The 123,630-nt window shown below is 41.3% G+C and overlaps 1 protein-coding gene across 3 annotated transcripts; it reads left to right on the top strand.

Annotated features, from left to right (window-relative positions):
- The first annotated feature begins 13,031 nt into the window (after positions 1-13,031).
- On the top strand, positions 13,032-97,739 carry PRRX1 (paired related homeobox 1). Of its 3 annotated transcripts, XM_036442119.2 has the most exons (5): positions 13,036-14,392; positions 65,170-65,345; positions 68,338-68,519; positions 72,351-72,422; positions 77,811-77,984. In XM_036442119.2, exons 1-4 carry the CDS (start codon positions 14,152-14,154, stop codon positions 72,403-72,405), a joined length of 654 nt encoding a protein of 217 aa, XP_036298012.1. In that variant the 5' UTR covers positions 13,036-14,151; the 3' UTR covers positions 72,406-72,422; positions 77,811-77,984. The 3 variants fall into 3 exon arrangements, with proteins under 3 accessions (XP_045439189.1, XP_036298012.1, XP_036298011.1); XM_045583233.1 differs by lacking the exons at positions 72,351-72,422; positions 77,811-77,984 and adding an exon at positions 97,586-97,739 and having other exon boundaries at positions 13,032-14,392; XM_036442118.2 differs by lacking the exon at positions 72,351-72,422 and having other exon boundaries at positions 77,811-81,124.
- Positions 97,740-123,630: the final 25,891 nt, after the last annotated feature.

Genomic DNA, 123,630 nt, shown 5'->3' with positions numbered 1-123,630 from the left:
TTTACAATAGCAAGATATGGAAGCAACCTAAGTGTCTGTCAACAGATAAATGGATAAGAAGTGGTGCATATATACAGTGGAATATGATTTGGCCATAAAGTAGAATGAAATCTTGTCATCTGTAACAACATGAATGGACTCAGAGGGTATTGTGCCGAGTAAAATTAAGTCAGATAGAGGAAGACAAATGCCATATGATGTCACTTATACATGGAATCTAAAAAAAAACCCACAAAAAAAACAAAATAAATGAACAAGCAGAACAGAAGCAGACTCATAGACACAGAGGCCATTTTGATAATTGTCAGATGGGAGGGTTTGAGGGATGGGTGAAAAAGATGAAGAGATTAAAAAGTACAGATTGGTAGTTACAGAACAGTCATAGAGATGTAAAGAACAGTATAAGGAATATAATCAATATTAATAACTATATATAATGTCAGATGGGTATTAGTTTTATCAGGAGATCTCTTAATACATTATATAATGTTTAATCACTGGGTTGTATACCTGAAACTAATATAATATTCTATGTCAACTGTAATTAACATATTTTTAAAAAATAATTTATAGTTTAAAAAGATAAAGCAATCTAAAAGATATTAAATAAGTATGTTAAAGTATTTTAAAAATAAAAGATTATAGGGATCATTAGGAAAGAATGGGAGACAGTTAAAAAGAATCAATTCCTATAGACAATCATTGAAAATAAAGTAATTCTATAAATAGGTTGAACAATACATCAGATCCTGCTAAAGAGAGAATAAATTGAAATATAAATCTGAGGAAACCATTTAAAACAGAACATAGAGAAATTGAGAGAAAATATATGACAGAGAAATTAGAAAACATGAAGGATGCAATCACAAATTCCTATACACATTTCAAATAAATTTCAGAAAGAGGGCCCAGAGAAAGTGCGGGAAGACAACTATGGTAGAGATAGCAACTAAGAACTTTCTGGAATTGAAAAGAAACATATAAAATCCTTAGTAGATACATAAAACAAGCCCACCTCTACTGAAATTAAGAAAACTTAAGGCAGGAAGAATATTTTTTTTAATTACTGGAAGTTATTTTTTAAATATATTTTTATTGATTTCTAAGAGGAAGGAAGAGGGAAAGAGAGATAGAAACATCAATGATGAGAGAGAATCATTGACTGGCTGCCTCTCGCACGCCCCTCACTGGGGATCTAGCAGAAACTTGGGCATGAACCCTGACCAGGTATCGAACAGTAATCTCCTGATTCATAGGTGGACACTCAACCACACTGGGCGGGCGATGAGACTTCTTCAGGGTCTCCTATCTGATTCTAGGGATTCCTTTTCCTTGGTTTTGGGTTTGCCTACTCAACCTTCCTTGTTTCTCCGAAATCTACAATTTTCTAAATATTTTGTAATTCTAGTTTTAATTATACTTAAGTTCATATATTTTTATAAATTTAAAATGTTTTGCATTAGCTTTACTTTATTTTAATACTTATTTAAAGGTAATTTCTAACTTTATTGTCTGAAAAGACCTGTTTTAGTTCTGTGGCTTTCTTTTTGGCTTACAATATATAATAGTAATAAATGGTATGATAACCACAACCAGTTGGACTCCTCTATATTCAACAAATCACAGAAACCAAAAAACTATTCTTTGACTGCCTAAGACTTATTGGTCTTCTGTTAAATAATGTTACACATTCATTAACAAGTTAATTCATCCAAAACCGGTTTGGCTCAGTGGATAAAGCATTGGACTGCCGACTGAAGGGTCCCGGGTTCGATTCCGGTCAAGGGCACGTACCTTGGTTGTGGGCACTTCCCCAATGGGAGATGTGCAAGAGGCAACTGGTTGATGTTTCTCTCTCATCGACGTTTCTAACTCTCTATCCCTCTCAATTCCTCTCTGTGTAAAATCAATGAAATATATTTAAAAACAAACAAACAAACAAACAAACAAAAAACACAAGTTAATTCACTTCTGCCTGAGATATGGAAGCAACTAAACTCAAAAGATATAAGATCGTGGATCTTATTTGTGGATTTAGATTCTCTCTGCCCAAGCCTACTCTGAGACTTTAAACCCTTCCCTGATATACCACATGCTATCCTAGAGGAAAGCCAGTAGGGTGGAAACAAATAGAAATATTGAGCATCAACTTCCTCAAAAACATGAGTTATCTTTGAAAGACTGTTCAATCCCCAGGAATCTGAGATACCATTAATTATTGAATTTAAGCTTTTGTTTTGGCCCTGATGGATGAAGGGCTAGAGGAATATATCCATTGTAGAAATCAAAGAAAATACTTTTTTAATTTGAAAAATATAGTGTTTAATAGTAAGCTCTGCACACAAATCATTTTCTAAATATCACTGTTTATCTGCCCTCTTAGACAGTGAATATACTGTGCTCAGACCTTTTATTTTTAATCCTCAGGGTTAGTGGGCACTCAACACATGTTGAGTGAGTACATAAGTGAGTGAATGAGTATCTAATGCAGAAAGATCTGAGGGACTGTTTTAAAAGTAGACCTTTTGCTGGTTAGTATTTGAGATAACAGACTTGAAAAGTATAATGAAGACAGACATCTTGTTGAGAAGTGAAGATCTGAGTGAAGAGGTGAATAGTTACAATCTGCACATACAGAAAAGTCAAGCCTAACAAGGACCGTTGTGTTGAATTCTACTTGATATTTAATCTCAAACACTAATATAAATAATAGAAGCAAAAAAAAATATGCTGGAATCTTCCCTTCAGGTGCTGACTAACTAGTTATGTGTACTTTTTATTTGCTCTTAAATAAAGCTCCCTTTGTTCTCACGCGTAATAGGTTCAAGGTTTTTGTGTTCTTGCTGCAGCAGGGTTGCTAAAATTCTTCAACCTGTGTAAGTACAAATTCATTTTTCAACTAAAGCTGTTATCTCCAGAAGGAATACATTTTCACCAACACAACCCGAAGGCAGAGTTCTGATAACAAGTCTTCCTTAGCTTTAAGAACAGGAGTCTGGCTCTTGGTAGATGAGGAGGATGTTGATGACAATATGCATATCATTGTGACTTGGCAAAGGATCTTTCATAGCAAACAAAAAGCTGGCACCTTTCCCAAGAAAAGGGGAGGGTGGAAAGATAAAGAGAAAAAATAATCTAAGTTTAAGCACCCTCTGGTTTATAGGGTATCTAAACATACAGGTGATGATTCTTTCTTTTCCATAGTTCTACCAAGGAAAATAGTGTATTAATAAGTCTTCATCCCCAGGAGAAGGAAGCAAAGACAGGGTCCCAAACATTTAATGACAAACCCTGTTTTTGGATATGGACCCTTGGTGAGGTAAGCAAGGGGATTGATGTTCTTTTCTTCCTCGTGATATTTCTAGTTTTTAAAGTGCCCCTCTCACGTAGGGTGACTTAAGAAGATCGAGAGAAGGTAAAGTAGAGGCTAAAGGAAGGGAAACACATTCTTGGGGCTAAATTTACACGAATGCTTACATTTAATAGTAGAGTTTCAGGCCATTGAATTGATGTTTCTTTAAATCACTGATGCATACCACCATATTTAGCAAGATAGTGAAGAGCACGTGTGTTATGGTCAGAAGGAACCAGATTCTAATCAAGGCTGGGTGACCTACCTTAGGAAATTGCTTAACCTTGTTTTCCTGATCTGGAGTTCTGTGAAGATTAAATGAGATAATGGATATAAAACACTTAGCATGGTGTTTGGCATGTAATCAGACCCTGGCCAGGTAGCTCAGTGGATTAGATTTTCATCACAAAATGCCAAGGTTGTGGATTTGACCCCCGGTTGGGCACATACAAGAAATAACAAAAGAATGCATAAATAACTGGATCAACGAATTTCTGTTTCTCTCTAAAATAAGTTTTTAAAAAATTGAAAAATGCTAATCAAATGATAATACTATTATTACTATTTTTACAGCTCCAACGTTATGTAACTTTATGAGATCTTTATTTCTTCTTACAGCTTCAAGTTATTGTCTAATTTCCTTTCATTTCACCCTGCAGGATTCCTTTAAACATTGCTTGCAAGTCATTTCTAGTGATAAAAAGCTCCCTCAGCTTTTATTTTCCTGGAAATATCTTAATTACTTCCTCACTCTTGAAGGAAAGTTATTCCTTCAAAGTTATTGATGGCAGTTTATTTGTCTTTGAGCCATTGGAATATATCAGCCCATTGCCTTCTGTCCTATAAAGTTTCTGATGAAAAAAAAAAAATCTGCTGACAGTCTCCTTGGATGTGATGAGTCTCTTCTCTCTTGTTACTTTCAAGATTCTCTATATCTTGGGCTTTTGAAAGTTTGATTATAATGTTGTAGGTCTCTTTGAGCTCACCTTGGAATTCAATGACTGCCGTGGACATTTATATTTGTGCCTTTTATCAAATTTGGGGAGGTTTCTTTTCTTTTTTTTTTTTTTTTTTTTTTTTTTTTTTTGCTATTATTTCTTCAAATAGTCTCTTTTCCCCTTACTCTTTTTTTTGGGGGGGGGGGGGGAGGGGGGGCAAGGGAGGACTCTCCAGTGCAAAAACTGGTCTGCTTGATAGTATTTTGTAGATCACTTAGTATGTTTATTCTTCTTCAGTCTTTTTCCTTTCTGTTCCTTGCACTTGATCATTTCTGTTGTCATATATTCAAATTTGCTGGTTCTTTCTTCTGCCTGCTCAAATCTGTCTTTAAATCCCTCTAGTGCATTTTTCTTTTTAATTGTTGTACTTTTCAGCTCCAGATTTTCTTTTTATCTTTTCTATCTCTTTATTGATATTTCCATTTTGTTCACAATTTATTTTCTTAACTTTCTCCACATCTTAAGTTCTTTGAGCATTTTCAAGGAAGTTCTTTAAACATCTTTGTCTATTTTTTTTTTTTTCCATTCTGAGTGGGCCATACTTTCCTTTTTCTTTGTATGCCTTGTATATACATATTTTAAAACTGGACATTTGTATATAAAAATGTGGTAACTCTGAAAATCAGATTCTCTCCCTTTCCCAGTGTTTGTTAGTTTTCATTGTTATGGACTACCTCTAGTCTAAGAATCGGCCTGAGGTATAAACTTAGGATCTTCTCAGGTCTTTTCTGAGCCCACACCTTTCCCTGGGCATGCATGGGCACTTTCTAATTTTCACCATATATGCAGTTGCTTTTGAGTGTTCTACTTTTTAATGGCTTTCCAAAAAAGGGAAAAAAGATTAAAATGAAGGGTTTGGTAGGGTGCTGGCCATTTAAATCCACTTCAACTTAAGGGGAGGGGCTTGTAGCAATAGGGGGAAGTGTAACAACCATTCCTACCTTCCTCTTGAGCTGCACATCTGTGATCAGAAACAACCATCAGCAGTTAGAGCACAGATCCCTGATGGTTGGAGGTTATGGTCCTTTCCCCCTGCCCCCCCACTCTGGCTCCCAGGAGCTGTTTGTATTTGCTCCAGAAACATGTGCACAGCTGCTTGCCATAGGGCTGAAGGTGGAGGATGGGTAGCCACTACTGTGCTAAGAGTGAAATTGACCAAAATTAACCTCAATTTACTGTCCAAGCCTTTCCCTGGAAGTTTCAAGCCTTCAATAGACTCCAGAGTTTTAAATTAATTACATTAGACAGATTCTGCCAGTGCAATTGTTGTCTAGGTAAGGAGACAGTTTCCTGGTGCTTCCTACTTCTTCGTCTCCCTAGAATCCTCTTTACTTCCATTTTTTTCCCTCCATGCTTCAGGCTGGATGCTTTCTTCTGATCTACTTTCAAGCTCACTAATCCTCTCCTGAGCTGTGCTAAATATCCAATTAAAGCCATCTACTATTTTCTTAAGTTCTGTTGTTATATTTTTCAGTTCTAGAAATTCCATTTGATTCTTAGAGTTTCAACAGAGAAATTCTCATCTTAAATTACTTTGATTATATTAACTATTGTTATTTTTAAAAATATATATTTTATTGATTTTATACAGAGAGGAAAGGCGAGAGATAGAGAGTTAGAAACATCGATGAGAGAGAGTCACCGATCAGCTGCCTCTTGCACACCCCCTACTGGGGATGTGCCCGCAACCAAGGTACATGCCCTTGACTGGAATCGAACCCAGGACCCTTCAGTCCCCAAGCTGACGCTCTATCCATTGAGCCAAACCGGTCCCCAACTATTGTTATTTTTAATTCCATGTCTGCTACCTCCCATATCTGGGCCTCCCATATCTGATGTATTACTTCTCTTGGTCTTGTTTCTTAATATGTATGGTTTCTTAAAACACAAATGCTGAACATTTTGTATGAAAATTATGGTGACCTGAATGCTATAGTCTTGCAGAGAGGATTCAGCTTTGTGAAGACAACAGTGAGGCAAATCAATTCAATTCCATCTAGGACTGAACTCTATCTTAGTGAGGTTCAGTTTACATCTAATTTTGCTTGCTTTCTGAGGCTGTAGCTTTCTAGATTTCCTAACAGGGAGCCTGCAGTGTTTCTTGTGGATTCTCCTCCTTGACATGTCATGAACTTCAATTTTGGTCTTCCAGGTTGTCAAAGCCTCTGACTGCTTTTTATTCACATTATGCTATTCTTATTAAACTTTTATTTTGTGTGGCTCAGTAGTTGAGTGTCCATCCGTGAACCAAGAGGTCATTGGTTCAATTACATGTCAGGGCACATGCCCAGGTTTCAGGCTCAATCCCCAGCAGAGGGCATTCAGGAGACAGCTGATCAATGTTTCTATCATTCTATCTCTTTCCCTTTCTCTCTAAAATCAATAAAAACATTTTTTTAAAAAATTTTAAGGAAATAATTCAGACTTCTCGTTTAAAGAAGAAGATGCTCAAAAGAAAAACAAACACAGAAAGTAGAAAGGCTAAAGCAGTGAGTGGGAAAAGGAGGTGTTTTGTTTTTAAGCGTGTATGTTGGGGAAAGGTGGCTCTGGTGCTTTATATACAGAGCTGGACACCAGATTCATGACAAGCCTAAAAGAGGTGAACAGTGACTTAACAGAGTGTTGAAGTAATAGGTGCATGATCTGCAACGTGTTGAAATAGTACATTGTTTCAGACCTTTAAAAAAAAAAATCAGGTTTCTAAATGCCATTACGTAAATTCATCCTTCCTATCTGTAGTGATGAAAAGTGAGAGAAGAATGGCAGGAAAATGTAACACTAGAGGTAATGATAACTGTAACTGCTCTCCTAGATAGTCTTGCCTATATTCTACATGGCCCATCCACTGAGTTTGCCACAAATGAGTATTAAAGCTGAAGCACCTTATGGGCTTCAAATTGGCCAACTTACCCAGGCCCAAAGCATTTTGTGCCTAATCTTAAAATCCCACCCCACTTTTGGTTAGTCCAGAAACAGAGCTCTAGGGTCCAAAAGTTGGGAACCTCATAGAGGCAGGGAACCAGCCCATGACCTTGGCTCAGCTACCTTATGTAGGGCCCAGAATCCAGTGAGAAAGCAGGTTCTCTAATTCTCAGAGTGTGATACAAAAATCCCCCAGGTTTGAGCTCTCCCAGCACAGGATGGAAGGATCAACAGTGGTTACCCTGGCAACTTTGGGTTGCTATTCCCAGTTTTAAGCTTCTTAGTCCCATGCATATGTTCATCCCGAAAGGATTTTTCTAAAATAGGTAGATATCGAGAATTTAGCCTCCTATTTTTCTATGGGGCCCAGAGGAACCTGTAACCTGAGTGTAAGGGAATAGCAGAGGAAGGGAATTAACATTTGATGAATATTGACTGTGGTAAGGCATTTTACTTTTGTTTTCTTTCCTATCCTCCCAACCACCATTTGTGATCCTTCTGAGCCTGCCTGCTGAGACAGGCTTGAATTCTTTGGGACAGAGAGGTATGGCACCTGCACAGACAAACGTCCTGTGGGCAGCCTGACTACTAAATGATATGAACATACTCTAACACCACAGCTACACACTCACATGGAGTTTTGTGTATTCATTTGCTCCAGTGTTACTGAATCCTCAGTTCCAACTTGGCAAGCACATGTTGACTATTTAATTATAGGTTATGCTGACTAGATAAAATAGGCAAACCTTAGTGATTACTTGGATGAGCTGGAGATAGTGTCAAAGAGAAAAAGATGGAATAATGCCTAGGTTTCTTACTGTGGGAAAGGGAAGAGCATGGGAGACGAGGTGAGTTCACAAATGCATATGGTGGGGGCCATGATTAGCCTTATTGGAAAGATGAGTAAACTGAGACTTAAAGAAGTAAGTTGTCCAGTTTGCTCAAGATGATTTAGGTTTTAGACTCATTGACACAGATGGCAATTAACCATGAAAATGTATGAGATTGTCTAACAACAATTTAATGGAAAAGAGAATGAGGATGAAGGACAGAACACAGGAGAATATCAATATTTAAGAAGTGAGCTGAGGGAAAGGCTCAGAGAGTGAAGACCAGGGAGAAGTGTTAAGAGAAAGAGAGGAATAGATGAAATTTCAAAAAGAGAGTGTTCAATGGGGTTGATTACAGCAGAGGCGTTTGGAAAATAAGGTGGGAGGACATTCATTGCACTTGCCAATGTACAGATTACCAACGTCTTTAGCTAACGCTGGCTTCGTGGTGGATACAAAGTTAGTGCCCAGTGACTGGAAGAGCAGAAAGTCCCAGCGAACATCACTAGGTCCCAGCCTGATGGGCCCCTCAACATGTTAAATCATGTACGCATTCCCAGCTCACTACTTGGAAATATGGTTTCAGTCCTATTTCATTTGATTGTTGCAAAATATCAAAATAATTCAATAAGACCATTAGATGAGATGGGGTGGGTGAGGGACATTCGCCCATGCATAGGAGGAACGTCCCTAAAATGCTGCTTATGATTACAAGAGCCACAAGTAGAAGGGCTAAGGAGAGTTTACTTTCAAGTCTGGCATAAAGTGTCCTCAAAAACGTTAAAATAGGGGGACCCTGCGGAATCCCGTTTTATTATGAACGAAATAGATTTCATTGTTAATGAAATACATGTACTAGATTGTCAACCATGAGTGGAAAAGCGTTTCTACCCCACAGCATGGTATGTGCACGAGGGTGGTAGTGTCTTATTATGTGTCACGGAATCTATGACCTGTCACATGCGATAATCATGACAACTTATTAACATGTAAGAGTGTAACTCCTGGCTTCCATCTCAGAGGGGAAACTGCTTAGGGTGGGGGGCATTCTGCTAGCCAGATGGGTCAGAATTCTACCAGCTTCCAGTGCCAGGGAAACCCTGGACAGAAATCAAAACGGAACCTGTCTATGGAGAGGACTTCCCAAGGGCTTGTTGCTGGGAACCAGACCTCCTCCTACCTTGGTCTGATCTCCTATTGAATAGCTTTGTTCCCACTTACTTGAGGAGAAATAAGAAAACAAAACAGGACTTATTTTAAAGAGGGCAAGAGTTGGACAGCCACTGGCAGATGCGGGAAGGACCATAAGGAAATGGATTCTAGCCAGTGACATCACCCAGAACTTCACATTTTTAATAAGTACTGATTGACAGATGGAAGGAAGTCAAAGCAAATGCCAAGGGAAGATCTACACGGGCACAGAGATTTTGAGTTAGAAATGCTCTCCTTCCATCTCTTCCAAAAAGCAAGGCACCTGGGGAAGTCACAGAGTTGTGATTAAGGTTTCTCTGGGGCCTTCTGAGTTCCCAGGCCAGGCCTGCAGGGAGATAAGCTTGGCCCCAGGCACAGCCTCTTCTCTCCTGACATCTTTCTGCCAGATGGTCCCTCTCAAATTCTAGAGGTGCTTGGCCCTCCTGGTTCATGCAACCGGAGCCAGAGAACTTTGGTCCACCAAGTTCCCTCCTCCTCCACCCCTCCAGCGAGCAGGAGCAGGGCCTGGGTGCTGACGGGAAGGGGAGGCCAGGCAGGGAAATGCTTGGTGCCCAAGAAGGCACTCTGGACCTAAAGCCCTGGCTCCAGGGTTTGGAGAGAGCTTTCCCACTCGGCCAGCTGGCAGCAGGAACCCACACCTCTGGCCTTTTGCTATTTACTGGGTGAATCCCCCTATTACAATCCAGAATCCCCCAAAATTACAAATGTTGTATGAAAACATAATCAGGTTGTGGATTCAATCCGCTAGTAATTGTTAATTGAAAACGAAAGGAGAGGGGGAAACACACAAATCAGTCCTGCAGGGCCTATGCCTGGGGTGTTGTGCTTTCTTGGGGACCCTCACAGCACATATCCCCCCCAAAACCCAGTCTCAGGACTCCCTTTGGTGATCTCCTGGGAGGAGCTGGAGGAAGTTGGGGCTCCTCTGCAGTTGAGGCCTATGGGACACCCTGGGAAGGAGACACCTTCTGGAGGGGTTAGGATCCCTGCAAGCCTTCTGCGCTCCGGTTGCCCCAACTCTCCCTCCCCCGCCCCCCACACCCCCGGAAAAAATAAATAAAAAGCGCTCAGACTGCTGCGAGAGGAGTCCTGCTGTCTGCCTGGAGATCCTGTCCCAACCGGAGCTCTCCCCTTTCCCTGGGCACCCTGGGCGTGTGCCCCCAGATCCCAGCTTCTGGACTCGGAGAACACGCTGCCCCCTCCCTCCCGCAGTCCTCAGAGGCCACCCCAGTCCTTCAAAGGGGCCCCCAGCCTGGACCAGCTCCGCACAGTCGGGCGCCGGTATTTGAGCTTTCGTTCTGATAGAAGTTTGGGGAAAACACAGGGCACAGACATTTGAATCGCGTATAGACATGCACATATCCCGGCCACAATTGTTGGGCAGCTGGGTGCGGTGTTCCTGTGGAAACCGCTAGCACCCTAGGTGGGTTGGTGGGACCTGCTGGTAAGCGGATGGTGCTCAGGGAGCGCCTGGTTCCGCTGGAGAGCCCGGTGCAAGCTGAGGGGCGACGTCCCTTCTGTTTGCAGCCCCGCGCCTGCGGCCTGAATTCCCGGCGCTCCCGCTCCGTCACCCACCCGGAGGACGGCGCACCCGGGACGAGGCAGCTAAGGTCCTCTCCAGGGCCCCCTCCCCCTCCCCGGAAAGGGCGTGGGGTCTGCAAAGGCAGCAGCACACCCCGGGGCCAGAGGCCCCAGGCCCTGACCCAGACCTTTGTCACAAAAGGCAGCTCAGCCTTTACAATACGGCCGTGCGGATGGAGAGGGGCCTGCTCGGGTTCCGGGGACCAAACCGTAGCCGGTGCCTGGCGCGCACGGAGGGGAGGGAGCGCGGCCCCTCGGCCTCCGCCCGGGCGCACCCCGCAGGCCGCCCGGCGAGAATCTCCCCGCGGGACCCAGTCGCCTCCCTCGGAGCCGGTGCCGCTGACACGTGTGGCGCTGGATGTAGGCTCCGGGGTGGGAATCCTCGTGGAAGCACCCCCTCCCCAACGCTCCCGCTCGGCGCGGGCCCACCCGGGGCGCGTCCGCCTCCCGCCGGCGCCCCGCGCGGGGCCGCGGACAGATGTTCCTGCGGGGCCGGCCGCGGGGAGCCGGGCCGCGGGGAGCCGGGCCGCGGGGAGCCGGGGCGGCGGGCGGCGCTGGCGGGGCTCCGAGCTCCCGGTCGGGGGTGCAGGCAGGCGTGGGGAGGGCGAGGGGATGGAAAGAGGAGGGGGGAGGAGTGGGTGGACTAATGATGAAAAAGTCTCCTCCATCCCGGCTCCTTAATTAAATGCATGGAAAGAACCGAGGCGTGCACATCTGGTTTCAATCTGCAGCCCTTTGATGGCATCAAATGTTCTTTTCCCAGATCAGGGCCGGGAGTTCTGGGCTAACGACGGCCGTTTGGAGCCCAGAAACCATTTACACACACTAGGACCCTTTCTCTTCAGTCCAGTCTCTGGGCTATAGAGAAAAAGGAAGAAAGAAGAAAAAAAGAAATCTAGTAATCAAGGGAGATGGCGTGCGTGTGTGTGTGTGTGTGTGTGTGTGTGTGTGTGTGTGTGTTTAAGGAACATAAAACGCCACAAATAAGCACTTAATATTTTACTTACTCATATAGTAACTCATTTCTAATGAGACCATAAAAGCTGTTACCAAATTCCAACAGGTCATGAAAAAAAAAAATCCCTCGGCACCTCCCTGTCCTCTGTCAGGTTAGGGCTCAGCAGACAGACGACAGAGCATTGTCTGTCCACTTCGGTGGGACCCTCCCTCCCCTCTGCAAGCCGCGAGGTACCGGGCGCGGGATCCTGCGCCGCCGCAGCCTCCGCCGGGAAGCGCGCAGCCGGCTCCGCATCCGGGCAGCGCGCCCCTCCGGGTTCAGCGTCCCTGCCCAGGAGCGACCTTGGCCGCACTAGAAAGGTTACGAAATTGGGCAGGGGGGGGGCGGGGGGGGTGAGGAGACGGGGAGCATTTGTGATAGACTTCCAGAGTCCTTTCCTCCAGCTAAATAAATATGTAGATTTCCTACCGCCCCGGCGGGGGTAGGGGTGGGGGGGTGGGGGGGTGGGGGTAGGGGTGGGGGTGGAGGGATGGGGGTGGGGGGAAATCCCAGCGGCGCGGAGAGCCTCGGATCGATTCGGTGCCTTCCGATCGCCCCCAATCTGCCCCGTCCGCGGAAGAGGCGTGGGAGACTCCCATTAGGATCGCTCCCGTTACTTTATGGCATTATTTAATAGGTTGTCTCTGGAGGGCCAAACGCAGCCCTCCTGTGCTTTGCTCTCTCCCGAGTTCTCTCTGAGACGCTCCTCCACCGCTCCCCCCACGGCAAAAAAAAACAAACTCTTAGAACAGCAGGAAACATTAAAAAAAATGTTTTTTAAAGGCAGAGAGGGGAGAAAATTTGATGGAGATAGTTGTGGATGGTCTCCAACCAGTTTTCCTACAGCTGCTATCAAAACATGCAAATGAGACTTTTTCCCCCCAACAGGATCTTAAACGAATCCGGAGGAGTTAACGCGCCGAAGGAAAATAATCTTCGCGTTTGAAGTGACTGTGGGTTTCAGTTTGTCTGTTCTCCCCGTGATACTATTGCGGGGGAATGATAATTAGACCTTTACTTGAAAAATCCAAAGGGGCTCTCTCTCTGCTTTCCCTTCCCTCCCTCTTCCCTGCCCCCTCCCTCCCCTCCCTCTCCCTCTCTCGCTCCCTCCCTCCCTCTCTCTGGCTCAGATGTTGGCAAAGGGGGTTTTCTTAATCAGACTGTTTTTCGGTCCGAGGGAAAAGGAGGAAGAAGGAGATTGTGATGGAGAAAGGGGGTCTGTAAATCGTCAGGCACCGCACAAAGGCTTTGCCACGTAATTACAGGCTCCTATTAAGTCGAGATCTGCCCTCCCAGGGGTCTCCAATTTTCTTGTATTCCCTACAAAGCGTCCTCTGCATGCCAGTTTGTGCCTTTTGAAGTGCCAGAGAGCTTCTTGATCCAACTGAGAAGGAAAAGGAGCTGAGCAAGAAGAGGGGGAGAGAGAAGAGAAAGGGGGAACCCACCACCACCACCCTCCTTCGGACTCCGAAGCCCTTTTCCCCCCTCCTTCCTCACGAAAAGTAAAGTGAGAATCCTGCTCTCCAGTACATCTGCAAGACATCACCCTCTCCTCCTGAAACTTTAGTCACTCCTGAGAATCCGCAGGAGTGCGGAGAGGGGGAACACGCTTTCTTGAAGATGTTTTAAAGCTGGGACAAGCCTTCTTCTGTTGGTGCTTGAACTCTTGCCTGGGAATAACTTTTTTAGCCTTAAAAAAAAACACACCCACTTTGATTCTTCTCTCCCACCCCTTCTCCTCTCTTCTTGTGTTTGCCTAACTCCCCCGCCCTGCTGGCTTCCCCTCTCTCCTCTCTCCCCCTTACTATTATTTTTAGTGTGTGCGTGTGGACGCTTTTGGAGAGAGAGGTGGAAGGAATTCTTTTCTCCTGACTTGAACGGAGGGTGACTGTCGGACTTTATTTTTTTGGTGTGGGTTATCTCCTTGGATCGCACCGGACTTGGCCTCGGGAAGGCAGCCGGGGCTGTCAGAGGCGGCGGCAGGAGAGCGCTCTGCTCTGCACCAGGGGTCCCCCGCCCTCTTTCCACTTTTTTTCTTCCCCCCTGATCTTCCCCTCCTCTTCTCTCTCTCTCTCTCTCTCTCTCTCTCTCTCTCTCTCTCTCTCTCTCTCTCTCTCTCTCTCTCTCTCTCTCTCTCTCTCTCTCCTCTCCACTCCCCCTCTCTCTTCCCCACTCGGCTCCTCTCCCCCCTCGCGCCCACAGCGTTTGGTGTTGATTCGAGCGGGAAGAGGGGGGTGGGTGGGATCCGAGGGGGAGACCATGACCTCCAGCTACGGGCACGTCCTGGAGCGGCAGCCGGCGCTGGGCGGCCGCTTGGACAGCCCGGGCAACCTCGACACCCTGCAGGCGAAGAAGAACTTCTCCGTCAGTCACCTGCTCGACCTGGAGGAGGCCGGCGACATGGTGGCGGCACAGGCGGACGAGAGCGTGGGCGAGGCGGGCCGCAGCCTGCTGGAGTCGCCAGGGCTCACCAGCGGCAGCGACACCCCGCAGCAGGACAGTGAGTGGGGGCCCGGCGGGTCTGGCACCGAGGGCGGGGGCCAGGGGGGAAGCAGTGGCGGAGGAAGGGCCGGAGGAGAGAAGGGGGCTCCTCTGAAGGCGTCGCCAGGGCAGTCGGTCGGGGTCAGGAGCACCGAGGCCGCTGCACCGTCCCTGTCCCCAGCGAGCAAGGCGGCGGGGCTGGGAAGGGTGCACACGGGAGGAGCCCGCCCTGTTTGCGGTGAAGACGCCGTGCAGGGGACGGGAGGGCTTCTGCCAGCGCTGGGTGCGGGTGAGGGGGCCGCAGGGACAGAGGCGGACAGGGGGACAGAGCACGGGGCTCCCGGGCTCGGGGGCCTGGCGTGCGGGACGGGCTGCGCTGGAGCGCCCGGACAGCCTCCTGAGCTGCCCTCCGCCCCCTCCACCTGCACATGGGGGCAGCAGTGGAGAGCCTGGCACAGTCAAACGCTTGAATGAATGACTCCTCTGGTGTGAAACCCAGCCCCTGACCCGCAAGATGCCGTGCGAGATGCGCAGGGCAAGCTGGGCTCCCATGCGGAGCCCGGGTCACTTTGGAGTTCCCCCATTGGCATCAAAACCTCCGGAAAATTGCAGCGCGGTCTCCCTTCCCCATCTCCCGGGACTGGCAGTTAGCGCCCCCAGGAATATCGCCTCCTGTGATTAACCAAGCTTTAAAGCGTGACTCTAAGGGACCTGACACCCAGCTCATCCCAGGTGACCTGGGGCGGGAGAGTTCCTCCGTGGGGTCTGCAGGAGCCTAGACGTGGCTGGGAGTTTTAAAAGGCGGCGGATCTCTGTCCCTGTCACTATTTGCCAACTGCTATTTTGTCTTCCAATTTGGAACTTGTGGAACGAGGCATTCTGTGACTTTCAAAGACATGGCCAATGTCAGAGTTTCAGAAAATAGACAAACTAGACCGAGAAACAGCTGGAGGCAAGGCCCGGGCAAAGCAGTGGGAGCCCCCAAGGGGGAGGCGCTGGCCACGGAAGGCTGCCCCCCACTCTTCAATCGGTCCCGGCGTGGGCTCCCCGCAGCGGGTTTTAGCCGGAATAGAATTGGGACCTATGTACTCACAGAGGCAGAGGGCCTCGGGGCGTCTGGCCTGGCCTGTCCCTAGGGAACGATGGCCAATTCTGAGGGTGAAGACTGGTGTCCCCAACTGTAGGTAAGGGCCAGGCACACAGGCAGGGGTTCCTCCGGCAGCCGACAGTGGAGAGTAGGTAGTGGTGCTGGGTACTGCTCTTGTTGCACACACAGGTAGCATTAATTGTCTGAGTAGACACCTTTAGCTCCAAGAAAATGCACTGTATAATGATATTCTTTTTAAAGGTTTACTAGGGAACATTTAAACGCATAAAGAATAGGGAGAATAGTATTCCATACGTCCATGCACCTATTGCTCAGCTTCAGCATTTCTGCACATTCTGGCCTTGTTTCCCATGGCTAATGACCAATTCCAAAAGCTATCGCCATTCAGAGCCCAGGAGGTTGGACGCACCACAGAAAACAGAGTGGTGAAGAGTGCTGCTTAGCGGAGGGTGGGGCGCGCCTGTCCAGCCCGAAGTGTGAGCAGAGGGCTTGCAAAGCAGGCCCAAGGCCCCGGGCCACAGCAGGCTCAAGGCCTAGGCGGGCAGCTGTGGGCACAGGGTGCCACAGAGCGAGGCTGGGCCAAGGAGGCTGCCTGGGAAGTGCCCTCAAGCCCAGGCGAAGGCTGTGCCTGAGGTGGAGGAAGGCGACCGGGCAGCTCCTGAGACCCAGGCCTCTCGCCACCCAGGCCTGTTGCTGCCCACGTGGCATCTGCTGGGGGCATGAGGACCAGCAAAAAGCAGTGGGCTCAGTTGGGGACTGTGTGGGAGGCAAAGGGATGAGAGCTGCAGGAACCTGCCTGCTTGGTAACTGTGCACACCTCAGAGAATGCAGTACCAGGGCCCCGTGGGGAGCAGTGGACCCGGAAAGGAAACGGAGGTTTCCAGGCCAGCCAGGGAGAGGACGGTGAGGAAGGATGGTCCATAGAGTTACGAAAGGAGGTAGCAGAAAGCAGAGCTGAGGTGATGGGGGGAAAAATCACCTTCACCTGGGGCTGCACACACACACACACACACACACACACACACACACGACAGGCTTAGTTTTCCTAGATTTCTAGAGATGTCAAGAGGCCTATTCTAACAAATAGTTGTTGCTCTTAGAAATAATGTACCCTTGTCCTCCTCCATCATCTCTGGAGTGAAGGGGAGGACCTTTGCCCTCGGTTCTCGGGCCTCCCTCAGGAGTTGCCCAGAAGGTGGTTGTGGGCTACCTGGAAGCGGCACTGGATGGGCCTCCAGTCTGGGGGAGACAGTGGTCAGAGACCAGAGGAGTCTCCAGGCAGAGACTAGAGCTGGGCTCTGAGCCCGCCAAGGGCAGAGGCCTCACCGAGAGTCAGGCCCTTCGTGCAGCCTGCTGGGTGGCCCCTCCAGACTGAGACCTGAAGAGAATCTCCTTCGGAGAGATGGGGAACCTTCTGAGACACCTTTTATTCTCCCAGCCATATGGAAACAGGTCCTTCCTAAAGTTTCTTTAGGCTGAAATTGGTAAAACAGACTCCATTTACACTTGCACCTTTAGATCATTAATGTTACAAATTTTTGAATTACAACCTGGGTAAGGAACTGCTAAGTGTCCTGTCCAAAGTGAGGGCTCCTGCTGATCTGCACACCCAGCCCCTGGAATTCTGTTTCCGTGTTGGTTGAGATTCGCTCCCCTTTCTTTCCTGCACTACGGATTCTCACAGCCCTGTAAGTTTCTAAAACGTTTAGGTTCCAATACCTTAAGGGTTTAAGGAAATGGTTCTTTAACACTGTTGAGAATGCAGTGGCTAGTGGGGGAGTGTGGAGTGTGAAGGGGGGTGGTGGTGTTAGATCGGGGGCAGTCAGGGAAAGAAAAGAGGAACAGGTCATAAAACAGGCAGACTATTCCTAGGAGGACTGTGCATCCCGCTGTCATTTCTTAATCTGAACTTCTGCAAACTCTTTAAAAAAAAACACACAAAACCTGCCTTCCATGTTCCCAGCCTCTAAATTAGTGAAACCAGATTGTCCTAATAAGACCTTTTGTTGGAAACACATGTAGTCATAAAAAGGTAGACGGAAAGTCAATTAGACACGCGCGCGCACACGCACACACTCACAGGCCGGCGCTAAGTGTGCGCCACCACCGGACGCAGCTGGGGCCCGGCCAGGGCGGATGCGAAAGCAGCACAGAGGCCGGGGAAATGGATTTGTCACAAAGGGAGAGGTGTAAATGCGGCCCGGGGACTCAGCGCCCAATCCCTCCGCCACACCACACACCGGGCCCACCTCTGCCAGCCAGTCCCCGTGCGATCAACTCCTAGGGGAGCTTGGACATCCCCTAGGCGCGATGCCTTTGGAATTGCATCAGAATATCCATTTCCCCGGAGTCTCAGCGTTTACAGACTTCTGCGGTGCAAGGAGTTCTGGGGCGCCATCCTGGGACCCAGAGCGCGGGTGGCACTCTGAATTTGACCCTCCATGATCTCCCCTCGATGGGGAGTCAAGAAAACGCATCGTTTGAAGGGTAGCCAGGGAAGAAAATCTCTTTAGAGGAGGTACTAAAATCTAGGATCACGGGGAGGGAGTGTCACTGAGTCCCCAAAGTCAAGGTCAGAGCAGAGGTGGTGAATCCTGTTTTATCTTACACGAAGGGGCAGGGGCTGGATTGCCTCCGTCCCTTAAATTAATTTTGGGAAAACGGACAGGCTGGTGACTTCCATCGCCTTGGAGCCAAGCACCGCTCAGAGTTTGCAGTGTCGGGAAGGAAGGTGGGACTCTCAGCCCGAGGCTGCCAATGCTCCCTGCTCCAGATCCCCTAACCCTAAGAAACAGTCGCTGCCTCCACGTCCATTTCTCAGCTCGGGCCCTTTCCCGGACCCGGAGCGCCTCTCCCGCAATTCAGGCGGCATCCCGTCCCGGAAGCTCGCCCTGCGGCTGGGCGGCCTCAGCCTTCCTCGCTCAGGTCAGAGCGGAGAGGCGTCAGGCGGGCAGCAGCAGGTCACAAGGGTCCCTGTAGTTTCTTCAGCTTCCCAGGGCCTCGTTTTAGATTTTACAATCCGAGTGAATAAATCATCTCCAAACCAACAAGGTACCACCCACCCACGCCACCCCACTCCACGCAAACCCCCCAATCCCAACCCCCCAGCAACTTCAGAAACGCATCTTCCTACCCCGCTGGGTCGGAGTTCTGAACGTTGCCCCGACAGCAGCCACCTCCTGGATGCTTTTTCACGTTTAAAAGGCATCAGTAGGTTTTCAGCCAGGAGGGTCTCTAAACTAATTGGATTCCTACTTAAAAAGACATTGTTTCTTTCACAATTCCTCCCCTCCTGTAGCAAAGAACCCCACCAAAAGCTGACACCCCAGCTCCTAGAAAATCTCCATCACAGAGGCCAACGGCCGCGGGTACCGGGCGGGATGCTGCAAGTCTGTGCGGTGCGCCACAGGGTCCCTGCTTGCCGCCTGCTCTTGGTAGCACGGTTCGCAAAAATACGTATTTCTTTTTTTTACCCTTTCCGAGAGAAGGAGTCAGCAAAAACTTTAGGCAGTACAATTTTTAGAAATGAAGGAGACAAGGCTTGCGTCTTGCTTTTTTTGAAAATAGAAGAGTGTTTGGGTAAAGAATCTCTGGGAAGAAAAAGTGAAATGGGGAGGGGGGTTTAGCATCCTCCAAGCGATTCCTAAATTCAAATAACGGGGATCCTCAGAGTATTCTTCTGCGCCGGAGATTAGGCATTTACAGGAACCATTCGATAAGGGGACAACTCCTTGCAGCCTCCTGGTATCCAAACACCTACCTGAGCGCACACGCTGTCCCTGCAATCCCTGGGCACTCTCTGTGGAGTATCCTGCCGCTTAATTTGATGCAGGGGCCCCCATCCCACTGCGCAGATGTCCCTTATCTCCCTTTTCAATAATACTAAGAGGATGCATTCGACAGCGCTATTAGAATTTGGATTCTTGTAAAATCAAATCACTCAGTGAGCAAGCTAACAACACTCAATTAAAAACCAACCGTCTCAAACAGCAATAGTAATATCCACCAAGTGCCACGGCTTCCTCTTCTCTATGTAGGCTGTTTCTTATTAAACCAATCAATATGGAGACGCACTGAGGAGACATCTGAGGAGGGACAGTCATCGTGCTGGGGGATCAGCGTTTGTTTTCCATGTGGACACGTTTTTGAGTAAGAAGCCTCTCCAATGGTCTTAATCTCAGTTGATCCTTGGTGTTATTTGTCTAATCTAGTAAGGCGGCCTGGAGGAAGTGGTCTTAGAGAGAATTTCGGGCCATCTATGGATTTTAGGTTTAAGACTTAAAAAATCACTACGATTCACTTGTCCTGGAACCACTTTTCTTGATGAAAAAAAAATATCTGGGAAGCTGATTACAGGGACGATGGCCACTCCATGGGGACGGGAGGGGAACAACGCACAAAGGGGGGTCGGCGAAGGAAACTTTATGAAAGAAAATAAAGAAAACATGTCAGAACAAATCCATCACACACACGTGACTTCTCAGAAGAGTCTGAGGACACTCGGATGCTGAAGGATTCTGTTGTTCCTGAAGTTCTCACGTATAGGATTCCTTAAAGGTCTTAGTTATGCCCAAAATGCAGCCCTGGGTACGGGATGTCCAGCTCCTTTTCTACACCAAGTAATGAGGGAGCTGTGATTCCCAAGAACTATGTATGGGGCTTATTTTTATCAATAGTGATTCCCCCAGACTCAGCTCCAAATGAGAAATAAATTTGTAAAAATGTGTATTTATTCGATTTCCCAAGATCTGAGTTCTGAGAAAGGACAAGGACATGTTCTCTGGTTCCTATTTGGTCTACTTTCCTGGAGTTGTTTGCGAGTGATTCGGAATTTTCTTAACAGCAGGCATCGTGGGGAGACTGCATGACAATTCCTAGGTGGGAATAGATATTTCTGGGGCCTGAACAGCAGGCATCTTTGAATCTCACCTCTTGGGGAGTGGGACTGGGAAGGAAGTAAAATAGGATGAGGGGAAATTAATTCAGTAATTTAGTGAATTTAACTTTTAAAACAGCCCATAATATCTTAGATTTTAATGATCTCCATGTTGGGCAGGAAAAGATGCAAGCACCCCTAGCCCACCCCTGCCCTTGGCCTCCCAGTTTGGGTGGATGGGATGTACCAGGAATCTGGGCAGGCATGCCTCTAGGGGGCGAATTTCTCCCAGGCCAGGCTGGGACCTACCCTACTTTCAAAAACCCTTGGACTCCTGCAGGAAAGAGAGGCGTGCTGGAAGACCCCCCTACACAAGTAGCAAAAGATGGGAAATACCAAAATCATGAAGACACTCCAGCATAAATAGAGACATGGAGATAGCTGGTAAGGCGGTCTGCCTTTCTCTTTGAAATGAGGGTGTCAGGATTCCAGGATGAGCTGGAAGGAGCAGGAGGGGAGTGCAGTAAACCACATGAATTTGGTGGGTGCTAGGCCTGGTGCAAAGATTCCCTGGGGAAGGAGAGGGTTTGACCCTGAGGAGGTAAGTAGACATTTGTGCTTACAAACTTCTAGTATTTAAAGAAAGTGGGACAGATTTGAGAGCTGCAGTATCAGGGAGGTGCTGCCAAACTTCCACAGAAACCCTCACAGTACCAGGAGTCTCAGATAAAGCAGGACATCAGCCCTCCTAGAGGTGAACCCTGGGGTTAGGGTAACCCTTTTTCCCTCAAAGGAAGAACAATAGGCTGCCTCAAGTCTTGGGTGAGAGAGGTGGGATATACCAAAGCATTTGCAAATCCCAAATCTTTCTCTTGGCCTCCACTGCTCCTCCCTTTTGGGGTTTTTCAAAAGTCCCAACGGACATAAGAGAGTAAATTCTTAATCTTGCTCTGTAAAACTTGAAATGTTCTACTTCTTACTGCTCCTTGACACTAGAGGCCAACAAAACAAAGCATTGCTGGGAGCTGCAGAGCGGCAGAATGAAGATGTTGTCTTCTTAGTGTAGGTGGTGGTTACTACATACCTCCCAAGATAATCTGAACTCTGGTGCTCACGAGAAACAGAAGCACAAGGCCAGGACGGTAAAGGAAATTGCCTTCCCACAAACATTCGTCTGGGAGTAAAAACACTCACCCCAGTCACTTAATTTCTCATCATTAGTCATGTCATTATATTTTAGAGGACTCACAGTGCTGGAAGGTGGTGCAGTTATAAATAAATATAAAAACAGACGGGCACTCTCCCAGTACTGTAAATACATATGAGGAGGCCAACTGTTTTCAAAGGGGATTCAGATATACAACTTCAAGGCTAAGGGGCCCAAGTCTATCAAAACTGGAGCCAGGATATGCTAAGTTTAATCAGCTTGACTATGGGCAAAGTGAAAGGCCTAGCCAGCATTTCAGATATACAGAGAGAACCACGTATTCTCAAGTTTCCATTATTACCCACACAAATTCATGCTAGTCTACAAAGAGTTTGGTAGCATTGGGTAGGGCTTGGCAGGTGGTAGGGGACTTGGTACCCGAGCCTCCTGACCTTGTCTACTGTCCTCTTCTTTGCATTTTCTGTGCCCCAGTTGGCTATCCAAGACCTCTTTGTTGCAGAGAAATTGCAACAAAGGAGGCCACAGAAGCCCCCTAAATATTGGTGTTTTTTTTTAGAGTCCTCTGAAAAGGAGACAGCTGTTGAGCTCAATGACAGGACATGTACCAGATCTTTTCATGTATGTTTCTGCTCTGACCATTTATTTAAATAGCCTGGTTAGCAACTTCTTGGGAATTGATGTTTGGGGACCTGGTTACCGTTCAATTTGTTTTCCAGGTAACACCCAAATATATTAAGTGGAAAGAACCAAAGGAAATAGGTGTTGAATCAAAACCTTGATATCTGGGCATTGACCTATATATCATCATTAATCCAGATTGGGGGGTTGCATTAAATAAGTATGTATATTGTGGCTTTCCTTTCCATTTTTACCGGTGCTCTTTCCCTAAATCCTGGTCTGAATTACAGCAGTCATATGTCATATAGACAGCAGTCAACTTGTGCTCCATACATGCTCACCTAGTGACAGAATGAGCTCCTATCTTCAGTGGACTCCCTTTCCAATCTGGCCTAAGTTTTAGGCCCTCTTTCCTCCCCTTCCTGCTTCATGCCCTTTGCCTTGGAGATCTCCTTGAGGCCGGTCATTTCAATAACCATCCCTATATTGTTGACTCCCAGCTTATAGCTTCACGGTCCCCTTAAAATTACAGACTCATATATGCATCTACCTACCTATGGGACATTTCCATTTGAATACAAAAGTGCTTAGACCTCAAGAACAAGAAAACATGCCACCAAATGAGCTTTCTTTCCTCAATTTGATCCTCTTAGAGCTTTTCCCATCTTCCTGTACCACATCATATGGGCGCAAAACTTAGAAATTTCATTCTTGGCTCCTTTCTTTACACCTCTGTCCAAGCCATTCCCTGATCCCAAGTTTACTTGCTGAAATCACTTGAATCCATCTTCTTTCCAAGCCTCCATGATATCTCCCCTGCATTGCTATACCAGCCTCCTAACGCCCTGCATCCATGCTAGCCCTCCTCTCTGTGCAGGTGGCAAACTGAGCAGATATAATAGGTCCTCAAAGAATACTTGCTGAGTGAGTGGATGATAAATGATCGTGTGTTCTTTTACATACTCTTAAAAATCCCCGGGTGCCCCCTTCTTTAGAACTCACAATTGCATTCATTCTTTTCTACAGCAAGACCAAATTATTTGTCCTGTTCTTTTTTTTTTTTATTATTACCCTTTATGTTTCCATCCCTGTCCCAGTAACCTATCTGTCACACATGTGCAGATCTGACTCTTTCCCCATTTGCCCTAATATGCTCTTGAGCTCTAGTCTTCTTTCTGCTTCTCTGACTTCTGATATGAAATGGCCCATATCAATCCTTGATCCTTTTTCAAAGTTACCCATGTGACCTGTTCCCAACACACTTTTGTGTGACACCCTCCTTGACTACTTCATCTTAGACCAAGCAAACTCTTTTCTCAGTGCTTTTTGTAGAAATATTCAACACCTCAGCAAATACTGCTTAGTTATTTTCTAAATACTTATGATTATTAATTTATCTTGAGAAATTCTTAAGGTTAAATACTTTTATGGGGGGGGCTTATATAGCAAAGCTGCAGTAAGTAAATAAATAGAGATTTTTTTGGTATAGTCTGGTTGTGCTGTTTTTGCAATCTCTATCTGCAAGTAATTTTTTTTAATATAAAAGTAATATCCAAGTGCAACACTACTTATTTTAGGAATTGTATTATTTTACATTTAAAGGTCTAAATAGGAAAATAATGTCATCTATATATCAACTGTGGTAGACTCAGTTAAAATATAGATGTGCTAAAGTATTATCTTTTGACTTTTATCAATTTTTCTTATTAGCATTCTTGATTCCTGATTTTTCTTTAATTGATGGGGGGAATTTTTAATCCCATTTTCAAAGGTTGTGTTTTCCCCAAATAAAGAAAATACCCAAACATGTAATGGCATGTTTTTTTCTCTGTTCCTGGTAGAATGATGATCAGGTAGGACAGGAACAGATTCCAGGATGCAGAAGTATGCTTTCCAGAGGAAGGAGCATTTATAAAAATTAAAGACAATGCATTTATCTAGCTACAAAAGTCTATAGTACCCCAGCCTTTAGGTAACATGATAATTATAGAGAAAATATAATTTGTTATTAGTTGAGGTTACAACATCTGCCTGATGAATGCAAATATTTTCTTTAGGGAAAAGTATTAACAAGTGGTATGAAATCGTGTAGAAAGAAATTTTAAATGATGAATTAGATGTTGTAATAATTCAGCTTTCTCCTCATGAGAAAGGGGGAACAGAGCGTAATCATCATTTTTGAGGATTAAAAAACCACACTTGCCCAATCAAAATTCCTGCTGGTCCCCTCACTGCCTGTTTTTAAGGGAAGAAAAAAGAACCACCCAGTGAGCTCTTTGCTTATACCCAGATGTGCCCTTCAGCACTCTAATCCTCAAGTTCGAGGAAAGACCATGGGGTGAATCCTCAACTCATTTTAGAAATGAAACGTAATTTAGTTCATTAATCACAAAAGCTGAAATCTGCAGTTTTGCTAGACACATTTTAAAGGCTGACTCCCTTCTGGCAAGAAAAAGAATTATCTCCCTTCGAGTTTGCTCCACGTCTGTTCTCAGCGTCTCTCGGGGAAGGAGATTTTCCCGGGTTTGGTTATTTTAACTCACAATATATGGAGTGCTATTTACATTTATGTCTTCTCTTCCTTTTTCTTCCCTCCAACATTCTTCTTTCCCAAGGTGGTGAGAATATCTGTTGTCGGTGCTGTTTGAGGGGGGAGGGGTGTTTTGGTTTTGGTTTTGGTTTGGAGATTCAGGGCTACCTTGAATAGCCAGGATATTCCAGTGGGATTTGGGTAGGCCTTAAGTACAATCATTTTAGCTGAATTCACATGCTCACTGCCAGTTTCTTTAATTCTTTCCCCTGATTTGTTTTAGTAAATCGATGCATTACTTTGTCTGAAAGGATTAATAATAATAATATGAAAGACAAAGTGAGATTAAATATGAAATTGCTTCACAAACTCTAAGAATATCTACAGATACTATTACATTTTAAAAGGACAATTCTAAGAAGCCAGCAGAGATGGCACAATTCTTGACAGATAAGAAGTCTGTGGCCGATAGGTGACTTGCATTTTTCTCTCCTGACTCCACTGTAACCTTTTTTATTATATCAAACCATCTTTGACATCAGCTCACTTCTATGAGATGCCTTATAGTCCAGAGGAGCAATACAGAGTTAAGAAGAGGGAGACCAGCTGGCACTTCACAACACATGGCCGTGTTACACAATCTCTCTTTATGTCTCTGCTCATATTGTTGGCTGTAAAGTGGACATGTCACTGCTCTGTCTAGCTTCCTCATGGGAATGGAGGAGGCCAAAAAGATAGTGCATCTGCGAAAATATTTGAGAAATAAAGAACTAAATGTGTATATGTTATTCTACCATAGGAATCAAATGAAGACTTTTTAAAAATAAGTTATCATATAAAGATCAAAACCCAAGAATACATTTTAGTAAATATATACTCAGACCTCAAAAAAAACAAGAACCTTTAGAGTTAAGGACATTAGGAGTTTCAAAGCAGTTCACTTTTTATTCAGAGAATCTTGTGTGAATTTACAGTTGCACAATACACAGTAGACCCCCTTATCTACTGTTTTACTTTTTAGTTTCAGTTCACCATGGTCAGCAGTGGTAAAAAAATGTTAAATGGAAAATTCCAGAAATAAATGATTCCCATAAATTTTAAATTGCATGCCATTCTGAGTAGTGGGATGAAATCTCACTGGTCCTGCTCCGTGCCCCTGGAGTGTGAATCATCCCTTTATCCAGCATCCACACTGTTGATGTTACTGTTAGTCACCTAGCAGCAGTCCAAGTGATCAGACCCACTGCTTTGGTATTGCAGCAGTGGTGTTCAAGTCTCCTTTATTTTCCTTACTAATGGCCCACAAGCACAAGAGTGGTGATGCTGGCTATTTGGATATGCCAACCAGAAACTGGGAAGTGCTTCCTTTAAGTGAAAAGGAATGCATATGTAGGGAAAAATATAGTTTATATAGGGTTCGGTACTATCCGTGATTTCAGCCATTCACTGGGGATCTTGGGACATATCCCCTGTGGATAAGGGGGGAATACTGTAATTGCTGGTTGACTTTAGACAAATCCCTTGTTTGGAATAATGAGATAATGTAAACAAAGGCTTCAATACTCTACTTTTATTCCCAATGAAGGCATCAGCTAGGTGCTTTCCCTTTTCCTGCCCCCACTGCCACAACATCTCTGACAAGAATCAGTTATTCCAGTGGTTTCCAACCAACATTTAATGCCACTTAATGTCACTAAAATTGGAAATATTCCCTACTCCAAAAGTCACACTCATAGCATGTCACCCACTGAGTGACCCAGTAGACATCCATTTTTTATCTACAGTTAGAAGCTGATGGCTTGTGATTTTTTAGTGACACTCAAAGGCCACACAGAAGTGCCCGGCAGAGCCAGGAGTCTGGCCCAGAAGTTCCTGGCTATGGTCTTCTCTTTCAGGTCCCCCTTCCCCTCTTTAGCATAAAAGTGATGCACATCGTTTTAAACTTTGAGATGGCACCGACCTTTCATATTCCCATTTGCTTCACCCATCACCATGAACTTGGTAGTGGCTGAAGAGAAATGCCCAAACCCAATTTAGTCACTGAATTTAGTGGAGGATATATGGCCTGTGCTTAGGACACCAGGTGTCAAGACTTCTTCTCCCACACCACCACAGCCAGCCAGTTTCCTGGAGACCAACCATGTTCAATTTCCTCCATAAACAAAATTTCTCTAACACAGCACTGTCTCGCCACTCCTCTGAGATTTTGTATGGTTTACTTAAATTTTTGTACATGAATAATACTCACCATGTTAACTGTGATTATACATAAAGTTGCCATTGTTTTGCCAACTTAGATTTCCTAACCAGTTGAGTAAGATAAACATTCTGTCCTCAGTCTGACATGTGACCTGCTTCCCTATGTATGGCTTTGAAATCTGATAAACCTGGGAGACATGCAGACTGCATTTCTGTATCATGAAGCATCTAGGACTCTATTATTATTTTGTCAAGCAATTAACAATTAAATCTCCCTGGTGTTCTTCGGTAATATGTCAGCATGCCTAGCACTTGTGGTACATGTGAAGGAAATGGATCACCAGGGGTGGAGCAGTTAGACAACAGTTTATTGCACAACTAGTGTGCTTGTGTCTAGAGAAGTGGTTTACCATGTGTTTTATGTGCTTTATGCAAGAGAAAGTCAAGTTTTCTCTTAAACATGACCAGTGGATATTAGAGTCTAGGAGCACAGCTCTGTTGGGAAGATGAATTCTGGCATATGGGAAAGTGTATGCTTGCTAAAAATGCTGTTTGTGCTTTAGGGGATTCTGTAGAGCACATGTGTCAAACACAAGGCCCTCGGGCCAAATCCGTCCCGCCAGGCCTTGCAATGTGGCCCGCACCGCGCTGTCATCACTGCACTCCACTGCGTTTCCATCACAATGACAGTTTATGACTGTTCAGTAAACCACTCGGCCCGCGATTTAGGCTGGATTTTAGATTTTGGCCCCTTCTCTGATTGAGTTCGACACCCCTACTGTAGAGTTTCTAAATTGGGGGTAGAGATTCTTCGTTGAAGAGCATGGAGTCCTTCCCCATCTAGGAAAACTTCCCCTTGGCCTTTATTGCCTCCCTTTCTTTCTGTGTCTCCCCCACATGTGGTTCATTTCTAACTATTGGGAAACAAGGGATAAAAGAAATGACAGATAAGCTGACTCTCTCTCTGCTGTGCTTACGAATTTGATCATATATATCTTCAAGTGTGATGCCTAGTTCCCCTACAGATTCCAGGGCCCGGCCCATAGCCAGTGTATCAGAATCTCCTAAACCAGATATTTTTACATACTGAAAAGTTTGAAAACACTCTCTTAGGCCATATTCTCACATAAGGATGTAGTTCCTCATGCCCTCCACTGTACCTCCTGTGGTCCATTGTCAAACCCCTCTCTCCTCCCTCGAAGCCTTAGTCTTTTCTCTTCCACCAGATACATAAGGTTGTGAAGACAAGGGCAAAGAGGCAGACATTTGATACTTCAGAGCACCGATCCTGGTGCTTTTTATATTGTGGGCAGCTCAATAAGCAGTTATTGGGTAAAAGAATGAGGGAACAAACACGTGGGAGATAAATCCAGAGCCTGCACAAAGCCTTTACTAGGTGCCCCGCCCTGTTTTAAGTTTTTCACATAAAACAAAGAAAAGAGGATGGAGGCAATTACTGGGGACTGTAAAAACCTTATGACTAATTTTAGGTAATCATTATCTCAGCCCTTATTCTAGAAGAAAAAGCTCGGGTCAACGAAGGGGCAATCATCACGCAGGTACGAATATTTGCAATTGACCTTTAGCTTTTAGTAAGCTTTCAGATGAAAGTGTGCCATATTTAGGAAGTTAAAGTTCAGTATTTGGTGTTCTTTTTTTTTTTTTTTTTTTTTTTTTTTTTTTAAACAGAGTCTTTCCTTCCTTTCTGATGGTTGATAAAGCATTTTTTCTTATATGTCCGCAATTTGGTTGATTTCTCTTCTATGTGGTCTCAGAAAGCCAAGTTTTCATTTCTCCCCTGTTCAGACACTGACTAGGGGAAGGTTATATTTGAAATCCCAACCTAACTGTTCCAAGTTGGCCATGTTCAAAGGCACATTTATTCCACGAGTGGGGTAGTAGACTTGGCTCACACTAACGTTCCACCGAAAATATCTTCTTCTAAGGTATGTCCCAGGGCTTTTGTCCTAAATGAATTTTCTATTAAATATCAGGCTTTGGTGTTTTTTTTTTTTTTGTTTGTTTTTTAATTAAGTACATGCAATTCCTAGATTGCTGTCCAAAGAGTGCGTGGGCCTCTTAAGTGACAGACTGTGTAACTAATTAGAAATGAACTTCATTTAAGTAAGCAGGGTTACTGATTTTGGAAAGCCCAGAGGAGGAGAACAAGAAAGGAGGGCCCTTGCAGAGATGAGAGGCACAAAACCCATGCGGAAAAGCTTTCCTGGGGCCCCCTCTGTGGCAGAGACCACTGCGGAGTTACAGGATTCCAGGTCTTTCTGGGATCCTCTGTGACGTGATCTTTGCTGGGGTGGTTTATGACATCACGGGAACCCCCTTGGTGGAATTACATCTGCATAATGCCCAGCTAGCTGTTGTTTTGTGTTTCATCATTTGTGGAGCACACTGGCAGCGTACCCCAGGGAGCTTTGTGGTTATGCTCCCCCAAATCCCGTTGTTGCAAAATTGAGTACATCAGAAGTAATTCACCAAGTGTCACAACATCCCTGCAGATGCTGGCCTTGGTGGTGATGGTCCGAAACTTATCCCAGCTGACTAGCCTTTTCAATGAGTTTTCCTTTTGGGGCAACAGTTATCAAAGACAGCAGGGCTTCCTTGTTTTAATACAGTGTTCTGAGTACTCATAATGCTTCCAGAGAAAGATCATTCCCCATGTGGTACTGACTTCAGCAATGTGACTGTGAAAGTGTGGTTCTATTCCTGTTAACCCAGAAGAATGCCTAAACTACATCAGATAACAAAGAAGGTTTCTGGGTTAGCAAAGGGAACTGGGATTGGTTTCTATGTGTTTTGTCCTGAAGCTCAGAGATGACCCTACTTACCCAGTGCCCTTGGGTCTTTCAATGGGGAAAGGAGCAAAAGAAAGAAAATCCAATGTATGGAGCACCTATCCTGACCAGGTACTGTGCTGGGTGATTTATACTACCTGCATTCTTTAAACGTTCACAGTAATGCTCAGTGCTGGGTACTATTTCCCCCACCCCGCCCCCATTTACAAACTGGGCTTTGAGATTCAGAGGAGGCTTAGCAACTTGCCTAAAGCTTCAGTTATTCCTGACAAAACTAGAAGTTGTCTTCACCACTCTGTTACCCCATATTCCATTATCCTCTCATTTAACCTCCAGTGGCTAGAAAATTGGAAGGAGGTGATTGAGTTAAATGGCTTTTCTGTGATGTTTATTCCATGGAACACGGAACTCCTGGAACTGTAGCATTGGGATTGCAAATGAAAAGAATGCAAATAATCCTTCAGAAAATTATACCTCTGCCAAGAAAAGCCCTGATGGCACAGAGTACTTCAGTAACGGCTAAGCAGCAAATTGAGGTTAATTATGGGGCTCAGTGAACTTGAATGAAAGAGCGAGCTGGGAGATAGTCCTAGAGCAGAACCTAGGTAAGCCAGAAAGCTTTCCTGAAGATCAGCAGTTAATGCTGATTATGGCTCTGGCCTTGAACATGTCACCCGCCCCCTCCTCGAAAGTCCTGTGAAATTGGAAAAACAGCAATGTATTTTTGACAAGTTGGTTGATGATTCAACCACAGTCTGATTTGGTTGTTTGGAAATTAATTTTTCCAAATGCAACATTGTAAGTAGCAATTAGGTTCCCAGGAAGCTTCCGAAAGGCAAGGAAGCATATGATACAGAACTCTGTGACAATGATTGTTCAGCCAGAGTGTTGAATCCTAGGAGCGGCTCAATAGTGAGGGTTGTCTTTTCCTCTTTATTGTATGAGACCCGTGCTGGGAGAAATTGAGAACTAGATGAACTTAATCTCTGGGCAACCTTCTTCAACACCCATCCATGGCCACCAATGTCTGAAGCCAGCCCTCCTCCCACATGCTCCCACGTCTCCCTTTGTGTCGTGATCATGTTGCATGTTTTCTTAAAGATGCCACTAAGGTTTTGGTGCTTTGAGCAGCCCACCCAGCCCTCTTCCTAGGCATCCCAGTGAGGAAGATAAACACTTAGAACAATAACTGAATGGAATACAACGCACTGAATTGTCATCATTGGAACACACATTCAATAAATCCTGGGTACCCTAAGGCCCCATTTTCTGGGATTTGCTGATAAGACACAGTTAGAAACTTAGTTTTAGGTCTGTTATAGTCACAGGACAGACTCATATTCCATTCCCTTTCTCTTACCCATTCGGCTCATACATTTGACAAACACAGACTGAGCCCTGAGCTTCTGTGAAAAACACAAACTGCTTTTTCCTCATAAACCACACATTCTCCTGGGAGAGAGAAGCCATAAACAAGAAAACATACAAGCAACTAAATAAATAATTCCATTATCAATAATGACAAGTTCCATAAAAGAAATGACAAAGGCTTATTGGAGCAGGGATACGAATGAAAAGAAGATCAAGGTGCAGAGCCTCTTGGCAGCAGCATGAACAGCAAGTGCAAAGGCCCTGAGGCAGGAGCAAACTTGATCTGTCCGAGAAAGGTCAGAGTGACTGGAAGATAGCGAGTGATGGTAGTTTGGGAAGTGAGTTCAGAGAGAGATGGAGAGGCCAGGTGACCTTTTAGATCACAGTGAGGAGCTGGGCTTATATTCTCAGTGTGACAGCAGTAGACAGGAGCCCACTGCATTGGTAGATGCCTGGAGGGCTGACCCAGGACACATACTTTTCTTAGCCTCATCTTTTCTTTCTTTCTATACCCAACTTTTCTCTCAAACTTGCAGCCGTTCCCTGCCTAGGTCGCTAGAAGCAGCTGCCAAAGGAATCCGGTGGATGTAGCAGGATGTGAAATGGAAGCAATTCTGTCTTGAGTTTGTTATTTGAAAAGATAGAGCCTGTAATTCAGGTACTGCCTATAATTTGCCCAGAAAGGAAGGATTCTGTTTTTAAGTTCTGCAAAAAGTGGCCTCTTTGTAATTTAGCAAAACATCGGAAGGCAGCTTTGCTAATGACTACAATTCAGCTCTGTGAGGACTTGGGAAACGGAAAGGCCTCGAGAGGTGATTTGGGTATTTCCTAGGTCACAGTGCCTCCCCACATGTGTGTCTGCAGGACACCGCTAAAGGATCTTCTCTCCAAACAATGAAACAGTCATCATAGCTGAGATCAGAACATTTCACCTACACCGGCGGCCATTGGATTAACAGATATTGTGATAAGCATGTGCCAAACATTCTGAAGGTTGGGCTCTTGCTAAAAGAGCCAATCACCAAATTGGGGAGATGAATACCAGCCCTCGCATAGCTCACCACCAGTGTAATTTTAACATGTCCAATCCTGACATCATCCACCCTCCAAACCAGTCATTCAACGATACCTCAAGCTACCGGGTGGAACCAGCTCAAAATTGTAACATCGACCCCCAACCCCTGCCATCTTTCATTCTGATGTCTGCTTCTAGGGCATGTTGTCTTACAGGGGCTTGGTCCTTCCCTGTGCCTCCTTACAGATGGAACTTTCTATGACCTGCAGGTGATTCCAGGCTTTTGTAGGAATTCCTAACCTGTTAGGAACCACTAGTTGGAAAACTATCAGAAGGAACTCTGAGTAGATACCTCTTGCTTTTAAAGAAGATTTCGAACCCCGAATTCCTGATGCTTGCAGCACCATGAGAGTTAAGAAATTCCCTCCTAGCGCATCCTTCTCAGCATTTTTAATACTCCAACATTTTCCATGATATTTCAAGTAATTTGGCAAATGATAGGTTAGAATCAGCACAAGCGTATCATTATGCAATTGATTATGCAGACCATGCAGAAAATTTCAGTATTCGACAGGAAAAACTGGACTTCGTATAAAATGAATCTTGGAACAAGATGACGGTCCCCTGACTTCCAGACTCCAACTTGGAGACAATCAGTATATTACTTTCTTAGCACAGGGAATTTAATCAGTATTTTTTCCTGAAATATTGGCTTTACCACAGAACTTTACTTGAGGCTTTATTAGGCTTACCTCGTCTTCGGGCGTCTTCTAAAATTTTTGTTAAGAATCTGAAAAAAAAAAAAACAGAACAGAGGAAATTGGGTCAGGATAAACCAGTTTATACTGACTGTGGCTGGAACCACCAGCCCAGCACATGTCCTGGTGCCAGGGACTGAGGGGTGGTGGGTAAAGCCGGTCATGGTTGGCTTGGGCTTGGGCAGTCCTGTGAAAGGGGATTCACATCTGGACCAGCAGTGGGCTAGGGCGTGGCACAGCTCAGCAGCCCTCAGCAGGCGGACTCCCAGCCAGGGGGCCTGGGAAGGTGGCCTGTGAGACATGAAGAGGGAAGGGGATTGGGGACTACAGTGCTTTGATCTAGATGAGGAAGTTTATTTGCTTTCATAGATGGAGAATAAAATAATTTGGAATCAGAAAATCATTGGCTTGCTTTCTGCCTGCATTTCTGCCTATGTGTACCACCCTGGGCCTCTGTTACCTGTCTGTAAAGTGGAATGGTGGTCTCTTTTTAACCACGGAGGCTGGAGGGGGCACAATATGGAAGATGGATGTGTATGATTTGAGGCCTGATCATCAGAACTGTAAAGCTCTACAAGAGGGTAATGAAATAGTAGGGATTCAGAGGGTGAAGTTTTCATACTGAGCAGGAATACATGGCTAAAAGCTTCGGGGAAGAGGCCACATTTGAACAAGACCTGAACTTTTTTTTTTTTTACAAATCAGAAGAGTGTAAGTTAATAACAATATAAACAGTAAGCAAGCAAGTGTCAAATGGACGTGTACCTGCTCAATCCCACAAGAGCAGGAGGGGAGGCCTGTGCGTTTCCTTGGCCGGAGTTGCTTCACTCCATTACAGTTTAAAACACGGACCTCCGCCTCCAGGCTGTCAATCTGGCACCTTTCACCAGCGTTAAACCCACTTAAAAATGATTTGAAACAACATGATGTATTAAAAAAAAGAGAGAAAAAATTTCCCAGGTCGATTTTTAGTCAAGGGTACAGAAAAACAAGTTGCTGTTTGTGTTCCAGGCATTTTTTTAAAATATGGTCTGGTGAGTGGAGAATGGCAGCTTGGAAAAAACGCTGGCTTAGAGGGCCGGGAGGGCGAAAGCGGGCAGCTCTGGGTGTTTTATAACCAGCTTTTCTTTAAAAAGGGCCATGGTGGGGGACTGGCAGGGGAATGGAGCAGGGGAGGGGGGAGGGGGGAGGGAGCAGAAGGGGAAGAAAGAGAAGTGGGGAAGAGAATTTCTCATTCAAACAATCCCATGGTTTTCAGCAAGGTCAAATGTCTGGGAGTTTTGTGGTGCCTTGGGGAGGGGACTAAGGAAAATATAACTTTCCAAGGTCAGCGTTTTCTGACACTCATTCGGATTCTAGCCTTAGGGGGGAAGCTGTGTGATGAGAAAAGAGGAAGAGGTGACATGGGTAGATGACATTTAACATCGGTAGGGGACTGCGGCGGCGGCGGCAGCTAGCTCAGTCCACTCCAGGGAGACATGGCCAGGACAAACAGTCACCTCTTAATTGCCTGCACATGGAGTTCCCACATGGTGGATTCTTTTAAAACCTGTATCCCTAACTTGCACACTCGAGTCCCTTCGCTTCATTATCAGAGGGACTCCACTGGGAAGTAAGGCCAGCTAAAGCACGTTGGAAATGTCTGTCTCCTAGGTACATGGAAACAAGGAAACTGGAGAATACTTCCCAAGCACAGATACAGAAGGCTTTGAACTACCCTGTGTTTTGGGGAATGGAACTAACCCTGCTTGAGTACCGTGTAAACAGTTATGGCTTGCTTCTCTCCATTAGCCAGAAAAATCAGGAACTGGTTGGACCCTTCCCCATCCCCACCCCCAGTGCAAGCCATGTAAGTTTTCTTATTTACAGTAGCTTCTTCACAGAGTAACACAGAGTTAAAAAAACAAACAAACAACAACAACAACAAAAAAAACCACACCATTTCTATGATATGGAGGGTTTTTCCTTTTTTTAAAGGTCGCCTCGATCATTTAGAATAGCGAAAGGAGCAGTACAAGCACTAAAGAGGCAAGTTTGAAATGCCAAATGTGAAAGCTGGTTTTAAGTAACGGGGAAAGTTTGGCATTGCACATTTCGGTGAGAGAGTCCTTTGGAGTTACTGGGTGAGACTACAGACTTCCCTCCCTCGTCTCTCAAAGGAAATTCTTTGAATGACCAGGGTTCCCCCATGACGTTGGTGAGTTCTTGCCTTCCTTGGCTGTCCTAAGCCAACAGGAGAAGAGCTTTGCTCCGAGGCAGCAGCAGAAACCAGGGACTAAGAATTCGGACTTGGCATGGCCGCCCCTTCTCTCACTTGCTGGTCCTGTGGAAAGCCTGACCCTCCTTCTCTCAAACATAAAGGTCACACCACCACCCACCCAGGGCTGTCGTGAGTGTTCCATGAGATAATGTATCCAACATGGTTGGCACTGGGCCTGGCATGTAGCGAATACCAAATGGAAGTTATTTTTTAATAAGCACTTGATCCTTCTTTTACAATAGACCAGACACCGTGGAGTCCTTTATCACTCAGCCATAAAAGCTGTGTGGCTATGTCCTTGAAATATTTGTAAGCATCTGGAAACCATTTAGTGTGAGGACACTTTAGGTAACTAGAGGGACTCATTCTTAAAATGAATATATAGTCTCAGGAGACTGTGGGGGTCAAAGGGCAAGTGACCAAATACTTCTACTCAATCCAGAAAGCTTTGTGGTGAGAGAATGGGGAAAAAACAAAGAGGGGAAAAGAGAAGGGGCTAGACAGAAATAGATTTTGCTTAAAGCTAAAGTATATATTGTTTGAAAAGCAACATGTTGCTTACTCTTTGCTTTGGTAGTCAAAGCATCTAGGCTGTACATACACTGATTTGTAGAATGGCCTCTAGATCCATTGTGATACCTCTCTAAAAATTAATTATATTATAATGATTGTTATTAAATTTATTAGAGATTTTGGGAGATAAAACCTACAAGCCCCTATTGGAACCAGAGAGCAGTGTGAATTACGAATTAAGGGAAACAATAAAATCAAAGTAAAATGTGGGCCAGAAAAATGTAATGTTACCGGATGCTGGTAGATATTTGGAATCGGGCTATACTTGTGGCAAATTTAAGGTATCTGGTTTTTTTTTCTCTCTATTTTTCTTAAAAATTTGCTTTTATTTTCATCAATCCATATGAAAGAGCAATTGGATTTTTAGATTTGATCTTCAAGATAATATAAAGTCAGGTATGTTTTAAAGGTCTCCAACTTTAGCTCTTCAAAATGAATTTCAGAGTCTTTTGCTCAGGGCTATCCAGACTTTAAAAATGTATTTGCTAGTAAAATTTTATTTTAAAAAAATTAGGTACCCTTATTTACTTAGCCAAGTTAGTTCATTTGAAGAAACATCCTACCACTTTCTGACTATATCGTTTCATAAAGGAAGGACAGAAGAATACCAAGATAATAAAATGACTGTAATCACTAATTAAGCAAATGAGTGCATTTAACTTATGAAAACCTCATTGTGTTGTCCTTATCACTACCCCATTTTATTTTGGAACCCTGAAAACTCTCTTTGTTTTGAGAACTATCAACTGGGAATCTCTGATTGAGGTGTTATTGTTTTGTTTTGCCTCCTATAGCTTCACTGTATAATTGCTGATTTTATTATTCAAACTATTCTGATGATTTTGTGGTGACTCAAGTTCAAGCAAAATCCATATTATTCTTTAGCTTGGCATCTTTTGATTCTTAGTTGTGTGACAATAAAATTATCATTAGTGCACATTTAAAATCAGATGAATTATAACCTGAGCTAAAAGTAGTCATTTGAGAGCTTTTTTTCCTTCTCTCTCCAGGAATATTTTATTTGAAGTTGTACTGAATCCATCAGGAGACTTTCCCCCTAGTCCATTGGTAACCAAATCTCAGATTCCTCAGCTTCTTAGAGGCAGTAAAGGGAACCTTTACTATTTTCTGTTATCTTAAAAGCCTAATGAAAATATACATTTACTATATATATATATATATATATATATATATATATATATATATATAATTTTTAAAGATATTTTGATTGGATTGATATTAATTTAGGGTATGTCTAAAGCTCTTAGAACACAGGAGAAACTCATTAAAGAGCAGAATGAATGAATGATGCTATTCCTGACATCAGTATATGGTTCCAGGGTTCTGATATTTATTATTTTAAACATTAAGGTGAGAGGATTAATAAGTATGAATTGGCGATTATTAAATAGTCACGGGGATGTATAGTACAGCATAGGGAATATAGTCAATATTGTAATATATATGGTGCAAGGTAGGTAATAGATTTATAGGAATGATCGCTTCATAAAGTATAGAAATGTCTAATCACTGTTGTACACCTGAAATGAATAAAATATTGTATTTCAACTGTAATTGAAGTTTTTAAAAAGTAAAGAAAAAATAATTTTCATTTATTAAGTATTTTTCTTGCATTTAGACACCAGGTGGCGATATGGAGAGAGGTGTGGGGAGCTTGGGGCACTGAGGTTGGATCCTGTCCTAGCAAAAGAAGAAGCATGAGCTGGAGAGCAAAGTGACCAGATTTAATATGGTGTATAAGTGTGTGTGTGTGTGTGTGTGTGTGTGTGTGTGTGTGTGTGTGTGTGAGAGAGAGAGAGAGAGAGAGAGAGAGAGAGAGAGAGAGAGAGAGAGAGTGTGTGTGTGTGTGTGTGTGTGTGTGTGGAGTGGAAGCTTTGGTTACATTTGACTGAGAAAGACCATATTGGCATCTATCACCAGAGTGAAACACCTTTCTCACAGATTCTGGAGAATACTTCACTTAGAAAATCCAGGAGCTATCAGGAGATCTCTAGCTCCTACTAGCCATTTTTGGTTAGCATTTCATTCTCCCTCCTCTCATCCCTTTCATTCATTCAACATTTGCAGAGAACCTAGTGTTCTAGGAACTGTAATAATTAACAGAAATACTGCCATACTAGTAGCTAGAAGATCAGAAGAAGCAGACATGTGAACCCTAAATCAGCAAGGTATTATGGGTTCCAGAATAGAGTCATGATCAGGGCAAGATAAAGAAGAGTCATAAAGGATGGAGTTGCCACACCAATGGAAGCCATGAAATTTGAGCTGAATAGTGAATAGACTGGGGAAGGGGAATTATTCTTAGTCAGTTTTTCCACCTAGAACAGTGCAAGTGTGTGTGGTGTGGATGAGAAAGGTGGGTTGGGTCTTAGCTTCTTAGCTTTGATTTATAGTCAAACATCCAAAATACAATCAGGAGTTACCATTAGTAATCTAGTGTTTAAATGTGAAAATGTGAGAGATGTACATTTGGCAAAACTTTACTTCCTCACCACTACTTATATATAAGAATTTATGTGATAAGAGTAATTATAATATATATATATATATTAGACTTTAAATATTCACATATTTTTATTGGGTCAAGATTAGATATGGGCCACCTGATCATGTTCCAAAGAGGTCCTGGAAGTGTGATTCTGGGAAGAGTATGAATGGAATAAAATTATAGAAACTATTCAGCAAGATGGAAATTTCAGGAAATGAAAGAGCCTAGGGAGCAAATAGAAAGTTGGCAAGATGCAGGCACTGTCATTGGCATCAGATCAAAGAATGCATGAGTGGATCAGAAGTTGTCCATTAGACAAGGTTAGGTTTCAGGGAGAATGTACTGATGGTTTTGTTTAGGAAACAGAAGATAATGTGATGAAAAGGTGCTTGCTTGCTCTGGCCAGTGTGGCTCAGTTGGTTGGGTGTTGACCCATGCACCAAAGGGTTACTGGTTCAATTCCTGGTCAGAGCATATGCTTGGGTTAAGTAGCTGATCAATATTATGCTCTCACATTGATGTTTCTCTCCCTCTCTCTCTCTCTCTCTCTCTCTCTCTCTCTCTCTCTCTCTCTCAAAATCAATAAAAATATTTTTTATAAAAGAAAGAATAGGGACTTGCTTGACAAAATTTGGGGATGGATGATAGCATTAATTGGGTGTTCAGGTGACTGTAGAGAGAGTAAGGTAAGATGTGTTTTGTTGAGCACTGTCTTTCTAGTGTTAATCACAAATCTGGAAAGTCATTGCTCAAACAGTATTTGTTGAATGAATAAATGAAATAAAGTAGATGGGTTGCATGCCAGCCAGCAAGCAAAACTTGGGTAAACAATCTTTATTACCCAAACTAGGAATGGAATATAATGTGCTGTTTTTTAGAGACTGCTGATGGATTTAATCATGCCAAACTTAACTAAGTCCTAAGAACCAACTAGTTTTTACAGAGTTACTCAAGTGGATTCTGGCATCATTGAGAAGAAATTTTCTTCCTTCCTTCCTTCCTTCCTTCCTTCCTTCCTTCCTTCCTTCCTTCCTTCCTCCCTCCCTCCCTCCCTCCCTCCCTCCCTCCCTCCCTCCCTCCCTCCCTTCTTTCTTTCTTTTCTTCCTTCTTTCCTTCCTTCCTTTTTTCCCTTCCTTTTTTCCCTTCCTTCCTTCCTTCCTTCCTTTCTTCCTTCCTTCCTTCCTTCCTTCCTTTTTTTCCTTCCTTCCTTCCTTCCTTCCTTCCTTCCTTCCTTCCTTCCTTCCTTCCTTCCTTCCTTCCTTCTTTCCTTTCTTTCATCCTTCCTCCCTTCTTCCCTCCCTCCATCTCTTTCCTCCTTTCTTCCTTTCCTTTTGCTTCTTTTGTATGCATTTGTTTTTATTTCAGGAACATTGAATTGTGATGTTTTCCTTTGTTTCATTCTTTCCCTCTTCTTTCTCCCCTGTCTCTTCTTCCCCCTCTATTTCTTCCTTCTCTCTTCCCCTCTTTTTCCTCCCCTACTTTTGTTTGAGTGACAAACATAATCCCACCGGGTTAATGTAAAGTGGAAAAACTATAACCCTTGTTCTCTGGGTGGCAAACAGAATTCCAACAGCAAGTTTTGGAGATTCTGGCACCTTCTGTGGGGATGAGGAGCATATAAGGATGCTTTATTGCAACATTTACTCAATATGTGTGCATAGTTCTATGTTAAGTACTCTGAACGGTACAAAGTTCCCTGTCCTTTAAGAAACTTGACTTGATCAATGGGTCTAGAATCTAGACTCTAAATTATATATATACACTAATAAATACAATATCAAGTGGAAAGTGATGCCGTGACAAAGGAACAAAGTATATGATGCAGGAGTTATTTTTATCTTGGCAGTCCAAATGGGAGAAAGATCTACTCAGGTTCACATTTCCAGGAAAGAATATGCATTTATATAAACGATTGTTCAGGATCAGGAAGTCCTTCCTAATAACTAATATTAATCCTTATGGATTAATAACCTATTTCCTATTTTCCCCATAGTTTGACAATTTGATTAAATTCTTAATTTGAAAGGTTTCACTCAAAAGAAGAGCCTTAAAAATTTCTATAAATGGAGTTAGTAAACCTGTCAGTATAGTCCTTCCTTGCTTCATTATTGAATTACATGTCAGGGTGTAGCTGTCTTTCTAGAATGCAGTTAAAGGATATCCTTACACTGTTATTAAGCATAACCTTACATTTTCATAAACATCATAACCTTACATTATGATTAAGTTGCTATATTACAATTATTTGATGAAAAATTGAAGCTTTTTTTTAAAATCAGGCTACCAGTGTTATTAAAGAGCCAGACTTGTCTTAGTTTTAGAATCATTTTTTTTCTCAAGAAAACAAATTATAATTTACAATTATTAAGAATTGAAATGGGTGTAATAGAAAACCTTCATAGAATAACTTCTCCCCTCACCACTCCCCCCATACACACACACACACACACACACACACACACACACACACACACATCCCTACCAATCTTGCATTTTTTTGCATCTGGAGCTATTGGCATTTTTATATCATCAAAAAGGCTTACCTTCTGCCGAAAGCCCTTGACCCCAAGGCACCTTGGAGAATTTTAGGAGCGGGCCTAATCCAATATATATTCAGGGAAAATTCTGACAGCCTTACTGCTTTTCATCATTAAGCAACCCTGGAACTTTTCCAAAGTAGCCAGGGGTAATAACACCGGTATCTTGATTCAGGTCCAACCCAACCTTCAATTTACCCCACTTGGGCGAGTCGTTGCCTTCTTCCCTACTCCTTCTGTGACCTAAACCGTGCTGGGACACCACTGTGTGCTGTTAATATTTGTAGCATTCTCAGGAGACAGAAGCTATGGAAAAGCCAAATACCAGGGTTGTGTTATTATTACTAATCACAGGGCTCTGCCTCAAAGGAATAAAAAGGTGAGAAGAGATGAATTAGCATTGATAAATGACTTGCAAAATAGAATATGCTGTAGAAAGGTTCTAAATATTACTAAAAAGAGTGGAGACAGCATGCAAATGTGATTAAGGAGATGGGGTTAGAGGGCAAATGCTGGAATATGGGTGCACCTAGGGTCAGTGTGAGTGAATTCTGCAATGATGTAATTTCCTGAGCATACTGATCTCAGAGGCTGGCTTTCAGGAAACAGGATATTCAATACAGCAGAACTGCCTTCCCTGGGAAGGAGACGAGGAAAGAACAACAGGGGACTTTCTTGTTGGGCTACCATCACCTCTTCCCCGATAGGTGTCCTACCCCCACTAAACTCCCCCATCATAAACAATTTTGAAATTTCGTGTTGCTAGGTAACACCTGCTCAGCCAGGCTCTTAAAAGGAAAACTTTTAGAAAAAAAGTCTGATCCTAACCATAGTATGATATAGGATGAGCAATGGGGTTGACAAGGCAGTTTATTCCTTGCTGTTTCTTGGAGATGAAATAAAAATGACGAGGAACTTAAGTCTTGAATTGAACTAAATGTTGAGATGATGAGACAAGGGATCAAGGAAAATCGATTCAGAAATCAGATCTTCCTGGAGGAAGTCTGGAATCAGTAACTAAGTGATGAGTATACAGAGTATGAAACTCAGGTGGGTTTTTGTCCCCAATGCCAAATGGTTGGGCGCAATAATTCCATCTTTATAAATACTTGATTGGTAACTTTCATGAGTTCTGCCTGTGAAACGTGGGAATAGGATTGCTCACCACACAGAGATTCCATGAGGCAAACAGAGTTTTATTTTTCCAAAGCATGTGCAGTCTTCTCGGAGAACGGTCGCTGCCATGAAGGATTTTATTGCCAGAGACTTTGGTTTCCAGGTGCAAGCGTGTCCGACATCCCAGGTGCAAATGTATCCAAATGTCAGCACCGCAAAGCTTCTAACTTGTCATGCGGTTTCTCTCTTGTGTTTGTTAAAGTACCTGCCAACACATGAAACACAGTAGAAATGTCAAGTCAATTTTTTAAATGAATTTAGGGAGGAAAAAATAGTAACGCACACCATCGGATTCAGAGTTGAGAGCTTCTAAGTGATGGCACCAAACCTCTTCTGGGATCTGGAATCCCTCCTCCGGTATTCCTGGCAGACAGGATCCAGGCTTGCTTAAAGATTTTCTCGGATAGGAAGTGCACTGTCTCACAGAACAGCTGCTTCTTTTGCAGGTGGAAATTATCTTTAATGTATACGAATGTATGCATATGCTTATGTGCATGCATAGTACACATGCCCATTTAGGAGAGGCCTAGTCCCTGTGAAACTGCATTTTGTTATTCACAATCCAGTCACGTGGGCTAAGAAGAGTGAGCATAGTTATGAGGAAAATAAGAAAACTGGAATAGTACTTACAATCTGGGAAATGTGCCCACCATCTTTACCACTGTATTAAGAAAGCATGTTTTTTTTTTTCTTTTTTTTTTCTTTTAGTACCAAGCACATCTTTTTATTGATTCAGAGACTTCTACTATAAAAGCCGACTGTAAATAAAATTTTACTCATTTTCCCCCCTTTTCCTGTAGTACTGGAGTCTAATGAGTAACAGCTGTACTTGAAGTGTTTCTATAGATATAAATTAAAGTATGATAGCATCTAAGAATTTTTTGCTGTTAGAATAACAATGACCATAGGAACTAAGAGGTAGTAGCTAAAGGCTTCAGTTCTTCTAATTTATCATTCGGTCTCTTCATGCAATAAATTGGGAAACTGGCAGAACCCAACAACGCCATCAGTGGGGGAGCTACTGAGACATTCTGACCTTGCATGGAGTTGTAAGAAGTTGCAATGGAAGGGTCCAGGTGTCTCCAGAAGTCTGACTCTAAGCTCTGGTATTAGAATGGCTTCGTGTGATAACTGCGCCCATTGGACAAGTAGAGCTGGAAGGGGCTAGAGAGGGGGTCCTTCGGAACCTCTTCTTCCCAAATGAGTGAACTAAGGTGGTTTGCATAAGATCGGCTCACTCGTTGCACCACTGTGTACAGAACACGAGATCCTGTTTTATGCTGTCACTTCCCACCAATGGCTTTCCCACATCTGCATTATGGTTGATGCCACTCAAAGGAAGATGCCATGTAAGTTCTACAAACCTAAACATGCAGTCAGTTGTTCTCCTCCCCCCCCCCTTTTTTTTAAAGCAAAACCTTTATGGAATGTATATTTGATGCTCGTGTCCTCTTGTCTGTTCACATGTCCCTGGGGAGAGAGGTCATTCTCTCATGCTGAGACTATGTACACACATGAGATCCTCAGACACAGGTAGAGGCGAGTATTTTCTTCCTCTGAGTCAGGACCAAAAGCCTCCCTCCTCTGCCAGCTGCGCTTGAGTTCTTTTCACTTGGACCAACCAGCTCCCAGCCACTTACATTTCCAGCCAGCAAGAAACCTATAAAAGGTATGAGCTTCATCCCCCAAACTATCCTGACCCCATCTTCTCTTTTCACTCTTTTTTTCCTGAGATACTTTTCCTAGGCTTTGTTCTCTGGGACCTCTGTGGGAACCTCAATTGAAGAGGAAACACAGCTTACAGCCACTTAGGAGGATTTTTCTGGGACCTTCTAGGTGCTCGTTGTGTATATAAGTGATAAAACATACAATATATACACGCTGGCTGCTAGACTTGGGGTTCCCTGTCTCTGTAGTGGCGTCCAAAATCCAGCCTGAAAGAGAGAGAGAGAACCGACACCTCACACCTGCACTGGTCCCTTATCACGGTTCAAGGTGGGCAGGAGCAAAGGAGGGAGAGACATGAAATCCCAGGTCTAGGGAAGTAAGACATGCTCACTGCATCGATGGCCTTTGGAAAATTCAGTGGGGGTTCCTCCCACACGGCAGGAATGATGGCAAATGTATCGTTAGCCATGACCAGCGGTGACATGTTAGAGACAAAGGGGCCACTTTGAATCTCAAGTTCCTGTGTCTTGCGTTGCCTGTTTCCTGTGTGCAGCTCTCAGGGAGGAATGGAAAAGATAACATAAGGTGTAGCTCCTGGTCCAGAAGGGATATGGTTAAGATTTGTCAAGCTATTAGAAGTACTTTATAGGGAAAATTACCTCACCCAATGACTCCTATGAATCCAAATTTTCCAGTTAAAAAGAGGGCGAAGAACACATTTTGCCATTTGCACTAGAGATCAGTATCTCTTTAGTTAAATGCAAATTACTTTAAAAGCTAGGAAAAACCTATAAAAATTTTAAATGTTCCACACCGGGGGCTTAAACTAAGAGTCTTTGTCAAATAAAATGACTTCTGGAAGATCTGCTCTGAGCAACTTTCTTTGCATCTAAGCACAGGCTCTCTCAGAGGAAGGAAACAGTAAAGTTCTCACAGAGGGGAAAAGCGTTCGCCACTCAGTAAAAATCCCGCGCCTGGCGGCACGAAAGCTTTCATTTAGCTCAGCTCACTCCTCCATGAGTGCCTTTGGAGCACCAATAAAAGCAGATTATTTTTGGACTGAGAATCTGCCTGGCACATTCTTTGAACTTAATAGAGCTAAATAAAGCTATGCAAACTCCTGTAGTTTCTGGAGGTCATCCAGGAGCGATAGCCCTGCGCTAGTTTTTAGGAACCTCGCAGACCCAATGTGAAGGAACGCCCTTTGGTTTGGGGAGATCAGGAGCCTCATATATGAATAGAGCCACTTCTTAAACACACATTAACCAGAAAGGAGAGTAGATATGAATAGAACCACTTCTTAAGCATGCATTAATCTCTCTCTATTTCTCTCTCTCTCTCTCTCTCTCTCTCTCTCACACACACACACACACACACACAACAGTCCGGGAAGTGGCAAGCACAAAGGAAAAGCACAGAGGCCTAGAAGTAAAGTAAGCCGCGTCTTGTTTTGTGTCCTGTACCTAACTCATTTCCATTCCAATCACTTAATTTCTCTGAACCTCGGTTACTTTATTGGAAATGGAAAATGTTTGTCTCCCTTGACGGGTTACCATATTGGATGTGAAGAGTTTATTTACACGTATAATATTATAGTCTTGATTTTCCTCGCTTGTACCTTTTCTATTTTTTTCTCAGAATAGTGTAAGACAAGCTCATCATAAAAAATTAAAGTCTCAACAAAACAATAAGGTGAAATAATCCATCATTTCATCATTCAGAGATGGACACTTAACATTTCAATTCATTTCATTCAAGTCTTTTTTTTGCTCAGTATTCTTTTTTATAGTTTATAATATGCCATATGTATAACTTGCATTCATATATATGAGAATATATATTCATAAGTGTCCTTTCATATCATTAAAAAGCCTTTATAAAACATAACTTTAAGTAACACACATTCCCCTATCATCTTTATCAACATTATAGTCAATGTTATCATCGTCAATAATTGAACACTACGAACCATGTATACTAGGGTAAGTGGTGTACATAGATTTATGTTATTTTATTTCATTCTCATGAAAGATGTTTGTATAATGAGATAAAAACAGCCAATAAAACCAAAATATTGAATGAAGAGACTGATAATATTAATCAGTAAGCCTCCGAGAGAAACTCCAGGACCATTTAAACTAATTTAATTGACAACAAGGTGACAGTAACATGGTTAATGACCTCATACTTCTCAGAAAAGTTAAAACAAAATAAGAGTGTGTGTGTGTGTGTGTGTGTGTGTGTGTGTTTTATTACTTATATACACACTTGAAAATACTTTTAAAATTTTATTTTAACGTCTGGGAAACAAAGTATTGGTTTTTGTATTCCTAAGGAATGCAATCATTTAAAGATGGATTAATGCCTCAGTGAAATGAGAAAAGGCTTCTGCCAGTACACAGAGGCACCATTCAGGGCTTGGGTGGGTGCTTTACAATCACAGTAGAGACCTTTGGCTTATTAAAAATCACAATTTTTCTGACCATTTAGCCTCTAAATGAAGCAGCGGGGAGAAATAACACTGTATTATGTCTTTAGCTTCCAGAAATCAATCTTGTCGTTTCCATTTTTATCAACAGAACACATTCAGAGCAGAATTGGGGCAACATTGCTGCCGATTTGATTTGACCAATGATTCTTAAGCAACAGCTTTCACAACACTGACCACTTTCTGTTGAAAGCGTGCTGGTCTACCAGCCTTTGCTAGCCGAGGTAACAGAGGGAGAGTACTAGAGATGGAAGAGTCAGCCTGTAGCGGGGGGAAAAGGGTGGGCGAAAAAGGATGGAGGGGGTCTCTGGAGAAGGGGCTCCAGGCTGTTAACTTTCTAATCCTCCCTTCAGAGGGGCCCGCTGGCCGCCAAGACTGTTGTTATCCTGTGTGCGGTGCTGACGGTCTATAATCCTTTGTCAGAGTAATTGACGGTGAAGTCTGCACTTTTGCAGCTAATGATAAATAGGCCTTTTAAAGGTTGTAATTTTTTGTTTAACCGATGCCAGTTGCAAATAGTTTGTGCTGAGGAATAATTCCTCCGTGCCAAATAAAATACAGTGGAAGTCTGTGGCGTGTTTTTCAGCTTATTGTTAGTCACAGCCTGCCTGACAGAGCACTTTCTGTGCGGGAGATAAATGCTCAGGCCCTCAGGCTGCCAAACTTAGTACAGAAAGAACTTTTCTGGTGGAAAAAGCTTTTCTGTGTCTCCAGCAAACATTAATACTTTCTTTTTTTGAATGCTGTGCTTTTAACTTTTATTCTTTTACAAAATTCTTTCAGAGAGATAAGTGTTTAATTCCTGGACATGCGAAGGATCCTTTGAGTTTTTAAATGTCTCAGTTCTTTCTCTTCCATCCTGGAGCTCTGGTCTGCACACAGCTCCTCCAGGGACATGGCCAGAAGGGGACCCTCGTCAGTGTGACGAAAACTATATGATGAGCCATAAGATTAGGAAAGAGGGTCAGGAGGGTCCTGCCCACTTCAAGAGTGAAGGGAAGTTTTAGTGAAAGGGCCTGGAGCATGGCCCACAGGAGAGAAAGTGACACAGAAATACGATGGGAAATACCATTTTGCCTCAAAATACAAATGAACGCATTTCTGGGAGTTTTGCGTATATGTAATTATATGTTAAATATACCAGTGGAGTTAGCAATTTAAAAATATCCTAAGTTCAGTTTTTTGGGTCCTATCTGGTAGTATGTTTTTGGAAACTTTCCTTTTTTTACGCATCAGGTTGTTTAAAGTGAGGCTCCTTAGGAGCCGGGAAGTTCAGAGGGAGCCTTTGGTGGGCTGAGTTACTGCAGGTTCCCAGCAGAAGGGTGCCTGGACTTCTCGGGTGTATATCTGGCCCATTTGGAAAGTCCTTCAGAGGTCCCCAAACACTAAAAAAAAAAAAAAAAAAAAAAAAAAAAAAAAAATCATACTTTTTCATGTTCTGAATTTGCACTTTGTATCTTTAGTAACTTGGATGCACACAGACTTCATAGATTGAAGGAAAGATGTACAGGAGAGGTAAAAACAGAAACAGACAGGGGAGAAAGTGGGAGATGATGGACAAAGATATTAGGGTGGAAGTTTAAGAGCAGCCCCAGCATCTGACCATGGAAAGTAGCAGGCAGGGCCATATTATTAGCACCGACCTTCTAAATCTATAAAGCATCATTTGTCTCATGCCCAGCCAAAACCAACCTCCATATAATTACCAGGATGCTACCTGAAAGGCAAAACTGCTCCAGTCACCCACTCCCCTGCTGAAAATGCCTTTCCTGACTCCCCTGCACAAAAGGTTGGAATCCAAGTGCGTGCTGTTGGAGGCCCCTCACCACCTGGCCCTGCCTTCCCCATGGCTTCGTCTTTCTTTTCTCAACGCTCCCAAATACTTGGCTGTGACAGCACAGGAGGGTCAAGATTGTGTCACTTACCTGCCTTGTGTTTTTGAGACATTTACCTTTAAAATGAGCACATGCTCCTTTGTGGGGCTGCAGTGAAGAATAAATGAGGTGAAAATCCCCTCTGAGCAATGAGTACTCCTGCTTTCTATCTCTCTACTCCATCCATTACAAGCAATCTTTTTCCCCTGGTCAAAATGTATATTTTTCCTTCCAAATCCAGTGCAATTAGGCCTTCCTTTTCTGTGACTTTTTTCTCACATATTAAAATACAATTGATCCTTCCTTTGTGCTACCCTTTAGAGAGTATGCCCTCCATTATTTTACTTAGCTCATGTGTTTTGTTTTGTTTTTTCTAAAATGACTTGTTTATATACCTGCTTTTCTTACTAAATGCTGAACTCCTTGGGAAGGTGGAGGCCATTGACCCTCTATGTACACCAGCCAGTAGGTGTTCAATAAACATATGTTATAGGAATAGAAAGGACACACAAGACAGGAGATCTGAATTGATTCATCATTGCGACTTAATTTGAATCCCATGGTTTAAAGCAGGGGTAGGGAATCTTTTTTCTGCCAAGGACTATTTGAATATTTATAACATCATTCGCAGGTCATACAAAATTAACAATTTAAAAATTAGCCTGCTATATTTGATCAAACATTTAATTAACTCACACCTCCTGCCTTGGCAGGGCCAGACTAAAAGATTTCATGGGCCTTATATGGCCCAAGGCCAGATGTTCTTCACCCCTGGTTTAAAGAATCATACAAGCTTTGAGCATGAAGTCAGTTTAATTTGTGGGCATTGGATTCTTCCATCTCTACTCGGGCCAAATGCTTTGCTTGTTTCGTTCAAGAATTTTACATATGTCAGACTCCACCCTTGGAGCTGGTTTGTGTGTGTGTGTAAAGCAGACTCAGATTTCTGCTAACAAATGTAATTTCCACCACAAAAGGATTAAAAAGAGAACGACTCAACTTAATTTCTGAATTAAGTTCTTTACAATGAGGTGCTTGTCCATATTCATGTCAGAAGATTCCAACTTTTGACTTGTTTTCTCATGTTTTCCACTGTTTTGTCACATGAGCATCCTCTGAAGGATAACACTCAAATTTAAATTTTATTTATTTTTATAGCACTTAAACAAAGACGGTATGATGTGGCTTTTCCATAAATGGCAATAGTAAAATATTTTAAATAGCTTGGGGATTCCAGAAAGCTGAGGCTGTGGCAGCTCAGTGACTGATGATGCTGAGTGTATCAGAGGGGTCCTAGACCTACACAGTTATCTCGTTCCCACTGGCTTCATGCATAAGCAGATTTATGCTCCCACCATTCTGGGAGGGTTTTAAAACAAGTTGATCAGGAGAAGAATAAAAATAGCTTGCAGGCTATGAGTTCAAGTCTCAATTTTTTGCAAAATCGAATGCTCAGAAGCATTTCTCCAAACTAAACACCCCTCATGAAAATCACATAATTGCAACCTAATCATATCAAGAAGTTGATCTATTTATCTATTTTAATTTCTGCATTAAAATTATACCAAACACACTCTCACAAACCCCCATCCACTTCTTAAAAGTTCTCTCATTTTTTAAATAGTTTTAGGAAGGAAATTTCATGACCTCTGCATTTTCTCAGGATCTCTGGTTCTATGAAAGGCAGGTAGAGTAAAGCTTTTCAGAACGCGTTTTAGTTGTGTGCCTTTGGTCAGGCTGCTCGACGTCTCTCAGCCTCAGTTTCTTCATCTGCATTATGGATATGATAATAACATGACCTCTTAAGTTAGTGAAATATTAAATAAACACCTACAGTGATTTTTGGCAAATAGTATGTACTCTGAAACTGTTTTATAAAGGTAGGGGAGGGTGGGGGTAAAGGGGAGAGATCAACCAAAGGACTTGTATGCAGACAACAGGGGAGTGAGGGCATGAGTGGGAGGAATTGGGAAAGTAATGGGGGGATGAGGAGAAATATGTAATACTGCAATCAATAAATAAATTAAAATGAAAAATAAAATAAAATATCCTCCTCCTAAAAAAAAAAAAGAAATATCTACATTAATAAAAGAGAAATATGCAAATTGACTGTCACTTTGCAATGCCCACCAGCCAATCAGGAGTATGCAAATTAACCCAACATTGATGGAAGCAGCCCTGCCCCCAGCGGCACTGAGCCACTGGGCAGCATGCATATCAGCATGGAGCAGCTGGGTGGGGCGGGACACCTGCTATGAGGGAGAGGGCAGGGAGCAGAGCAACAGCACTCCAGCAGGAGCAAAGGCTGAAGGCTTCAGCCAGAGCAAAGACCTGGGTCCTGGGTGCCAGAGGAAAACTGGTGTTGGCAGCCAGGAGAAGGAAGGCCTATTGCATGAATCTTCATGCAATGGGCCTCTAGTTTATTAAGTACTTACTTGGGAAATCATGTTGACCTAACATCATGTTAGATGGAAAGTATGCAAGAAAGGTACAAAATATTATCTCTGCCTTCACAGAGTAATGGCATTATATGATAATTATTAGTATACAATCATATTAATTAAAGTATATAATAGAATCTACACTAATAAAAAAGATGCAAATTGACCATACCTTTATAACACCCACCAGCCAATCAGGAGTGAGCATGCAAATTAACCCAACAAAGATGGCAGGTTAATTTGCATATACAGGTACCAAGTGGCTGGGGGTGGGCCTCTGGGCAGTGTGGGAAGGCAGAAAGACTGCTCTGAGCCCGAACAAAAAGGCGGCTCCAGCCAGAGCAAAGGTGGTGCCAGCAGCCAAGGGAAGGAAGGCCTATTATTGCACAAATCTTTGTGCATTGGGCCTCTAGTTCTATAATAATTATCTAATAATGTCTTATTTCTATGCATAATGCTTGTAGAAAATCATCTTATTTGTGCCTCATAACAATCGTATAAGACATTTAGGAGTTTGTTTATTCATTTGTTAGTAAAGAAACTGAAGCTTAGGAAGCATATGTGAGTTTGCCAATAGTGAGTGACAGAAATGGGACTGTCTCAGGGCTCTGTCTACTACCTAGTGTCATTCCCGATACATGCAGAATCTCCCTCTGGGTAGCTATTAAGACTGAAATATATTAAAAAAAAAAAAAAAAAAAAAAGACAACAATATGGCCTTGTATAACAATGTGCTAAATTACATAAATCAAGCACCTGGGACAATTACAGTTATTAATTAGAATAATTAATGAGATCTACAGAAGTTGGGAAAAGTAAAATAAAATTTTAATTAAAAATAAAATGTTATTAAACATTGGTTCCCTGTACATTGAATTAGATAAATGTTGTTTTCCTTAGTTTTGCTAATCTGTATGAAATCATTAATACCTTTTTTGGTTAAAACTGCAGTGAGTGCTTTTTCCTTATACCATAGACATTTGGAATATAAATGAAATAGCATATGTGAAGTGTTTTATGATCTTGGAAAAAAGGCACCATAGAAATGCAACCTCACAACCCTCAGAAGTTATGAACTCAATTACATTGTCTCTGGCTAATGGAATTCAGTTCCCTCCAACTGCCCTGAGAATAAAGTGGAGAACATAGGTTTCTAGTTCTTTCCCTGAGGTTAAAAAAATCTGTAGGCTGTGGTTAACTTTTGGCTTGAAACCACAAAAAACACAGTCCACATATTCATCATGTCCAAAGGTTAAGAAGGGTACACAAGATGTAACTGATTTATTGGCCATTGGTCACTGCAGTCATTGTATAGGACTGGATGCTAACTTGCCTTCTCCACTGTGCTATATCCTTAAAGGAACCTCAAGGAGCAAGAGAGGCTTTGGAAAGCCGGTGGCATATATCTTCCTGTCTCTTGTCCTGAGCTCCCATAAGGAATGATCTTGGAGAAACTCACTTTTGTGATGTCTTTGTTGAAACAAATGTTAGACAGATTTGCCCTAACAGTTCTTCAGCCTGTGTCTGATAGACTATACACCAAACTTTTCCTAATCCTTAATGTTAGACGTTCTCTCTTGCTCTGGGAAATAAATTGTTTTCCTGGATGCTCTTCTTTTGGAGGAGGCAGCAACTTGGAATCTAACAAACAGGCCTAGATTCTGTTGTTACTGGATCCTGGGGAACATTATTTTTCCAGCTCTGACAAGAAGCTGCTTTTATAGAGGGAGTCATAAAACTTACCTACTGGCTCTGCCCTGGACTTTGAAACATATACTGCAATGGGTCCAGAGTCTCACATCTTACCTGGTTCCTAGTGGGATGTAGGAACTCTCAGAGTTTAAAGGAAGATCATCCTTAATGATTCATCTTTAATGTCCTGCTTCTTCTTTTTTTCTTTGCCACTTTTCCTCCTCCATGTCTGCAATATGCTGCAATTTAAGACCTCACTGATACAGTACTTGTTTGTACCAACCAACACCACTTGGGAATTGACTTCATTTGGAACATTACACTTTCTGCCTTAGTTTAAATTTTAAACATCTGAAATATCTTTTTAAAATATTTCTCTTTTTTGTTGTTGTTTACAGCTGAGGCCAACTGGCACTAATATCACATGGGTTTTTGACTGGGCGTTCCTACCTAGAAACTGATATGTCAAAGTGAGTTAGCAGATAGAGCTGGCATGAGACTAGGTAACGATGATCTGTCTTAGCACTTTTAGTGGGCTACACAGAAAGCCAAACAAGTGAAATGTTTCCCAATGCCACAGGATGGTCTTTTCCACTGTGGGCAATCGGATCTGCTCCTGGTTCTCATGTTTATAGCACTGTTACAGTTCAACCCAGGATTGTCTGAGCTGAGTTACACGTACAGCCACAGAGACACATATTCGCACCCACCCACACACACAAGTACACAGACATTTCAGGAAAAATATGCCCCATCTATAAATGTTAGATTATTTTAAAATTCCAGAATATTATAAAACAGTTTTTCATCTTTGTTCTCTTCTCCATTGTTTGAACACCTGCTAAATCTGAATATTTTCTTTAAAAATATCTCAAAGGATATAAGCATCCATGCAATGTTGACATAACCCTGATATCCACAAAGATAATCAGTAATGTTATTTAAAACATCTAGAAAATTGCAGATTTGACTATAGAAATATGCATCCATGAAATTATATAATGTATAGTTAATCCATTGTTAAATTCATATATTCCAAAATCAGATATAATTAGTAAATAGATATATTATTTTTCACTATATCCCTCTTTGAGTGCACAGATTTGTTAACTGGTAAGTATTTGAAGAGGAATTTATAACTGAAAATCAGAAAGAAACACTAAAAACAGTGTAATACGATGCCCAATTTGACAGCCATAGAAATAGAAACCCAGATTGGCAACGTTATGTTCTTAAAATCACATGACTGGGAAAGGAAAAAAATCACATGACTTTTTAGGGCCAGATAGAGTGAGAACCCAGGCTGTCTGACTTCTAATCCACTGATTTATAAGCACTACATTGCTGAAAACATAGGAAAGGGCATAAAATCACTATTATGTGAATCTGATCTGTGACCTATGATTCATTAGAAATAATATTTGATATAAAAAATGGATTTTCCCAAGTCAAGACATAAACCATACTGACATCACATCACATCACATCACATCACATCAGCTCTGTGGCCACCAAAGATAGTGCCCTGTTGGCTTTGAGAAGAGCTGGAAATGGTGCTAAAATTGTAAGTCTCCAGGAACTAAAATCATAATAATCCTCTAGCCAAGAAGATTTATACAAAACTAATAGGTCTGTAATAAAGAAAAATGTTTAATAATGCTATAAAGGCTGGTTTGACCACTACCCCTAGAAAACCTTAGTATGGAAATAACCACGGAGAACAAAGTGAAGGACCCCAATAGGGGTCTTTGAAATACATCTGAATAGCTACAAGGGGGCAGCTTTCCTTCTAGGTAACTCCCTCTTTGGTGAAATAAAAAATTTTAAACTTCAGCTTACTATGCCCCCACTTTTGCCTAAATCAGTTACCACTACGCACACTTACTTTAACTGATTTATGGCAACATTGTGATTATAAAATGTGATTTCTAAAATATTTTCTTCCATCTATATACCTAATCCTTAGATGATTTTTATGAGTTTCTGAGTTTGCAAAATCTTCTAGAGTATTCCTAAGATACTTTGTTTTAAAGGAGCTGACTTCCAGTAGGTTAATCATGTCATCAAATGTTGTGTCATTTTAACTGGAGTTGCAGAGGAACAGAGAAGACATGAGAGGGCTGGCAAATGAAAGTCCTATTGATGGTTGGGGAATGATTGGATAGTAGAATTACACCCTAGCTTGTCCCAGTTTGTTCTTCCTCCTGGTTTAAAAGGAGGAAGTCCTTTTTTGAAAGTAATTTTAAAAATTGGAAAAAATTTAAAGTAGTGGACATCTGAGCAAAGATGCAAGAATGTGAAGAAAGAACACCTCTACTGAGATTGGAGGTATGCCAAGTAAAAGAATGATTTAGGTGGTAACTAAAAAGTCATTGTTCTTAGCTTTGGTTAACTTTTCTAGTTAAATCTTCTTCTTAATGGAGATTTAACTAGAAAAGTTAACCAAACTCTTCCTCCATCCTGACTTCTTCCTGTTATGAGTTGAGCAGTATAAATTCTTCGTGCCAGCTTGCAGATGATGGGGAGTTGGAAGTGGTGGTCATGACATGAGTCACAGTGACACATAGATTACTCATAGCTTTCCACTCCAAGAAGACAGAATCGCCTAACAAGGAGGTCTCTAGGGCTATTCAGCAACAGGGGACATGATTCAGTGGAATAAGATTATTCCACATGGATTTTGGGGTATTTTGTCCAAAAATATTTTTTTTCTTCTATGATTTTAGTGCATCATCTTCCTTACTAGTTTAAACAGTCATATATCCCTGGAGAGGAAATCACCATATAATTAGATTTAGGTGTGGTTGACAGGCAGTAATGTTCCTGTGAAAGAATTAGCCAGGCTTTTTTTTTTTACCCATGCTCCTTTGCTGGTGAAAGGGGATAGAAGACACAGTAACTTGAAATGACTAATTAGAAGAGAATACAACTTAAAGATAAACATATATTTTTGGGAACAGAAATAACTGTACTAAGTCATCTCTAAATGATCAGTAATTCCAAATGTGTCATCATTAACAAAGTCAAGGATGTACTGAGTGCTACTAAGATGAATGGGGTTCTGTTCCATATACTTTGCTCACCTGCCCTCAGGCTTACCTTCTCATTGGGGAGATAATTACTGATGCAAAGTCATACACAAGAAAGGTGCATGAAAGACCTGAACACCACATGCTTCTGGAACTTCATGGTCTTTATAACAAGGGCACTTGTGTGCCAAGAATTTACAGGAATGCATCCCTGAAAGGATTTCTGGGTTTGGTTGAGCGTGAATTGACCAGGGTGTGGGCAACAGGCGTTTTCACTAAGCACAGTTAACATGTCCATGTTGCCATTTACAGAAAGGCACCTGAAGGCAGCCAGGCACTAATGTTAGATGCTGGACACCCATTAACAAGTCAGAAAAGGCTCCTGCCCTCATGAAATGCATATTGTAGTGTGAGACAATACCAATAATTACCAACTCACACGTGTTATAAAGCAGATGGTTTCGCTGCTGGAAGGACAATAATAAGGGAAAGGATACTTTTGGTTGTTGATCAGAGAAGGTGCCTATGAAGAGCTGACCAGTAAACTGATACTTGGAGCAGGAGAAGGAGCCATCAATATAATGAGTCAGTGGATAGGGTGAGGACTACAATGTGTTGTTTGGCAAAAAAAGACAAAGTCAAAGAAGATCAAGGCCGGTAGAAGAAAGCAAAGAAAGAGCAGTTACTCCTATTTCTATTTAGTCAATTTAAAGTTTAGAATAACCTTTCTCTTAGAAATCTGTCTCTTAGAAACCTCTCTGGTTTCCTCCTATTCTTAATTGTGCTTTTAGGTAAACTAACTTAAAATAAAGATTCATATTAATTTCAACTTGGAGACTTATTTGTGCAGAGTGCTCTGGGCATGGAGGAATAGATCAGTCACTTGAGCTTTCTCCAGGCATGTATAATTGGAGTATAGTTCTCATCTGATATATTTTCTAGCCAAAGGTTTTCTAGAACAAAGACAAAAACAAAACAAAGCAAAACCAAAAACATAGCAACAGAAGGGCATGATTCAGTCATTTTGTTAAACAAATAATTATTGAAAGTTTTCTGCTGGAAACATAAAAACAATCCTAAAAGCCCAGGATGCTGGATTTGAAAGAAATCTCAGTGCCCTAGCCCAACCTATAATTTTTGCATGAAGGCCATTGTGGCCTAACATTCAGATTTGGTCTGTGATCCTTCTGAATGAGAACCTGGGCCTCCTGATTGCCAATCCAAACTTCTTTCCACATTTGTTTCACAACAGAATTTAAAGCAAAACTTAAGAAAATGCTTATACCCAGTCATTACATTTTAAAACCATCTGTCTTTTTTTCTCTAAAAGCAAACATTTGACAGTCTAGAAAGTTGAAACTCAGAGATGTTACAGGGTGGTATATTCCTCAAAAAAATGTCCGGCTTTCAACCACAGTTGACACTTTGGCTTTTCTTATTATTGAAAGAGAATTTAAACATTATTTACAAATTACCAAGCTGCTCATGTTGGCCATTTTAGCATTTTTCTGTCTTCATTAGTTTGCTGTAGAAGGTTGAAGGGGCTTTAATTTCCTTTCCAGCCTTCCTCATCTACTCTGTACAGAATTTCCCTTGGCTCCACCTCTTCCTGTGATGAAAAGCTAACTTTCCTTTCCCTGTGGCTTTCTCTGCTAGAGGCATCTCGTCCTTTTGAGTTGAGATGAAGACATATAAGAAAGCACAAGTCATGCTTCTGTTCCCAAGTGTTCAAATGCCTCATACTTGTCTTTATAGGCAAGTAAGAGAGACCTGTTCTGTCACCACTGGCCTTCCAAAAGCTGAGCTTACTCATCCATTACAGACATCTCCTTTGTTGCTATCTGCTTTCAGTTTTTGTTTGTTTGTTTCTTTGTTTAAAAATCTGGTGTTTTTTTTTTTTTTTTTATCAGATTTGTCTTTAGAACATTAACATTTATTACTTAAAAATGAATCATTAAAACAAAATGGCTTAGGGTGGTCACCTCCCATGAAGACACCAATCTCTACCGCTGATGTCAAGACTGACATTATGTCTCGTACAAAACGACAACAGCCTCACTACCAAGGGAAAACACTACCAGAAGAAGGCAGCAGAGCATGGCTCATCTAGAGCTCTCTTTGTAATCTTAGTCAAATCCCAGGCACTTGCAAGGGGACCACACACCTGGAATATGGCAAGTTTAGAGAGGTTTTAAAACCTCGGTCAGAATGCACTTTCCCCCCCAGAACTTTGCCTTCCTGGGTTTCTCTGCATCCCGTTAGAATTTATCAAAGCACTCCGACATTTAAAAAAAAAAACCCTTGCTGAGCAAATATTGAGTAATATGACCCAACTTTTGTGTTTTCAAAATGTGGCAACCAAATTAGTTAACCCAAAGCAAATAGGCAGGGAAACCATTGAATTTTCATGACCTGATTTTAGCCTTTGGCCTTTTTTCTCCTTCCTGACTTAAAAATATATATATATATATATATATATATATTTCTCATGAGGTTACTTGTTAAAGGCACCAATTGCTTACCTGTTTTTGAGTGCTAGAATCTGCATGCCTTTTGAATGTTTCTTTTCAAAACCTAAATTGAGAAAGAAAAATTGGCTTGTCAGAAAGCCAGGAATTGACTAGCAGCAGAATTGTCCCAAATGGGGCTTTTTAGACAAACTTCTAGGCATAATTTCCATGTGCCAGTTTCCATGTTTCAGTTCTTGATTTTTAAACCTTTCTTTTTCATTATATTCAAACTCCCTAGATATCAATTATGCTCTCTATCCAAGCTGTCATCTCAACATATTTGAATGGTTGTCATACTTTACTCCCCAGTTATGCTGTGATAGAAAGCTTACTGAATAGTTAAATACCAGCAAAGTGAACAGAAAGACAAGGAGTGATGGACGTTGACGAGTCCCTGTCCAAGGGCAAATTTCAGCACATCTGACCGAATGTCTATGACAAGTCAGACTATCTGCCTGCTATGTGTTCATCAAAGTTGCAAATGACCCTAGTTCCATTTATTGTTTCAAAAACTGAGGATCAGAGAAGTGAAGTAACATACCCAACACCACACAGCTAATAAGTAGCAGGATCTATAGGAAAACACAGGTTTTCTGATTTCCAAACCAATTAACTTTCCACTCTATTCCTCTGCGTCCCCTCTCCCCAATTACAGTTTAGTTGGGTCCAATTAGAACATTATTATTATTATTATTATTATTATTATTATTATTTTTGACCTCCAGAGATGAATTGAAAAGTGAGTCAATAAGTGATTCATCCATTGAGAAATTGGGAGAAGGTTACATGTCTAAAGCCAGAATTTGATTATTATCAAAAAGGGAAGGTATTCTGTTCAGTAACTGAACTCCTATAATAATAATCTCAATAAAATGAATAATTTATATCTGATTATTCATTTTTATTTACTGAGCATTGCTAAGAGCTTTGATTAAATACAAACATCAACTTTGTACTCTCAATCTAAAATAGACTCAGAGTCATAGGGAACAAACAAGCCAGCAGGGGGGAAAGGATCATTGTAGCCCCAGAAGGAAGTTAGGGCTCCAATAGAGGATTGCAGCAAAGTCTTGTTTTATGTTGTTGATGTCCTGGAGGTTTCTGAATCCTTTCAGAAAAATGTCTTAAGAGAGTTAAAGTAGAAAATGTGATACGAACTGTGTTAACATTTTGGCTCTGTGGAACTTATTGGTCCTTGAGAGGTGGAAGGAAATGAGACGTGAAGGAGTCAAACACAGTACCAACTGCATTATGCTATCTCACATTCTCCAGTGTCTTCTTTTCAGAGGAAGGCCGGCTATACATGAGAATGCTCAACGTTGAGCTGTATCTACATAAAGTTGCACTGGCTTTAGTCAGAGCCACTCACTTATCTTTTTAGTTAAAACCATTTAAAACACTGTTATTTTACACTTTGAGAGCATGTTATTCTCCAAAGAAAAGTATGTTCCCCAAATAGCACTTAAGGTGTTTTAATACTATTTTATAAGGTTTAAGACCAATACTTGACTAGAAATAAACCATGTCTAGGCCACGTTGATAGTAAGAAGAAAAAAAATGCATATCAAAGACTAACTTGTAACATTCAGGGTCTGGCAGCTGTAAGGTGATAATGCGCCCCGGAATGACAATAGCCAGCCGCACAGCTAGGCATTTGTATGGGCAGAGGCCTGCCCCCCTTTGACAGATGCTAGGACTCACTGGTAGATGATGCTGTTGAGAAGGTATGGATGTGCTGCTGATGTTGGCTCTGGTCGTTGTGATGCACTAACCTCAGTCTACAATGCAGCACTCAGCCCAGTCTGGCAACTCATGTGCCACTTACCAGGGCCCATGTTAAAAGGATGCTGTCCTAATTGCAACTGGAACTCAGTGTAACCAAAGAAACGCAAGTGGATGCCGCAGCTCTATCTCGCTGCTTTTCATAGGGCTTGCAATAAAAGCTAAAACAGTTTTTAGTGGCTTTTGCAATTATGCCTCCCTTCAATTTTCTTAAGGTTACAGGGCCTGAACCACATAAATCCCATTAAAGTAAGTAGCTGTTGTGCAATGTAGGTCCTTTGAAAACATTCCTCCATGCCCATAAAATGATCAGCGGGCTGCTCTTTAGATCCGCTCGCCTGTCATGTTTTCAACCAAGAGGCAGGAGACAGGCTTTGATGTGGCCTCTGGTTTCTGCTACTGAAGCTGGAGTTTTACCTTCTTGCATCAGCATGCTTCCCAAATTGATGGGACTTGGGCACACACATTTCTCTTCGGATTTTAATCTTAAAATATGTTCTTGCTGTACCTTGAAATTACACTTGGCATCCCAATTTGGACTCTCCAAGGCTCCTCCCACACAACAGAGAGCAGAAGAGGGTCAGGGTCTCCGGGAGTTAACCCAAGCCTGGTGGTGAGCGCAGGGCCTTTCTGAGTAGGGCATCCTGGCTTGCTGCCTGGTCCTCAGTCCTGAGGATGGCCCTTCCCGCTGTCTTCTCCACCAACTCTGACAGCCCCATGGGGAGTCCAGAGTGAATTTCATGCTAGAACCAAGGTCAGAGCTAGTGCTCTCTTGAACTTGTAATCAAATGCACCAGGGGCATCCTACTTGGGACTTAGGGCTTCTTTCCTGGAGAAGTGCTTGGCACTTATGCTAACACTCTGACCAACCGAAAAATAACTCTTTCTATGTGTGTGTCTATTTGCTTCAACCCATCCTTGACTGAGGACTGCTTTTCTATTGAGGAATAAAAATGAAGGGCCAATTCCTGCATTTCCAAAGGGATCCGAACCACCACAGTTTCACCCATCTCTAGATCTGATGACTAACCTGTTTGAAAAAGAAAAATGGTAAAAGGTATCCCCCACCCCCAAGGTAAAACTATCTACAGAGAAAGATAATGTTAGTCCAGTTATTTGCTATGCATTTTTTTAAAAAAAGAATACCTAGAATTAAAAAAATTATTCAAATGAATCACCAAGATTCTGATTTTCTGGGACAGCTTCTATACCACAATACTATCATAACTCCTTCACGTTTTATTGTCATTTAACTTAGCTAGACACCCTATTTCTTTTCTATAGAAATACCTGAGGTGATACAAAGAAGTGAACCATAATTTTAACCAAGTACTTGATTCTATACTAAAATATATATAGGAATTTAGAGAATGGACTTATCAGTGAAGTTTTATAGAGGAGGTAAGATTTCAGATGTGTCATAGCAAACAGATTTTGAACTGGGTCCTAAAATGAAAAAAAGTGCAATTGTGGGTGTGTGGAGAAGATAGGGTGTACTACTGTGATGAAATAACCTTGCACATATTTAATTTATGTAGCAAGGACTTGTGGAGGCCACTGAAAAGGAAAATTCAAGAACATCTGGATCAAAGTAGCTATTCTAGATGAGAATGGTTGCATTTTTTAGCTTTTATTTTTATTTTTTAGTTGGGTCAGGGCTTTTATTTTTTTTAAATGCATCTTTATTGTTGAAAGTATTACAGATGTGTCCTATGTTTTCAGTGGGGGAAGAAAGAAAATGGTTGAATTTTTTAATGGCTATTCTGATAGAAATGACAACATGTGATACACATGGACCCTCTTTTTTAGACCCTCTTTATATAACTACTAGAGACCCGATGCATGAAATTCGTGCCAGGGGCTCAGCCCTCACAGCTCCGGCTTCATTCGGAAGGTTGTCTGGAAGGTCGTCTAGAAGGTTGTAGGGCTGTCCAGTCTAATTAGCATATTACACTTTTATTATTATAGATGATGGAAAACCTGTCTTTCTCATAAAGTTTTTCCAAGGTTGTGGTTTTTGTTTGTTTGTTTGTTTGTTTATATCTCTAACATTCCCTTGCTTCTCTCATGCACAGCACACACTTGTCATCTGCTCTTGAGAATGGAGTAGCATTAGGAGTCCTGGCTCAGCCACAACTGGATTGTTATTTGGGGCAAGTCATATTATTCTTCTAGGTGTTATTCACCTCATTTACCAAATAATAGGACTGAATTAGACAACTTCTCCGGTTTCATTTGGTGCTAATATTTTATGAGGGTCATTTTGGCTTATTTTTATCTGAAAACTTGTTGATAACTTCATGCTTGCAATTAGTTGTCATCCATAACATACATAATCATCCATAAAACCTGTAAACGCACTGGATTTGAAGCATGATTTTGGTAAATATGCATCCATGTCCCCTTTGGTTATTCTGCAGCTCAGTGAATCTTACCCATTTCCAAATTCTAAGGAATGAGATGCATCCTGATTAGATGCCAATATCCTTGAATACATATTTCAAAATCAACCTTCACTGTAGCTGTTTTCATAAGCAAGATGATCTTCCAGTAATGATAAAAACATTATCTCCCTTATGTTCAGTTTAGAATCTGATAGACTTATCACAGGTCCTTCCAATGTCCCCATTCTTTCTTTTCTTTTGTTAATATGTTTTTAGTGATTTTTAGAGAGAGGGGAAGGGAGAGGAATAGAAAGACAGAAATATTGATGAGAGAGGACCTCATCGATTGGCTGCCTCCTGCACACCTCCTACTGGGGATCGAGCTGGCAACCCAGGCATGCGCCCTGATAACCAGGAATAGAACCAGTGACCTGATAGCTGGGTCAACGCTCAACCACTGAGCCAATACCAGTCGAGCCAATGCCCTCGTTCTTAAACCTCTACAGTGTTTATATTTCCTCTCACACTGCTGCAGAGACTGTGCTGGATCCTGTGCTTGCGTGTGCATGGGGGAAAATGGGGACTCGTACTTTGTGAATCTTGAGCAAAGACAGACGAGCCAAGGGCTGCCACTCAAGCTGTCCCTGTTGCCCCCTCACTGTCTCTTTCTATTATCCACACACTTTGAAGGACATTTGCCAGACCCAGACTCCCTGGACCCCTGTCATTCGTGTGTCTTTTCTCACCTTCGACATGATCTGGACTGGTGTTTTCATTTGTTAAAAACAACAAGAATGTTCGCTGGGAAATTTTTGCTGGAATGGTCTCAGGTTATCATAGCTATTTACTCTCTGTCAGAAACTCTAATTCTCCATTTCCCTGGCTCCCACGCCAGGGGACCTGGTGGTTGATGGTGGACAGTCAGTGGGATTTGAGTGAACAGTGGAAGATGACAAAGAACTACCAAGGATTCTGTAGCAGGTTGTAGAACTAATAACAAAACATAAAATACTCTTGTTATCGATCACAGTTTGGCAGTCAAGAAAAAAACAAGCTTGCACAACAGCACAAAGGTTGAGACTTTGTGGTTATATTGGAGAAGCATTTTTTTTTTCCTGGAGGAAAGAAAACAGATAATGTCTTTGGCATTATTAAGGATTCCCTCTATATGATTAAAAACAATAGCCTCTGGTCTGGTCTCAGTCTGGGGTAGGTATGGAGGCTAAGGATTTTTTGCAGACTTCTGTTTTATGAGAACATGAAATGCAGGTTGTGGTGTTGTCATAAAGGCCTGGATGACGTAGAAAGACCTAAAGTATAGGACATATAGAACTGTATACAAAGAAATTTGGGAAAGAGAATGGGGAAAATAGGAATGACTCCAAATATGCAAGTAGGAAGAATACAAATGCAATGCAACTAACTGCTCACAGGTGTTTGATCCTTGCATTCTAGTGTTGACATTGTTGTAAATGAATTTTGCTTATAACTAAACAGTGGTATAACTGGGATACTGGTTAGAATATTCCAGAACTTGAGGGATCCCAGAAATTATGATCACTAAATTGCTTCCATTCTCAAGATGCCACCAATCTGTTTGTTATTAAGTGTCACAGTGGTGACTTGGAAGCAGAGCTCCAAGAGGTTTAATAGTACCGGATGCCCAGCCGGTGTTACTCAGGGGTTGAACATCAATCTATGAACCAAGAGGTCATGGGTTTGATTCCCACTTAGGGCACATGCCCAAGTTGCAGGCTTACTCCCCAGTAGGGGTTGTGCAGGAGGCAGCCAATCAATGACTCTCATCATTGGTGTTTCTATCACTCTCTCTCCCTCCCACTTCTGCTCTAAAATAAATAAAAAATATTTTTTAAAAAACAAATACTACAGAGGTGGTGGGCCAGACCAACTATGAAGTTGAGAGAATGACTATCAGGGCTTCCTACCCGGAGGAAAGTGGTTGAGATCATACAGGTGGTTGTTTTTTCTACAGAACAGTGTGTAAAGACAAGAAAAGTCTCCAATTTTCCCTGAAAACAAATTCAACAAGCTACATTTAGATACTTTAAGAAATGTGCCTTCTCTCTTCTAAGTTCGAAGGGTATTGCTGATAAGGCAGCCTGCATGAGGAAGAAGTCTCTGATGAGAAGGACTTGGAAGCCTCAGTTGTTAGGCACTGAGAAACCTGAGAGAGCAGCTGCTGGATTTGAGCTACACTTTGAATGTGCACCCACATCTAGAACATTCCCTAGATTTGTAATAAGGATAATATTAGAGCTCAGGTAGGTGTCCTTAGGACATGATCATTGGAACTGGTAGTCTTATTGAGTGTATCGTATGCTATCAGAGAAGATCAGGAGACTTTACATGTTGGAAAAATAGTTAAGAGCTCCTTCCTGTAGAAAGTGAAGCAAGTAGCCAAGCTCTCCTGTCTCTCTATCCTCTCTCGCCCTCATATTTCTCTTTGAGTCAATCTCTTTGGAGGTAGAGAGCTTTTGGATATGGATGTTCAATTCATCAGGCCCAGCAAGGGACTTCAGCTTCAGCAGCTCACGCTGTAGGTCTCTGCTTCACAGACGTGGCAGTGGCGTGGGTCTCGGGTGACGTCTTGATGGGGTGCTAGCACAGCTGGTTTTCTGCTCAGTACACACATCCATCGTTCCTGGGCTGAGGAGTGGTGGCAAGACAGGAGCACATGACTCTCTGCCTACTGTAGACGGCTGGGTGATCAGCTTGCCAGTATACTTTTGGGGGAACTCAGAGAAAACCAAGGAGGGAATTGGGCAGTGTTAACTTAGGTGGATGGTCCTGTGAGCAATAGTTCTGCTCTAGGCTGAGGCCTCAGCAACGACACAGAGCCTTGAGCAAAGCAATCAGGAATCACTAGCTGTTTCCAGGAGAACATACGGTAAAAATAAACCCCTCTTATCAGTTTACTTTATAATATTGCATTTGTGATTAGGTGGGTATGTTGAGGAGAAAGACCAAGGGGATAGTTGGTCTCCTTGGTTGTGAAACTATATGAATGAAAACAATGTTGTCTGATATAAATAAGGTCTAAAGCCATCTACTCTTCCTCCTCCAGCTCTACAGAAGTCTAGAGAACATGGACGCCAGTAAAAATTTCCTTTAGCCTCTTTGACAAAACAGGCTTCCCAGAGCATGCAACAAGTATCCCTGTGACAGCTCAGATTTGGTCTCAGATTTCAAAGCAACAACCAAGCATCAGAACTGCTGGGGTTCTGGGCACAGGATATTAATGAGCACCTATGGGTGGCATTTGGCTCTAGCACCTTGGTAAAGCAGTGAGCAAAGGAAACAATAGCTCACTGTAGATAAACAGAGAAAAAATATAAAGGGGGAACCCCATCCCTCCTCAACATGACTTTCGCTTCTTATCATTAATGTCTTCACTTCCAGATGATCAGCTGAACTCAGAGGAAAAGAAAAAGAGAAAGCAGCGGAGGAACCGGACCACCTTCAACAGCAGCCAGCTGCAGGCTCTGGAGCGCGTCTTTGAGCGGACCCACTACCCTGATGCTTTTGTGCGAGAAGACCTCGCCCGCAGGGTGAACCTCACTGAAGCCAGAGTGCAGGTAAGCCCAGTCCTCCTGTCTCAGAGCACGTCCATGTAGAGTGCTTAACCCACAGTATCAGAACGTGCCACTTTTACTGTGCTGATCTCAATTTTATATAAAGAAACCTGGTCAGAGCAATGCTGGAAATGGGGGTGGGGGTGGGGGAGACAATTTTTGAGTTGGGAGCTATTTTGCCCCATCAAAACCATAATTAAATGTCTTTCTTCTATGTAGAAACTGCCTTATCTTCTTCCTCTCTCACCTGACTATATTCTAATGGCTTTTGGAACTGTGAACATTCCTTGTGCCAGCAGGCCAGAATTCTCTCTCCACGACTTTATTCTTCCTCCAGGAAGTCTTACCCTTTCCCTCTAAACCACGCCCTTCTGACTCTGGTCTTCTTTATAAGTACAGCATGTATCACAACATGACATGTATTATATTGAATTGTATGTGAGCCAACTTCCCCTACTAGACTGTGAAGTTTTCTTGGATGGAAGCCATATCTTATCATCTTTGCACAAGTCATCTTTTTTCTTCTACTTTTTCCTCCCTTTAAACATTTATCAAACACCTATTATGCTCTTGGAACTGTTTATGGGTTTCTGGGAATGACTAAGACAATGGCCTCCCTTCAGGATATTACAGACTAGGGGTAGACAAAACAGATGTGTACACCATACTGTTACAATGTAGTAAGATAATGCTCACACTAAAGAAATATTCAAGAATTAGGGATTAAGCCCTAGCTGTGTGGCTCAGTTGGTTAAGCATCATCCTATGCATTGAAAAATTGCTGGTTTGATTCCTGGTCAGGGCACATGCCCAGGTTGCAGGCTGGATTCCCAGTAGGGGGCACGCAGGAGGTAGCTGATCAATGTTTTGCTCTCACATCAATGTTTATCTCTCTCCTCCCTTCCTCTCTTTCTCTAAAAAAATCAATAAATATATATTTTAAAAATTATTATTAAAAAAGCAATAAAACCAAAGACTTAATGACAGAACAGAGGAAGGAATGATCAAATCTGCCAGGGACAAAAGGAGCAAGAATTCACATATATTCAGCACTGAAACTGTGCCAACTGTCACAATGACCCTGTGAGTAGGTATCATTATGCTCATTTGATTTGAGTGACAAAGGATCAGAGAAATTAAATAAATATCCAAGGACAAGTCTTTAACACCTCATAGCCAATATTTTATCCAACTCTGTAAGATGTTAAAGTCATGTTCTTTTCATGACATCTCACAAAGGAGGTGATGTTAAAGTCGAATCTTGAAAGTATGTCTTTTGACACCTGGACAAAGGGGAGGAATGTCACAGGCAGAGGGAATATTGGGTGTGAACAGACTTAGGTAGGAAATAACTGAATATATCAATAGATTTGAATCTGAGCTAGGAGTTGGAAAAATAGGGGCCAGTGCATATGATCCAAGCTGTGTAGGGTGCAGCCAGATTGGTGGACAAAGAGGTCATTCCTGAACAGTCTTTATTTTTATTTGATTCTGCAAGTGATAGGGAATCAGTGGATGGTATCAGCAGGGCATTAGTACAATTGTATGTGCATTTTAAAATGATAGCTCTATTAGCAATGTTGAAGGGCACAGTGAAGCAAAAGAGCTAGGAGTCTGTAGAGCCAGTCTGTGTGCAGATTCTGCCTTGACTTCAACCCAGGCCTTCCACTGGGCACCCATCCCACAGTAGTTTATGTGAAGGTTGCTCCCTAGAATTTTACAAATGTTCCAATTTACACCATAGAATTTCTTTCTCCCATTTCTTGTCATGCATTTCTATAATTGCACCTAAAACTTATTTTGTAGTATTTCAAATTTCCATGTCTGCCTTCTTTTAATAGACTGTGGGCTGCTTAAGTCTCATCTCTGTCCCAATATTAAGCACAGAGTCTGCAACACAACAGGCACTCCATAAAGATCTCTTGAATGAGTAAATGAATGAATAAAATCCCATGGCCATCCAGAGAGTTGAAGGATCATGAGTCAGATGTCATTGAGTTAACAGCCATTTGGCTTCATCTCATTGAACCTATTTCTTCAACTCTGAAATAGAAATAATAAAGCCTAATATATGGAATTGTCGTGATAACCAGAAACTATGTATGCAATGTGCTTCTATAAATTCCTAGCCCTGGTAGCACTTAATAAATGATAGGTTGATTATGATGCTGCCAGCACCAGCCATCTCCATCTAACCCTACAATTGAATGTATTCCATTCAACTTCCACCCTTCAGTACCTTTATTTCTGTTTACAAGTTTCTCTCTAGAAGTTCAGGAAGCTTCCCTGCCTGTGTTCAGCATGTCAGAGGCGCTGGAACATTAATAACCAAAATGATGGTTTACAAATCTTCAGCCCCCTTACCCCTCAGTGGGAGTCTGTGTCCCTCAGAGGGAGTCTGTGTCCTAGGTTAGTCTCTTCTGTCCCATGAGGTTGAACACACCCTTCCATGGCTGTTCTCTGCTGTATCTTCACTCTTCACTGCTGTTCCCTGCATTTCCCATAAACCATCTCCTTCTTAAAGCTTATTGTTGGGCCCACTTCAAGGGAAGATGAATTTTCTTTTATAAAGCCAATAAGCATTATGAAAGCAGACGGATTTTTACATTTTGAAGGCACTTAAAAAATGTCATTGTCTCTGTGGCAGACGTCTAATGAGATTTTCTTTTTTCTCTCTAGATTGTAAGTACAACAGGGATTATAACCAAATTTTGCTATCTCATGGGTTAGTCACGGTCTTACTTCTGGAATCCTGATTAGTGAAGTATCTCAGGGTCTCCTTATAAGTCTTTACTCTTAAGAGCCCTCTGACATGGCTCATCTCAGGAAGATTACAGCATGTTTCTACTGTTCTCAGGAGAAGTCCATATCTCCCCTGCATCTTCCTTTGGAAGGCATTGTCTGGTAGAATCAACCAGGACTTCTTTGGTATAACCTCCTTTTCTTTTTTCCCATCCCCCTCCTGTGCCCTTCTCTCTTCCCAACCATCTTCCAGGTGTGGTTTCAGAACCGAAGAGCCAAATTCCGCAGGAACGAGAGAGCCATGCTGGCCAATAAAAACGCTTCCCTCCTCAAATCCTACTCAGGAGACGTGACTGCCGTGGAGCAGCCCATTGTACCTCGTCCTGCTCCAAGACCCACCGATTATTTCTCCTGGGGGACGGCCTCTCCGTACAGGTGAATGATTGGCCCACTCCCCCTTGCTCTACTTCCACATGTTTCTCAGCGCTCCGTCACATTCAAAGTTGCTTGTGCAGCTGGCTGACATTTCTTCCTGGGCTAACCTCTTCAGAGACACTCAACTTGCTGACATCCCCAGATTTTCATAGGAGATTACTAGTTGCCCCAGAAGCAGGGTTTGGGGCAGAAGAGAGAGGGGCAGGCCATCAGCAATCTCCTCTGAACTCAGGAACTCTTGCAAAGGTTTCAAAGATGGGAAAGAATCTAAAAGAAAAGATCACTAAGCCATGCTCAGAGTCCCCCTTGCAACCATTCTGAAACAAAACTTTACCCCATTTCCAAATTTAAGGTATCAATAGATCCATTTTTCTATGCTCAAGTAGGAACTGAATTTGTAAAGCTGTAATTCACAGTAAAACTAATTTTTAATTGGAAGGAGGGATGGAAGGAAGGAAGGAAGGAAGGAAGGAAGGAAGGGAGGGAGGGAGGGAGGGAGGGAGGGAGGGAGGGAGGGAGGGAGGGAGGGAGGGAGGGAAAGAGGGAAGGAGGGAAGAAGGGAAAAGAGAGTCACAGAGAGAGAAGGAAAAAATATCCAAAATCATTTTGATCAGTTTCAAGGTCACAGTTCTTTGTTAGTAGAGGATGTCTTATGGTTCAAATTGCCTTCCTATTCTATTGCTAAATCTTATCTACTTATCTGAAATGCTTTGGGGGTCAGTTTGTTTGCGTGGGTTTTTTAAAGTATAAAAGCAATGTATAATTTACACTAAACTTTTATATTAAAAAGGTGAATATTTTTTAAAGAAGCAAATAACAGAATACTATTTCAATGTCTTGGAGAGGCTTTTAACCTCCATTTGTCATGCTGTTCAGAATTATAGGTTAATGCCAGAGGGAAGCTGAGATACAAGTGCCTAGCACATTGTCACCATATCAGTGCCTTTCTTTGAATCTAAACCCGGGTACTCAGAAATGAGATCAAGATTATCTCTGGCTGACTGCAGTGGAGAAATTCATTTATTGTGCTTTGGTTACCTTTTTATTGTTAAAGTACACTAATGGGTTAAAGAGATGTTTAAATTAATTATAGGTTATTCCCCCACCCCCTCAAAGTGGAAGCTGAACTCCTGATGTAAAATACTACATTGTGAAATGCAAATATGTTTCAAACGTTGATTACTCTAATCAAAGCAAAAGGCCTCACCTGAATGTTCTTTTTCTTCCAAATCAGTTTCTTGAAAGAAACATCGAAATGCATTTGCAAATCTCTTTTGAACACCCCCATTGTGAAATTAGCCTGAATTACTTTGGTCTTAGTACAGAGAGACCCCTGCTGCATAGGAAACTGGAAACTCTTGCTCTCAGACATGGTACGCCTTGCTGATTTCAAAAGATTAGTCATATCTTTGGGTCCCATTTAAAATTCAGACTCCTCTAAATTTATTCAAGACCCATTTTGAAGACCATTGTGAAATCACCTACTCTTTAATATTTTTAAATACCCAGAAGTCTGCTGTGTTTCTCTGATAAATATTGATAGCTCATAGACTCATTAAATGTCTTAGGAAATGGATGCGGTTCCAAGCTTGATGTTTCAAGGTCTCTGCTTTGAAATTGGTCATAGCCAGGAAGTCCTGCGCCCTTTTCTGCCTGGGTTCTACATAGGAACTTTTCATACCAGATGGCTGTATATACAGCAACCCAGATGGCTGTATATGGTCTTACCAGTGAGAGGCTGAAGGCAGTCCCCTACAGCAGTGGGGATGAAATCCTTCCTGAATTTATACTGGGTTAGGTTACCAGACCTCAGCAGAAGTTCAAACCCCGGGGCCAGCAGCATATATATTCTGCATATGGGCATCTAACTGAAATTATTAACAAACAGTTTATGTGTGCCGGTTTGGGAAATGTTCTATCTTAATTTGAAAGATTATGTAGAAATATTAGATACATTAAAAAATACTCATAATTCCACCATCTTGACATAACTAGTTTTGCTTACTTTTGCAATTAGAGTTCAGTATTTTATATAGTGTAGACTTAGTGTACATATTATTTTGTATTCTTCTCTTTTCACTTAAAATTATATAACCTAGTACTTTTTACTTATTTCATGGTATACTTTTATATCACTTCTTTCTTAGCTACAGAGTTTGTAAAATATAATTCATTAAAAATTTATAGATTTTGATTGTTCATATTCTGTATGAAGAATAAGTTAATCTCCAGCTATAAGTAGAAAAAAAACTCAATGTCTTAAAGCAGTAATTTAATCAATAATAATGTTGTTTGACCCAATATTGACTGAAGTGTTTCTATTTTGATTAATTTCTAAAAGTGGCAAAAAGCTATTCGGTTTCTTGGAGATTTTTCTGCTATGTTTAGACACAAAATACTTAATGATTTTGCATTTTGAAGCTTGGTTCGGAAATAGAAGTTTTGTTAAAGAATGATTTAAAAAAAAGTGATGAAAAGCAAAGCAAACGATAGACCTTTTGTGTTATGGAAATTTAACTCGCTATTTCTGTTGGTACTATTATGTCAAGTTAGTTATCTCCCATGTGATGTTGATTAAAAGGTATTTCTCTTGGTTAACCCTTGGAATGCTCTGGTGTAGTAGTTCTGTCCTTGCTCTTGTTCCAAAGAAGAAACTAAACATTCACCCAAGCTTTAGCTTTCACAGGCAGAATTAGACCCAGTGCGCATGATCCCTGTTTCTGTCCAAAATTTTAGGACACATGGCCATATTTTCATTTAAATTAGACATTATATTGAAAATAGTAACAGTGTAAGAATGGGAAACGATGTAAACATGCTCTTTGATTTAGGGTCTGTCTATAACAGAAGACACTGAGGTGTGTGGACATCCCCTTGGGGTGACTGACGGGGCTTGACCATGCAACCCAGGGACAGTGAGAGGGCAGTTGTGTCAGACAGGTCAGGACAGTTTGCTGACTTCCACAGAGAAGGCAGGAAAAATAATAAGACTCAAAGCAACTGTGTGTATATGTTCAGGATTATGGGATAGGAAGTAGCCAAAGGTTTCTCCGCCCCCCCCCCCCCCCCGGGTGTCTTTCATATCTAGAGTAGTGACTGTATAATTTATCGTCGAAACTGGGACACTTCTGAGAGTGAAAGGGGCGTGCTATTAATAATAACACTAGAACAACAAGCATTCAACTGGGATTGTCCCTGGCAAACTGGGACATATGGTTCACACTATATTTTTAGCACGTCATGACCTCATTCATTCCCATGAGCATGCTAGAGGTGGTGATGTCAGGCAGGCAACTGAGTTACCAGAAGGAGCAAAGCATTCCCTCACACAGACACTACTAGCCTAGTAATTGTCTTCTTTATCTACCTGCTGCCCGAGGAAGAGAGCTTGTTTTTGGCACACACACCCCTGGTTTAGCTCAGAACTGTTTTCCCTTCGGTGAAAATCATACACTGCACCAGAGCTATTAAGCCTCCCTATCTTGAAGTCCTTTGCCTCTTGGGTAGCACTAATTAACCAAATCCTAGACTTTGGGCTACTATTTTAGATAGAATATTAGAGAAGCCTTTCTCTAGAGATGCCCTTTTCTATAATAGCTAGAGAGTGGCCTGGCTCTGCAGTATTGCTCTGGAGGGCCATTTCCAGAGGGAGGGCTGGGCTTCCAAGAGAACCTATGACAAATAAAAGGGAGGCCAGCTATCCTTGTCCACAGTTTCTCTCCTCTAACCTTCTCCTCCTCCTCCTCCCCTCCTTTGGTCGTGGTCACGGTGCTGCCTGACATCTGCTGAACGCATTTGGCTCATGTCTCCCTTTCACACTTTCAAAAATAGATCCTCGTCCCTCCCAAGATGTTGTTTACACGAGGGACTTCATAACGGATTCTAACGGAAGACACTGAAAAGGTAACTTGTCAGAGGGGGAAGAGGGTGGCTGCTGGGGGTAGGGTTTAAGTGGGAAATAAGAGTTTAAGAAAGTGGGACTTGCAGTCCTAGAAATGAAAGCAGGGAGGTCCTTAAGTGGGGAATACCATTGGAAACTAACAGGAGCTGCAAGAAAATGGGCCTGTAAAGTCTGTAGCCTAGAGCAGGGCTCCTCAAAAATTCCTGGGTGTATGGATTGCCAGGGACAGTGTTACAATGCAGACTCAGCTTCTGTGGAGCTAACAGGCATTCATGTCATTCCACACTGTTGAGACTTGGGACATAATTGGAATAGTGAGGCTTTAAATGACTGTAGGGTGTGGAGCAGAGGTCGGAGGAATTATGTTCTTGAACTGGCTCCTGTTGCTTCTCAGGCCAGTTCGATCATCTCTCTCTCATATAACCTTGCATCGAAGATTGAGCTGGTTACAGTTTTCCTATTACCTACTTCTCCGGGGCATTTGGAATCTGTAGATAAGCAATGTGCATTTCAAAAAGGAAGTACACAAATTGTTGAAACAGAAGAGAGATGCAAGGCTTCCAACATAACACATCTGTAGAAAGAAGTTAAAAATGGCAGAAGGATCCCTGGACATGTAGTGCAAACAGAAGCTTATCAATGAAATAGGGTCCAGTGTATTCACTTAAAAAGCTAAATTTCTAAAATTAACTTCTGGATTTTAAAATCAGAAATTAGAAATGATCACTTAGAAAAGATCACTTCCAAAAGGAAACTTCAGTTTCCCTCTCTAAAGAGTAAACTTCCTTAGGAAAACTCATATTAAGTTTTCTTAGATGAAGCAAGTATACCTTCGTGTTCTTGCACTGACAAATGAACAAACCTAAGAGACTATCTCCAACCTCTACCCATTACAGACAGAGTCGGGCAAACCTCCAGCTCCATAGCCTTTGAAAACTCCTGAGCTGGAAAACTCTAGGATCTCAGAAAGCACATAGATGTCTTGGGCTAACCAATCTGTCTTTGGGATGGAATTCTCAACAGCTTGTCATCATTTGTCCAAAAGGGACAAATACAAAAACAAAGAGTTGAAAACTAAGTCAGTTATTATTGTATTCCCCCCCCCCCCTCCTCTATCCTCATTGTTTTGTGACTTATGGGACTTACACTCTGGCTGCTGAGGAAGTAGAGAGGCAGATGCCTGCCAGTTTCCTGGCTTTAAAGTCATATCATGTATGGTGTCTTCTGGACTTCTTGGTGTTTGGCAGCCACTGTGACACATTTTTCCTCACAACAACCTCTCAGAGTAGGCTGAAGTCATCAAAAATTATTTGTCTCCGGTGAAAACAAAACTCTGCCCTTGTGGTGGTTAGCACACTGCATTGTATGGCTGAGCGCCATCTGTTAGGCATCTCCAAATAAGGAGATGGAAAATGTTCAAGCTCACATCCATGTGTCCACTTTGCGTGAGTCTCAGGGTAGACTTGCTGAGTTGACAGAAGGGATATAGGAATTTCCTTTTCATCTCTAATTCTTCAGTGCCCTTTATTCATCAACCTAGTTTCTTGGTCGTGAACACAGAGAACTTGACATTCGTTAAAATGAAATAGAAATGTTGCTCGAGCCAACCTCCATGAACCCCCAGTACCAGGGTCATGTCAGCATTATCATGTTAGAAAAAGTACATGTTTCTTACTCATAAAGCAAGACCAAAAGGCAGGGTCTCTGGGTGTTGGTCAGCAGGCTCTTGGTGTGATTTGTGTGCTTAATCTATATAAATCACTTTGTTTTCATCTCATCTTTTTGCCCCAGGAAGCTTATTCCTATATAGGAAAGGGTGAGCACTTTCAATGATTCCAATGGTCCTGTAAGTTTAGTTGAAAACAACTCATTGCCTTTGGTATCTGTCTTGTGAGAAAACATTCCGGGGTTCTCTTTCTTTGCCCAACACAGAGCATTGTAAGTTTTGATGACATGGAAAACAGGTGGTCATGAACATTCTGATTGGCAGCCACTCGAGGCTCCTTGCACCTGTTGTCATTTTTGCAAGCGGGTCCTCTCCATCTTCTAATGCTGTTTTAATAGCATGACTGAACTGCTCTTGGAGTACCCACTCACTAATTCTGTCTTTTCTGACTTGTGACAAGTCTTGAGGCCTCACTGGCAAGTCAAAGGACTGCTCCCTACTTGCAGTCCTTTGGCACTTTTAATTCAAGTTGAGAATCTAAACCCATGTCCAGGTATTCAGGGAACACAGATTCACAATCCTTTTGCATGTGCACAAAACCCTCACTGTAGTCTCTATTTATACCGTTAGATCGTCTACACATTTGTTAAGAGGCTCTGAATTAAGACTCACTCTTAGTTTATCTCTTATGGCTATGCAATGCTGGCATGTTTTAGGTCAATTTTTGAAAGTTTCTAACTTTCCTGAACATTTATCAAGTGCAAATGCTATTATTAATACTTGCCAAGTTCCTTGGAATGTGCAAAACTTACTCATGAACATCAACCACTAGCTTGAGGCCTCACGGATACAGCGATATCCTTGTAACAGCCCACAGTACAGCCGGACAGGAAGTTATTCTCAGCTCTGATAACAGGTTGCCTTTTAGGGGGAAATATTTCAGTGAAAATCCCATCTCCTGTGCAAGACAGAACCCTAATTTACACTAACTTGGTTTTGAGATGGAAAGTGGATCAATATTCACCTCCTTTGGGATATTAATATTTGGCCTGCATTAGTGAGAGAATCTCAGTATTTCCAAGACATGTGTTATCATAGTCAGTCTTCAGATTAGACTATCAGATGACACTATTAAACTCTGCAGAAAATACAGAAATCATGGTTCTATAATAGATAACATTGAAATCACAACTTTAGGAATTTCAGTTTTATAAGTGCTCTCTCAAGAAGTTTCAGTCTTCTATTTTAGGAAGCCATCCAAATTCATCCTCAGTACTTAACGGATATCACAGATAACTCACAATTTCAGCTTCTCTCCTTTGCATTTAAAATGATTCTATGTACCATCTCCAGGGCTTCATTCTCTTACAAAAATCTGGTTGAGAAAGCCTGTTTGGTTGATTTGGTGGTCTATGTCTCAGGTACATGTCCCCAATCCAAGTATCTCTTTTCTTACCAACTTAGATATTTGATTTATTTGAAATCTTAGATTTCAGTGTATCCTTGAACTCTCTTGAATAGAGGATTTATGGATTCACTTATATTTCTGGCAGAATCTTGAATGGAAGCAGGAAATTCCTATAGAAATTAAATGATCATATGTATGTGGGTTTGGAAAATGAATGAAATTTCTTGGTACACTGGAAAGAAAAAAAAAAAAACTTGTTCAATTTTAATGGGTTGTTCTGATCAGTTATCTCACTCCTAATTGAAAACTTTAACTGGGACTCTTTTTCTGCCTCTGCCTTTGATAGACAGTGATAGAAGTGATAGTTTATTCTATTAGTCTAACCTGTATTAATATTTATTCATGTTCATGTTAAAAGATATTGTTATGGATATGCAATCACCAATTCCAGTTTTGTCATGTCTTTTCTAATTTTGTACATTCTATTAAGATAGTCAAATTATCAGGGATGAATAAGTTCCTAAGAATAAAAGCATATTGGTGAAATATTTTTAGAATCATTACACACAGCAGGATGACAGAGAAAAGTGACATTGAGCTGGAATCAGTTAGTCTTACTTATCTATTCATTAAATATGTTCTTGAATGCCAAATGTGTGGTAGATAGGATATTAACTCTACCTAAGGAGACAGAGGTGAACAAGGCAGATATGATGTCTCATCTGTGGAACTTACAGTTGAGGAATTACAATAAGTGCTAAGAGGAAAAGTCCAGGGAGGGAGAGGACAACCTAATTTTGCATAGATGGTTAAAATCATCAATCCAGAAATTAGAAAGAGCAAAGTAGGCAAAAATGAAATGCAAGAACATAAGCATCTTTTATAACCTTTCTAAATCTTCTTCCTTCTGCTATAATACACACACACACACACACACACACACACACACACACACACCAGTGCTATACGGATTTTACATTAAGAATATGTATTTTTGGAAAGACCTAGTAACCTGGGACTAATTATATTTCTTCAACCTAGTCTTCCTGGGTTAATTGCTAGTATCTGAGCTGAAATAGGCTATTGTGGATCTTGACTATAAGGCTTGACTATGCGATGTCCCAAATAAGAATTAATGATACAGTTGCTCTATTTGTGCAGTAGCTTTAGGTTTCTCTCTTTCTGGTCTGTCACTTGGTTCCCAGAAGCACAAATTCCTGTGTGGCTGACAAAATTGCCTTGGAATACAGGCAATGGAAGAGCACACATCATTCCATTTGTACGTCTACTACCTCAGTAGGAAGTGATTTTGCTAATCTTAGAAACACCTAGAAATATCTTCATTTAATTAAAACAAGTACCCTTTTAACTGTTCATATAAAGTAATGGATAATTTGCATCCAAGTCAAAGAAACCATTACTCTTTCCTTTAGAAGAAATTCATGGGTACAAGTAACAGAAAACCACCAATTACAAATTTCTTCCCAGTGGTATTCCTAGGTCTAAATTACAACCTCTAACAACAACAAAAACTTCAGCTTTTTCTCAACAATATGGACAGTGAGAAAAAGGTCGGGAATCCTAAAACTGAAGCCTTTGCTAGCTTATCTAGGAGATTTAAACATCTCCAAAATGACTGACCCAAAAGCAGTATCCATAGCTACTCAAGTCCTTTTGAAAAGTTATCAAATCAAGGCCAAATGGGATGGGTTCCTCTTGATTGGGCAATGCTTGGTACTATCAACCAGGGAATGGAGAACAGCACAAAAGTTATCTTGGGTTGTTTAATGGATTCTCCAAGAATGGTATTTAGTATGGCATCTATTGATCATCTAATAAAACATGTTAGAGTGGAAGTCAGCATCCTAGAGTGAGAAAGGTAAAACTTTTTCTTTTCAAATGCCTCCTTTTCTTTCTTGCTGTTCCCATATGCCAGAGATGTAGGCAGGAAGAGGGCTTTGAACAGTTTCAACTGGATAGTTGATCACACACCTGTTATTCAGCACAAGCAGCTTTCTTCTCTCACCCCAGAAATAAATCATGACTCATTGAGTCCAACACAGAGAATGCCTCTCTCCCCCATCCCTTGGTCCACTCTCCACTGCTCTCCCCTGCCCTTTCAAACACTGCCACCCTTTCCAAGTGCCTTAAACTAATGGAAACCTGGGGCTGTAAGGGACCTCAGAGGTCATCTTGTCCAGCCCTCCTGCCCCTGCCGGCCCCTGTTCTGAGAGTCACACACATCTGGGGCACAGACTTACAGCTTTGTGAAACTAATGCCTGTTATTCTCCCTGCTCTCTCCTTTGTCCCTACAGTGCCATGGCTACTTATTCTGCCACATGTGCCAACAATAGCCCTGCACAGGGCATCAACATGGCCAACAGCATTGCCAACCTGAGACTGAAGGCCAAGGAATATAGTTTACAGAGGAACCAGGTGCCAACAGTCAACTGAGGAAAAAAATAATTAAACAGGCCTAAGAAGAAATCCAAAAAAAACCATAAGACACCTATCCTGTTCTGTCATTTCTTCATCTGCTGGAAAAAATAATAAAAATAAACAAACCAAAAAACACACAAAAACAAACAGAACTAAACTATTGGGACCATGGCAGAGAAGCACAGGAGAGGAGCCAAATGAAAATTAGTTACCAAACACTCCTCCTCCCTCTGGGACACCAGCAACACTTGTTTCTGGGTGTGTTCGTTTTGTTTTCCCTTCTTTCCATGCTTTGCTTCATATACTCCGAGCTTCTTCAATTGGGTTCAGCCCCCGCCCCTCCCTATGATTGTATGGGTTTTAAGAAAGTCTACGACGGCCAAAGAAGCCATATATATATATATATATCAGAATAATTGCCTATAGTCTCCTCATTGATGAGTTGAAGCCTCAGTGCCTTGCCCCATCCTTCTTCCCAGTTCTCTGCACAGAAGCTGCAGGAACTTCTGAAAAGCCAATCTTTCTAAAGAATCTGTGCCAGACATGATTTTCTTTCTCTCTGTCTCCATCTCTGCTGGTCATGGAAAGGTTTTTCCATCAGCTACTGGGGGGTAGAGGGGGAGAGAAACAATCATGTGTCACTCGCCTGTCTGTTCCAGTTTGATTGGCTGTGTCTGGCTCATTCTAAGCAATAAGCTCTAGACCTAAGCTCTAGATTTAAGCTCTAAGCTATAGATGATATCACCATCATCCCTATCTTAATAATCACCCACCTTAAGTTAAAGATGCTTGTTGTTTTTGAAGGATTTTCTGTCATGGACTATTTGGTAGACGAACTATTTTTCATTTGAATGAGGGAGAGAAATTTATCTCGGAAAACAAAGACCGAGTTGTGAAAGGCATAGCTTATATCTCATTGGTGCCTTAAGGGTCATCAGATGCACACTTATATATTTACTGTATATATTTATATATTTTATATATATATAAAATATTCTTGCAAGCTCAAGTTTGCAGTTTCTCAAACACAAGGAAAAGCAAATTTCACACCATCACCACTGTCCTTCTCCCTACAGTGATGAGACTTTTTATTGGGGATTTTGTTTCCTTTCTTGCTCTCCACAAAATTCTCATTAAGGTCCACAGGGCAGCTGTTGGAGAACAGGTCTTGTTTTCATAGTAGGGCTTTAAACAAATGAGAAACTATGTGAAGCTTTAAGGATGTCTTTGAGTTTAGGGGCTGAGCTCTGGTGGAATGCTGGTCTGTCCTGCTCTGTCAGGGGAATTACACTGAGAGAGGGGAGGAAAAGCCATCTGGCCATCTGCCCTTTTTCTACTCAACAGGAATCTGAAAGACACATGTTTATTGGAATATTTGAAGATTTGTCTAAATCTCAAAAAAGGCAATTATTTTATTTTCCAATATTTTGAAATAAAGGTTAGTGGCTAGGCTGGGAGCCAGGACTGACCTTTCTTTGTTTCTTTCTCTTTGTTTCCAGCTGTGCTTTTGTGACTTGTCAGGTGGACTTGACCAAATCCCATTACGATGTGGGTACCTCAGTTTACCTTTTTGAAAAATGGGTTTAACAATACTTACCTACCTCACAGGGGTGTTGTGAGGCCCTATACATTTGCTTCTTCATTCTTTCCCATATTCTCTGTATTTCCAGCACTTTGTAGCCATGAAAGGAAGGGGACTATAAAAGTTTTCAAGGCTAATGGAAGGACACAGTATCTTGTTTTCTAGCAAGGAAATGATACCTTGCTTCTAATGCTTATAATTTTGCATTTGGAATAGGTTTATATTTATAGACCTCTCAGAATTCACATCATTTGACCAAAGTAATCTAAGATACACATAACAAACACATTTTCAATTTACATTTTCATCCTGGCCAGCTTGATTGTAATAACTTTAGTTATCAGTGACTTAAAAGCTTCAGACTGATTATGGCCAAATATGTCAACTTTCAGTGACAGGCAAGGAATTGGGGTTTAAGATGCATTTAAGAATATATTTGTTTTGGCCTACCAGATTGAGCTCATGGTGTTATTTTTTCAGTCAAACATCCCCCAGTCTAAAAGTGTATTTTGAATGTTAATTCTGTACTTTTCTCTGTAACAAGAAGGAAGCCCATCTGATGCATTTTGCTCTCATCAACCAATTTCCTGTGTGTGTTTCTTTTCACCTACTACTCAAACATTTCTTACCAAATGGTTCACATAAGCTGGCTAACAACACATATTACTTGCTTCCCAAAGAGTCCCTGGACTGATTCTTTTGTCCCATTAGCTGCTGTGGATTATTGAGTTTCAAAGGAACAGTGCATCCTAACAGATTAAAATATTCTTTGTGAAATCAGTGCAATCCAAGAAACTGGTAAACTTTTGAAGTTGGAGGTTTAAGAAGAATGGCTGAAAGAGGATTTGGATTCTAGGGCAGGGAACAGAAACCATACATTGAAAAATAAAATTGCTAAGAGGGGCGGAATCTTAGAAGAGGCAGCCAAGAGATAGAGGGTCATGTAAAGTCATTTGAAGCTTCTATCTTGACATCCATTTTCAGTGGTGAACAGAAAGGTCTGAACCCATAACCCTAATGCTAGGTGAAACTGGGCAGTTTTACCCAATATTGCAATATTCCCTGAGCAAGAGATATCTGGGAATATCATGGAAGAATCAGTATTGGTCAGCCATAGGAACTGGCATTGTTGGTGAATGCATACCACAAGCATCTATTATCTAAGCACTTGATCAAGAAGTATACCCATGGTATAAGCACTCGGTGTTGTTCATTTATTATTGACTTGACATAAGTAGGAGTTCATATGTGATTTGGAGGAGTAACCTTCTGGCTCCTGAGCCAGGCATCAAGAGAGGGCCTCAGAGCCCCAGAGTTCAAAGGCATACCCCTGCTCCTCACCATCATTATACTCAGATACAGATGAATACTTACAAATTCTCTGTCTGTGTCCCCAATCCCTTGGAAACAAGATGCTGATTTATGGGGTATGTGGCACATTAAATGGAACCAGAAGAGGTGACCGAATAAAAAAGGGAATGACATTTAGGGTATAAAGATCTCATAAGAAATGTAATATGTAAATTATATCTTGCTTTATGATGTAAAATATACATTGTTTGCGCTAGAATAGAAATGATTCCTTTCCAATAAAAAGAAACAAGGATACCACACATTGCCTTTTGTTATGTGCCATTGAGTCTGCTGATTTCTTTTCTCTTTGAACTTCAAAAACAGACCTGCCTAAAATTACATTTGGAGAAGAGTGAATGGAAGAGAGATTTATAAACAAGAGAACTTTTTATCAGAGCATGATATTATTTCCTAAAAAGGAAAACAGCCTATTGTTCCTCAAAAGGAAAATGGTGGGAAGAACAGGGCACATTTATTAGTATAGCAGGGAAGTATAGAGAGAAACTTAGGAGGGTTTAGCTATTTTTCCACCACATCTTTGCCATCCATAATACTGATATCACATGATGAAACAGACTTTAGACAAAGTATAGCCTTTTATTTTAGAGTAAAGAAATTACAAAGTAAAAATTTTTAAGCACCTATCATGCACAGTACTGGGTGTGCGGTAATGGAGGAATAGAAAACCCAAATTAGGAGACATGGGTTCTGTTTTCATACAAATTAAAGTCTGAATAAAGGAAAACTCTGGCAAGAACAAAATGTATGTCACAGTTCAGGACAATAAGTGTGTTAAACACATAGCACAGGCAGGAGGGAAGAAGAGGGAGAAAGAAAGCACTGGGCTGGCACAGCACAGGGACCTGAGTTTCATCAGCCAGGATTCGGGCAGCTGAAAAGGAGGGGTGGCTTTTCCAGTGGGAAAGTGGAGAAGTGGGAGGAAGGCAGAGATACAGGAATGGGGAATTTGTGTTTGGGGACCATGGCTAATGGGATGAAGAGCTAATTTTGAAGCAGAGTGAAAAAAAACACTGGAAATTAAGGTAGAGCCTTCATCTTACAAGGAGTTTGGATGTTTCCCCAGGCTATAGAGATCTATTGAAGATTATTAAGCAGGAAAGAGGCAAAACAAAAATTTTAGCAGAATTATTGTGGTAAAAAAAATGAAGATAAATTAGATCAGAATAGGGATTAGAAGCAGAAGAACATAGAGAACACACACACACACACACACACACACACACACACACACAAAATAAACACCAAAAAGATGAATTGGAAACATCTTGCAAAGAAAGAATTAATAAAACTTCATGGCAAGAAAAAGAGAATAGAGTCCAAGGCAACACTGGTTTTGAAACCTGGGGAATAGGAGAATGAATCCTGGAGATGATAATTTCAGTTTTAGATGTATCACTGAATTTGAAAACCGAAATATAAATATCAAATAAGTGAAGATATGAAAGATGGGCCTGGAACTAAGGACATAGATAGAAGGCCTATGATAAATCCATGCAGCTTTGGAAGAAAGATCTGAGAAACAAGCTCCTGTTATAGAAATGCTGGGAGAGAACTCTAGAATCCTGGCTTAGTTGGTGCACACCCCTTACCCAAGCACTGTGCCCTGGGGATGGATGTGTATTGAGCATCCAGAGCTGGGCTACCTGCCTGTACCAGGCACCACAGTGCATCAGTGCAGCTCCTCTTGCCGCCACCTCTAGCTCCAGTCACTACTGTAGCACTTAGTCCCCAGGCTATTTCCATCAGCTTTGCAAACAAAACCTCAATGAACCAATGAATAAATGCTCCCCACATCCATCTACAGGCACACAACTACAGTCCCCATGGCAGTGGTGTCTACTGTGATAACACCTCCTTGTGTTGAATTTCCTTTTTTTACCTTATTATTCCCCTGGCTGCTCATTCCTGTTCCATGGGATCATTATCCAAATAAACCACCTGCATGTCAGCCATTACCACCAAATATAATTCCTAGGGGGCCCAGGCTAAGATAAAGTTCTATTCTCTTTTGCCAAAGGCATTCTCACCAAAACTATGTGGACTAAGTAGTGGGACTTTTTATTTCCAGAAGAGGAAGGAAATGAAATGTAGGCCAACAAAAATAGCACAGAGCAAGGAGGAAGAGAGAAAGCACTTTAACTGTAAATTGGTTTCCATCTTAATTAGTATTAACTATTCCTTCTTACAAATGTTGGCTGCAATATTTTCAATTAAAACCATACCAACTTCTTTTCTCTTTCCTGTAGAAGAAAGAATTAGAATTCAGACAGTTTACTCTTCTTTCTGAGCACACAGCTACACTTCATGGCCCAGCATCCCTTATGGTTAGATGTGGGCTTGTGACTCACTTCTGGCCAATGGAAGGCAAGCCAAAGTGGTATTTGATGATTCCACCTGGGCTCCTGGCTCCCATTTGAACCCTTCTTTGTTTCTTCCATCTGCCTGACTGATCTGACAACCTCTGATCAACTTTGGGGGCCACATTTTAAAGACAAAAAAGCAGCAGCCAACCCAGGACCCTGAAAAGTGATGACAGAAAGCAAAGCTACAACCCTCACTGATCTGGAACCATCTCTGACAGAGAAATAAAGCTCTATTCTGATGAACCATTGCATGACAATATCTATTTGTTACTGCAACTCAGCCCAACCTAATACACCTCCTTTTCTTCTCTCTCCTCTCTTTTTTGTTCCTTTTTTTCCTCCCTCCCTCCCTCCTTCCTTCCCTTCCTTCCTTCCTTCATTTTATCCTTCCTTCTATACCAGTGGTTGGCAAACTCATTAGTCAACAGAGCCAAATATCAACAGTACAACAATTGAAATTTCTTTTGAGAGTCATATTTTTTAAACTTAAATGTCTTCTAATGCCACTTCTTCAAAATAGACTCGCCCAGGCCGTAGTATTTTGTGAAAGAGTCACACTCAAGGGGCCAAAGAGCTACATGTGGCTTGCGAGCTGCAGTTTGCTGACGACAGTTCTATACCACCTGCATTTCAAGATCCTTGCAATTCATAGACTTACAACTCTCAATAACAACACATTCTTATTTTTCCACATTGAATATTCAAATATTGTAATATTTAGTTAATTGGCATCTTGTGCCCTTTGGATATTAAAATTAAATGTTATCCTAAATAAATACACAAGATAACACTTTCAATAAATTAATGCTAGACACTCTAGAGTTCCTGCAAAATAGCTCAAAATGTTGTTCTCAATATAAAAAAGAGAATCCTTTTTGTACAGGTCATCTACAAATTGAAGGCATCTGAAAACTATTTTGTGGAGTCTCACATTTATCTGCTTAGTGTCACTCAGTTCAGCAGAGGTAAAATAAGGCTAGCAAAACTGGACAACTAGAGAAACTCACACATGTGCACAGGAACATGAAATGTTCATTGCAGAATGGTTTGCAATAGCAAAATATTGGAGACAAACAAAATGTCCATCAGCTGGAGAATAAACTGGGATATATTCATACAATGGAATACGACTCAGAAATTTAAAAAATGAATAAATGAACCATGGCTACACACATGCGTTTTGATATCTCTCAGAAACATAACTTTGAAGGGGAAAAATAAAAAACTAATTGCAGAAAGATATGTGATACTATTTGTATAAAATGTGAAGATGCACACTGTTATCATATATTGTTTATAAACATGTATCTAATACAAATATAAAAAAGATGCAATATAAATTAAAACAATTTCAGGAAAAAAATTTCTGAGTGAGGAGGTAGGAGAAAGGATTGGGAGGGGCACATTGGGTGCTTCAAATACATCTGAAATGTTTTATTTCTTTTAAAATAATAATATATATTTTATTGATTTTTTACAGAGAGGAAGGGAGGGGAATAGAGAGCTAGAAACATCGATGAGAGAGAAACATCGACCAGCTGCCTCCTGCACACCCCCTATTGGGGATGTGCCCGCAACCAATGTACATGCCCTTGACCGGAATCGAACCTGGGACCTTTCAGTATGCAGATCGACACTCTATCCACTGAGCCAAACTGGTTTTGGCTGAAATGTTTTATTTCTTTAAAAAAAATGAGAAGCAAAAATATGTTAAGTGAAATAAGCCAGTCAGAAAAAAGACAAATATCACATAATCTCACTTATATGTAGAATCTAATCAACAAAATAGACTGATGTAGATCCAGAGACATGAATACATGGAACAGACTGACAGATCTCAGAGGGAAGGGGGTTGAATGGGGGAGGAAGAGATTAACCAAAGAACTTATATACATATCTGTATAGCCCATAACATGATTTTTAAAAGGCTTCTTTTATGGAAGCCTTTTAAAAAGCAGTTCCCTGTAGACAATAGTTCCCTGTAGGCCTGGGGTGGGGCAGGGGCTGGGTGAAGGGGGACAAAGACGAGGGGAGGGAGGGAATGGGGGACATCTGAAATATTATCAACAAAAAAATAAATTTTTAAAAAAGGTAAATAAAAGAAATATGAGAAGCAAAGGTGACAAATACTAAAATTTGACACAGCTGGTGGTAAGCACAGCATGTTCCTAATAGTCAGCCCTGTACTTTTCTGTGCTTATGATGTTTCAAAATTTGTTAAATGTGAAAAGAAAAGAAAAAAATAATGGGTAATGTATACCTTGCAACCTCAGCAGAGGGAGATGTGAGGCCAGGACGGGGGGTGTGTTTGTAACCCTAATCTTTGCTTTATAGTCAGGCAGGGAGGAAGTATGTTAAATACATTTTTAAGAAGACTGAAAAAAGAAAAGAATCCTGCTTATAACCTAGCTCACCCAAACAAACTGAAAAATGTCCACCACAAATATCTCCCGCATTTAACTACTGAACCTGAATTTCTGCCTTCACGGTCTGGGTTTCCAGGAGTCTCCTGCTACCTGGGCTGCAGTAGGGCAGTAGCAATCCATACCTAGAAGTTATTATTGGCCACTATCATTCCCGTGTGGTCCCGAAGGAGCAGGAAGAACATAGTTGTGAAGTGTGAGCTGGGGCAAACGTGTGAGTCCCATTGCAGAGCAGACATTGCAGGCACTGTACAGGAGGAGGTTTCTGGGCATCAGGTGATGTAATAAGAAAGCATGGCCCTTTTTCCAGTCCCTCCTTAGGTGTCACTGGGGGGTAATTCTGGGAAGTTGCTTATTCCCTACAAGTCTTTTTTCTTCTCTTGTAAAATGATACACCACAGATTAGGAGTGAGACAACATACCCAAAGCATGAATGAACTACTTGAATCACATTGCGGATTTCCATTTTCTTCTGTACTCTCAAGGGACCACTCAGTTACAGTGGAGAGAGACCTGCGATATAGGTTAGGAGGCCCAGGCTTCTTTCTGCAGCGTCAGAGCAGAAGGAACTCAAAGACAAGGGAAGTGTGGCAGCGAGAGGAGGAAAATGCAGAAAGGAAAAGAAGGAATGTATAGAATGTATGCATGGCCCTGCTTCCCACAAGTAGCACACACATGTTTTTCCTGTTGCCTAGCTACTCTTAAACTGAAGGGTTGGTTTTTCCCCCTTTATGCTTGGATACAAAAATGTCCTCCAAAGTTTAGAAGCCCCCTTCCCCAATAGAAATTCTACAGAACAGTGGCGGAAGACCCTTGTCCTTACCCCACTGTACAGTGAATATGTATGTTTGGAACATATCTGGACCAAACGCACACTGACCCTTGGCCGTTCAGGGAGATGGCCTGAATATACTATACTGAACCGTCCCCAATAATAATAATAATACAGTATATTGTATAATATATTGTATATCAATAAGTTTGATCATCTCAGGCAAATATTCAGACCAGCCTATGCTCAGCCCTGCTCTGGTCTATATAAACCTGAACTGAGCAGCTGGGCTTCCTAAGAGCTATTATCCTCATACACTCAGACACTGTAACCCATGACTGTGCAGGATCTTTGGGTGTGGACATTTGTCCTTCCATCTGTCCCATTGTGCATCCTGATAGCACTAACTTCCTTAAGGATCCTTTAGAAGAGTGAACCCAGCTTGAAGCAACATCTGTGGTCTTTCAATTAGTCCAAAGCTCTGCTGAAATTAAGTCCTGTATAACTTTGCTTCCCAGAAAACAGCTGAATGGGTGCTTTTTGAGTGGGGGAGGAGGAGAAGAGAAGAGAGAGAATATGGTCCTAAGAGGATAGGATGTATTCATTATGCCCCTTCAAATGGTCAGGATTAGCTAACTGGTAGATTAGAATATTCTAAAGTACATATTCATCTTCTTTTATGGAAGCCTTTTAAAAATCAGAAAACTCACTATGGCAGGACATCTGCATCCTACTCCATAGTTTTAGCCTCAGGTGGGAGCTAGAAAATTGAAAATGTCCAAGAGGATTTTTGAGTAAGTTTCTCATTTCTCAACAGAAAAAAAATAAAAGAAGAATCTGAGATAGATAATAATATAGTATCATTAGCTATAATTTTTGACTGGCTAAATAACCATAGCCAAAGATTGTCTTTCTTCATTAGCATACTTCAAGACTTTGTGGTAGGTCCACTTTGCTCAATATTTTAATCAATTACTTGTGCAAAGGTTAAAAAAAAACCCCACAATGTTATGCTTGCCAAAATTTCAAATGTTCCATGTTTTGAGAGAATAGCTAATGTACCTGATAACAGGCTTACATTTCACATGCATGCAAATCATGGTATCAAGTAAAGTGTCACCTGATATCACAGAATGACAATGTAAAACACATGTGTCAAATACAAGGCCCGCGGGCCAAAACCGTCCCGCCAGGCCTTGCAATGTGGCCCGCACCGCACTGTCATCACTGCACTCCGCTGCGTTTCCATCACAATGACAGTTTATGACTGTTCAGTAAACCATTCGGCCCGCGATTTAGGCTGGATTTTAGATTTTGGCCCCTTCTCTGATTGAGTTCGACACCCCTAATGTAAAAGGATAGATTTCAAGCTATGAAATGTGAAAGCTAGAAAATAATTTAGATAAAACTACAGACAAACGGTTCTGCTTAAATGTTCTCTGCTAAGAGACACAGGCTCATTTGTAGGGCCTTGCCTAAAATGGGAAGACTTGTATCCTGTACTCTTTCCACTCTTTCCAGTTGGAGGCTCACCAATGTGAGTGACAGAGAGAGGACGTCTACATTGCATTCTAAATTTGAATTATATATCTATCTGAGGTCAATTTTTAAATACACTTTCCCCACCATCCTGATATATTTCCAGGGCTTGAATGGCATGGCACCAATATGAAGAGGGTGCCAGCAAGATGCCAGCATCTGGTTAGCTAGTTGTTCTTTGGGTATACTGTAGAAGAGTGTATCAGCTCTCAAGTTTCTTTACAGTAAAAGCAAATTAAAAAAGCACTCACACACACACACACACACACACACACACACACACACACACACCACCAATATATTTTGCTCACTGGGCATTGTCATCACACAGATTTCAGAATAAAACCATTAGCATTGATGGTTTTTCATCATTGTGCTTCAGACCCTGGCATAGTTTTGAGAGTGGCTTCACGTTGTTGCTGCCCAGCATGAGCTCTACAAATTGTCCAACTGCTAAACCTAACACACCCCAGGGTGCCAAGGAAAATAATCTATTTTCCTATTTCCTGTGCCCCATCAGGCTACCAAACAGAAAATAAGCCAAACTTCCTCCACAGTGGGCTTGCAGTCTTAAGGAGACCATTCTTTTCTATGCAGAAAGTCAAATATTTTTTCCAGAACCAATTTTCTTGCTGACCACATTGAGCATTGAGACATCAGTGAGAGCCTTCTTGGGAAAAACTGAATTGGAGGAGGAATTTGGCCTTGGAAAACAGGAAGTGGGTTTCTGTTGCTGTAGACGGCCAAGAGAGAACCGGAGTTCTAGACCATATTGTCCAAGGTGAGTGAGTAATCTCTAGAGAGAGAGTGACTACTCCTTCTGATGCTTTTCTAAACCAGAGCAAGGTTTATCCATTACTCCTCATTTAAGGACAAAGCTAGGAAAATGCCAATGGACTTTTCTGCATTTTTCTGCCTTTTTCAAAGAAGAGGAGATCAAGTCAGGAAAGACCCATTGAACACTTTTAAGAAACCTTTAGTCCAAACATATTTCATCCATTAGGGTAATGTTTTCCTCAGGCTTGTCCAGGAATAAATCCCAACCTTCTCCCCGTAAGATCCCAAAGACACAGCTGATTTGTTTTCAGTTGGGGTAATGAAATGTCTAAATGGGAAACACATGTCTGTTTGGTCGGGAGAGGACATGCTAGGAAGTGTCTTGTTTATGAGTGGGGACTCAGCAGTAATCTGACAGCCACAGAAAAGACTAAACAAGCAACTAGCAATTAACTTCTAAACAATAGTTCTTCCTGGGACCACAGTGCATTTTAAATCCTTGTAGAACACTCATTGCCTAATACAAGTTTTAAAAGGCTCTTTCTTTTTAAACGGAGGAAGTGCTGTTAAAAACCTTATGCAGTTGTTCCTCCTCTCTTTGTTGGAACACAAATAATTTGACCTGACTGCTCCACCCAAATGCTCATGGCCCCGTATCATTGCCTGTGCCAGGTTGTGTTTACACAAGGAAATTTCTTCCCAGCCTTTCTTTTACACCTTTATGGTTTCTTCTAAATCCTGAATCCCAAGCAAAATAGGCTGAGGAACGAGGAAAATGGGAAGAAAGGTATTACCTCCTGAGAGAATTAAAATTAATAAACAACACAGAGAAGTTGCTGAGTCAAAAGAATCGCAGGAAATGGTGACATGTGGCGTGGGAGTTTAAGACAGGCGTTTTTGGATAGGACAGGAGTGCATAGGCGAGATCACAGCCTCCTCAGTCTTGCTTGTAGCTATTTCCAAGCCAAGTGTTTGCTCGTGACCCTGTGTGCTGCTAATAGTGAGTCATTCTTGGAAATAAAATAAATAATAGCAAGTTTAATCGCATGGAATTATACAAATTCTGTGAGTAGAATTTCTAAAAATAGAAGATTTTGGAAGCAAACTATGTCTTTAAATTAATAATATTGATGTGATTTTCGTGCACTGCTGTTAATCTTGTTTAAAAAAATCTACATGTTATATTATTTAAATACTACCCAATTATGTTTTCTGGTATTTTCCAGTGTTTGAATATTTGCCATAAGGCTACAGTTCTTTTTAGTAGTACCAGATTTAATATCTATTATTTTAACAATAAATTAATAATTGATAAACATATTTGGATATTAAATATTTTAAAACATCCATAGTAATGAGTAAAGAACATAAAGAATATTGAGAATATTTTAAGAATAATGTGACTTTGGGAATTCCCAAGATTTCCCAGGAATTTTGGTTTCTTGTTTCTAAATCCCTAAGATTAGTACCTTTTGGGAATTTGGAGCACTAGTCCTAGGTGAACTTAGTAAGAAACATCATTCTAGAATAGAATAATGGGACCTTGGTATTCAGTGGTCTACCAAAGAATGGTGAAAATGGTTTGAACTTGGGAGTTAGAAGAGCAAGGTATAAGCTTCCCCTCAGAGACTTGCCCTCTAGGTGACCTTGGGCAAGCCACTAGACAATAAGAATATACTGATACTTTATTGGATTGTCGATAAGGTCAAATACAATTAGGAATTTCACTTTGCACCCTTTTATGCACTTCAGATTTTTTTTTAAAGAGGTATCAATTCAGGCAATTATCTCAAGTAATCTCTGCTAAATTTTGTGTGTACATGTATAAAATTGGAAAGAGCAAAAACTGTGGTGGCGGGCTTACTGGAAAATCGGTAGGAAAAGCTTTGTGGCTGGTTTCAAGTATTCTGCTCCTAGTCTTTTCCATCTACAAAATACGATTAGGAAACGGTGTGGTGAATGGCTGATGGACTCTGAGGTCCTGGAAATGTCTGGTGACTGCCTTCCCCAGGCCCTAGGTTTAGGGGCCTTTCTTTTTCAAAACTAAAACATCTTACCAGCCAAATGGGCAAACCCAAAAAATGGATCAGCCAGAACAGAAAATCAAAGTTCAGTTGTGGCCCAAGAATGCCACCTTGCAATTACTTTAGGTCATTAGGCCAGCTTAACCACCCAGTTTTTCCACTGTTTCCAAACATCAGTGAGTCAAGCATCATATCATATCCTCCATAACATCTGCATAGCATTTGTTCTCTTACTTAATTAAAAAGAAAACCATATATATATATATATATATATATATAAATATAAATATATATATATAATATAATTTTATTGATTTTTCACAGAGAGGAAGAGAGAGGGATAGAGAATTAGAAACATTAATAAGAGAGAATCATTGATCAGCTGCCTCCTGCACATCCCCTACTGGGGATGTGCCCACAACCAAGGTACATGCCCTTGACCAGAATCGAACCTCGGACCTTTCAGTCTGGAAGCTGATGCTCTATCCACTGAGCCAAACCGGTTTCAGCAAATTACTTAATATTTTTCTTTAATTCAGTCCATTTTTTAATGTATCCCTGTCCCAAACAATTATAAACATGGAATTATTGCTTAGTGTACAAATTATATTTCCCCATAGCATTTTGCATAACTATTATATACTTGAGACCCAGTGCATGAAATGTCGGGGGGGAGGGGTCCCTCAGCCCGCCCTGCGCCCTCTCACAGTCTGGGAGCCCTCAGGGGTGGGAGGCAACCCAGCGATCAGGGGAAGGTGATGCCCCCATCACACCTCTGCTGCTGTCACTGCCGGCCACGCAAGCCTCAGCCAGCCTTTGTTACCTGAGCCTCAGGCTGCCCTGGGCGGCTGGGCAGCCAACATCTGAGGCTTGCCAGTGCCTCGGGCCGACCCTAGACAGCTGGGGGGCTGAGAGGACTGGGGGGCTCTGGAGGCAGGCATGAGAAGTGACCAGACCTGCTTCAGGGCAGGCCTGGCCATGATGCCCTGGCGGGGCTGAAGGGACTGGGTGCTGCCATCTTCTGGCTGTGGACGCCGCCATCTTTGGACAAGGCATTGTGGATACTGGAAAATCAGACTATGGGTGTGGTAGTCAATTTCCTCCTTATTGGCTGTGGGTGCCACCATCTTTGTAAGGGTGTGATGGTCAATTTGCATATTCCCTCTTTATTATATAGGATATCATAGCACATTATACATAAATATGACACTAAACAAATGCCCATCTGTGTACCATGGAAAATTGTCTCACCTTCTATTGGACCACCCTTTGGGAAAGACTTACAAAGATCATTTCCACCAAGTTTACTAACAAAGCATAAAGGAAAAGCAGCTTTTCTTAAATGCATAAAGGGAAACAGACCAGGGAAATCAGTCACAGGGGACCCCACTCTTAGAACTGCCCAGACTTGGTTTAATGTTCTACTATCACCTTGATAATTCTTAATGATTTTTTGGACAAGAAGCCCATGTTTTCATTTTGCACCAGGTGCTGCAAATTATATATCCAGTCCAGAAGGGATAAAGAAATATAATAGGGTTGATACTGTAACATGACTCCACTGTGACCCTGAAATTTGTTTTTCATCAACAACTTTTTGCACTGAATTGTTAAACAGTTATTAGCAAAACCACCGCCCTAAAACTATGTAAGATATTCATGGAAGATTTTTAAAATGTTAGATATTTCTTATCCTATATCAGATTGGGAAATTAAGATGATATTCATTAATCCAATGGATAATCCATAATTAGGAAGCAAATTGTATGCTGTGGATGATAATTATAACAGTAGTTTAGAACAGAGAGGTATCTCTGAGGGCAGGAGCAGTTGGAGGGAACGTGAAAAGGAAAGATTAGAGCCATGTAACATATCATATATCTGGTTTTAGAATGTCTATGCTAAGCCTGTTCCATAAAACCCTTCACAGGCTAGTCCCAAAATATCTCCCCAGCCTCTTCATTAGTGAGTTCCCCAAATACAAACTGTTCCTAAAACTGACAAAACCCAGATCAAGGGTATTGATGAAGGCTCATGTACCATGTATTTAGCTACTTAAAAGTTATGAAGCAAGGTAACAAAGTGTTATATAATACATGTTGTATAATACTGATGTTGATTATCCTACCTTTATAGCAATCTGCAAGGCTGGGTCCTAATTTAGCTTTCCTGACTCCTGGGAATTCCACTCTTGCTCATGGTGGAGTGGGGATCACTGGTTCCCAGGTCAGGACCCAGCCTGCTCCCCTTCCTTCACTATATCCAGCTCCAGCCCATGTCTGAGGGACCTCATACACACCATATGGACTCAGCTCACACTTCCAAGCTCGTACATCACTCTCAATTCTGTGTAGTATGATCTACCTTTGGGAGATGGATTTTGGGACAAGAACTGTGAGGGTCCTCAAGCATATTTGGGGGGCTATTTGGGCAAGGCATTGTGGAAACTGGAAAATCAGACTGTGGCCTGCAATGGGCAGGAGTAAGGAGAGGGGAGAGGAGAGAATGAGCATGTCCTCTTGTGCATGGACCTCCTGGCCCTGTAACAAACAGGACCCCAAGCAGATGTACCCTAATTTCTCCTTTTCCTTAGAAAGTGTTTTTCAAGTATCTCTGTCTCCATGTACATTACTCTGCCTTTCTTCTTCACCTCGGACACTCACACCTCCTCTGTTTAGTATCATATGACCTTGTTCAAATGCCACGCCATCTTCCAAGCTTTGTAGACTCTCTTAGGCACAAATAGTTTGTTGCTGTTCGGCATTCCTTTGGCATTTTGTTTATGCCTCTATGACAGCTTTTATGACCTTGAATTGGCATCACCGTGTTCCTCCACTAGGCTGGAGTGCTTTGTGCACATTTGGTCTCTTGTATCGACAGAGCGACTGGCGACACATGGCACTTCCCCCTACTAATATGTTTATTGTGGGAATGAATGAATGAAGCATACACTTGTGGCCCCAAACATGCCATGCTATGTAAATGTTTATTTATCTTGGAGCAATACTATGGTCTCTGAGAGTGGATGTCAGCACGGACATGGCACTATCCCGGTGAGAACTGGAAACACTCACTCATCCAGATGTTCAGCGTCATGTGGCTAAAACCTCAGATGACTGACGGGATTTTTCAGTTTCCATCGGAATGATTGGCACAGTGCTTATATGGCCTTGTGTTATCAGCCCTCGGACCCCCACCGCAGTGGGTTCAAAAAAGTGACTCTTGCAGACCCCAACGCTCAGCAAGCTGTTAATGGGATGCAGCGTTCTTCCTCATGTGCTACTCACAGGGAAGCTGACAAGTTTGGTGCCAAAGGTGATTTCAGTTCATCAGTCTTCATTGTCATTAGCAACGAGCATTTATTAGGCTCTCACATGTGCAAAGCACATTTTCAAATGGAAGACATCATGACAAACACTAGCGGATGAGAGGGTTTTTTTTAAACCATGGAATCAACTTGCCTCTGCCTCCCACGCTATTTTTTTTTTTAAATAAGAATTCTGCTTAAAGGAAGTTCAAAGCATGTACTACATTTTGATTATTAAAATCCCACTCATTTCATGGAAGTCTGTTTCCCTAATTTCCCACCCCTTGTTATGTCTTTGTCTTTGATCCCAAACTCTATTTATTGAATGTGCATTTGTTCATTATTTGAAATATTAGGAGTTTTGTTTGTAATATTCTGCTTCTTAGCTTGGTGAAGCTGAGGAGCACTGACAATCAGAAGCCCGAGATCCACCTTCCTTCTGTCACTTGGTGATTTGAGAAGTCATTCAGCCTCTTAGAAGCTCGGTGTCCTGGTTTGCAGTTAGCAATACCTTCCTTACAGAGTTGCTGTGAGGATGCATGAGAAACACCGGAAGAATCCTAAGTAAAACCAGAGTACCAGGGGTCATTATTATTAGCCTTAGTGCATGCAGGTGTCAGCTCTCTTCACAAACAAGCTGAGATGGCATCTGAACAATTGTCCTCTAGGTGTCAGAGGGAACAGCAAGATACTATGTTGACAAAAGCTTAATAAACAGAATTGTGGTGATGGTTATCAAGATGCTATGTTGATAAAAGCTTAATAAACAGAATTTTGGTGATTACAATGGTAATCTTTTGAGCATAGATGGGAAATCTGAGGCCTGAAATATTCCAGAGGTTTCCAAAGAGATCCCAGGACTTTTGATGTAAATTCCAAAACTCAGGGTGCTCCTTTTACTGCACTGCCCACCTCCAGTGGCAGTCCTGCCTTATGGAGTTACCAAGTGAGATCTCATTTTTCATGTGCTGTTCCCTGGCTATCACAAGGGAAGAACTGGAGAGCATGAAGGAAGCAGCTTGGCCATGTATCCACATGGCGCTAAGCTGGCCCGACCATGGAGGCACTCCTGACTGGACCGCAGGCCAAGCACTGCTATCCCAAGGTTGCTGTGATGAAGATGCCCAGCCAACAAATACAGAGCCGTCCCCCTTCCTTACGGCCATGACATGGGCAAATGCGCCCTGATGGCTTTGTCTGAACACACACATTGGGTCAGCCATTACCTTCAGCTTCCAGAGAAACTTGACAACGGGGAGATTTTAAAAGGCCCACTTCAGGGGGAGACTATAGGCGTCTATACAAAAGTCTATACAACTCAGAAAAGATACTCCTTAGATTAGAACCTGGGAAAACCACTTGGCTAAAACAAGCAGATGTTTGAATTGAACAACAATACCACACGGTGGCTCCAGAGAGAACTGCATGGGGAGGACAAGGTGTCTAACCCAGCTGCCCCATACAGTGCCTTTCTCCAAGGCTTGGAGAATATCACAAAAGCAAGTGCAGCTAAAAATCAAAACATGCTGAATAGCAGAAATATCTTCTTAAATATTTCAAAGAGATATGTCGAACAATTATACGTCATGGGGCTCTCTGTGATGTCCCCAGGTGGCTGGCAGCTCCCAGCACTGGTGAGTATAGTAGTGCCCACTTGTCTTTCTCACCCAGGAGGTGGTGAATCCATTGAGGACAGGACTGTGTCCTTCATCTGTGAAAGGCAGGCTGGTGTGGGGGAAAGAGCTCCTGGGAGACACCAGCCTGTTTCAGAGCTAACTGTGTGACCTTAGGAAAATTAGGTACAGTAGATCCCCTCTTACTCATGGGGATACATTCCAAGACCCTCAGTAAATGCCTGACACCTCAGATAGCAAATCCTATAAATACTGTTTTTTCTTAATCATTCCTAACTTTATATTTATATATTAGGCACACTAAGAGATTAACAACAATAATAACAATGATAATAATATACTCTAATAAAAGTTATCTGAATGTGGTTTCTCTCTCAAAATATGTGGTATTTTCCATTTAATATTTCTGGACCATGGTTGACTGCACGTAACTGAAACTTCAGAAAGCAAAACCCTGGATAGTGCCCTTATTAGACTCAGTTTCTTAATTGGAAAAATGGGGAGCAAAATAAATACCTCAGAACCATTGCCAGAAAGATAAGTTCTCTCCTATTGCCCCTTCAGGAACAGTGCTGAGTATACTTAATATCTGTTGAATGTTTGCATCTGCAAACATCTGCTTGTATTTTTTTTAAAACCTATGATTGCAGTTTTTCAAAAAAATAAAAAGTATTTTAAAATTCTCCCTTTCTATACCCTGTTTTCCTTTTATGTTTTATTTTTTTGCTAATCCTCACCTGAAGATATTTTCCATTAATTTTTAGAGAGTGGAAGGGAGGGAGAGTAGGAGAGGAAGAAAGAAAGAGAAAAAACATAAATATAAGAGAGACATCTTGATAGGTTGCTTCCCGCACTCGCCCCAGAGCACCAGGGATTAAACCTGCAACCCAGGTATACACCCTTGATCGGGAATCAAACCCGAGACCCTTAAGTGTGTGGGATGACACTCTAACTATTGAGCAACACCAGCCAGGGCTTGTCCTTTATTCTGACCTTCTATCCTATCACCCCATTCAGGAAGATGCTCCTTGTACTTTGTTTATGTCACTGTCCTAACCTACCTTTCTTCAATCTTTCATTTACTGCATATGTCAACATGCTGCTAAATTTATGACTTGAAAATATTTCCTTAACTTGCAACTCTATAAACCTAATCTTTTTTCTTCCTTCATTTTACTTTAAAAATTCTCAAGTCAATTTCTCCTTCCATTTCTTCACTGTGAAGATATATTCTAAACGTACCAAACTGCTTTATTACACACTATACGACAGAAACTAATCATACTTTTGAACATCTCCAATGACACTGTAATCACTACATTTCCTAGACTTTTAAAATCTTATTATCATTTTATTTTTAACAAACTCATTTTTTAAGAATGAAAGTTCTATGTTCTAGATCTAGAGCCAGAGTTTACTTAGTTTTGTCAAAACAAGTGAGTCTCCCCAAAGGTCTTTATCCCATGAGCAAGTAGGTGCAAAATACAGAAAATTATATCACTATATAATTATGGTACAACTATATCATTATATAATTCCAAGTGATTTTAAGGCTATTCATATTATATAAAATAAAAATGGCTACCTGCCCTATTCCAGGGAAGCAGATATCCTAGCTGACTGGCTTTTGAGGTCAAGAAACATTCGTTATAGTGGCAATATAAGTAACACTTTATGGTGCATTAGCCTATTTAATTTGAGAAGAGAGCATTTTTGTTCTGATTTATTCTATAGAAAATTAATTGAGGAGAGACTAATATTTCTTAGTGTTGTACTATAGTTTCATTCAAGAGACTTGACCCCAGGAGAAGGTCCTCAGGGATTCATGCTTACCTTCTTGTATTTCCATTTTGTAGCAATCATGGCTGTGTGTCACCCAGCCAGAGGGGAATCCCTAATGCCGGATATTTGCCAGCCACTGAGAGGAGAGGAGAACCTGGAGCTCTGGAAAGCAGCTTCACACTAAGGACCCACCCAGTCTGCCCGAAGCTCTGATGGCCAAAAATGGGTGGGGCAGTCTCAAAATCTGGGAAATGAGTTCACATCCCTGGCATGCTCAGAGACAAGAGATAAACACATACTAGTATAGTGCACACATAATTCAGGTACATACACACATCAGTGCCTACCTGTTAGACTAGGAGACAGATCAGAAGCCATGGAAATGGTTTGAAATTTAAGAAAGAAAGCAGCTTCTAGTTACTCAAGAAAGAATTGTTAGATAGAAACTATTTATGTGTTAATGTAATGTATTTATATGTCAACAATAGCATACTAATTAAAATAGACCCTGAAGCACCAGTGTTTAACCCCTTTTAAACTTACTTTTTGTTACCACCTGAGTTTAAAAAATCTGTTAAAAGAACAGTTTAGTATTCTGAGCAGTCATGTCCTTCTCTCTTGAGTTACAAGAAATTATTCAAGATTTGATTATGTCTCCTTGCAGTGGCCGGTTTTATTTCGAAGAGTGGCTCTGTTCTCTACAGAAAGGTGAGGAAGGGACTGCAAAGGGTGCTGGATTAGAGTAGAGTGTCCAGCGATCTTTCTGACTGTGCCGCATCAGAACTATTTTTGAACTTAATGGAACCATCCGTTTGCTGTTCAGCCTCTCCTCCTCCAAGATTCCAGAATGTCATGTGACCTTCATGCCCTGTGCCTTTGGCCATGCATTTTCCCGTCTTTAGGGCTGTCCCTCACATCTCATTGAATTGGAACATTACTTGACTCCACATGCCACTTACTCAGTAAAGCCCTTTGCCAAGTTCATCTTCCTTCCTGTGATGCTTTTATTATGTCTTTATTATCGGATATATGTTCATATAATTATTATTAATTGTTTATTCTCTGCCCCACTGGACTGTAAGTAACCTTCTTTAGGGCAGGGATCATGTCTTATTCATCTTCCCAGAAATGCATGACAAATTCCATCCTCATAAGCACCTGTTATGGGTGTTTGTAGTGTTCAAAAAATATGCATTGACTGAATACATAAATAGAAGAATTATTGAAGTCTCCTTAAGTACAAGGCACCATACTGAATGCTATGTTAATATTAAAAAAATAAGTATATGCTCAATAACATTTGATTCATTTATGTGTTATTATTTCAAAGGGTTTCTCTGCTAAACTGGAAATTATTGGCAGAGTAAAAGCAAATGGAGTTTGACATCTCAACTAAGTCCAATGAGGCAGCTTTGAGAGTAATGGAAAGAGAACTCAATTGGGCTCAGAAGCTCTGGTTTCCAGGACCAGCTCAGGTGCTGGCTTTATGACTTCAGCCACCTTGAAACATCTCTGAACATCAATGTCTTCATCTGCAAAATGAGGTATTTTGGTCATGTGATCATCAAGATCTTTTCCAATGGTAACACTTCATGATTCTAAAACACTATGAAGTCATCAGAGTTGCCGTCAGACTCACAATCCAGCGTTGCCAAGGAGAACCACGTGTGAATTTCTGGATAGCTAATAACCTTAACTGGACAATATAACTGTTCGCAAGAGAAAACAACAAATCACAATTCTTTTTTTCCATTGTTGAAGGCCAGATGATTGGTTCTGCAAATTATGTACTGTCCTCGTTTTATGCCCAGATGTGGTTTAGAGGGCAGGAATAAACACACATTTTCTTACACTTTAATGGAAAAATGTGTGCCCAGCACTGTTTTAGGGGGCACAAGTAAATGCCCATCCTCTTCAATCTAGAGGAAAAATGTGACATACTTCAGGTTAACCTCCCATCAATGTGCAGAGAATTCATTTCTGGAACCATGAGAAACAGAAAAGAAGAAATAATAACCCTGCACAGCTTCAAGCAAATTGGAATTGATATTTGCTGCAGAGCCTGGAGGCTTGCCTCTTGGCAGAAGTAGATTTTTCCCAGTTGGTTTCAAAAGTCTAATGATACAACACAACAGCTGGCCTTGTAATTCCTAATAGTTTGCATTTGCCCCTGATATTTACGAGTGACCGTGACAGCACCCCAGCAGGGATCAAACCAAACCTCAGAAGAGAGCCTTGCTCTTTTAAAAAAATCATACATTGTCTTGTGCACTTGTACCCATGATTGAAAATTATGGCAACAACAGGGAAGATACACAGAGCAAATAAGTGCAAGCTCTTATTGGCTTAGGGCAAAACCTGTCTCAGAATCCAACTCCTTAGTCCATAACAGATGGTGCTTTTTTCCATCGCCACAAAAGTAGTTGGTATAATGGAAAAACCATTGTCTTTGAAGGTAGGTGGCTCTGGGCTTCACTGGTAGCTCCTCAGATTTACTAGCTAAGTGATCTTACAGAAATTACTTAATCTTTGCCTGTTTTTTAATCTGTAAAATAAGGACACATTTCTGTCACATGAGTTGCGAAGGAAGCACTTTGGTGGGTAAACCATGTAGATACTCTAGTGCTAGATTACCTAAGTTCTGTGTTGTGAACATGGCGTGGTTCTAAAGTGGAGGATAGAATTTTCAGTCTCATGCACAGAAACGCTAAGCAGCATTGCTAAGTGACTGTCACCTGCAGACTGGGGATTGTTGTCCATGCATCTTAGGAAGGAGACTTCACAGGCTGGCTTCACGGGCGTGCTTCCTGTGCAGCTGTGGAGGGCCTATGCTCAGAAGGGTCTCACTCCTGGTTTTAGTGCTCTGCTGTCGACACCTTGAAATTCTTCATAATCTGTTTAACAGGGGGCCCTGCATTTTCATTTTGCAGTGGTCCCTGCAAATTCTTTAGTCAGTCCTGAGACTTAGAAAGGAAATTCAGCACTATATGCATGTTTGCTCAAACACCGGGAAAAGAATGTGGAGGCATTACTCTTCCTTATAATGAATACGAATTGGCATCTGTACTTTTGGTTTCAAAGGATAAAGTTCTGAGTTGGCTTTATAGAGACTAAATGGAAGAGGATCCACATATATAAATATAGCAAGGATTAGAAAACAAATCAAAGGACAGCAAGAGCATGTGTATATATAAGCCTAAGCAACTGAACAGACCCATCGACTGGTTGCTATGATGCACACTGACCACAAGGGGGCAGACGCTCAATGCAGGACGCTCGCCAGACACTGGGCTCACAGCTGGCAAGAGCAGCTGCAGGGGCACAAGCCCCTCCTGGCTCTATGGCAGCACTACCAAGCAGCAGCAGCAGGTGCAGCAGGGCCAGAATGCGCAGGAGTGGCCTGAGCTCAGGCTCTTCCTCAGCTGCCTGCTGCTTTGTGCACTACTACCTCCCTTGGGGGATGTTGGACTCCTGCGGGACCAGACCAAAACCAGTAGTACGACATCCTCCAAGGGGTCCCAGGTTGCAAGAGGACACAGGCCAGGCTGACAGACACCACCAGTGCACAAATCTGTGCACCAGATTCACTCTAGTTCACATATAAAAGCTCTCGAGCAAAAAGCATTTTACAGTAGACTTCCTAGGTTCCAATCCTAGCTCTTCTTATTAGCTGTGTAATGTTGAGGAAGTTGCTAAATCCAACTCTGCCACAAAATATATCATGTATAAAGTGGTATAGCAGCAATGTCTTTGGGCCATTGTGAGAATGCAATAACTTATTACATATTAAGTGCTAAGAACATTGATTGAAACAGTGCTCAGTAAGTATTACTTACTATGATTTACAAAGTAGAACTTAGCAAAGTTCCACTTTCAGTTGAAAATGTTCCTGTGATTTCAAAGGATTTAGGAAACTTTCAGTTTAAAATAAAGATAATTTTGAATTTTTTTGACATTTTGAGCTTTATAAATCATATCAACCTGAAATAATGCTAATACTTTTTAATATATAAAGGGAAGTACCAATAGATAGTTTACCAACAGGGAATAAAATTTTAAGACTAGTAATTCATTTGTATATGTATGTATGCATTTATTCATTTAATACATATGTCAGATTCTGTGCCAGATGATAGGAAACTGGTGAAGATGTCATTTATCTCCAATAACTCATTATCTAATAGAATATGAAAAAAAAAATCTATGAGAGAGATAAATACCAGATAAATGGAATCAACAGAAAGTGAGCCTAATTCATTCTCAAGACAGGGGATCAGAAAGGGCTTTAAAGACAAAGGAAGATCTAAAGAGAGACCTAGAAGGTTATGGGGAGTTCACTATGTAAAAAGGAAGAAAAACATGAACAAAGTCCTAGAATTGTTCATAAAAGCTGCATAAGATTCAGTATGACTATAATGTAGAGGATGAGGTAGGAGAGTAATAAATTAGAGAGGGGCTAAACTGCTGATTTTGTAAGTCATGTTAAGGAAGTTATCTTGAGGGCATATTGAGTCGTTAAAATTGTTAGCAGTTGAGTGACATGATTAAGTCATGGTTTAGGAAATTTACTCTGACTACAGTATGAGTAATAGATTGGAAAGGGAAAATTATTGCAGACAAGAGGGTGCCATATAATCCAGGTGAACAATGATGTAGCATGACCTCAGGTAATGGCAGTAATAATTTTAATGAGTGGACAAAGTCAACAGATATAACAGAGGAAGAATCATATGGGCATTAAGGATGGTAGAAGGGAAAGAGGCAGAAATTATAACCAGGTTTTGGGCTTGGATAATTGTATGGCTGCTGATAAACCATTCAGTGCAGTGCTTACGAGGATACGTAGGACTGGGAATGGTGAAGGCTTAGGTAGTAATGAATTTATTTAGGACCTGATGAGTTTGAGGTGTCTTTGAGTCACAAAATAGAAATGTCCTATAGAAGAGATCTTGGTTTAGGAAATTATTTGAGAACCATTAGCATAGACATGAAAAGTGAAGCTATAAAAGAAATGAAACATATATAGAGTGATGAGATTAAAACACCCAGAAAACATAGGAAGTAATTTCCTTAATATGTATCTTGATAACATGCATTTTATAACAAAAGTAAAGGCAACAAAACAAAATAAACAAGTGGGCCCTAACCAGTTTGGCTCAGTGGATAGAGCATTGGCCTGCGGACTTAAGGGTCCCAGATTAGATTCCGGTCAAGGGCATGTACCTTGGTTGCGGGCACATCCCCAGTAGTGGGTGTATAATATAAAAGGCAACTGATTGATGTTTCTCTCTCATCAATGTTTCTAACTCTCTCTCCCTCTCCCTTTCTCTCTGTAAAAAAAAAATCATAAAATATATTAAAAAATAAAATAAAAAAATAAGCAAGTGGGACTATATCAAACTTAACATTTTTGCATAGCAAAATAAACTATCAAGAAAATAAAAAAGAAGTTTATGGAAGAAAATATTTGCAATCCATATATCTGATAAAGGGTTAATATGCAAAATATGAATGGAACTCATACAACACAATAGCAAAAAAACAAATGACACAATTTAAAAATGGGCAAAGAACCTGAATAGATATTTTTCTAAAGAAAACCTTCAAAGTGGCAGACAAGCACAGGACAATGTACTTATCATTAATCAACAGGAAAATGTAAATCAAAACCATATCCCTTCACACCTGCTAGGATGATTATTATCAAAAGACAAGAGATAACAAATGCTGGAGAGAATGCCGAGAAAAGGAATCCTTGTGCACTATTGCTGGAAATATAAATTGGTGCAGCCACTAAAAACAGGATTCAGGTTCCTCAAGAAATTAAAAATAGAACTACCTATGACCCAGCAATTCCACTTCAGGGTATAACCCAAAGGAAATACAATGACTATCTGGGAAATATTTGTACTTTGGTGTTTATTGCAGCATTATTCATAATTGCTAAGGCATGTTCTATAAATTGAAAACAGTTCCAATATTCTTTAAAAAAAATATATATATACATATATATATATATATATATATATATATATGTGTGTGTGTGTGTGTGTGTGTGTGTGTGTGTGTGTGTGTATATATCAACCTAAGTGTCCAGCAACAGATGAGTGAATAAAAATAATGTGGTGTATAATTATACAATGGAATATTATTCAGCCTTAAAAAAGGAAGATAACCTGCCATTTGCAATAGCATGAGTAAATCTGGAGGGCATTATGCTAAGTGAAATAAGCCAGACAGATTAAAAACAAATACTGCATGGTATCACTTTTGTGGATTAAAAAAAAGTCAAACACACAGGAACAGAGTAGAATGCTTATTGTTAGGGATTGGATGAGGAGGGGGAAAAGAAGAAGCTTATAAAAATGTAAAAGAATTCAGTTATCAAATGAGTAAGGAGTGAAAATTTAATATGCAATATGGTGACTATAGTGGGTAATACTGTGTTATTTAATTAAAATTTGCTAAAGGAATAGAACTTGTGTTTTTACAAATATCTAAGGTGACGAATATGTTAAGTGATTTCATGATGGGAATCCTTTCATTATATATATATATATATATATATATATATATATATATATATATATATATAAAATCATCATGTATACTTTAAATATCTTACAATTCTATTTGTGAGTTATACATCAATAAAACTGAAAGAAAAATGACATACTTCCCACATTTAACTTTCTATTTGTAATAATAAAAAAAATTATTTCACAATGGAAAGATCTGATCCTTACCATCTTAATCAAGTGCTCACATTTGGCATCACCAATATTAAGTGCTACCTGCTATAATGTGAGATATTGTGCACAGCATTCCCTATAAAAAATATCCTTACTGAACATGTCTAACCTGAAGCTTATTACTCCTTTAAACCCAACTTCCAGTTTATAGGAATATAGGAGATAAAAGCAGCAAGATAATTATCATCCAGATGAAAGGAATTAGCTGAGCAAATTCAGATTGGAGGTGTTTTATAAGACAAGTGGTCCGGTTTCTTCAAAATTCAATATTATTAAAAGAAAACAGGTGCCCAATGGCGTAGATCAGTGGTTGAGCATTGTGAGCTAGGAGGTCACAGTTTGATTCCCATTCAGGGCACATGCTCAGATTGGGGGCTTGATCCCCCAGGGGACAGACAGAAGGTTGCAAATCAATGATTCTCTCTCATCATTGATGTTTCTATCTCTCTCTCCCTCTTCCTTCCTCTCTGAAATCAAGAAAAAAAAAATATTTTTTTAAAAAGAAAAAAACAACAACAGGTATTGGGATTGTTTTCAATTAATAAAGACTAAAAAAGATGCAGAACCAAATATGATGGGTAAACTTCAGCTGGATTTTTGTTCATTAAAAAAACTCAGCATATTAAGATATTTGTGGGAAATATGAGAAAATTTAAATATGCACTGGTAGTAAGTTATATTAAAAACTTATGATTAGCCGAAACCAGTTTGGCTCAGTGGAGAGAGCGTCGGTCTGGGGACTGAAAGGTCCCAGGTTCGATTCTGGTCAAGGGCATGTACCTTGGTTGCGGGCACATCCCTAGTAGGGGGTGTGCAAAAGGCAGCTGGTCGATGTTTCTCTCTCATCGATGTTTCTGACTCTCTATCCCTCTCCCTTCCTCTCTGTAAAAAATCAATAAAATATATTTTTTTAAAAAAACAACTTATGATTAATTTATCTGGGGCAATAATAGTGTTATAGTTATAAAGGAAAATTTTCTTATTTTTAACAGATGTCAAGATATCTTAATTTTTAGGAGTGTCACAATGTCTGCATCTTACTTTAAACTGGGAAAATGTTCACAATTGTTCCATCTAGGTGTTTGATGCATGAAATGTATTATAGCACTCTTTCAACCCATTCTTCATATTTAATTTTTTTTCATAACACACTATTTGGTGTGGGAGCGAACATATTCTACTTAATTGTTTATTGTCTAGAAAATTGTTCTAAGAAATTAGTGATAATGACAAAAATTTCATCAAAATGTTTCTGATGAAATAACATAAGTGTATAACAATTAAAAATATAGATAAATAAGCTTGGTATTCTCAGATTTGAAAAAAATCTTAACAGGATTTTTTGACAGGTTGATTCTAACATTTATGTAAAATAACAAAGGGAAAAAAATAGCCTATTTGTTTCTAAAAGAAAGGGAGGCAATATTTGTGGTTCTGAATATAATGATCAGAAAGCTATTTTAAAATTAAAGAGGTATTGCATATGAATGGACTAATTGATAGAACAAATTTAGATAGCTCACAAAACAGGGCATATATGCATGGAATTTTGATACATGATAGAGGTGGTATGACTGATTCCATGGGAAAGGAGGAACTATTTACTAAAAGGAGCTGGAACAGTCATAATTCATATTAGAGGCCCAATACAGGAAATTTGTGCAGGGGGCTGCCCTCACAGCCCTGGCTTTGTCTGGAAGGTCATCCTGAATGTTGTCCGGAAGGTCGTTGGCTGACTGGCCTAATTAGCATGTTACGTTTTTATTATTATAGACTAGAGGCCCGACGCACAAAATTTATACAAGGGGCTTGGCTGCAGCTGCCTCTGCCTTGGCGTGGCAGCCAGGGGCCTCTGCCTTGCCCCCCCCCCCCCCCCCCCCCACCCCCACCCCCGCCGCTATTACTTCATCTAGAGAAGGTTATCTGGAAGGACATCTAGTCTAATTAGCATATTATGCTTTCATTATTATAGCTAAGGGCTTAAATGACTGAACATGTCTAACCTTCAATCATCCTTGTGCCAATAGGTAATTATTTAGATTGTTTTATTAGTAAAGGCTTTGATAGATATGTTAATAGATCACTTAGAAATCTGATGGTTCAACTATTGATTTTTTTTAATCTTTAAAAATACTAGTCAGTTAGGTGTAGGATAGTGTTTTTTAAAAAAGAACCATTAAAAAAAAACTTAGAAAAAAAGTATAGGAAATATCTGAAAATGAAAAAAGTCTTTCAAGCAGGAAGACAATGGAATGTCCCTGTTAGTTGGGGGGAAGGAATGCTCAGGCGTTGCTCAAACCTGAGTGATTTGGAGCGAGTGATGGCGGAGGCATTTGAGAGGTGGCAGGGCTGTCAGTGTCCAAGACTTTGAATGCCCTTTAAAATCTTCAAGGAGCATATTCCCCACCCATCCCCTTCTGTATACCCAGCAAAGAACAGTGCCAGACATCTTATCCTGCTAAGATTTATTTCCAATTTAAATCTTGGAAACTGCACACAGGCATAATAATTTTGGTCAATCAGGAGAAAGCTTATTCTGTTTCAAAACAAGTCATGCAAGGAAAGATTTAAGGAATTTCATTTTAGCCTGAAGATGTGAAATTTAAACTTCCACCAAAGGATGCTTGAAGGAAATGTTTAGAGAAAGTCATGGTGTTGGCTAGACTCTTTCTGAGTGACTTATTCTGATGTCAGGTATGTGGTAAGGTTAGTAAGAATCTCATATTTGGCACAATCTAGGTTCTCATGGTCTCAAATAACAAGCTGGTCAGACACGGATTTTCTTTTCCCTCAGTGTTTAGATTTCATTCCACTGTTGGCTTGGTAGCTATTTTTCAACTTACACATGTTAAATGAGCATTTATCTGTTGGTAAGCAAAGAAGACCACAGAGAATATTTTTTTCTCTGTTTTTAAGTTTTTGGTCAGAAAATTTAGAACTCGATGAATTCCAAGGGAAACAAAGATCTAAGCTAATGACTGGAGTCGCTGCTACAGAATTCAAATCCTTGTGTGTCATCTTTGACTGTAAGTTTTAAAAATTAGTGATTATGTGGTGTCAAATAATGTGAGAGCTTCTGCCAAGCAAAGCAAAACAAAGGGATAATGTCATAGCAGGGAGTGTTGCCAATCAAATGAATGAGCTCTGAGCAACAAGGGATACGTTTTAAGTAAGAAAAGTCACCATTGGTAGAATTCCAAGAATACCGTTGAACTGATAAACTATCAAGTATCTGTCCCAATCAGTATGGCTTAGTCTTGAAGGTGAAGTTTAACTTGGCTGCACCAGTTGACACAGCCTGAAGCTGTATTAAAGAAACAAATAAAATGCACCAATTGCATGGCCCAGTGAAGAGTGCTAGGAATATTTCAAAGCTGGAGACACAAAGAGATGTGAACCTCACTGAGTAAATGAACAAAACAGAATTGAAATGAGCTAGATGGGTATATCAGGAGTTCCTTCTCTCGGGCATTACAGTAAAGCAGACTTCCTTTTATCCTGTTATCCATCAAGAAATCTGAGTTATGGAAACCACCCATGGAGTACATTACAGAGAATTTTAAGTCAATATTTGATATATCATTAAGGGCATTGCTGAATTTTGGGAAAGAAATAGAGGCTCTCCAATGGGGCCCTGCATCTGAGAGGTTTAAATGTTGGGGCCCTCAATGCAGAGATGCTGGTGATTGATGAAGAACATATAGAAAACCAGGAATGATTTGCAGGAGTGGGAGTAGGGCTGAGGAAATAATGAGAGATTCAACTCTGCATGGCTAAACCATAATTCAGGAGGGATGTGGGTAATGGTGCACGAATGTTTTCAAGTTCCCAATGCCCGTGAAGGAGAACGATTCAGTGCTTTTAGAGCAATAAATTCAAGCTAATTATTAGGATAAACTTTCTGACAGTGTTATTTGTTTTCTTTGGGAGATAAACTGCTCTGAGCACAGAGAAATGGGAAAGGTTAAGCCACATACCAGCTGAGAGAAACACATTCTATTATGGGTTAGGAGTGTGGTGTCTAACACACCTTCTAATGGCAGGCGTGTGACTATGAAACACATATTTACCATTGGGCTGGTTTTCACTTGAACCCTTCAGCATGGCCAGGATTAGGAGAAAGTAAGGTAACTGGACAATATCCTCTCTGAATGAGGCCATATCGCTCAAGAAAAAGAAGTTTTTCTCTGACTCGTGGGAAGGCCCCCAGGGAGTCAAGCTAGGAATGAATATGGGTGAATGTAGAAGGAATCCATGAGGCAAAAATAGCTTCTTTGGAGGTTGTGGTTGCTTGTGCTTTTAGGTGACATTTTGGTGGCCACATCTACCTGGATCTCTGAATTTCATGGGGATATTGCATGTTCCTTGTTAGCACCTTATTTTTAGATTTGCTTCTCAGGTGGTACTCCTAAGTAGCAATGGACATACTTTTAACCATTTCTTGAATTTATTTGTTCCTAATAGAAGTCACAAGACGAAGACACAAGTCCATGTCTTCAGATTTTGTATCCACTATTATATTTATAGCATCCTGGACTTTTTCTTGATTCCTTGTGTTTAAGACTCTTGGGTTTCCAGTATTTAATTCCTTTTCTGTATTGTCCAGGACCTCTATAACAATTTGATGTCTTTCCTCATAAGGTTCTGTTATCCATACCCATCAAGTCAAAAATAGCCTAGGTTGGCAGCAATACCCAGAGTGAGAACTATCCATTTAAAAAGTGGCCGGACTGTTCAGCTTAAGTCAGCATCTTGTCTGATAATATACAGGATGAGGCAAAATAATGGGTGATTTACAGTTGTTAATTTGCAAAATAATACAATCATTAATAAATAATTTGTGTTTTACACACTCACAACTGTAAATCTATTGTACATTTGCCCCACCCAATATGCAGGGTCCTGGGTGAGAAAATTCAACATATATAAAGATGAATCAAATATAAATCTAGACATTAAAGAACTTAACATTTTGTTTAGGGAGTTTGGACACATAACATCTTTGATGTAAATTGGGGCGTGATGTGATCCTACTGTCTCTTATGATAAAAGAGTGACAAGGCAACAAATGGCAGGTCACTATTCAAGGTCAGCTTGGCACAGGTGCAGCCCTCACCTACGAGAGAAAGGATTCTGCAGTTTTACATGAAATACTATAACATTCTTTATTAAATGGTCTAAAAGTATTCTTAAGGAGATCTTCCTTTCTCTTTTTGTCCCTTAATCCCTTTTCACTCTCCTGGTTTTACCATGACATTTATTAGAATGATTTATTAACAACCATTTCCATTTTTTCCTTCCAGTTTTTATGAGTTTCAGTCTGGTACTAACCACAGACTTCTGGGAATATGTATCTCATCACCACTTCTGTCTTAGTAGTAGGTAAACAAAGTTTACCTTTTTCCCTGATGGCACCACCCCTCCAACTTTTATGACCCTAACCTTCACAGAATCTTTCAAATGTCTGTCACCCAGGTGTCATATCTTGTCATTATCTTTAATTATTCTTTATGTGTCTGGGTACCAATACATGTGTATTACTCATTTATGCAACAAATCATCATCCTTATCCAAGTTCCCATCAGCTTTCCCTTTGAACACTGCAATTACCTTTCTTTTGCCCATCTATAATTCATTCTGCAGACATCAGCCAGAGTCATCTTTCGAAAATATTAATAACATCAGGGCATTACCTAATGCCCAGTACCTTAGCACACTTAGAACAATTTACTTCAACTTATCAAGACCTAGCGATATAGCCCCTGCTCTTTCTCCAACTCTATTTTGTATTATTCCTTATTCTCGATATTAAATCCACAGTGTTTTTCTTTGGTTCCACCACCACTTATTCCCTGTTGGGACCTCCCATTAGCTGTTCACATTGCCTGTAGCACTTGTCTAGATCCTTTGTTGGCTGGCTTCTTCTGTCATTCAGGTCTCAGTAAAGACATCTGTCATCTGCTCAGAGTAGGCACCCTGATCATCTTCCTCCTCTTTCTTTCTTTCTTTCTTTCTTTCTTTCTTTCTTTCTTTCTTTCTTTCTTTCTTTCTTTCTTTTTTCTTTCTTTCTTTTTTCTTTTCTTTTTTTTTTTCTAAATAACATGGCCTTTCATAGCTTTCATCACTATTTGATACATTATTTATCTAAGCTCTATGAGAGTTTGGGACTTATCTCTCATGTTCAGCACTGTATCCTCAGAGCCTTCTAAAGTACTAGGCACTGGAGATATGGACATGAATATGATAAGATGTCATTCCTGGAAACAGATCTGTTCTCCATTTGGCATTGTTGCCTGATCCCTAAGCCAATGCAGCCCATCATGCCTTCAGACGTCTATGATCTGACAGACTGTGCCTTCAGACTGACATTTTCTCCCTTTAGAAGCACGTTATGTGTTTTGTTATAGTTGGTCAGGGAGAGGTTATGTCTCTCCAAGTTGGCTTCATGGAGGTCTGAGGCCTTCATTTTGTGTTACTTTTGTGTTTCATCTCCAGTGTTTCATTATTTTAAAAAACCTTCTTGTTGCTTTCTGTGTTCCAGTCCTGTCTTAACTAAACAAGTAATGCTCTGTTTTTGTATTGATTTAAATTCACCATATTGCTCAACACAGAATAAGTGCACCTGATAAATTCTTTACGAATTGATTTTCAACATTATCTTTCTATAATGATTATAGTCACTAAATATGACTATTAGAAAAAGGGTATTTTGTTTCTTAATCTGTTGTTTTCTTCCAAAAAAGAAAAAGAAAAAAAAGGAAACATGCCTTGGGGAAAACCTTCACTTTTAGCATTTAGTAAGCAGCTGATTCTGAGGGTCAGGGCTGATGGTTTTATTTTACTTCCCAGCAGCAAACAGAGTGAGAATGCTAATAATGAAATTTTAAAATAATCCCTTGAAATGAAAATGTTTTTGAAATTAACTTCATATATTTCTTTGGAGTAAGGATGGCTGAGATTTAACCCTCTATCATTTCCAATACATCCTGAATGGCATAAATCCTAATCAGATTTTAATTCATTTTTGAGGAAACCTTCTTTATGTCTCATTTCCTGAATCCTACCCTGCAGTTTAATTTGGAGCTATCCTGAGTGCTGTTTTCAAAATTGATTTAATTGCAAATGTTGGGGACCATGTAAATTGTGGAAACTTATTACCCAAGATAATGTATTCTTGCTCATAAAAGAGAAGATATATTGAATATAATTTATCTAATATGTCCAAGTATATATTTAACATATTACCTAATGTGTTCAAAATATAATTATTAATTAATAAATCAATAGCAATTGCCATTTGTTGAGGAAGGGTTATATTTTAGGGACAAGATTAAAAACTTTGCATACTGACTCCTTTGCTACTCTTAATAATTCTGTGGGATAGTTCTTATTATCCCTATTTCTTACATTTAAAAAAGTGAGGCTTGCCAAAACCAGTTTGGCTCAGTGGTAGAGCGTAGGTCTGCGGACTGAAAGGTCCCAGGTTCGATTCTGGTCAGGGGCATGTACGTTGGTTGCGGGCACATCCCCAGTGGGAGGTGTGCAAGAGGCAGCTGGTCGGTGTTTCTCTGTCATCGACGTTTCTAGCTCTCTATCTCTCTCCTTTCCTCTCTGTAAAAAAATCAATAAATATATATATTTTTTTTAAAAAGTGAGGCTTAGAGAGTTTAAGAAATCCATCAAAGTAAGTGAAAGAGGTAGAATTCTAATAGGGTTCTTTGTGGCTACAGGTCTCTGGCTTTACTTTCTTTGCTGTATAAAAATGCATTGACTCTGTGGTCAAGCAGACTTGTATTTAGAGCCTGGTCTGACTTTGTCATATGCCAGCGAGCAAGGGGAGCTTCAATGAATGGTGGAATGCACTGGCCTTGTAGACCAGGTGGCAGATGATCCCTGGGAGACTGCTTTCAGCCTTTGTTTATGATTTGATGGAAAAAAGCCAGCTTCAAAATGTTCATACAGTGCGATCCTATCATTCTGATATTCTTGAAAAGACCAAGGTGTAGTGATGAACAGACGAGTGGTTCTCAGGGGTTAGGGATGGGGAGAGGTATTGGGGGCAGAGAGGTATCCTGTACAAGGAGTTAAGCAGGGGTGATGAAATAGTTCTCTGTCCTGACCGTGGTGAGGGCTACATGAATCTACACATGTGTGACACCCCCAGAACTGCACATGACAAAAGCCAATTTTACTATATATTAACAATAAAAATGGTAGAACCAGCACCCTCCCAGGCTCTCTGTGTCACCAAATGCTACCCTGTCCTTACATTCTGTTGCTACATTGTCATATTTTCCAAAAGTGATCCATACCCACTTCTTCTATCTATTCCATAATATTTGGCATGTTGTTCTCTGTCTCACTAAATTACCACCCAAAGGCATTCATGACCCCTACTCTCCTACCCAGGAGGACTTCCTTAATAATTCCAGCTGGCTACTTACCATGTCTTTCTTTTTAAAATTTTTAAATTGACTTTTACAGAAAGAAGAAGGGAGAGGGAAAGAAATATCGATGTGAGAGTGATACATCAATTGCCTGCCTCCTGTATGCTCCTTACCTAGGATTGAACACAAAAACTAGGCATGCACCCTGACCGGCAATCGAACTGGTAACCTTTCAGTGCATGGGATGATGCCCAACCAATTGAGCCATCCCAGCCAGGGCTGCCCTGCCTTGCCTCTACTCCTATAACTCTTCCTGTATCCTTCTTCTTGGCACATAGTCTAACACTTCGATTATTCAAAAACTGTTTCAGGTGCATATATTGGTCTGTCATGACGAAAAGCTTTGTCCTCAAAAAGCATGCAGATAGAGGACAAACCCCAGACTTGCTGGAGCCAGAGTAATCAAAACGTTATGTCGAAAAAAGAGCCAAAATTATTTCTATGAGTGTGAGACTTTTGGGAGAATAGCTTAGGACAAAAATACCAGGGCTCATGAAATTCCGATTGTCTACACAATGATTAATCACAAAATTTCACAGAAGAATGTGCGAACACATAACTGCGCATACGCGTGCACATGCATACACACATGTGCACATGCATACACACACTCAGACACACACACACACACACACACACACCTGTACTAAGTTTATAATTCCTTTTCAAAATGACTTCTTGTGATCATAGTGAGGTAAAATGGCAGCTTTCTATTTTTAAATTAAACATGCTCATAAAACTTCATTTTCTTATCTCTGATGTACTCCCACCCCTAAATTTGCTTTGGCCTATGTTCTAATTATCTTGATCATCTATATTTTTGCAATCAAGTTCTGGAAGGGACCAGGATATTTTGACTTTGTGAAATTGCAAAATATTTTTACTCCAAATAGTCTATCTGCAGCCAGATTTGTCTGTGTGGTTTTCTTTGTTGGGGATTTCACTCCACATTTAGCCAATAGATACTGATGGACAACTTCCTGTGTGCCATGTTCTGTGTTGGAAGTTATGAGTAGAGAGATTAACTAGACAGACATGATCCCTGTATTCATGGGGTCCACTGACTAGTGGCTATATGCAGACAAATGAGCCACTACTTAAAGGACGTGTGTGTAGAGATGTGTACATTATTGGTGAACCTAGAAGAAATACCTGACCCAGTCCATGAAAGTCAGATGCTTGGCTGAGTTTTCAGAATAAATAAGAAAGGTAGGAAAGAATTGACAGAAGGAAACACACACACACACACACACACACATACACACACACACACACGACAACATTATATCCAATAGTCTGGAATTCTGGTATAATTATAACCTGATATCTTAGAAATGTACTCTCTTCTGTGCTGTGTGGACTCAGCAGAATGAGTTGTTTTGCCCTTTTGTGTGATCCTCAGGAAGCAGAATAACTTGTCATATGCATGAGGCAGTTAGGGTCACAGGGCCTGGGGGACGGGTCCCTGGGTTTGATCTGGGTTTGAATTCCACCTGTGTGATAGTTCACTACCTCCTAGCCTCTCTACATGCTTCATTTTCTCCAACTGTAAGTACTAATACCTACTTTACAGGGTTATTGCCAAGGGGAAGTGGGCCAATAAGTGCAACAGCATGGGATATTGTTAGGCACCCATGTAAACACTGCCCGCAATTAATATGTGTGCTATGTGTGCATGCCACAGTTCCTCAACTACATGGGAAGTTTCTGAAAGTCAAAACCAAATTTTAACTAAAAGAAAAGTCCAAGAGTTTTCCACATAAAGTTTCATTTAACTCCTTCAATAATTCTGTGAGTTTGCTATTGTTTTTCCCTTGGTTCAGATGGGAAGGCTGGGGCTCAGAGATGCTAACTTAACTCTCCAAGGTTGCCACCATGTAAATGGAAGAATTTGATGCCATGTCCCTCTCACTGTGATGACCCTGCCGTTTCCTTGACATAATGAAATAAAAAAAAGAAGCAAAGTTACAAACAAAAGAAATGGAGATGAGCTAACTTGGGCCAAAAGAAAATGATTAGGAGAGTCGCTGGTAGTTCTCAGATTGAGGGAAGCCGAATATGCAGAAGATGCTGCCATGGCCTCCGGATTCTACACTGGATTCTGCCACCATGGCCACCTAAGCAGGTTTCAAAAGAGTCCTGTGTCTTCATGAAAAGCCTGTAGCTTTATGCTGTAAAGATGACTCCCTTAATACGTAGGGACCTTAAGAAACAGGTATCTGGCCTTGGGGACCTGAACCTATACAGTGCCAAGTTTCCCACTACAGGGAGGGGCTTCTGCTATGGATGTCCAACAGTCAACTGGGAAATCAAGCTGACCTTCCTTGTGATCCAGAGCAATAAATACACCAAGCATGTCAAACTCACAGCTGGTGCCTTTTTTAAACCGCGAGTTTGACATGCTTGAAATACACTTCAAATCTAGGAGAAGGTGAGCTAGCATTACCTGTTCTGCTTGGATTCTGGGCTGGCCTGCTAGTGTAACTGCAGACAGAAAGTTTGCCAGTGTCAAGTTCTGGGAATTTTTGTATGGACTTCTGGGAAACTGAGATGATAAAGAATAAGCCAAGAAGGAATGAGGGGCTGGGATTCCAGGTATGATTAGAGAGTTAAGGAAAAGTTCAAGCATGAGAGAGTCAAGGCAAAGTGAAAAGGAAAAGGAAACACAGACACTAAAAGTCTAGGAAAGGATCCCAGGGAAGGTTAAGAAAACAAGGCTAGTTTTATATAGTGTTTGGGAATAAGAAAAAAGCAGAGTCCCATGGGACACAGATAATAGTGTGGTGAAGACCTGGGGTGAGGGACTGGGGTGGGCTAGAAGGGGGTCAATGGGGGGGTGGGAAGAAGTAATACTTCCAACGATAAATATTTTTTTCAAAGGACAAGAAAAAAGTAGAGACAATCTCTGATAATGTGGGAGACCCTGATTTAGATATCATGGTAGAAACAATAGGGCTTGTTACAGGAATAACTTAGAGGGGGGCAAAGAAAGAGACTTTGGGGTACAGTGTTAGAGTTATTCTAAAAGGAAATTTAGAGTTAGTTTGCCCAACCCTCCTTCCAAAATGAAAAAGTTGTTTCGGCCTCATATTTTGCAGCAAGACCACAGATTCCTGACGGGGTCACATGAACAGTAAACCCATTCCTTTTTCCTTTGATGTGTATGTGTGTGATGGGGTGTCCAACCCTCTCTGGGCCCAGAAACACGACAAATGAGAAGGGATGAGAACAGTTATCTAGTTGCCCAGTGAGCAGAATTTAATACATATTAGAGATCAGTACATCTTTATCCATTCCTTTGTGGTGAGCTGTGTTTGCATCAGGAGGTGTAATCTAGGTTTTCTGTATGTGAATTGGGGGAACTGTTAAAATCATTTTAACTATTATTTACTGGGGATTTCACATCAAGCATTATTCTGCATGCATTTATTGACCCCCTCATATCAATCTATGGAGTGGGTAAAGTTACTGTCTCCATGATACAGAAAAGGAAACTGAGTCTTGGGGGTGAAGGTAACTTGCACAATCCTATACAAAGGAAGCTGGAACTTTAACTTGAGTTTTGTAGAACACTTTGGCAGTTAGCTGATTTCTGCTACAAATACCAGAATATGCGCCCAAAGTCCCTTAAGTCCATATTGTTTAACAGAGCGGGGAATGTGGAAGGGGCTGTTCAGCCACACGGTGATGTCATCAACAACTGGGGTGTCCCTCTTTCTGTTCTGCCACATGTGTTGATACTATTTTGTGTACAAGGGCATAGTTGTTTCAGACATTCCCTGAAGACATGACCACATTTGTTTAAAAAGAGAAGGAGATAGTCTCCATAAATCTTTATTATTGAGAAACCACACTCCTAATGCCCCTCCCCCATATTTCTCTGCATGTACTGTTGACTGATGTTAAGCCGCATGTCTATGCCTCAATCAAATCACCTTCTGAGATGAATTACTGTGATTGGCTCCTATCAACCCTGATTCACCACCTGAGGCTGTGAAGGTCCACATCCCTCAGCAAGTGGAAGAAGAGGGCTTGGGGGGAGCGGTGAAGGTGATGGCAGCTGGGACTGCAAGCAAACGTGTCTGCCACACAATAAACAATTAGTATTGCTCTCGAAACTAATTTCGTTCTAATACCACTGATGGAAATGGAGGAGAGAAGAGAAAAGGAGGCAAAGGAGAAGAGGAGAGGGGAAAGGTAACATTTACTGAGCCTTTGTTATGTCAATTATGTTCATCCGTTCACATGCTTCACCACATGTTCTTCATACTGTACTTCCTTATATCATACCCACTTTCTAGAAGCTCTATAAGGGCCTTCAGATCACACAGCCCAAAATGGTAGAGTGATGATTTTAATACAAATTGAATGATAGAAAGTACATGGTCTTTTGTTTTTAAGGGATAATGATTGGCAATTATTCATTGTACATACAAGTATAAAGGAGACTAATATCAAAGGAAACTGCCATCTTCTGGAAAACTAGTCCAATGCCTCCTAACCTTTCAACCCTCCTAGAACCTCTGATTAAGCTGAGCCATTAATTCATTAATTGCATGCACAGCTTGCTGTGCGCGTTCTAGGGTTATTCCTGAGTATTGGGTGTTAATAAAGCAGGAGGAAGCTTTTCTGGCCCTTTCCTCCCATATATTAGAGGCCGTGGCAATCATAGACATTCCTGGTGGGAGACCGGGGGATGAGGGGGAAACAGGAAAAACTCGGCAGGAATGGTACAGGAACTCCAAGAGGGGTTTCTAATATTTCATTGTTATTGAAAATTACACTTCATAAAAAGTCCCGTTCATTTAAAAGCCCGAAGAGTGACAGAAAAATGGCTTTCATACTTAGGTCTGCTAAATGTATGATAAATCAAGAAAGATGGGACAAGGAGAAACTTCAAGCAAAACAAAACAGAAAATCAGTGTGTAGTATAAATAACACTTCATTAGTGCCGCAGGGCCTTACCCAACAGCCTAGAAAATTCCACAGAGTAATCATCATGTCCAGCGTGGGGGAGAATAATTTACTATCATTAGGGGTTTGTAATCCTTGCGATGGGGAGGGGAAATGCAGGCACATAACTCTTTAATGGCAGTGGACTTGCAGCCATAAATCCCTAAATGGTGAGATGTGAATACATTTTGGAAAATCGGGTTTCTGTTGGGTATGAAAACCCGTCGGTCTGTCTGGCTTGATCGGCTTGCTGACCCAAGTCTCTGACCCATCCCCTGAGAACGTCCACTCTGTCTTTAGAGGGGCCACACTCAGGTAGAGCACCGTGGTTTGGTCTCCCGCTGATCGGCACACATCAGCACCACAAACACACAATTCTTGTTGGTGCCGAAGCCATGGCAGCGTGCCACACCATCCCCGAACACTCTCAGCAGGAACCCCAGTGTGTTCTCTCAGGAAAGCCCTGTCTGTACTACATTTTAGCATTCCATTTCTTGTGGGTCCAAAGCAGAAATGAGAAACAGGAAAAAAATTAACAAGTTTACACTCCACCCTCTGAACTCCCCTTTTCTCTCCCGGCAGAGTCCTTCCTCTCAGTGCTATTTATTCTCAAACTTGCTTTGACAAAGTCTCTGAGGCAAAGACCAGAAACTTATTCACATGGAAATGGAAATGCAAGACAATGGTTTCAGAGTTACTGCTCCCTCAGGCAGTTTTTATTTTAACTTGTATCCTATCCTTAAGCAAGATTTAGAAATATTTTCACAGGGATGCTCTCTGGACGAAGATGGCTGGACGCTGGGTGGGAAGCTGAGGGTCCCCAGACATTCGGAATAGACCATATGAGGTGGATGATTAGCATCTGACCAGGGGAAATGGAAAAATTATAGTCGAGAAAGGAAAAAAAGCAGTAAACCAAGTCGCAAAGGGAGACAACAGAAATGCACAGCAGTAATATCCCAGGGCAGGCGTGGAAGAAGGCGTGTAGGCTGGGTAATGGGAGCATGAGACTACTGTCCAAGGACCCGTGGTCAGGGGAAAGGGGGGGGGGTGTCTCTGAACGACACAGAAAATGTCAGAAACCTGTGTAAATGGTGCTGGCTACACTGGGTGACTGGGTCCAGTCAGGGGTCCCTCACCCGGTGGGATGGGTGGCAGAGGAAGGTGAGTGGTGGCCCACAGACAGCCTTGAAGAGGTCAGCAAACATCCAAGCTCTTATTTAAAATGTTCTGCAAAAAGACTTGAAGCTTTGATGAAATTCTCAGAGCAGTACGCCATTCAAAAGTGGCTAAGTGAAGCAAGCCAATGAGAGGGGCCTCTGGGGCTGTCTCAGAATCTCATTGGAGCAGAAGTGGTTCCCGCCCTCTGATTCCACCTTCTCTCAGCACCTGCAGAGGACCGGCCATCTATTTCCCTTGTCTCTACTTGGGGGTAGCCCAGCCATCAGCTGCAACCCCTCATCTAACTGATGCCTCAGGTCTGAGTCAGATGCCCCTCCACTGGGAGGCTCAGCTCAAACTCTCTGTTCCCTAGGGTTACAGTGGGGCTGGGTGAGGATGGAACACACCGTACACTAATAGCTCTTTCCAAAAATCCCTTTTGATTATACAACCTCCGGGCATTTTAACTTTAAATAGTTTATGCTCTAGAGCGGTGCCCGGCCAATATACTGAAGGCTGGGATTTGTCATCTTCTTTGCAAATCCAGTCTGGAAAACCTTACTTTGGGGTGTGGGCAGAGTTGGATTCTGCATGCTTGGAGAAAAACTAAGACTGAGATAGTTTCATTTGGACAATCTGCCCCTGATGGGTATGTTGGAGGCAGGAGGGGTCCCAAGCCTATGAGCAGTGTCCACCGGAGACAGGTACCAGCCTGTCTCAGCACCAAGGGCCCAGGGGTCAGTCCCAGGAGAGCCATGCTTCCTCTGGTTCTGGGAAAAGTGGGCAACCATTCCGCTTAGAATCTGTCACTCTCAGCACCTGGAGAGGAGGCTCTCCTGGTATGAGTGTTCTGTTTCGTGTTGGTGAAGCCGTTGTCTCAGGGCACAGCTGCTTTCAGGTACTGAGAGTGACAGATTCCTGTGATGGGGTGCACAGGGCAGGAAGCGATAGGTGAAGAATCAGAGGGGGACAGTGGTGGAGGGGTTCCCAAATACTTCCTCTTAGGAAACATTTCTGTTAACCAGTAGTGACAGCAACAGCGATGAACGGTCCTGCAGGGACCTGGCTTCGGTTTCTGTTGTAAGGAAGAAAACAGACCACTCAGAGGGGTTTTAGTATTCCGGTCTGCAGCAGGCATGGCCCGTGGCCAGTCTCGACATGGCTAGAGAAACCCGGAAGATTTCTTAAAAGTCCCAAATTGTGTTACTTGGTAAAACAGAATGAGATACAGAGATAACCCATTTAACCAGCTTTGTGGGGAACAGAAATAAATTTTTCAGGTGGTATTTAGGTTTGTGCTATGATTTAATAAAAGTGTGATAAGGCCGGAACTGGTTTGGCTCAGTGGATCGGCCTGCAGACTGGGGGGTCCCGGATTTGATTCCAGTCAAGGGCATTTGCTTTGGTTGTCAGCACATCCCCAGTGTGGGGGTGTGGGAGGCAGCTGATCAATGTTTCTAACTCTCCATCTCTTCTCTCTCCATTCCTCTCTGTAAAAATATCAATACAGATTTATTTTTTTTAAAGTGTGATAAGGTTTTGTTTGTTTTGTTTTTTGTCCTCCCTTACCACAACCCACACTCTAAGGCACGGAGGTTTCATTAATTCCACCCGCAGCCTGCATAACACATGGCCAGCTAAACTGGTTGGTCATCTTATCCTCACAGTGGGTAGAGGTCTTCAGACTCCAGATATAGCTTAGAAGTCTTTTCAATATCATATATGATAATTTGGGAAATCCCACTTTCATTCAGTACCAATAAGGAGAAGACTTGAGAAGACTTGAATTTAATTGAATGTTTTTTAATAAAGCAGCTTTTTAAGTGCCAAGTGCTGTTAAGTCCTATTGAGAGATGTCGGATTTAGAAAATTCTGGGATGAAATCCGTGGAGGCTGGGATGCTACTGTGTTGTGGCTAAAGTCAGGGTGGTAGGTCACTGCTAGGAGGACCAACTAGGAAGGAAAATGAGAAGTGAGAGCTGGATGGATAGACCATGGCCCTGAGGAAGTGGGCCAGAGGAGATGGAGCTGGGCAAGGAAGCGTTAGGTCATGTGAACAGTCAGCTGGTCAGAAGTTTCTTCATATTTGAGATCGTCTGTTCTAGCCCATTCTTAAGAAGTCCAGCCCCAGTGTTTCTAGGTACTAGTAGGAGAGCCATAGTCCCTAATCTCAAAATCTTTACCGTCCTAACTTCACACAGGAATTTCTTCAGCTTTTGCAAAAATGAAATTATCCTATTGAAAATTTTGGAGGTCTCCTTCTATTTTGAAGCATTTGCAATGCCCTCCTTGGGAAATATGTAAATCCCATTCTTTTAAAGGTTTAACATTGAAGCTCAGGTAGCCATTGCCCCTTTGAGAGTTGGAGAGCAGAGAATGACTGAAAGGAGAAAAGGCTCTTGTAACAGATTAAGCAAATTCCTAAGATAAATGTCTAATCAGAAGGAGAAGTAGGCACACCTTTTGAACACCAAGGTGCCTCTTCTTCATTCTTAGTATATTTCTCCCACATAAAGAAATCCACTCTGCTCCCACTTCTAGGAATGTATCCTAAGAAACCCAAAACACCTATCAGATGAGTGGATAAAAAAGCTGTGGTATATTTACACCATGGAATATTATGAAGCAGTAAAAAAGAAGGATCTCTTACCCTTGGAGACAGCATGGAGGGAACTGGTGAGTATCATGCTAAGCGAAATAAGCCAGTCACAGAAAGATAAGTATCACATAATCTCACTTATATGTGTAATCTAATGAACAAAACAAACTAATGTACAAAGTAGATCCAGAGCAGAAGCATGCAACAGACTTGAATCTCAGAGAGCAGGTGGGGGAGATTGGGAGGTGGGAAGAGATTAACCAAACAATTTGTATGCATATATGCATAACCCATGGACACAAACAAAAGGGTGGTGAAGGCCTGAGGCAGGTGTGGGGGCAGGCTAGAAGAGGTCAATGGGGTGGAAAAAGGGACTTATATAGCATTTTCAACAATGAAAATTAATAATAATTATTATTACAAATAAAATTTTTAAAAAGAAATCCACTCTGCCATCTCCTGACCACTCTTCCTTTTTTTTTTTGCCTTTCCCTATGCCCACACCCTTGGGTAGACTCCATTCTGGAGCTAACTTGACTTAACCAGCTCCAGAGTTGGCCAAAGAAGTTCCCTCGATTATTCTGGAATCCCAGTTCCTTCTGGCTGTGACTTCACACTGATGACGGGCCTTTGGAAGCCTGAAGCTCTTGCTTTTTAGCCTGAGTCTGTTACTATCACTTTAACCATCACGCACACACACTTCCCAGGCACTATTCCCTTTAGGAAACCTATCAGCTATCCCTGGCTCACACTGGAGCTCCTGCCAATCATTTTCCCGAATCTTTGCTGAAGACCATGATAATGCTCACCTTCCCTCTTTTAGTCATAATGAGTCACCTGTCTTAACCTCTGACAGTAGCTACCATCACCTGTGTACTGTCCACCTTGGGCACTTCTCCTTATAGCTCCTATCTTATCTGGTTACTAATAGATCCTGATGGAAATCGTCTTTATGAGCTATTAAAATCCTCCATCAAGTATCTTCTTTAAAAGTAGAAAGACTTGTCCAGCCAGTGTGACTTGTGATTGAGCATTGACCTATGAACCAGGAGGTCATGGTTTGATTCCTGGTCAGGGCACATGCCTGAGCTGTAGCTCAATTTCCAGTGTAGGACGTGCAGGAGGCAGTCAATCAATGCGTCTCTTTCATCATTGATTTTTCTCTCTCTTTCTCCTGCTCCCTTCCTCTCTGAATCAATAAAAATATTTTTTTTAAAAACTAAAAATTAAAGTAGAAAGGCTTTCAGAAAAATATAACTGTTACTTAAATATTAATTGACATAGATTATTTTTCAGTGGAAAATACAAGCAGCATTGAACTATGTAAAAAAAACTGGGTCCTTTGAGTTTGCATTAGGGGTGGAAGAAAATCTGAAAAGATGAAAAATTGCAGGTACAGAAGATTAACTTTCCTCAATTTTGCCAACACTGGCATAAGGCAGTTCAATTTCTGCCTAATAAATGTATGAAACCATAAAAATATTTTCCTTGTCAGTTAACTTAGTTCAAAAAATTCTAAAGGGGGACTTTCAAATAAAGCACAATTAATCAATCAACATGCAGGCATTCTGAAATGCTTTTTAAAAAAACTGTTTCTGGAAAAGACCCAAGATGGCAGCAGATTAGATGGAAGCTACACTAACTTCCTCCCAGAACCAAACTGGAATTACAACGAAAATGTAAAAAGTGTTTCTGGAATAACAGAATGGTCACATGACACCTTTTATGCAAGCTTTAAAATATATATATATTCTGTATCCCAAATTGTACACTACTTTGGAAGACAATCCCAGGCAGTTTTCATGTTTAGAACTCTGGAACTGAACAAACTAGTTTCCATGTTGGGAGATGAGAGTTGTTTGGTTTGGGGTTCTATTCTAGATTTCGTATTTTTGTTTTTTCCTTCTACCCATTTCTGAATCCTTGCTCATTTCTTAAATCCTCTTATGGCACCTAGTTTTATTATTTGAACACGGTAAGTGCTGAACAGTGTTTGTTAAATTGAATTGAAGTCAACATGACCACATATGGGCCCATTTTACCTATAATTCTAGGGCAAGATGGACTTTTTGTTTTTCTGTTGTGCGATGAAAGCAAGTTGGCAAAGAGCTAACAGCTTTTCATTCCCTGGAATCACTTTTATTATTTATTTACTATTTGTAGTACAAACATGTTTCCAAGAACTTAAGCCACTAGAATGTAGTTTT

This window comes from Pipistrellus kuhlii, unplaced genomic scaffold (genome assembly GCF_014108245.1).
Source record: "Pipistrellus kuhlii isolate mPipKuh1 unplaced genomic scaffold, mPipKuh1.p scaffold_m20_p_18, whole genome shotgun sequence".
NCBI lineage: Eukaryota > Metazoa > Chordata > Mammalia > Chiroptera > Vespertilionidae > Pipistrellus > Pipistrellus kuhlii.
This window is presented reverse-complemented; position numbering and strand designations above follow the sequence as displayed.

What these genes read in the sequence shown, in the direction of transcription:
- PRRX1 (XM_045583233.1), top strand. Translation starts at nt 14,152, where the DNA reads ATGACCTCCAGCTACGGGCACGTCCTGGAGCGGCAGCCGGCGCTGGGC. An exon ending in CGACACCCCGCAGCAGGACA is followed by an intron (nt 14,393 to 65,169) that starts GTGAGTGGGGGC and finishes CTTCACTTCCAG; the next exon opens with ATGATCAGCTGAACTCAGAG. An exon ending in GGGACGGCCTCTCCGTACAG is followed by an intron (nt 68,520 to 97,585) that starts GTGAATGATTGG and finishes TCCATTTTGTAG; the next exon opens with CAATCATGGCTGTGTGTCAC.